Consider the following 144,179-nt stretch of genomic DNA (forward strand, 5'->3'; position numbering starts at 1 on the left):
TTGTATGTTTCATGACATTATGAGAGTTGGTAAATTTATTTGTGTGGATTAAAATAGAAATTGTGGCTATATTATATACAAATTTTTGAAAGCGACTTTGGATCGTTCCTGCTTCCTCGGAATTCAGAAAATCCTCATAAAGAAACGGTCTTTCAAAGAACCTACACTGAAGATGTTAAAATACATTGCTGATTAATAACCTTTTTCAATCAGTAGTAGAAGCACCTAGGAATTTTGAACTTTGATTAATAACAAGTAATCATACAACTTAAAACAGAAATTACCAAGAAATAATTTCAAAATCAAAATTTTTGTTCCAAATTTTCTGGAGCTCAGTTCAAAATATTCAATTCTAATTTTGTACTCTCAACAGTTTGTTGGCTTACTCTAAAAGTTTTTGCGTGTTACTGGGTGAATATCACGGCTCTCTCTAATGTACACATAATGGTGGCTCTTTCCGTGAAATTCTAACACCAAACTCTAATCTTGTATTCATCGATCAGTGACCCATATGAGCAGTTATCCATTGGAAGAGATAACGTTTGTATGCATTTGTCACAGCAGTTTTCTATTCTGTGATATTTTATGCCCTGATTCTACCATAAATTATTATAAACTTATATTGATGTCACTCCCAGTCAATAATATCGTTATCTTAATAATAATTATCGAAACAAGATTTTATTTAATTTTTAATAAATTATTACTTATTTCTATCTTATAACATTTTAAAATATGCATTTAATATAAAAAAAACAATAAAAAATAATCTAATATTACTTTTCTTATATTTTCATTGATTTTTTTCTTTTAAGTGTTTTCAGGCCTATTAGCTCTATTAAACATGTACGAAATAAAAACGTGAAATTTGTCCGTGTGTTTAAAAAAAAATTTAAGCTTAATTAACAGAAATAACAAAATCAAATTACATGGACACAAATTCAATATGTATTTTTCGAAGCTTCTGATTTTTTCCCAAGTAAAACGAAAAGGAGCCTCTGGGAGATTACCTGGGGCTTGCATTTTATCTGTCTTAAGTGTCTTTTGTGCGGGCTTATCCACTTGAAATCCCAAGCGTTCCACTTGTTTTTCACGCTGTTATTGAGAGACAAATTATAAAGTATCTAGATTTATCTTCTTATGATGTAGTAAAAAAGACTTTGTATTTCAACCGGACGGCATAAGAGTTATAAATTTCAGTTTCATTCATCGTTGTTCAAGGCTTTAAAATATGTAGACAAAATCTTGATTTATTTAATTTCGTCCCTATGATTTAGAACCCTGTGTAAAATTTTGTTGGATACCCATAATATTAATTACTTGAAGCCATAATTATTTATTCTGCTAAGTTATTTGGGAAATGCGGTTGTTACGTTCTGCATCACAGGAATTTTGATGATTAAAAAATGTATTTAGTCATTTCATGATTTCAAGGTATTTAAAGTAAAATATCGCGAATTCACTTCTACTTTACCGGAATTTAAATGACTATATGATGATAGTTATATGAATACAACATATCATAAAAGAAGCATAGCCACTCTCAGAACAATTTAAAAGCTTACATAAGTCATCCCTTAACAGAATTTTAGCCATACTTGAGCTGTCTCGTTGGCAATTTAATTACAGCATTTTGTTTACGCAATCTTACAGCGACTTTGATAAATCGCCTCGAACAAAAAGATTTCGTCTTCCTATCTCATCTGCAATTTATAGCACTTTATCCTCCGTTTTTAAATTAATTAACTAATCCTTTAATGCAAAAATCTGTCCCATTGTCTGTAATTCGTTTTCAACGCCACGGGTGCTATAAATAAGATGCTACTGTGAAAATATTTTGTTAATTTCGGTGAGAAATAGAGAAAATTCTTTAATACTTTATAACTTCATTAAACATAAATAATATATCAAATCAATTAAATTTAAATCTATTAAGTGTTACTTAACACAAAAAAGGAAATGAAAAGTGTTGGCTACGTTTGAAAAATTTTATCAGCTAGTTTTTTTTTTTATTTTACTTTGGCACTCCCACTTATATAAATGCATTATACTTTATACATTTAACTTTAAACAAATTCTACAATTTGCAACTTAATGCTCAATTGTTAATGGTTCAAACAGAATATTTAATTGGGGGATTGTCGACCATAATGTTGTATTAACTGTTTAAAATTAAATTGAAATATAGACGAGGGAGAAACCTTCTGAATCTTACTAGTATTGTAAATGTTAAAGTTTGTAAGGGTGTGTGGATCTGTTGGTATTCCACGCAACTCTTTCACGCAAGAACTATTGAACAGTTTTTCATAAAACTTTGAAGTAATAAAGCTGAGGCATTGGAATAACGTAATAAGTAAAAAAATATATAAATTTCAAGAGCACGAAAATCGCGTCCAACATCTAGTAATTAAATATATTTGGCAGATTTATAATTTCATAAAGTGGTTTAATCGATGTACTGTAAAATAATGGTGGACATTTCCAAAAACATTTTTCCATAAAAGCAGAAATGGCCATCGTGGAAAGTTAATTAGTACAAATCATTATTGGCAGCTGTTCTTAAATTAGTATTTTACGATCAAACCCTCCCTTTGGCTCCCATCAGTGGCCTAATGAACCCATAATTTATAAGATTTTCCGTAAACCGCCACCTTTTGATTCGTAATGTTGTCGTATTGTTTTCTAAGTAAATAAAGACTTTTGTTCCACTCCCCTTTGTGTTTCGTCTTTCTGTATTTGAACGATGTTCTAAATTGCATTTCGCTGTGTTTAATTACAAAATGTATTGTTGACACAATCACGCATAGAAAATGCGGCCATACATTTATTGTGGCATTTATGTTTGTTGTAATTGCAGCATGGTTACTAGGAAATTGTAATTGGAAGGCTTTTGTCAAAAAAATGTACGTACATTTTTGTGAGATACAGAATGATTTGTAACTGATAAATTGAAAAAAACAAAACCATATCACTGTTTTTTTAAGCTTCGGAGTTGCCAGCTATTGTAGAATTTTAATACAATATTATTTCAAATTATTGAAGAATGTCGATGAAACAAAATAAGTATGTCAATTTATTTATTTGTCAACATTTTCAGTTTTTAAAAAAACAAACCAACATAACATTATTGACGCTGACAGCAGGTGTTCAAAATACCTGTTATTCTGAGTGAGTTAAGTTTTAAAAACAAGAGGTTTTTATACGATTATTTCACTGTTTGTTAAATTATATGATAGATAAATTACTACCTATATACTTATAATAAGACTAACTTTATTCATGAGCAGTGGCCGGCGGAACCACGAATTTGTTTGACGTTCCACAACCAAAGTTTCCCTTTGAGGTGGTAGTGGCATTGTGTTTTGATGACGTTAACCGTACGCTACTGAATTTCAATGTTTTCGAGACTTACCAAATATAAACCACATGTATGTTGCCTCTTGAGTTCCTAAATTGTTTAGATAGTTTCCTAAATAAATAGGAAATTACTTTGGTTTCAGTATGTTTATTACTTTAAAGTGATTAAATACTTGTTGAACAATTACAAACAATAAAATAATTTATAATGCTGAAGAATATTAGGCAATAGTTAAGCTAATATATATATATGACGGACAATAGTTATCATAAAATTCAGGAAACCGAGAGCCACTGAAAGATATTACAGTTAATGATTGAATACATATTGATACAATGTTCTATTACACATTGACGTCTTAATTTCTTATGGAGTAGACAGAACCAAAAGTCTGGTTACCTGGTTGACTTATTATGTACCATAAAAAAAATTTTATGTAGGTAGAGTACAATAGAGTATTTATAAACAACAAAACCATAAACAAATCCAAAGGCTGCATTAAGCTAAATGACTTAGTGATGTTCTATCAAATGTTAATTAAAATAGGACTCCCTCATATTTGGACAGGAACCAGACCCGAGGTTTAGTTTTGAATATAAATGGACTCGTCCACTTGAGTTTCTAAATATATGGCATTGAAATAGCATCCTTCGTCACAACGCGGGCTAGTTCCGCTATTCTGACATGTACTCGTACGTAGTTGTTAACCACATTAGACTTTGAGTACTTTGTCATAATATGTATATAGTAACGAGAATGGTTTTTATTCATTAGAGGCCTTTTGATTTAGACTGGGCCTATGATTATAAGTTGTTTGAGCTTTACGTAAATTTAAGATCGTAATATTTTTATATTGAAAAAGCTTTAAAATGCATCTAATACTTCTCGTTCTACATGTTGATGACTCGAAATTCAAATCTTATCGTTATACAAAGACATTTTTATTGAAGTTCGTGTTTAATTAGTTATATGCTTTTATAATAATTAACCGATGAATATATGATCTCCAAAGATAGGTAAATAGTAAATTATGTTGTAAGAGGCTTGTAATTTCTAATAACACTGAGCCAAACTAACTTAACTACACTTCATTAATTTCACAACGAGCACAGAAAAAAATATTATACTTAATTGAATAGCATCCATTCATACTCGGTATAACTAGCACAAGTTGTGCCATTATTTACCGCATTGTAGTGATGTAATAATGAGTCTCTATAATTCGTGTTCAGCCATGAGTTCAAACCTCACAAATGCTTAAGGCTCAAGCTCCAAAGTCTCGCAAACTTAGAAAACATATATTTTTTTAAATGAAATTTCTTAATTTAATATGTGTCCAGAAATAATCACGTCTTCCCATACTGCAGCTTAAAAAGTGAATCCCAATATTGAGTTGGCAATAATTAAACAAAAAAGAAAGCATAACCCAACTCTATTAAGTAGTCAGTCTTGTTAACGGCTCCTTTTATTACTGTACTACGATTACACATCTTTTAAAACAAGTCGACTTATATTTGACTATTGTGCACTATTGTCAATTTATCACTATTTTCTCAATAATCAGAAACATTTAGTGTTGTTATCTCAAACGCAGAACTAATGCCTTTATTGACTGATCTGCAAAGTTTCCTCAAGCTTTATTTCATAAGATGAAGTCGCTGCTTAATTGATGGCAATATAAAAAGAATGATCCGCCGTGTGGTTCCCGGCACCATTACAAAAGAATAGGACCACTCCATCTCTTTCCCACGGATGTCGTAAGAGCCGACTAAGGGATAGACTTGGGATTCCTCTTTAATGTAAATCCCTGCCAATCTAAGGTCTGCCGCGCCGATGGATGCATGGCTAGGGGCGAGCCTAGTCTCGAGCGTGCCACTTCCGCCATGGGGTTGGGCGACCCCCAGGTAATGGCTAGCCTTACCCTGGCATGCGGGGCTCTGCTGGGGCGGACAAAATTTTTCCCTAGCGTCTCGTGGGAATCGCATTATGAACCTTAAAAAGCATATAAATGGCGGCGATGGTGTCCGCACCCCATCACGTCTCGTTCCCGGCGGGAGCGGTATGCGGTCTGCTGAAAGCCGCTTTGCGACGATGAATGTAAGAGGAGGAATGAAGGATAAGATTGAGGAAGTATGCCAGATGATGGATAAAAGACGTTTGGATGTGTTGTGCGTGAATGAAACGAAGCGGAAAGGATGCGACGCGACGCAGCACGGCCCACGGCGTATTGGTCTGGAATTTCCAGTACCAGCCGAGGCTGTCAAGGGGTCGGTCTAATTCTTTCTGCACGAATGGCTGAGTGCGTGAATAAGTATGAGTGTGTCAGCCCTCGTCTTCTATGGATTAGGCTGAAAGTTGGAATCACTCGGATCTTCGTTCTAGGTGTTTATGCACCTTGGGATGTGGGTTCGAGGGGTACAACATCAGCAAAAAGCGAAAACGAGGAGTTCTGGAATAGTGTAAGAGAAGTATTGAAAGTTACCAAGCCAAATGAGAAGATTATTATGTTAGGTGATTTTAATGGATGGGTGGGTGTAAAGCGTGATGGTTATGAAAAGGTGCTTGGTGCGTTTGGTGACGAAAAGGTGAATGATAATGGAAGAAGTGTATTAGAAATTTGTCTAGAGTGGGATCTTTTTGTGTCGAACTCAATGTTTCAACATAAAGAGATCCACACCTACACAAGAGTGGAAGGTATTTTAAAAAGTATGATAGACTTTGTGATTGTAGATGAAAGATTGAAGAACAAAGTGCTGGATACCCGTGCATATCGCGGTGCTGGCATTGACTCGGACCATTTACTGGTGATATCCCGGATAAGGGGTATCTTCAATCGCTGGCGGCACAGGGTAAGGGAGCAAACCAGCGCTTTGGAAAGAGTAAAAGTAGAAAATTTGCAAGATATGGATGTAGGTAAGAAGTATATTAATAGACTGAAGGATGAATTTGAAGATTTAGAGGAAATGAGCGATATTGAAGATGGATGGAAGCAATTTAAAGAAAGAATTGTGAAAGTAGCTGTTGAAGTGTGTGGTGTAAGTAGAAGAAGGAAAGGAAAAAATCACAAAAATGCGTGGATGAGTAAAGATGTGCAAGAACTTGTGCGATTAAAGAAGAAAGCATGGCTGGATTTGTTAGCAGCAAAAGCTAACTTAAGAATGCAAGAGGTTATAGATGAAGATGTGAATGAAGCACGTAAGGAATATAAGAAAATGAAAGATTTGGTTAAGAAAGCTGTGATTAGAAAGAAAGAAGAGTATAAAGAGGATTTTGATAAAAGGCTATCAGAAGACTTTCAGTCAAATCTGAAAGTATTCTGGAAATCCGTAAGGTCAGCCCGAGGAAATACTATAACCAGAGAGCTGACTAGGATCAGATGCCAGGATGGTAGCGTTGTGAAAGGAGAAGAATGTGTACTAAAGATATGGAAGGACTATTTTGAAAGTTTATTTGAAAAAAAGGAAGGAAATAAGAAAGATTTCTGCTATAGCGAAGAAAAAGAGAATGAGATGGAAGGCGAAATTGAAATGTTCGAAATTGTGGAAGCACTTAAGAGTATGAAAGCGGGAAAGGCTGCTGGGTGTGATAGAGTGTCGGTCGAGATGCTTAAAGCAGGAAAAGGCGTAGTAGCTAGTCAGTTGTACTGCCTTTTCAATTTGTGTTGGAGAAGCGGCCGAGTACCAAAAGATTGGTGTAAGGCTGTTATCGTGCCACTTTACAAAGGAAAAGGGTCACAGCTGGACTGCAAAAATTATCGTGGTATAAGCCTGCTTAGCGTCGTCGGCAAATTGTATGCTAAGGTATTGATTAATAGAGTCAGGAATGAAACTGATGACAAAATATGGGATGCTCAAGCGGGATTTCGAAAGGGAATGGGATGTACTGATCAGGTCTTTTCCTTGCGGTGCATAGCCGAAAAGTTTTTGGCCAAGAGTCAAAAAGTCTATTGCACATTCGTAGATCTGGAAAAGGCCTATGACAGAGTTGAGAGGAATGAATTGTGGTCAGCACTTTCTATGCATGGGGTGAGCAGTCTCTTAATACGAGCACTGAAATCCTTATATGAGGATTCGAGTGCTTGTGTCAGGATAAACGGAGCGCACACTGAGTGGTTTAAGATTGAGAAAGGCGTTAGGCAAGGATGTGTTGCGTCACCGTGGCTGTTCAACCTATTTATGGATAGCTGTTTGACAGATTTGAAAGAGTCTAAAAGTGGATTAAGGATGAATGAGTTACTCGTCAAATGTCTGCTCTATGCCGACGATCAGGTTATACTGGCGTCATCAGCGGAGGAGTTACAGGAGATGGTAAACTGTATGCATGAAGCTTTAAAAGAGAAAGGAATGAAAGTGAACGTAAGTAAAACTAAAACACTGGTTTTTGAAATGGAGAAAGAAATGACAGCATGTAATATTTTGATTGGAGGAGAAAAAGTGGAGCAAGTGAAAGAGTTTGTATATCTAGGATCAAAGTTTACATCAGATGGCAAGTATGATAGTGATATTGAAAGGAGAGTGAACGCGGGGAACATGGTGAATGGAGCTTTGCATGCCTTTATGAGCAGTCAGAAACTATCCAAAAAGGCTCGACTGGCTGTGCACAGGGGCGTGTTGGTCCCGACATTAATGTATGGGAGTGAAAGTTGGGTATGGCAAAAGAAGCATGAAAGCAGAATAAATGCAGTGGAAATGAGAGCGTTAAGGAGTATGATGGGTGTGAAATTGAGTGACAGGATAAGGAACAGCGTGATAAGGGAATGTTGTGATGTGAAAGAAGATGTAGTTACAGGAATAGAAAAGGGTATGTTAAGATGGTTCGGTCATGTGGAGAGGATGAATGAAAGCAGGTTGACTAAGCAGATATACAAGGAGAGTGTGGAGGGAAAGGTCGGAGTGGGAAGACCTAGACGAACGTATCTTGATCAAATTAAGGACGTCCTGGTAAAGGGTCAGGTCAAAAGTACCCGAAACCGCCGAGCTTGTATGAAGAGAGTTATGAATGTGGACGAAGCGAAAGAAGTATGCAGAGATCGTGGCAAGTGGAAAGAGGTAGTCTCTGCCTACCCCTCCGGGAAAGAGGCGTGATTTTATGTATGTATGTATGTATGTAAAAAGAATGAAAAAAGAAACAGAATGAATCAACCACTACTCTGCCTCCCAGGTATTACAGTACTCAAGCTAAATCAGCCTTTTTTTAGAACTCTTACTTTAAATGAGTCCAAGACTATCGAGTCTTTTTACAACACTACGCATTGTGCAGTAGACATGCGTCAGAAGCACATCCTTTTCCGTTCCACAGGTGCAACGTCGGTGAAGGCTTGTTGTTGTTAGTACGAGTAAGTATATTTCTATACATACTAAATATTAAGTAAGTCATTATTGTATAACTAGACAAATATTTGAAAAATCACATAATGACAGCTATTTTAAGAAGGGTTACTTCGTGGATACCTTAAAAAAGGAATCTGATTGACTCACAATACGTACAACCTAACCCGCTGGGTCTGAGAATTTTAATTTGGCTTGTAGATTGTAGGTTCCTTAAATGGTGTATCTTACTAAATATACATACGTTTCTGACTAACTGATTAAATGATAACTAAATCTTTATTATCAATAACTGATTTTAAACTTTCGCGCTGTATTATACTATTCAGTCGCTGGGTGACCACAGATCATTGTAACATGATCGAAACGTTCAAGAGAAAATAAAGGTATGTATGTACGTTACGTGCGTGTTTAATAAGTAATTTATTATCGAGCTATAAAAACTTTATTATTAAGCTGAAACTTTTTTTATGTTAACATAGATAGAAGTAACATTATAAATATAACATGTAAAACTCACTTTCACTGAACCTTGTAATCATAAAATAGTTATGAATTATTAATAAATAAAAGATGTGAACCGAAGAACCAATACTTTGTTTGACATGATATTAAATTAAAGTTTAAAGGAAATCCCTGTATTGCGTGAAAAGCTTTCAATTTTAATTAATTACCGGAACACGTACGTACGTATCATTTTCATTGCTACAATGATCAGCAATATCATAATGTACTTAATTGGTTGTTGTAATTGAACATCAGGTCATATTAATATGAGCTCTGATGCAAGGAAAATAGGGTTATTTTAAGTTCAATAAATATTCTCATTAAATTCTTGTTTAAATTTTACTCCACTATTTGACTATTAATATTTTTAAACTTTCGAGTTACATGATTATTAATGTTTGCGAAACATTATGAAATGTTGACTCTAAGATGTAAATAGAAATAGAAATAATAATATTCATAAATAATAATAATAGTATTCAGAATGCTTATTAAATTAATAAATTAGATAGTCAGATTTTTCCAAGATGGAAAAACTGATCATCAGATTCCATGTGATATATAGACATGTGATATATGAATAAAATGTGAATGAATTTCTGAAGTACCTACTATTATTTTTTTTAATTTATTTGAATAGAATTATTTGACTTTTTTGCTATTTTAATCCCAGTTTTTGGATAGGTATATAATAATCATTGACACTGGAACCGGTAGCAAATTACTTTTTTCGTCACACGGTTGTCTTTTAAGGGTGAAAGACTCTCTTATTTAAAGGTACTCTTTCACCTACATAATGAATTGTACGTTAACATTTGACGTTCACTTTATTTCATTCTTAAAAGTAATTTAAAATTCTCCAAACATTTCTAAAACGTCACCTCAACACTTAGGGAACAGGCGGTCTTTTTAATAATGCACAATCGCAATACGTCCCATATAAAGGGGAATGCAAACAGTCACCCCGGAAATAAAACTGTGAACGCTGGCGGCCGAAACGTGGCGCGCCTTCAAATAACCGATGTACTCAAATTACACGGCGCGCAATGTATGCGGTAGCTTTGTTTTGGACGGTACAGTCAAAAAGCTTATAGCTGTTCTATTCTCTAATTTAATTGTTAAACCGTAATTGCAGTATGTGATAATTTTTTTGTTAAATTGCGTTTCTGATTGTAAGTAGGTAGGTACATTCTTTTTTTCTATTTACGTAATCTCCAATGAGTAAGAGATATTTATTTAAATTTTATTGTGTCTCAATTCTATTATTGAGTCAAACAGCTGAACGCGGCCTGCAATCAGTTATTCACTCTTTTCAAGACTGTTTGCTTTGTCTACCCCTCAAGGGATATAGACGTGACTATATGTATGTATGTAACTTTATTGTGCAAAGAATGTTGATGGATAACTCGAAAAAAAAAAATATTTTTCTATAATTTATTTGCCTGTCGTCATAAAAAAATCAGCCAACGGCATATTTTCCAGAGTATAGTATATAGCATCACTTTTGACTTACAGATTCATTAAATTTTCACTGGAGCGAAGCTATAGTCTTATTCAATATTGTATCAAGAATGTACAATGTATCATAACTGGCCTTATGTATTGTAGTAACAGCCTCTTGATCACGTTCCGCCTCATCAGCCGCTCTCGAAGCTCTGCACAGCGCATGCTGACACTGGAGCCGCGCCAACTATTTATAATGCAGTTCTGAATAATCTGAATAACGAACGAGTTGCCGCGATTGACTTCGTTTTTATGTAACGATGCTTTTAATTGACTACCGTTGAATATATTTAATGGAGATTTAGTTTTATTTCGTAAGGCTTTACAAATTTAGGTTTGAGAAATCAAGTAATAGTTTCTTGCATTTTTACATGCACCTAATACAAATTAACAAAATGATTTAGCTACAAAATAAACATTTTGAATTACAATACAATTTGCGACACTTAGAAATGTTTTATTCAGGATCTTTCATAGCACTCGCGTTGCTTAATTTTGTCCGTTCATTTACCAGACGCCATCAAGCAAAATCTGATAATATCAGGAGCGTCATAACTCCTGCAATCTTACCTGACGCAGGCGGTACAATTTGGGGGCATAAATTTTTAAAAATTCGACTGAGTAGAGGGCTCTCCTGGGACGCATAACGTTAACAAATTGCTGCAATTTCCAATGTAACGTGTTTCGATAGCAATTTTCTCTGTCGAAATGACGCTCAAGTGCCGGCGGGCCGCGGTGCGCTCTGTCACCATTCGTCAGGATTGCTTTTATTTGCTGACCCTACCGAAATCTTTTCTCTTCTTAAGGGCAGATATGTCTCTTGGGGAAACTTTGGCAGTAAGTTATACATGCCCTCAGAGTGGTTTTTTTCAACAGTAAAAAGTCTTCCTAACGCGTTTTATATGGTAAAATAATGTAAGTACTATTAAAGAGAGTAACAGGTGAATTATTAATTGAGGCATCTAATATTGTAAGAGTTAAGGAAAATACTACTTTTTAAGCGATCGGCTGCAACCTATCACTATTTTTGAATCTCAATTCCATCAATGTAAGAACCATACATTAAACATGGGCCTTTACGTCTTTTGATTATCCTATAAAGTGAAGACATTATATTATGTGTATGTCGAATAGTTGCCTCTAGCAAAAAATATCGTGATTTTACATTTCAGTTTATAACAAAATAAATCCCATTAAAGTTGCAGTACAACGGCGGGAAACGAGTAGAATGCAGGCGGTTGATTTACATCGCACAATCAGAAATTTTGACTGATAGACTCATCAATGCCTAGTTCAAATCCTTTGACTAACAAAGCCAGAGTTGCAGTCAGATTCCCTTTTATGGTGCAGACAATTCTCCGTTAGATAGCTCACCTGCTTACTGATGGCAAGTAATTCTTATTAATGACAAAGTTAAGCTTTAAAATGAAATTACTTGATTCTACTCATCTAAAATATGTTTGTTGGTGGTACCCTAAGGCGTCCAAATTTCAGCTTTTAAATTTGGTTGAAAGTTTAAAAAAAAGACGTTGATAAGAAAGATTTTAATAAATATTATTTTTAGGAGCCCCGAAGTATGAAGATAATAGCGGGAAATATCGTAAAATAAAACACACTATTTTAGCAGAAGTTACGAAGCCCAAGTCTGAAATTATTAACAAAAGTTTAAAAATTACTTAGCAGAAAAATGTTGTTATCGTATCAGTGAATATACCGTTGAACAAAACAATAAAACAAAATACAACGTGAAATCGAAACAAGGAATCATGCGGGCGAAACCAAATTTATGCATAAACCTGACGTCGGCGAAGTATCATATTTCAATATGCTAATGAACTTTCATCGTTTTTTCGATTCTCTCAACAACTGTAGGGAAATTGCTGATATTGTTATTTGTTAATTTAATAATGGAATGAATATTGTTAAAACTAATGAGCTCTATCTAGGGTTTTATATTCGTGAAAGGCAAAATCTACATACATATGTCATATTTTGTAAATTTTCGTTACAAAAATAAGATGAAAGTAAGATAGTAAAAATAATAAGAAATATGTTATGTATAATGGTAAATTTAACTTATTTTTAGAACATGTTCAGTAAATTACAAATAAAGCTTAGCTCTTTACAACCTGGAGGAAAAATAACCAGAACCTTATTTGAAAATATTCAAATTTAAAGTACTCAAACTTGAAAATCTAGAAGGCAACATACTTAATTGTCTATTAACAACCTCATTTGCAAATATTCCGAGACTGTGTTGCAGCAAAATGCAAATGCAGACTAAACACTTACGGGCTGTTCTGAATAAAGTCAGGAAATTAGTCACGCGTTCAACTTTCGTGTCGTGATTAATGAACGCCCAACTTCCTGGCTTGCCTTTGGTTGGCTCTGCTTTGTACTAAGAAATAGTTCCAAACATAACTTGTCCTTTTTCTTTAATTAGATATTTTTTCTTCCTGGCTCGCCTTTGGTTGACTCTGCTTAGCTATATAGCTAACAACTGGTTCCAAACAATTCTGGTTTTATATTTAATTACATATAAAACTAATTACGTATTTTTTTTCGAAATTCCACAATTTTCAAGTATCCATTGTCTTTTTGACGATGTATATTGCTGATGATTGGTTTTTCATTTAATTATATTAATAATTAAACAAACATAATGATCGCATCTTTATCCCATAAGACTTCAGGCTAGAAGCTTGTTCCATTTTAAGGCTTAATGAAATGGAGATAGATTCAAATATGTCTATGAAATTGGAGGCGTGCACAAATTTAAAAAGCCAATGCTTTTGGATCATAGCAGAGTGGTCTTTTCCCTGTCGGCCGAGTGTAACGAGACGGCCCTGTTGACACATCAAACCCTCTGTTCGGGATGTAGGTATTATAAAATATTTCCTCCCCTTGACAGTCACGATTCGAGCCTGCAACTTATAAAGCCTAAAGTTTATTTGTTATAATGGGAATATGAAAAATTATTCTAGTTTCGTTACACAAAGGTCAAGTTACGTTGTGACACGGCTATAAATAAGTAACCTTTTTGAGTGGAAGTTTATTGGAGGATACGTAATACTAGAGAATCTACGCATTGTTTTTAAAAGGGCTTGCATTCGACGTACTATGTTAGTAATAAAGACAATGTGGTAACTAATGGAGAGTTACCTAGTTTCGCTTTATCTATGTATATTTTTTTGTGTTGCCAGGCTGTGGCTACAACACTTTCTCATAGAAATAAGAATGAACGTACCCTAGATCGTATCAGGGACGTCCTAAGGAAAGGCGGGTTAAGAGCACCCAAAACTACGAGATTGAATGACAAGAGTTATGAATGTGAATGGAGCGAAAGAATTATGCGAGCTAGTGGAAATATGTAGTTTCATCCTAACTCTCTGGGAAAGAGGCTTGACTTTATATATGTTTCTTTACAAAATCACGTCTTAACCCTTACCGGTTAAACAGAGCCCATAGTTTCGAAAATTCTAGAAGACTAGCTGAAAGCACATAAAAACCTGGCACACACTAGGTTTTTGCTTTAAAATAGCAGGTTAAAAGATACTTCCTTTCTTTTTCTATTTAATGGTTCTAAAGTATCAGAACCACACGGCATAAAAAACGCTACGATATAAGAGGGAATATCGCAAAAAAATCCGAAAATAGAAACGACAATAACAATGTGCTAATTCCGAAGCTCTATACAGCTACTCGTATTGAAAGGAAAGGTTAGCTATGAATCACGGGTATTTTTCCGGCTTATAAATCACAAATTCGTTGGCTTATTCTATTTTAACAGGGTCGTTTATGTGGAATTGAAACTGCGGTGCCCAACCTCTAAATTGTGAAAGCAATAAATTTGTCGTATAATTCTACAATTATTGTGGTTTGTACAGTCAGGAGAAAAATTGTTTCGTTGGAAGTTTTGTTTGATATTTGTTGTCCACCAGATAATTAGGTATAGCGTTTGTTTGTTGATAAGTTAGAATTCTGACTTTTGTTATCCTGAAAATTATGACTTTAATATTTACTAGCGACTCGCAACGCGACGGGTTGCATTTATACAATGACATATAAACCTTTCTATTGAATAACCTTATCTATTAAAAAACCTGCATCAAAATCCATTGTGTAGTTTAAAAGATTTAAGCATACATATATACATAGGGACAGACGCGGGAAGCTACTTTACTTTAGTGATTTATATTTTTTATTCGCTACTGTAATATTACTAACTAGACATTGTACTATGTTCAATATAAAGTTATAAAACAAATAAAAACGATAAAATCTTTTTATTATCTTGTAACTTGAAATCCAAAATGAGGCTAAATTAGACGGTGTAATCCCATTACATCACTCAATACAGTGTACCATGTTGATGCATGTCCAACTTTACTGAACATACTCTGTAGTAATAATTAAGCTGTGTTTGCTAATAATGATCGATGTGTTTGTTCGTGTCAGATCCATGTGCACAGACAATTTAAGGCTATGCACACATTTTAGAGTAATATGTTTTGTACGTAGTGACCATATTACACTTATTCCATGGATTATGAAATAAAAAGTTTGTTTATTTTAAAGCTGTCACTATTTCAGTCTCAATTCTATCATTGAACTAAACAGCTTAACGTGGCCTATGAGCCTTTTCAAAATATAGGATAAAGACGTAATTATATGTATGCATGTATGGAAGTTTTAGTCATCTCATTTCATATTTTCGTATCGGAATAATATGATGAATGTGAACCATAAAACGTGCTAGTATTAATAAATGCTAAGCTTGTTTGTAAATTTACGTCCAAAGGAAAATAACTTTGTGGTCATATATGTATATGCCTCAATTCAAGCCATTTCCTTGAATAGAAAAAAATAAATCATAAACATGATGCCCATTCTTGTTACGCAGTGGATAGATTCCATACATTTTATATCAAGACGGAGAACGGTAGTATCAATGCCAATTTTATGCTCTGAACACAATTGCGACTAGAGTTTGAAATATCAGTATAGTTTTTGGGAACTATTTCACTAGCATTGATACGCTACTGTTACCACACTGGTGTCAATACCAATGAGGATGGTATCGAACTTAGTTGAGTACCTTCAAAGATATATTTTAAACTAGTAAGTATACGAGTACATGTCATCCTGAAATTTAGATTTGGTAACTCCTATTTATGGCGGTGCCCTGAATTGGAACCGTTTACTGTACAAAACAAGTACTAACAGTATTGGTATCTGTTCTCTGCTTGTGAGGCAAAACGAAACTTGCAACGCGTATTTTAACATTTCAAAGACTAGATTGCACTAAGTCGCGTCGCGTGGTGTCGCAAGTGCGCTCAGCCTTTAACGCTCAATATCTGTAACGTAGTGATTGTACTGGGGGCTAGGGGATTTTGGTGTGTACGGGTAAAGGCGAACAATAGCAGTACAAATTGTGCACAATTTCGTACATTTTGCGGTTGCAATTCTTCAGCTTAGTTTGCAATGTTTGAGTAGAAAGCGCTTCATGAATTTATGGTCTTGCTTGTTCAAATACTTAAAATAATTAGATCTGTGAATATTATTTAGCTACAAAATATAGGATTTTCACTCTCACTTTATCATCATCAACTCTGACAGTTTAAAATCTTAAAATGTGAGTGAACGAGGATGATGTTTTTCTCACAAAGCCGTTTGTAATTATTTTTATATCTTTGAACATACTTACAACGCAAAACTTTAAGAACACTCCTTTTAATATCTAATCAGGCTACAATTTCTTTCTAAATATCAAGTACATATGCCAATAATATTACAAGCAGTCTCCTAGGAAATTCGTGCAGCTCGGAAGCACCTAGCAACCGTATAATGTGACTCCGCCTTGCTCTTTTGCGCTGCTAACGGAGCGTAATACATTTGACACCCAGTATAAGCTTTAAAAGTGTCAACAGAATTTTTGAGCTCAGACTCATATTTGAAGTTGATCTGTTTCGAGTAGCAAGGAAAAATTTAAAACAGATAGAATTTCAGTTTTTTTTTGTTTGAAAGGAATAATTTCAATTTTGCTGATATAAGTAGTAATATAATCTTTATTTTAATACTGACACCACTAAACGAATTTCGCCATTGGTTTAAAGAAATCAATAACATCGTGGATCAAAAATTATCATTAGAATTTCCTACGGGTGCAGAAATCCCGAAAATTGCGATCCTGAAATGATGAAAGGGATATAACCTGATTTAATAATAAAACGCTATAAAAAATATTTTAACCAGTTTATTTGCTACATTGTATCTAGTGTAGTCTAGTCTTTAAGACATTTATGATTTATTACGCTCATTACGACTCTTAGATACAATATCCGCTTCTCGGAAATCAGTATTGTGAAGGTGACAATAATAATCAATGTTATTTTTACAATAAATATTTTATACTGTACTGGTAAGGTAAAAAGCATCGGTTCTCATCTTAATAAGTGGTTACTGCAAGTTACGGATCCATTGTCAAAATACGGTGTTCTTTTTCCCATATTTTAAATTAAGCACAAATTTTTTTTAGTTTTGTTTTTGCTCCCATATATGTTTGCAAAAAAATAAGTACCTTTTTTCTTGGGCTTCCTCTATTTTCATTAATAATTCCTCTTACAATAGTTTTTATCACTGTCAAATCTGCTACGCATAGCTAATTGCTCCTATCACAACCTATTTAAAATGCTTCAGTTGTCAGCTTTTAATCCCGAAAATGCTCCTATAAGACATAAAAAAGCAAGTACCTTAATTCAGTGCCTAACACCAATTACTTGAGAATTTATAATACAGTATGTAATCTTTAAATACAATAGAGAAAACTAACACACTTTTGTGAATAATTAAGTAGTGTTTCTAATAAAAAGTCGACAAATAATCGTTAGTATATAAAAAAGGAAACTTAAACTTTTTTAATTAAAAAGATTCTTGAAAAATCAGCTAGCACAACTTTTAATTTAATTAACTCTAAAAGGCTATCTTAGTTAATGGTTTCGCCATTAGAGGATTAGGCCAAATTAATTTGACTGTGAATCTAGAGATAGTAGCGACATGGATGATTGATGACTCCTACTGAGCTATCTGGATTAATAAATCTAGCAATTATTAATAAGCCCTGTACCTAGCTAGAACAATACTTTGTACGAAAATTAGGAGAATGTTTTAGGATTATCATTAGAAAAAAAAAAACTTGACTGCAGTGTTTTGTGCTACGTTTCCATAGTTTTCTACATCATTATAAAATTCTGTATTTAGATTACAGATGTTGATACCGTAAATTATAAAATGAAACAGTTGATATACTGTAAATTTTCTCTATTTCAAGTTTATTCTACTCGTCAACAAATAAGCTCTCAAGTATTTTCTTATAAGTACTTAATTTAATAAATGTTACACCAGAATCAATAAATCACGTAAATAAAGCGCTCCAATAAATAAAATAAATTTCTACATATTACACTAAAGCTGAACTTCAGAACTCTCGGGAATGTTGTCTGTTCGTATTGCAATGAAAATTGTTTACATATTTTCATTTAAAATGCAAAAGAAATGAGACACGTCGATATTGAAAGATTTTCCGCTTTCAATACGAGTATACGATGTATGTTAATACACTTCTGGCGTGGGTTTCTCCTGTTACATGAATGAAATGAAATGAAACATTGAATCAAATTTTTCAAATTATCTCTTAGGAAATTCATTTAATTATCTACTTCGTCTTCTTCACATTACACACACACACAGATATAAAAATCAGGAAGAGGATTCAATTCAAACGTGTTCATTGCATGCTTGGTTTGTACACTAACTAATGTTCACTAATTAAGAGGGAAAAAGAATTAACAATACTCATCGTAGAATTTAGCTTTTGGGCATTGTTGCTTTTAGTATATACGAGTTAAAGTGTAATATAATTTATTAGGTGAGTCTTATCTATATATATAAAACTCTTCCGTTACTGAGTGACTGACTGACAGACAACGCACAGTCGAAACTACTGGTCGTAGACAGCTGAAATTTGGAATGTAGGTTCCTTGGGATATGTAGGGGAGCACTAAGAAAGGATTTTTGGAAATTCAACCCCCAAGGGGGGGAAAAGGGGTAAAAACTTTTCTATGAAAAATCTTATTCCTTGGGTTTATAAACTTGAAACTTAGCATGAACACGTACATAGGCAAGTAAATATGTTTGACATTATAAGTTTTTTCAAACTACCCTCCAATCGTGATTTAGGGGGTGCGATTGGGTGACTGATTTATTAACGCACAGCCGAAACCGCTCGGTATAGGAGTCTGAGATTTTGAACAGAGGTTCCTTTAGTATCATAAGTGAGCACTAAGAAGGGATTATTGAAATGTCAACCCCCAAGGGGGGGAAACGGGATAAACTGAGCCGGGGCTGCGGGAAAGTTCTAACGAGATACCGTGGCCCCGGAACGCAAAGGGCAACTGAAGGAACGAGGTGGGTTTTAGTCAGTAAAAGTCTGACACTCCCTTCCGTTCCACCCAGAGCGGGAGAGGTCATTTGATGATTTCTCATCCTTAAAAAAAAAGACTTTGTATGACAACTTTCAGTCGTCTCTTTAACATACATAATAACATACATAATTATGTACATACATGCATAACATTAATAACATCACGCCTTTAAATCCCTATTTTGTGTTAACACTACCCATACAAACAGCTAAAAGGAAACAAGTGAAGAGACGAAATTTGTCCGCATCCATTTTCACCTAAATTCTTAACGTTAATGAGATTAACTTTTTATTATCAGGTCAACCTAATAGCCTCACATGTACGTATAACTTCGTAAGAATTTTCTTTCAACTCCTAACCGTTGAGGAGTTGTACCTTCCATCATCAGCTCATTCACATGGGATGATGACTATCAGACGCAAATACTTAAACAGATCTATGAAATTGTCAAAAACGTAATTGCCTGTAAATTTGAGGTTTGCCCTTGATTTCCCTGGAATACCATCATCAGATCCTGACTAGGTAACAACGGGACCAACTTGAAAGTATACTCTACCGAACAAAAAAAGAATCACGTAAATCGGTCCATAAATCTCGGCGTAATCGGTATGCATAAATAAAACACCCGAATTTTATTTTCTATTAACTATCACGAGTTGTCTCGATGCTCGATAGATGGCGTTGGCATCGAGATAGATCGCGCTATGGTTTCGTTACCGTCATTTAGCTAGGTAGCGTAAAATATTTTAATACAAAAACGCTATATACAACCGAATTACACGTGGGCGAAGCCGCGGGCGGAAAGCTAGTAGGTGATAAGTAAGAATATGACTTATTTTATTTAAATGCAATATTGTGAGTTTTAATATACAAAAATGCAGTAAAGATTGCAGCTTGTTGTTCATTAAAAGAACTATGATATTTACATTGATAGAAATATCGCAAATGATTTCTGCTTATACTTCATCTAAATTCATCAAACTTTTAAACACTATCTCGACGATCATAAACAAACATATTTATTCAAAAATTAACAGAAGGGCTGATACATTTAATACGTTTCCCTTAAATTTACAAAGTTTATTTCTCATCGTCATTTTAGTATACAGTTAGAACAAACTCTTACCGGATTCCAGTTATTTTCTTAAATAATTAAGCTCAGTTCGCATGTTAGTTTGCCTTAATTATTTAAACCTCAACTCATTACTAAGTTAAACTTAGCTAAGCTATCAGTCTGCAGCTTAAATGAAGTGGCTCGCTTGCCCACAATGTCCAGTGTTGCAGAATTAGACCAGCATAGTGCAATTTACTGCAGCCATTCGGGTGAATTATCTATAGAATGCGCATATAATGGAATTATTACGAAATAAAAATAAGCAAAAAAAAAAGACTTAGCTTTGTTAGTGAAGCCAAATGTGAGATGTAGTAAGTAGGATTATCATATGAAGAGATGTAATAAAGGACCTTATTATGGAAGGGTCACCTTGTTAAAAAAAACGTATTGAAAAGCTTCTTGTTGGTGGGCCTTTTTTTAATAATTCTAAAATATATTCATATCATCTAATCTTAGGCTCTACATTAATATAAAAGCGATTACGAGTATTCACTGTATATTGCACTGGGTCAGTTGTATTTAATTTAAGTTCTATTAAAATAAATGGGCACTTAAAGACACACCTCAAGTTGCATGCTTGCTTTGTGGAGTAAATGAAAACAAACACAAACTAACGAGTAACCATAACAGACATCATCCTTCTAATCATGAAACTTATGAAGTAATAATTGATATATTTTACTGTTTTACTCTTTCTAGATAGAAAGAGTAAAACAGTAAAATATATCAATTGCATTAACATATGTACATACAATCACGTTTTTTGAATTTTATATATATTTTTTTAATTACCTATCAATTCCCGAATATCTGTATAAATTACTTAAATCTAAGTTTAGTGCTGTTTCCAAAGCATCAGTGCAGAAAAAGCGGTAATAAACTGCAGTGCAGAATTTTTTTAAGGCTAAAATCACGTGCACGTGCATGCATTAAAAATGGAACTGAGATTAAACAGTAATAGGCTGCTAGCCTGTCTCCCTGTTTGATACTGCAAACCTTAGGGCAAGAAACAGAATGAAGAACTTGACAACGTTTGTGAAGCTCATTGGTTTTGTCCCGGTAAATATTCTCTACGGTCCGCCGGTAACCACAATCCAGGAGATGGAAGAACAGGTATTCTCTCTCTCACTTTGCTTGTTAGGATAATACTATCCATTGCAATATTTCGGGATCAGGCGACTTTTTTGTGTAGTGACTCTAGTGGGTACTAACGGAATACTTCTTTTAGTTAGTACGACTGAAGTGAGTAAAGTATACCGTCCAAAAATTCTCGTCTTCTACAAAGTACATCAAATAAGTATGTATTTAAAATATAAATTTTGCCGTGTGGTTCCCGGCACCAATACAAAAAGAATAGGACCACTCCATCTCTTTCCCATGGATGTCGTAAAAGGCGACTAAGGGATAGGATTATAAACTTGGGATTTTTCTTTTAGGCGATGGGCTAGCAACCTGTCACTATTTGAATCTCGATTCCATCATTAAGCCAAATAGCTGAACGTGGCCATTTAGTTTTCAAGACTGTTGGATCTGTCTACCCCGCATGGGATATAGACGTGACCATATTAAAATATAAAACAACAACATATCCAAACATATTATTTAGGCACACACTTGATTTATTGTTTGATTTAAATCACAGGTTTATATACTCGTACCTCGGAACTTTGAATACCTTGCGTGGGACATAGATCTTACACATAGTCCATTATTTGGTATTATTATTTAAGTCCGAACACCCACGTTGTAACTATATTTACGTTAACTAAAGGATGATTATGATTAACTTAGAAAGTGGAACTTATAAATAATGAAGCACGGTCCACAATATTATATCAAAGGCTGATATATGATGCGTTTAATCCGCTTATTAATTAAGTGATGGAGGGACACCTACGAGATGTTACTAGCAGTCAACATTTTCGCCTGCTGACTTGCGCAGATAAGACGAAAGGACGAATCTTAATGAAAATAATTTCTCTTATACAAGTTATTATTCACTTGTTTGGTCTGGCAAAAAATAAAGCTTTTTTTTTTCATATAAATTATACGTAAGAATAATTTATATAGTCTCAGTATGTCAATTCACTTTTTAATATAAATACTTACATATCATGTCTATTGTCCCACATGGTGTAGACAGAGCCGTCAGTCTCGAAAAGACTCAAAGGCCACGTTCAGCTGGAAGACTTAGTAAAGAAAGAGGTAAAAAAAAATCAGTAACTTGTGTTGATGTTACATATCTTTTATGATTAAATTTAAAAAAATAATTCCAAAATGCGTGTGATTCTTTTGGGTTTGCCAATAAAATTCTTAACTGAACCTGTGGTTTCTTTTTATTAATTTATCATATTTCATGTCAAAATTGGCCGATGGTCAAATGAATGTATGATATCCCTTCCCTTCTTCTGATGAGAAAATATAAATTGCAATCTTGATACATAGGTTATTCCTGTACAGTTTTGGAACCAGACAACATAGAACATTCAAAGTAGAGCAGCTCTGAAAATAGTTGACCGGGTTACAATCTACGTCACAGGTAAGTCTCACAAATTTAACTCGAAACTAATATAGATATCTTACATTACGACGTCTCCGTATGAATGTCAACTTTACCGTAGAACTATTTCAAGTGAGGACCATTGAAGACTGTATAGGAGAAATCAATATAGGTGGTACCTAGTTCAATTAAGTTTTCATTAAAATCAAGGTAAAGCCTGCTAAAGTTTGATACTTGTTTAAGGCGACGGGCTAGCAATCTGTCACTATTTGAATAAATTTTTTTACATGCCCTTTCAATCTTTTCGAGACTGTTGGCTCTGTCTACGCCATGTGGGATAATACATGATAACACATGATACATGTGAGTATTTATGTTTAAAGTTAATTATCATACTTGTCTATAAATTATTTATAAGTTAATTAATACGGCATTCATATAAAGGTAGCATTTCAGTCTATCATTAGGTCAAACAGCTGAACGTGGCCTATTGGTCTTTTTTACTCTGTATACCCTCTAATAGACGTGATTTTATGTATGTATTAATGTTAGATACTTACATGTTATACTGTATTGAATAAGTACGTACACTACTTGAACACCAACATTACCAATTTGGCATACGCCTAAAACAATTGTTACAGAAAAATGCCATGAATTCTGCCACTGCTAAATGGAACAATAAATATATTGTGCACTCCGGTAGAACATTTCACAGTAACATATAACGGGCAGACAGCCCAGACTAGATTTTAAGCCAGACATTTCACCCACTCGACAATCACTGGACGGCACATAGGCTAGCTTTTCACTTAAATTTACTGTATCAAGAAATGGTAAGCTGTGAATTTAACTCCTCAATCTTGGTATGAGCGGCATAATACCAGGATCATGATCAATAAATAATTTAAGTTGGATATTTATTTAGTGTCCCCTGAAGGGGCGCCATTTTTTCTATCCTACCCTTCTTCTTCTTCTTCTCCTTCTCCCTTCTGGCTGAAGTCCCGATTGCATCATCACCTCTTTGGAGAGGTGCTCGGGGTAGGTATGCCTTTGACTATGGACCCCATATTTGGTAAGTCAGGTTTTTACACGAAGCGACTCTCCTCTGACCCCCGCATCCTTTGCAGGTAAGCCTAACCCGTATTTGCACATCCAGTTTCCTGAAAGTGCATGTTTCCTCGCGATGTTTTCCCTCACCGTAAGAGGTGGTTAGTTTTAAAATTAATGGACGTAACTTTGGAAATAGTCACTGGTACATGGCCGATGTGGGATTAGAACCTGTGCCTTTCTGCGCATCACGTTACATTTTTCTATCATTCTCATTCTTTGTGTATTCCCAGTTGCACCTCTCACCGCTTTCACTGGACCTCTGATCCATATTCTGGCATTTATCTTTCTACTTTAGTTTTGACTTGGATATTCCAATTTTTTCAACGAAAAGCTAGGAAACCAATACTATCTATATATTTCAAAAAATGCGCAAAAATTTTTGTACTACAAAAATGTCTAAAGGATAATATAGGGTTTGGATTCATTATTCTTGCTAAACGAATTGGGGAAATCCCTTAGTTTACCTTGCCAACTGATTTGAATTATTCATCAGAATCATCAAATTTCTTTTCAAAACCACCTTGAATTTAGATTTGTTTGTCTAGGCCTTGCTTCAAATTTAATTTCAATGTTGCAATGTTTGTTAATATCAACCGATTGCTAACTAGCAGATTTGTGTACTATTGAAACACAAATAACGACTCCCACATTTGACCAATATTAGTTCTGGTTAGCATGAATATTAAATTGAGCTATTATTTCTATAAAAGTTTATTTATAGATTCGAAACAAACTCTGTTTGTTTGTTTGCTTTTGTGTATTTATGTTTAATGCTAAGTCAAATAAGTACCAACTACGTTTATCCAAAATTTTAACATATTTAACATTATTATTTTGTAGGAAAAATATTAAGTAGGTTTCAAACTTAACTTTTATTTGCGATAAGAAGGTTTGTCTATATTGTATATTGATTGACGAAATACTTATAAAAACTTACCGGACAAATTACACAGATGTAATCCTGAAGATAGTTGGAGTTGAAGATAGTTCTTATAATATTTTATATTAATCTACACAGCTACCAACCGCAGCTCTGCCCACGTAAAAATTTTAATAATTTTTCTCATTCTCGTGAGAATTTCCAGAAAAAAGTATCGTACGTTACTTTGTTATTTTTGTTAAAAAGAAAAATAAAATTATTTTATCGTTATAACAGACAAATATGAAGACTCGAACCAATCAGAAATGTTTGGCTGGGGATCAAATTCAGGACCAGCTTTTAAAGTCAAAATCACTTACTTTTACTTAAGGTCCTATGTCCCCTAGCTGGGGCAGAGGGCATCCACAGTGCGTCGCTATCCCGCTCGGTCTTGAGCTTCGCGTTTTTAAAGTCAAAATCACACCGGTATGTAAAAATAATACCTACGTAGTAATCACATCAATATTCCTTGCGTAGAAGACAGACTACAGTATATAAAAGTCTAAAAGAAAACATTAAAAAAAACACAAATTTACAAACAAAAGCTTTATACAAATAAAACATCTATATATCAAACACAATTTTCAATTTAGTCGAAATATTGTTATTCACACTGTGACTTTTCACGTCACGTTCAGGCTTAAATGATTGACAGAAAAAAAAACTAGATAAAATGTTATCCCGTATTCAATGTTAAATATAAAAAAATATTCCTGCATTTTCCGAATAAATGTAAGTATGTTTTATAGAATATCATTACAGAGAAAATGTGTTGAACGAACGTCAATCTGCCTATTCCAGCACGCTTCCTTTCTGAGAATCTATCCAATTAGCCATCAGTCAACGCCATCATTAATATAAAAAATAAATATATTTCGCAAATATGAGCGTAAGGACTAACAAACAAAACTGTCGAAGAAATGTTCACGTGCTTTAAACATTTTAGAAACATATTTATTTTGATTCAAAATAACTTTTTCAAATAGTCATCAAAATATATAAAAAAATTTAGCTAATGTATGCACATACTTCACATCTTATGAAATGTAAGCTTTTGACCGCGGCTACGCTATCATGAAAATTTACAAAATATTTTCTGTACTTGACTGTAGCCTTCAAAATTACAAAGTAAATAAAAAATAATGCGACAATCATGTAAGTATTAAGTCAGCGAAGTCGCGAGCACAAGCTTATTTATCGTCTTATTTTTATAGTCATGCTTTAAGTAATACCTACTCGTATTGCTAAAGTTATTTACATTTTTACATTATTTATTTTTTAACAACACTATCTTGAAGCTGTACAAAGTTCAATCACAGTCTTTCTCTTCTCGTTATTAAATAAAAAAAAACATAGCCTATTAACTAAAATATAGCATTCATGTTATATTTCAGTAAATGAGGCTTTATAAAATTGAAATCTATTTGTTTTGTTTTGGCAATATTACTATAGTTTATAGCTGATAACTTTTTTCTGCGTGTTCTTTCTGGACTATCGAAATCCACTTCATATAAACCAAACTTAACGCTGCAAACAAAATATTACTGATAAGTATGTGAGGTAAAAAAACCTTTTTAGGTAAAAAATATGAGTTGAATTTATCAAAAAAAAATAGCGTGTCTAAAGTCGATATACAAATTTAATTTACATTTTTTAAAGACATTTTTAAAATATTGAAATTAACATAATCCTTAGTACAAAACTATTAACTCCGACATTGAAAACAGCGAACAGGAAAACTAAAATTTTAATTTTCATTGTTCCAATAATCACGACTTTGAATTTTAATTCCGTTTATCATAATTGATACAATTAACTATAGGCTTGAATGGGCAATATTGTTGTTTTAACAATCAAGGACAACAGGTACCGTGGAGACGATAATCTTATTAATTATTCATAGTTTGATTACGCTGATACATATCAATTTGTGTGACAAATAGGCTTAAATCTTTAATGTGGTATAGAAATTTATTAGATCCCTATACACACTAGACAAGACTCTCCAAAAATGTGCCCTGTGAATATAAAGAATTTCATTATGATCATACAACAGAGATAAACTTACGTGTAACCATCTTTCCATTCGAAATCATCCATCAGGGTCCAAGCGAAATACCCTTCGATATTGCATTTGTCTTTATTAATTGCCAGCCACATTTGGTGCAAATACTGATTGTAATATTGTACTCTATCGTAATCTTTTCGCCCCCCAAAATCACACATCCCATTTTCCGTGACAATTATTGGTATGTCGTTTCCGTATTCATTTTTGATCCAATTAAAAAGTTTCCGAAAGCCTGGTGGATAGACCTGTTGAAAAGTGTGAACATAAAAAAAATAATTAATTATGATCAAAAAGTGTAACTATCGAAAAAATAAGTAAATGTTAGTCAATAAATAATCATCAAAAAATAAAAGAAATTATTATTTACAATTTTATTAGTTCATCGATTTGTGGTCAAGAACAAAATCGTAAAATTTCAATGACCCATTGAATAGATTATTAAAATAGCCTTAAGAATTTTTAAATACGTTTGCTTAAAACTTGAGTTATTTCAATTGCGTAAAAAAAATATCGTGATTTTTTTTACTTGAAATAAATATTACCGTAAACCACTCTGCTCCAGGTTTAGGCCAATACGAATTCTGTTCTAACTTGACTCCTGTGTCATGATCCATGGACGGCACCCTCCAAGCATCCTCCATTAGTGAGCTGGACATCAAAAATGTGGTGTAATGATTCAAGCCAAAGAAATCCGAGCTTCCCTTTAGTTTATGAATCTGCAAATTGTTAAGACATTATGATACAAAATTATATATTATTGGATAAATACAACCAACTAAAAAATAATTTTTAAGTAATCCTACGACCAACTAAACATCATTTCCCTTTTTATAATATTAGGAATAAAATATATCTATTACGCGGGGCTATTAGGTAATACGCAAAGTACCAACTTCGCGTTATGTAACCAAACTTCATTTCAAATTAGTATTTAGCCTGTTCCCTATTTATGTATTCGACTAGTACCTACCTATCTAATAAGAAGTTAAAGGAAACGACTAAAGGACAATGGGATTCTTCTTTTAGACGAGACTAGCAACCTGTCACTATTTGAATCTCAATTCTATCTTAAAGCCAAATAGCTATATATATAAAACGTGGCCTATTAGTCTTTACAAGACTGTTGGCTCTGTCTACCCCAGAAGGGATATAGACGTCATTATATGTATGTATGTATGAGTGGTATAATAAGAGATGGAGTAATCGCTCTGACAGGAGAATATAATACTGCACAGCTTTAGAGATAATTCTTGAAATCTGTTGCTCAGACGTAGCTTACATTTTCGGGTAATCTCATAATTATCCGTGAAATTTGCTGAACACGTACTTATAAACCTACTTATGAAATTATGCCAAACAACTGAACGTGGCTATATTAGTCCTTTCGAGATAGTTGGCTACCCCGCAAGGGATATAGACGTGATTATATGTATGTTGTATTTAGGACAATGTTTTCCATTTTAATTTCAAATCTTTCTTATCGGTATATAAAAGTAGTAAGTAAGTAAAAATCTTTATTTCGGGTAGCGTATGCTGATTGTAAAAATTAATCGAGGAAATAGTTTGTAAATTTGGCATAACTTTTATTGGCGCTGAATTAGCACCCTTCTTATTTACCTACAAAAATATCTCTAAGTGAAAAATATTGAATACTTTGTTAATTCATTGAACTTACCTCGTCTTCAGTGAATGAAGGTAGCCTTGATCTTGTGAAATTCTGGTAGGCGCTTATACTGTCAATTCTCATACGTACAATATCAGGATAGTCACCCTTTTTAGAATATATGGGATGAGCATATAATCCCAACTAAAAAAAATATAAAGACATTTTAAATTGATTATTTTCAATTTAACAGAATAATCCCGAAGTATTATGATCTCGATGACGGTCCAGGAACCGATGTATTTTTTGTGTAATAGATAGTAAAAAGTTGGCGTAGGAATGCCAGAGACAGAGCGGAATAAAGAGGATCAAGAAGAAAACCAATAAATATAATAGGTTGTAGCGCCGAAGGATGTAAGTAAGAAATTGAAATACTTCTTACTTTGATAGGATTAGCGATCTACGATGTAATGACGTCTGGTTTCTAGGGAAAAACAGTCACTAAACTAGTCTTCCGGGTATTTCCAGGGCTGGCCGGTATCAGGAAGGTAGATAGTATTATAAATAAAAGAAAGAAAAATAAGGCTTACTGTACTGCCTTTTAAGACCCTGAATTGCAAACTCAACAGCCGAGAGAGATAAGAGAAATGATAACGAAATTCAGGCGCAATACGGTGACTGCAACCTAAAATTAAGACCTGTACTCATATATATTTTATTTACAGTCAATCAAAGATTTTCTACCATCGTAGAATACAAAAAATAATAATCATATTTCCTTCGGAGAATAAAGAAACGAACACCCGATCGTAATCAGCTTATACTTTTCACGGATACAACAATAACACGGATTTTAATACCTATAAAAAGAAAAGATCTAAGAGTTTTTCTAGGAATATTCTTTGAAATTCATAAAAATTCAGAGAAAATATTTATTTTGAGAAACTTAGAGAACTCTATTATACTTCTAGACTAATATCAAGATACCTTTTTAATTTATTAGTCATCAAGTTGAGAAACTACATTCAAATGAGAGTCAAATAGTAGGTAAATGTGAAATCGAAAAGGTGATCTAACATCGACAATCATATTTTAATTTTTTTATGCGCTAGATATCACACTTACACCAACAAAATGTACTAATGTCACTATTTATAGTAGAAATCACTGACGTGTGATAAGTTCTCAGACCATTTATTAAGAGTGCACAAGGAAAGGCCTTATTTAAATGTACAGATAAATTTCTTGATAACATTCAACACATTTCCGGAGATATGTCGGAATCGGAAGTTTGTTAATGAATGTAGGTTAATCTGAGGCAAGGCCAAAGCAACCTACGAGTTGGAATTCTAATATAGAATTAATAATAATAATCGATAATTCTACAAATGAGAAGGCAATACGAAATTTATATTGGGAGTTTAAAATATATTTTTTATAATCGAAAATTTAAGTGCGTTTCACCTCAATTTCCTTGATGGTAAGCAAGATGAGGTCTAGACTTAAATCATATCTATTTTTTCTTGTCTTAGAAACCTCTTAGATGTCGGTATCGGAGATAAGGACGCGGGGAGGGATAATAATAATTTTGGTTGAAGCACAACCTACGGTCACTGAGTCGCTATGCAGTATCTGTACGAAACAGATAATTGCGGCGCCAACGGTGAGTGGTGATTTGGTGTGAAAAAACTCTGTATTTATGAGAATCGATTGTACTTACATGAAACTGATTATACCTTTCGGCGGCTTCTATGTCATTAGCATTCGAACTGTTCCTTGGTTCGCCCCAAAAGGCATCGAGAGTTATGCCGACTCTGCCTGAAATGTAAACAAATGCGCTAAAGAAAATTAATTACTTACTCATATTATATATATGAAATCCAGTGACCATATTTGTGTAATTAATTAGAAATTCTAAGCAAGCATAAGTTACAGAACAAATTAGAACAAATTAATATAATGTACCAAATCACTTGAAAAAAGTGGCGTAAGGTAACGAAGACGAAGTATAAATGCATACATACTTACATTTTTTATTTATTAACTATTATTACACAATTCCACATTCTAGTCTTTTTAGGCCAGTAGAACACAGGTTTTATTTGTACAAAGAATTTTATAAAATACGCCTCTAGTAGGTCATTGCAATGGTTACTTTACATAGCGTTATCATTTTTTCGTAACACGCGCCATCATTATAAGTGCAACATGTTATGTTAGTTGTATAAGTGTATGTTTTGTAGTAGGCCATTTGCCACATTTAAGTTTTATTTTCACATTTAACTTATAACATGAATTCTACTATTATTGACAAATTTTACACATTGTGATGTTATGACTGGTTGCAATGTACAAAAATAATTCCTTTTTCAGAGATTAATGCTAAAGTTATCCCAATCAAATAAATAGTGCATTAGACTTTTCCTTACCATGCTGATGTGGTTTATATTCTCTTTCGTAAAGTCGATATGCTTCAGCATGGGCCAATAGTATGTAGTGGGCACAAAGGTATTCTCCAACTCCATTTGATACTATAGCTGGCACAAAATAATCGCTTCCATAACCCTATTAAAAAAAACTATTATCGATGATGTTTCCTCAATATGGAGATTTTTACGATAAATTGTGTTTAGAGATAGGTACTCTAGTCAACTTTGGGTTTTTATAGTCCCATCACTATTTGAGTCTCAATTCCATATAAGCCATACAGCTGAACGTGGTAAGCCTTGCGGTCTTTTAAAGATTGTTAAATTGGCTCTGTCCACCACCACGACGCAAGTTATAAAGGCGTGGTTATACGTAAGTATGTATGAAATATAATATATTGAGATAAGTGCGTCCTTTGGCTGCTTATATCTATGAAAAACATTGTTGAGTAAAGATAAATTGTGCAAACCTATTAAACTAAATCGTTATTGTTAGAAATTTAAACTTAATCTTATAATCGTGATTATATTATTAGCATAAACTTAGACAAATCTAGTTGTAAAGAGATAATCGTTAATCTTGTTAATAATAAAGGTTTATGACATAAAACATTTGATAGTTTATAATTTTACCTCTGGATTTAGATAAAGTTAGATCTTAACAGTTTACCTTTTAGTATTAATGTGTAAAGTTAACCGGCTAAATTAAACTTCAAAACATTTCATAGGTCGACTTATTACCCCTTTTGTAATTAATGTGAGATCGCCACCTTATACAAGGTAAACACAAAACTTGGTATAATAAATATAATATTTTGGGATTTTTTTTGTAGGCGATGTAGCAACCCCTAACTATTTTAATCTCAATTCCACCAATAAGCCATACAGCTGAAAGTAGCCTTTTTAAGATCATTGGCTCTATTTCTCCCACAGGGGATATAGACGTTATTATATGTAGGTATATACATATATAATATTTTAAGTACTTTAATTTTCATTTTTTCCAGCCCAGCGCCTAAAAGAAGAATCCCAAGTTATTAAGCCTTTCTTTGATATACTTTTACAATCTCCGCAGAAAAACATTTAGCTTAAAAAGTATATTGGACAATTTACTTTTAATAATATATAAATAATAAAAAAGCTAAATTTCAGCTCAACAGTACCCGAAACCGCCGAGTTAATATAAAAATAGTTATGAATGTGGATGAAGCGTAAGAAGTATGCAGAGATCGTGGCAAATGAAATGGTCTCTGCCTATAGCTTCAGGTAAAGGGCGTGATTATATTTATATAGGCAAGTATATATAAAAAATATCTTCATAAGGAAAATGTCAATTTTTTTTAACTTACGTTATAACAATGCTGATGCGGTTCGTTTATAGTGGTCCAAATTTTGACGACATCGCCGTACAGATCAAACGCTACCCTTGCGTAATCTACGAAATAGTCCACCATTTTCCTATTGCTCCACCCCCCGAGATCCATCAAGGGGGTAGGAAGGTCCCAGTGGAATAGAGTCACAACTGGGGTTATGTTGGCCATACGCAGCTCTTCTATCAATTTACGATAGTATGTAGCTCCGGGTTTGTTTATGTAGTTGTCAGTCCCGTAGGGAAGAATCCTGTATAAGATGAAAGTTATTATATATAGAAATTTAAATATCAACTTATGTCATTTGTCTTACGTTTTTATGTATTTTGAAATTTGTAAAAATCGATTTTGTAAATAATACACAGGTCTTATGTTATTTTGACTTATTTGATTCCTTCGTACTTATCATATTTTTAATTGGTACAATCGAGTCACTTAACTCAACTCTGATCAGTTGAGTTAAGTGACTCGATTTCGCAATTACTCATTTAACAGAAGTTGCATTTTCTATTGAACACTAAATTAATAAATATAGTAAAGTAAATTTATAAAATTAATAAATAAATAATCAAAAAAATTGTGAAGGTACCGTAAGGTCGAGAAGTGCACTAAGAGATGATATAATAGAAATTTCCGCGGGAACGAAATTTTATGCGATTTTTTTCATTATATTCGTATTTCAACAAGATTCAAATGTTTTACTTTATATAGCAACCAACAGGTGAATTTCCATTTCTGACCGCTAAATTGCTTTTAAAATTATCACATTTTCCCCATACATGAGGTTCGCCACAAAATTAATATAATGAATGGAAATTAATCATAAAATGGCCACCACTGAGTAAGCATGTGAATTTCTTCCTATCTAATAGGAAATCTAAACTGACTGACTCATTAATCGACGTAGAGTCAAAATCACTTAACGAACGTTATTAACGTTTAGTCAACAGAATGACGTAGTTTATGGTTTGTAAGACAATTTGTTTTTTTTTTTATAATAACAGCGGTTGCGAAACGTCATGGAAATTATTATCAATCAATATTATAATATTATAGTACTATAGTAGTATTATAGTACTATAGTACAGGGCGCTGCTGAACGTGGCTTTTCCGACTTTTTGGAGGCTCTGTTTTGATGATAAAAACGTGATTTATCATTACAACATATTTAGTAATTAAAGTCTATCTTTTCTGTTTGTATGTATGCGCTAATCTCGGAAAGTGTGGACGGATTTCGTTATTGATGATGGAAAGAGTATTTTCTGAGGAAGATTATATCTATAAATGTCACCCGTACTATGCCGGGGCGGGTCGCTAGTGTATTATAAAGTAAGACACCGAAGTCATAGAATAACAGACAACGCAAATCCAAAACTTAAAAAAGGTATCTTTTAGGAAACTTAAGATAGTAAAATAAAAATTGGTAAACACCGAAATTCACACGGAAATGAAAAATATAGTAATTTCCATAAAACGGAATTTACCTACGTACCTGAACTTGCACAAAAAGCTTATCTTGTAAATAGGTACCAACCTTGGCCATGAGAGAGAAAATCTGTAATATTTGACGTTCAATTCCTTTATCATTTCGATATCTTCCTTATATTTGTGATAAGAATCAGCTGCTACGTCCCCGTTGGCGTGGTCAGGTGTGTATTCTGGATGCTCGTGGAGATAGGTGTCCCACATACTTTCACCTTTACCTGGCAAAGAATTTATGAAACTTTAAAGAAGTTTGAACTTGGAGACTTTATTGAAAGGAATACTGCATTTTTAACTGTACTCTGAAATAAAACAATAAAAAATAATTATAAAATTATTTTCTATTTTATTAAATCATCTAGCAAAATTATTTTTAATAATAACTGAAAATACTCTAATTATAATTTTCTTGTTGTATTATTGCGTGTTATACATTTTTTTTATTTACAAAAACATTTTGCATTGTCATTAATTTTTCTTTTCTATATTGCCAATGTCTCGGTCTTTAAGCAAAACAAAATTTATAGAAAAACATATGCACGCAAATTATTACGAATTTTGTTTTCTCCAGCTGTGTGTTGTATCCGTAGTTGCAAATAGGTAAAATCAGTTTTTTATATAAAAAAGCGCTACCTTTACTTTACTCATATCGGATTATCCATGTTACTTGTAAAGAGTTTGTGTTAGTTTTAAATGCCACTGGTTAAACGAATTAAAAATAATATAACATACCATCAGCGTTCCATCCTCCTTCAATCTGAAAAGCGGCCGTCGAGACACCGAACATGAAGTCATTCGGGAAGTCATATTTGACCCCATCTTCTGAACCTCCTAGCGTATTCCCATGCACAAGGCACAGGACACTGCAACACAAAATATAATTATGAACATATAACAAGATTATGCCACTCTCGTTTGAGCCAAATTCAAGATGTATTTTATCTTTATTTTTATGTTGTCTGTCTGCCAGTCATTAAATACAATATATTAGTACTAAGAGAAGATTTGCAGAAATTTTCACGTGAACGGAAATTAAAGGAATAATTCGTTTTTCGCGAATAAAGTCAAACAACCCTTACATTGCAATGGACTTTTTCAAAATCGAGAAATCACATATATATTTAGACCTGTTATTGCAAAGTTATCTACTTTCTCCGAAGTTTTTTTTTTAAATCAATTCCTTCTTATATACTGACGACTATGAAGAGTTAGAAGGAAGAAACCAAGGAAACTCCATTCTAGATTCGATACAACACATTGATATATCTCTATCTACAGCGGACTACATAACTATATCTATAAATGCCTTTTATTAGGTACAAATGGTAAGAAAAAAAAGAGCCGACGTAAGATCGGAATGGGTAACAATTGTTGATGATAATGACAGAAGTAACAAATGTCAAGAATACACATGATGATGTGATACACTCCGATACGAACTTTGCAAAATTCAGATAGTATACCTCAGTGAATCATTTATTTATTTATTTATTTACTAATTTATGTACACAGAAAACATCGAGACTGATAAACACAAGAAACAAAATTACAAAGGTTCTGCTTATTTCAAAAGAAATCTCTTCCAGCAGACCCGAGACAGGAGATGTGATGGAAAGGGTGACAGGCGTGTACTCCACTCACACAACTAATAATAGACATACATAAACAAATACATAAATAAAATATAATAAAATAAATATATAAATACAAAAAAAATAAACTTACATAAAGTAAATACAATATATACCAATCATTGTTCAATCATTGTTCAATTAAAACCAATGTCACTTTAATGTAATGATAATTTTTAGACAATGTAGTATATGGATAAGTTACTTCGGTACTTAATAGAAATTAATGTGTTCAGAAAACATAATAATCGTATACTTGATATTTATTTTAGAATGCTCTTTTTATCTATAATAAGAATGATTAAAGGCAGACCCCGAGCCCCGTAACACTTCTCAAGAGAATGAGAATTATGAACCTTGGAGATCAACTTCTTATAGAACATATTTGTATTAGTTTGAAATATTTTACAACGTCAAATAAGTCCAACTCGAAATACGCATTTAAAGCAACGTGCTAGCCGAAAGTGTTTTGTCCTCGACTTAAAAATTATGAACAGCCGGAATTCCGAACAGACAGGAACTTATTTATCATCAAACTAGATTCGCTCTTCGTACACGGTCGTACGTTAAAATGCGCACCCAGGGAACTAGGAGAGATAAGTATATGGATTTTGAAATAGCGGACATCTTGAGAGCCCATTATAAAAAAAAGAATATCAAGTTTACGAGCCTTTGCCTTGAGTGAGTTTAACAATCTGACCGGAAAGAAAAGCAGCTGATATAATGTTTTCCTTCGCTACCAGCTTTCATAGCAGGGCACGCTCGACGCTGTTTTTATCGCGCGAAAAACTATCGCTGTTTCGTTTGTTATTACGACGTGAACCGAGACAGCTATAGTTTTTTGTGCGATAAAAATAGCGCCTTGCTACGGAGGCAGATAAACATAGTAGCGAATGTTCTCTACTTATACGATATATCTGTGTTCCTTTAATTTGTGCCAGAATCGTGTGAGAGGGAACATAAATCAAGCAAAATGTGGTGCAATTTGTCTGCCAGATAGGAGATAGGGTGCTTATGCACTAACTTAGTTTGTTACCAAGAAACTGTAGTGTTTGTATGCTTCTCTGTCAAGAACTATATTTGGAAATAAATCCATTAACTAAGTAATTTATATTTTTAAAATTGTATTTTTAAGCCGCGGTTAATGTTTGTAGATTTATGATTTCTATTGCATTTATTCATCATTGTGATTTTCACATTAACTACTGATCCGATATTACTGGAATTTTCATTATCTATTATCAAAAAGAGCATAGTTTGTAAGGAACAACAGCAGTCAACTAAGGTGTCAATCAGATTATTACTGCGAATAGCAATTAAAAGAATCTATGGAAAATATCGGATTGTTTATGACTCATTAGAGAATTCCCAAATTTATAGATGTTTTTCTAATTATAGGTTAGGTATTTAATAAATCTTCGACAAGTTTGATTTCCATTGCGGAGGCGGGGGGAGTGAAGAGAATATAATAATATATGTACCTATTAAGAATTTTCATTCTGCTGTATATTAATATTTTATTTCTGGAAATTATTTAAATCTTTGGGTTAATAATATAATTAATTAATGATGTTGATGCTATGCAGGGACTGTACAATTTGTAAATTAAATTTTAGTTTGTAATCATCTTTTTTCTTTCTTTTTTATAATTTGATTAAATTGTAATCTATTTTTAGTAGTTTGAAGTGTTTATGAATAAAAAATCCTACATTGAAAAAAATTATAATTAATGGAGTAATAAAATATTTTTATATTTCAAACACATAATATATGTAGCTTCAAATTATAAGAAAAAACAATAGTTGTTGTGACAAATTGCTTTAAATGCGTTGTCAAATGATAACGTTATCAATTATAAAAATAACGTCATTACTTTAGGAACATTTGCTGTGTAAATACTATGAAATGTGTTGTTAAACGTGTTTCAAAAAATATTTTCTATGCCGTTTCTTAAAATTCTAAACATCTATTTAATGTAACGCACCGTAAATAAAATAGGGTGCTTTTCATTTTTTTTTTCATTCTTAAGAATCACTACATTTACAATAAATATGATTGGTTTATTCTACAATCCCTGCACACTTCTTTTGCTTCATCTACTTTCATCAATCTCTTTATGCAAGCTATTTAGCTTAGTGTACTCTTGACCTGACCTTTCTCGTTAATTTCTTTATACTATTGTATACATAACCCAATTAAATTATCAATGGAGTCAAAACAAACGAGCGTTTGAACGCGAAATACGAAAATATATATTGATATATATGTATATTGGTTTTTTGATACATTGTACGAGATAAAAACAAAACGCAAATTAGCTTAATATAGACATTCTTACCTGTTTAAAAGGACATCGTAATTGTTTTAATTATTACGTCATTTTTAATTAATTGTTTAGTGCGATCTCTACTTTTATTTCTTTTTGCACTTTATAAACGCATAAAACACCTTTAAAGTACTAACCACTTATAATGGTTGTTCATTATTTTAATGTTTTATTTTACAATAAATAAATAAGTACGTAGAATTCCTGCACACTTCTTTCGCTTCGATCGCAGTTTAAAAATTTAAAAAAATATATATATTTTTTTTAATTTTGATAGTATACTGTTACGAAAAAAAATGATAATAACTATTTATTATGCAATCAAAAAAGACTTGGTTCCACTTCCACATTCAAAACAGGAAATCCTTGAGCAACACTGGCCACTTACGAACATATAAGTACTTTTTTTTTTAAATGTTTTTTACCTTGCTAGGACTGTCCCTACCAGGGCGACTCTGCTCGAGCTCCGCATGATCCAAACTAACTGAACAACAGGTGACCAATTAATTTAACACAAACGGAATGCCGTCTCGCGGAATAACCTTCTTGGGTTTCCCTAGCAATGAGATTCAATAGCAATTTGCGATTTCGTTATCAGTCGATCAGTCGAACTGGTTTGGAAAATAAATAAAGGGACATACACTTTTAATTTTATTTGTTTTGTTACACTGACATCTATTATCAAGTTTAAGAAGAGCTCGTCAATATAACTGCGATAAGTAAAATATTGTGTTTGTATTCTTTATGCTGACTTCTTTAGTTATCAAAGCCTGCAGATATCTTCAGCGAGAATTATCTGTAGACTTCTGTTTTCTTATTTTTTTAAGTTATCTTTATACTTTTATTGCCTGAAATTTGTTACTCAGTAAATGGACGACAATTCTTATGACAAGGTTTTCAAGTCAATTAAATATATTAATTACTTGTTTGTTGGCTTCTAAATCGCGTATATCGACACGCAGTAGCTTATTAATATTCAGATTTAAAAGCGCTCGAAATGTACCGCGGTCAGCCACGGTATACCTAGTTATAAGAATTATATGAAAAGTCAATTATTCAGCTAAATATTTAAATTTTAATAAAAGACTTACAGTAAAATATTATTATATTTCAAATTCTTGAAGTTCAAGTTCAATGATAATGTCCTATCAAAAGCAGGTCAAGAGTTTATTAAAATTGCTTTTACTATGTCAATCAGTCGTGTTTAGTTTATCTCGTTTTTTTATCACTTAGTTTATAAATATACGACTTGTGTTTGCCTGGCGAATTTTTCGCGTAAATCTGTAATTAATATTTTATTAAGAATTAAGCTCAAACACGTCAAAAGTTGAACAGATGAAAGAGAAATGTAAAGATTTTGATGTAACATATAACCAAAATGAAATTTAGCAAAGAATGCAATAAAGATATGTTTAGTTTAAGGAAAGGGTAAACAACGCATGCGCAGATGTGTTAATGTTTCCTCATTATTTTTCTTTCATTAAATATGTATCTACGTTTATTTTATTATTTTTAAATCATTAACAAGCTTTTATCCGCATCTTCGTCCGTGCGAATTTAGCGCCACGTATAATAAATAGTCTTTACGCAAATTCCACGGGAACCAAGTAGGTATAGTTTTTTACTGGGATGAAAAGTACCTACCCCATGTCCTTCCCCCGACTTTTAGTAATATATGCAAAATTTCAAGAAGATTACTTCAGTATAATTACTTACATTCGCGTTTACAATATTAGTTGGAACACCGTTGAATTAACACATGTATGAAGATTGTTTTGAAGGCGCAATATTGTGTGCGAAATATGGAAGATTGAATGAAAGAATTCGGCGAAAACTTCGACAAAAGATTTATCACTACTCGCTTAGAATGCCACAAGATGGCAGGATCCTGAGAAAATTAAGGAGGGTACAGAATTGCAATTTTGCATTTTGAAAATTTGCTTGCTGTTTGTAAACTAACTGTTTAATATTGAAACGTGTTAAGTAAAATATTTTTTTTACTTCAGTTATTCGCTAGTTGAATCTGTGTAATTCATCCAAAAATATGATTAAGACGAGAAGGTTAGCCTAATAATCATTACGTTGTAACCCTGAGAAACAAGGTGATCGGCAGTATTAAAATTAAGGATATCAGAGTGAGCGAAATATATTAAGCCAATACGGGTTAGGTTTACGAAAAAGAATAAGCGACATATATTCCATCTTCTATACATACATACATAAAATCACGCCTCTTTCCCGGAGGGGTAGGCAGAGACTACCTCTTTCCACTTGCCACGATCTCTGCATATTTCCTTCGCTTCATCCACATTCATAACTCTCTTCATGCAAGCTCGGCGGTTTCGGGTACTTTTGACCTGACCCTTTACCAGGACGTCCTTAATTTGATCAAGATATGTTCGTCTAGGTCTTCCCACTCCGACCTTTCCCTCCACACTCTCCATGTATATCTGCTTAGTCAACCTGTTTTCATTCATCCTCTCCACATGACCGAACCATCTCAACATACCCTTTTCTATTCCTGTAACTACATCTTCTTTCACATCACAACATTCCCTTATCACGCTGTTCCTTATCCGGTCACTCAATTTCACACCCAATATACTCCTTAACGCTCTCATTTCCACTGCCTTTATTCTGCTTTCGTGCTTCTTTTGCCATACCCAACTTTCACTCCCATACATTAATGTCGGGACCAACACGCCGCTATGCACAGCCAGTCGAGCCTTTTTGGATAGTTTCTGACTGCTCATAAAGCATGCAAAGCTCCATTCACCATGTTCCCCGCGTTCATCTTCTATATCCTCATTATATTAGTCAAGACACCAAAAACTCACCATAAATAGCATTGGATTGCTTCCAAGTTAAACGGAATAGTTGACAGAGCTGGCTTTTCGAACCATTCAACTTATGAAAGCATTTTTGTGGAGCATTATTGAATCTAAGACTTGGTTCTCGTTCGGCATTGTGTAACTTTTATAGAATGCATTTAGATAGATTGAATTAATCGTTTGACAATAATTTATTCATTATTTATCTAGGCTTTAACGAACACTATTCCATATTTACCAGTCACTCTCTGATATTACTTGTTCGCTTAATTGTGTCATTAATTAATATGTTTATTGGAGCACTGGGTTGTTTTGTGAGTTTAGTTTTTTTAAGGTAAGACTAAAATCAAGAGAAGTTTGAGGCTTCTGATGATTGGACTGTTAAGTTACAAAGTGAAAGCGAGAAAAATAAAAAAAAATACTTTTGGTCAGTACTTATTTCGGCCTCGCTGAGGTACTTTTTTGTGGAAACCGAATAAATTTGAATACAATAACTAGTTGCGTCTTATTAAAAATAATTTAATGTTTGAAATATTATGGGAAGTTTCTACCTACTCCGCCCAGCCAACGTAACGAAAAGCTAAATTGATTTCCGCAAAGTTCGCTTACGAAGAAAAAATATACCTGATTTATTCGTTACTGAAACTTAACTCTATGAATATTGAGAGAAGGGTGAAAATGATTATTTGCCAAGGTACAAGTGAAGTCGAATATATCATTACATCAACGCTTCCCTGATTTATTCCTACGCCGCATGAGGGTGTGTCAGCCACATCCCTCGGTGTGTCGTATTGTTATTTATAGCTCCATATCTGCTTAGGAAATTCAGACTTCGAATTTGAAGCTAACATTCCTGAATTTCTTCCTAAGTTCTGTTAAAGCAATGCAAATTGAACTTTGAGAACATTTGCTCTGAAAAATACGTGCGCATGTGTTGCGTTTGACTAAACATTCATATTATTATATCTAGTACAAGATATGTTTTTTGCAGGTAGAACAGATATTAAGTTACAACAAAACTAGTTTAATGCATATAAAGTACCTACACGTTATTCTTGTTTCATGACGATATCGAAATCGGTTCTGAATTTTTTGGATATTTGCAATTTACAAACATCGGACGTTTTAAAAACATACATCTGAACAAGCAACCATCACATACAGAAATAACCCCAAACACCAACCATAATCCACGACACACATACATAAACACATACAATTACGACTATATCCCTCGCGGAGTAGACAAAGCCAACAGTCTCGAAAAGACTTTAAGGCCACGTTCACAAAGTTTGTCTTTCTATGTATGAAAGGTAAACTGATTACATACATACATACATAATATCACGTCATTTTTCCGGAGGGATAGGCAAAAACTACATCTTTTCACTTGCCACGATCTACTCGTATGCATACTTCTTTCGCTTCATTCACATTCCTATTCTCTTCATGCAAGCTCAGCGGTTTTGGGTACACTTAACACGACCTGGCCAGGACGTTCTTAATAATCTGATCAAAAGATGCTTAATGTGAGGATCCTTCTTTTTGAACAAATATTTCTTATCTTTATCCTATTTTCAAATAAGATGTTACAACAAGGTTCTAGAGAACTAAAGAAATACCCAGTTTTCATTAGCCTTGTAACAAATGGCATCTGATTGGACGACGTAACAAAAAAAATATAAAAATTAAATTTTCATAGAAATGTACGAACGAAGAGAATATTTATGCGAGTACGAATGAAACTTATGGAAGAAAAGGATGATTTTTTCACAAACGCTTCTGAATGAGGATATTTTAAATTCCAATTTTGCACTTTAGTCCGATAGCAGACGTGCAGATGGGCCGGAATTTTGCATAGATTTCGAGTCTTTTCCTTAAAGCTCTAAATGCAGTTTTTTTTCGAAATTCTCAACTAGTAATATTAGTAATCAACTGCAATAAGATAATGTCCTTTGGATAAACATATTATTATTTGCATAACATAAATAATAGATTAGGTTGATTCTGTTTCTCAATTTCAAGTAGAAGTGTAAGTGTAATTAATGTTTTTGTGTGTCTTGCTGTTGGACAAAGCATGTCGAGTTGTTTTTTTGCTCCTTTAAATCTTCCGTAAAATACCTTGATTTATTTTTCATTTGTAATGACTAAGTGAAGAAATGAATATTTCAAACAGGAATTCCTAAATTGTCCCCACAACGGTGCTAAGAGGACTAGATCCAGATTTGCATCAGTTGCGAAACTAAGTTATGATAATCTGGCTATAAGTTACAGGCTCAAGCTGGTAAGCTTTTCAATTTTATTGGGAGATGGGATGCTTTGACGGTAACTTCTGGAGAAATTGAATTTTCCACCATTTTAATACAGCTGTTGAACCAGTTCAGATGTGGCTAATGATTCTGTTCGAGTTTCAGCAGCTAAGAATAATTTGTGTCTTTAAAATCTCAGCGGAAAGTTTTAATGCATTTTTTTTAAAGTTGGTATAACGAAGGATTTTTATGCATATTTCAGCAAGATATCAAACTGAATTGAAGAAGTACTGAGGATTGAATTATCATAGTTAACATACATTCAAGCTTTTATCGCGTCTTTTGTCCCTAACGGGTTTGACAGAGACAATAATTCGTAAAGACGATGGCCTTATTCTTTCTGGTGGTTTAATAACGCAATCAAAATTCACATAGTAATGTACTATTACCAATCAAACTCATGTACCCAAAAGTGTTTTCTGAGCATCTCCCTTTTGTATTTAGATGCATAGACAGTTCAACCAACAACGCTTTTAACGGGTGTAGTCAAAGAAAATAGGGCGCTAAAACTAACATTTGCAGATCTCTATCGGTCCGGTACATCAATCGTCCTCGGGAAATAAACTTGCCACGACACTACAGATCTATGTTCGCTAAAACGCAAGGAAGATTTATTCGAAGCCGCCGTTGATATTTGAAGGTCTGATAAATGGCTTTCAGTATCTATTTCAGTTAAAAAGGTTTTGGATCGTTGTTTAAGTTAATCTACTGACTATATTGGAGATCGATATTTCTTTCTTATTTGGAGTGATTTATGATTTCATTGTTATAATTTTGAAATGTTTTCAAGATAGTGTCTGAATCAGTATCTGAATGTGTTGGTCTTCCATTCTCTTGAAAGTGGTTACGCATGTGAATTTGTTCTAATAATTTAATTTTTTATAATACAAAATCTAAAGATCTAGTGGAAAAGATAAGTTGAATACCATTATTAATTTTGTTTCGTCGTATTCCGCAATCAAACGGTTTAATTAAAAAATCAACGTGTTCAACTTTGAAATATATACATATATCACTGGTTATAAAATAAAATCAGAATAACATACATCAAAAATGCAAACTGGCTGTTATGAATGTGAAAATTATGAGTAAATAAATTACCGAAGTGCGCCAGAGGGCGTCCCCTGCCCTGCCAGAATCACTGGGCAAGTATTTAAAAAGGCAAAGCATTGAGCCTTTTTTTTCGTGTGGCGTTTTTGCCCAATTTTCCACAATATTTAACTTCACAACCTTTGCCTGGCTTGGCCCGGATTTGAACTCGTGACATTAACTGGTCTAGGTATTTTTGGCCATTTTATTTTGATCTTTCGAACGATACCTACGTCTGAGAAAGAGAGATATTTTGTTGCATTGTTAAAAAAATATTCACATAGTTTGCCTAAAATTTGTATTCCATTTTGTAAAACTGATAGTTTCTAGTCGGCCGATTCAAATAACATGTTGTAGTTCAAAGAAAAGGCGGTACTTCTCGAATCAACCTATTAAATTGTGCAAACAAGCAAATATACAAACAACTTTTTTTATTCCCTAATTTTAAGTTAATTGTTTTCAAATGAAACAATAAACTTTATGTAAATAATACTAACTTGATAATAAATAGTTTGCAATCTTAGACATCTACGCACTTTTCTCTGCTTTATAAAGTAGTCTTGTTTGCAACTTGTGATGTATGTGAAAATATTTTATAAATCGTAAAACTTTTATGATGGATGCCAGTTGATGTAAGTTTACTTTTAAAATATTGCTGCGCACGTCGTTTAAAAATTTATGTGTCTTTATAGCATATGTTCAGTTTCCGGTTATTTGAAAAAACAACATTCTTTCGCCTGTGAATGTCATTCGAGCGACTGAAAGACAATGAACTTTCAACAAATGCATCAATCTCAAAGTGAGATGAGGCAGAAAATAACACAGAATTAATAATAGTATTAATGCAGTTGTCTATATTTTGTATTGTCAACTATGCACAACATGACATAACATAACATGAAATATTAACAAGTTATATATTATATAGTTTTGGTTTTTTGTGTATCTTAGCTGAACCTGTACCATTAAAGTGTAGGCTATAATGTCTCTGCTGAATGAAAGTTCTGTCGAGAAATTTACGTAATACCAAATCGAGACAGTATTAAACGCCAGTAATATGAATTTATCAGTAACAATTATCAACAATACAATTAACAGATAGCACATAACCACAAGGAAAATCCTCAAAGCGAAACCTGGCACTTTGATCACATAGATCGTGTTAAATTAATTAATTAAAACTTCCAATATTCATCCAACCGTCAGTGTACCGTCAGCGAAATCGCGTTCGCATCTCCTGTAATCGTTCGGCAGTTGGGTTTCATTATCAAACACTCCAGCCGTTCTCATCAGGGTTAAAGGAATATGCCCCGATTCGCATGCGTGGCTCCACTGTTAACCCGACACTGCCAGTGCCAGATGTGACGCCGGGGAGGGTGCACGTCCCGAAAATTCCCGGACGAGTTCGCGATCTACGTAACGGGTTTTAGTGTGGAGTGTATGTGATTGAGTGTTGCAAAAGTTTAACATTTTTAAAAAGGATTTTCAGATTTGTGTTTTTGGTGGTAAATACGTGAGTTTTGTAAAGTTTATGAGATCGATTATGAAATTTTAAAACACAAAATGTAAAAGTTTATTCCATCTAAAATTTTTTTCATGACTGAAATAGACTAGATTTAAAAAATATATAAATATCCAAAGCTCATTTCTTTAATGCACATAATGGGTGTCTTCCGTTCAACTTTTAAAATTTTCTTATAGTTCCAAATTAGGATTGCACAAAACCACGAAATTTAAACTGTTTCAAGAATTATTCGTTCGAATAATTCTTGAAACATTACTTAAATTATATAAAGATATCATATCATTGAGTTAAAATGAATATTCAGTTTCCGGTAATGATTTACCGGACATATAACCTAAACCGTCCATACCAAATAACGGCGGCTTCATATAACTAGTTCCAAGCGCATTTTAACCAGAGTCTACTGCATCTAAATTTGTCTGTTTCATCATTTTCCTGGCATTTGTCGCTCCACTGTGCCTCGCCTGTGAAATGCTGCTGCCTATGAACCAGCACGAAGAGTATAAAGTCAGGCAAACGTAAAAACGAACACCATTTTTTTTATTATCATAGCGGGATAATTCGAACCGCAATTGTTAATTGTCAAATAATCGCACCTTCGTGATAAATCGATGTTCTATGTAAGCCAGAGGGTTGATGTACTCTTGAACTGGCTTTACATGAGAATGTCCTCAATTTAATCAAAGTGTACACAATTTGATCATACAAGCTGAAAGTCAATGCTGCTTTTTCAATGCGAATTTGGAATATGACACTATCGCTATGTGCTGACAGGATAACGAGAATTAGAAAAAAAAAATCAAATAGTACTTGCAAAGGCAAATAAATTGTCACTTGAGCTTCCGGTTACGCCCGCTTTTTCTCTTTACTATGATATCCTCAGCCATTTCAAATATTCTTATCCATTTGGTTTCAAAGCGCAGATAAAGTATTTTGAATAATTCAATTAATACAGATACGACATAATTCAGCAAAGTTTTATGGTCGGCTGCCAGATACCAAATCTTAATTAAGGATTTTCGTTGCTCACAATGTTGCTAACTTTTTTCTATAAGTGTAACAATCGAGTCCCAGCAAGAGTCGTATGGTTACCGGCACATCTCATGGATGACGTAAAAGGTGACTAAGGAAAATGCTTATAAATTTGAGATTCTTCTTGTAGGAAATGGGCTGCTGTCACAATTTGAATCTCAATTCTATCATTAAGCCAAACAGCTGAACGTGACCCTGTATAGTCTTTTCAAGACTGGCTCTGTCTAGCTTGCAAGGGATATAGACGTGACAATATGCATGTATGTAAGTATTCCTACTATATTTTCAACACCACACGTCCAAGTCATATTTGGTCGATAATAAGGATATCTGTTTTCCGGGAAAAGTTCTGACCAGTTTAGCAGAATTTATCGTTACAGTAATAGCGTCATCACGATCAACTCGATTATGCGGCAAAATGCAGATGAATCGTAGTCTACAAAATTCACCAACAAAATATTGTTCATTCTGACACGAGATAAGTAAAATAAGAGTCTAGAAGAGATTCCTATAAACCATAAATTTGCCGTTGAGTATGCAAAAAAAGCACATATATTTTTCCTTTATTATGCAATGAAGAATTTGTCTTAAGACACAAATAAGTACCTACAAATCTTCTTAATTACAATACATACTTACATACATAATGGTCACGTCCATATCCCTTGCGGGGTAGACAGAGCCAACAGTTTTGAAAAGACTGAATGAATACGTTCAGCTATTTGGCTTAATGATAGAATTGAGATTCAAATAGTGACAGGTTGCTAGTCCATCGCCTCAAAACGAATCCCAAGTTTGTTAGCCTATCCCTTAGTCGTCTTTTACGACATCCATGGGAAAGAGATGGAGTGGTCCTATTCTTTTTTTGTTGAACGAACGAACACACGGCATAAATACGGCTTAATTACAATTTAGGCCAAAAATGTACCTGCATGAGCGAGATAACTCATCCTCCGGTCACTGTGACCTCGTGACCAGAGGGCAGATGGGACCCACGCTCCAGAGTTGCAAATAGATATTTGTTGAGTGCTATTTGTTTGTTATGAATAAACTCAAAAACAAGTGGACTGACTACATTGATGACATTTGACACATTATGTAGATAAGCTAGTTCTTTCCAAGAAATAAAATAGGCTTCTTTTGTTCCTAGAAATCACCACGAATAGCCCTTAAATACTTATTTAGATTATCATAAAGCCAAATAGCTCAACTTTTGAAGACTGTTGGTTCCGTCTACCTCGCAAGGAATATAGACCAGACGTGTCTATATGTATTTATGTATGATAGATTTTAATAAGATATTCTTACTTTTCTAGTTATCTCATATTTAAAATCTACAAAGACTAATTAAATAAAATATTAAGAAAATATGTAAACGAATATAGATAACAGCTTCAAAAGTTCAAGTAAAATATTATGATTAATGTTTGTAGTTGATTTCAACATGGTATAATTAATGACGTTATGGATGCGGGCACTGCTTTAATCCTTTCTGCAGGTGTTTAATTATTAAACTTAATATACAATGCATGAAAACCACAGAGTAATTACACTCTATGAAGTACGCTTCTGGTTCATAACAGCCTACGTACAAAACAAGAATATTATTATTTAAAATCTGCTTCACTTATAACTTTTTCATTACTTTTAATAGTAGTCCAATAAAATTATCAATTATTTTTATAGAAGAAATTGTTAATAGTCATATTCTCTCATTGGATAAATGCGTTGCGAATCACGAGCAAAAATATTAAAGAAATATTTATGGGATTCATTAGAACAATAATAAATTATATATAGATTGGCTCATTTTAAGCGTAGCCTGTTTTTGAAGGTTATAATTATTTTTTATCGATATTTATGTATTTATGTACATTAGAGAGGAGTGCTATTACTAACTAATGACACGATTTAATAATTTTGCTGATATATTACAAATTCAGTAGCCTTTTCTTAAATTCATTACCAATTGATTTTATGCAATAATGCATAACTTTAACTACGAACAACCCAAATGTACAATATCTTAAAATGTATTTTACATCCGCTGACAGATAAAAAAAATATAAGGAAAATTGAAAGAATATTCACAGGGCAAAATGCTTTCAGAATGGAAGACCGAGCAAATTTCCAAGTTGATAAAAAATTCACGATAGCAAACACACAATAAAGTTAGAAGTATAATGCTTATTTAGTTGCAGCTCGTATTTTTCTCTCACCGTTGTATTTTTGCATTCCTCTTCCTAAGGGAAATATTTAGCATAGCGTACCTGCCACCTGATATTAGGTGTTTATTATGCATGCCTTTCTTTGTAAGTTTGCATATTCTGTCTCTTTACGACCCTCACTTTACGACCACCTTTATATTTTTCGACTTTTCATTCTTCTACGTAATGAATTTATACAGTCGTTTTGAATTTATTCTCACTTCAAAATTTAGAACGGCGTTACTTTTTTACCTGTATTTAATTGCGGTTTCTAGTCAATTTACTAATTTCCATTGTATTTATTGCCGTGTGGTTCCCGGCACCAATACAAAAAAGAATAGGACCACTCCATCTCTTTCCCATGGATGTCGTAAAAGGCGACTTAGGGATAGGCTTACAAACTTGGGATTCTTTTTTAGGCGATGGGCTAGCAACCTGTCACTATTTGAATCTCAATTCTATCATTATGCCAAATAGCTGAACGTGGCCATTCAGTCTTTTCAAGATTGTTTGCTCTGTCTACCCCGCAAGGGATATAGACGTGACGATATATATATATATATATATATATATATATATATATATATATATATATATATATATATATATATATATATAATATATATATATATATATATATATATATATCCATTGTATTGTTGTTACACGAAAAAATAAAATTGCTGAAATACGTCAAACCTATGGGTTTAATTGTGCTTAATCCTTGGCTATTAAACTAATACGCGCGAGTGAAGTCTCGAGAAATAGCTATAGCTTTTGTATTATATTTATTTATTTTTTATCCTCTGCGGGGTAGACAAAGCCAATAGTCTTGAAAAGACTAATAGGCCCCGTTTAGCTGTATTCAAATTCAAATAGAGAATCAAATAGTGACAGGTTGCTAGCCTGTCGCCTAAAAGAAGTATCCCTAGTTTATAAGTCCATCCCTTAGTCGCCTTTTACGATATCCATGGTAAAGAGATGGAATGATCCTATACTTTTTTATAATGATGCCGGGAACCACATATCACTACGGATATATAGTTTAAGGTTTACTCATAATGTTTTCATGCATAACTTCCTCAACGAAATTATTAAGTACCCTTACAAAGAAACTTAGCGAAACTTTTGAAACAGTCAAGTCACGTATGTAAGTAGTTGGAACTTCTCTCAAATTCACACCTTCTTGGAGATAGGAAAAACCAAACTTTCTTCATTTATCTTTAAGGTTTACCTTTGGAAAGTTGTTTATGTTAGATCAGATTACTATTTTCTAACGCTGATTACTTTCTTCGCCTTTTTAGTGCTTTCATAGTTTCAACAATGAAATCTTCTTCCTCCTGGTCCCGGTTGCATCCTCACCTCAATGAAAAGTATCTAATTGTAAGTTTTTTTCTCTCCTAACAAATTGGTTGATGAACTGAACTGTCTTTTTATAGGAAAGTTAATGTTCTTTCAGTTTTTGCTGTATATTTTTATAGAAACACATGTCCAAATATAGGTACTGTCAAAGAACAGTGTGTAGAAATTCACCCTGTTTAGATAACTCTGTATAAATAAGTGTACGTAGGTACATACTGAAGAAAATAACCCCACCTTATGCAATCAGATATAGTACAAGTAGCAACGACGTGATCTATCAAATGTTACGTGAAATGTTTTGCCAATTTGTCTCCGTCCCCTCAGGTGGTTCTAGAAATTGACACCATTCCGGATATTGGCTCACCTCGCGAAAACAATTTAGATGGTGTAACAAAAAGTACTGCGACCATAAAATATAACAAGCACGTTGATAAATCTTGGAAGGAATAGTAGGAGTTCATGGATTTAGACGTTTGTATTTAAAAGATTTACGTACCGATTTTTATTAATATGTTTTGATGTTTTGATGAACATAAAATAACGGTTATCCACTTGAAGGGTAGGCAAATTATACATGTATTTTCTTCAATCTTTTTTTTTAATAACCTATTCATTTCAGGGCTCACTTGATCACACCTTTTACTACATGAATTTAACGACATCGTACTTACTCATTAGTATTTTTTTATATCTACCTTAAACTTATCATCTAATTATAATACGTAAAGTTTTACGTATAAATTAAATCTTGCATCTCTTTAGTAAATTCTCGTTTGAAGTGAAATTTTGCTCAGCGAGATAATTAATCTAAATTATACCGACATAACATTACTTCAAAATTTAAATGTTCTGGTCGTTATAAAGGATTTATTATACATACTCATCACGTTTTAATTATTTAAATTTTAACTCAGAATGAATGTCAGTATTATCTAACATAATTTTGCACCCATAAAAAATTTGAAATATGTTTATTTACAATCCCAAAGAAAATACTTATTTCAATGCGATTATCAGGTGACAACTGAGTATATCTCTTTTTCATAGATTTATGTAGTTTGAGGCAACTAATGAAATAAGCAAATTCAATAAAACAAAAACCATGATCTAAGTTGGGTTTGATCCAAGTGGTCACGGAACTCAGACAGGTGTATCTATATAAAAATGTCCAAAAATAATAATAAAACCAAAAGAAAAGTAAAATTATATACAGAGAAGTATTCAGGCATCGTCTTTTTCCTTTACGAGCCTAAGTCTCGCATAGGCTTATTTCAACTAAATGATTGAATTTAGGTGCAAATGGTGACATATTATCAATGGGCCATACAGCTGAGCGTGGTCTCTATCTACTCCGCAAGATATATTGACGTCTTAATATTAAATTCTAGGCTTATTTCTGAAATCCCAAATTTATAAGTTTTAAGACTGGTAAGTATCTAATATGAAACAAAAAAATGTAGAAGGAAATTTCTCTAGAAATAAGAAGTGCCCTTGTACTAAATTTCTCTTTAGTTTAAGTTCTTTTTCCTTGATGTACATAAATATACAAATAAATAAGGAAGATTAAACGCGAAAATGTTATCCACAACTGTTAAGCCACAAAGGCTAAGTCTTTCCTTCTGTCAGTCAAGCTCCTTTGATCCACACATGTAGTTAGCCCAAGGCGTCGGCATTAATTTAATAACTTAAATTAATGCCGGAACTAGCTTTAGGTAAGTAAATTACACCGCTGGAGATTAATAAGGTATGTTACTATAACATTGTTTAGGAAAATCTTGGTAAACTTGTTTGATATGTCAAATGCAACTTTGAGTAAGTGACTTATTGTGACTATCCCTTTAAGTAAATCGAACGTAAACAGTTTGTGTATTATTTAATATAATATAATTAATTAATAACAACATTTTCGCGTAGTTACATATATTTTTTGTGGGCTTGTAAATAAGAGATTTAAATGAAATACATAGGTAACACAAATTGAGTTAGCCACTATTAAGAGCTAGGCCGATAATAAAAAGTTTATTTTAAATTCCTGTCCTGAATGGGATTAGTACTTATCTGCGACCTTGTGACTCAGGGGATGACAATACAAGAAAATTGATAGCACACCCGATTTCTTATCAAACTTCGTGTTGAAATATTAAACTAAATAATAAAAATACCAACCCATTTAATATAGGCCTAAAGGCATCGCTACGAAGCAGGAAGGACCCGATGAAATGATAAATGGGGGTAATAAATTGCAGCCTCCTGATATAAATGGCAGCCCTTAGGAAGAGTACTCATGAAAAATATCAATTCGTCACGAGCGATCGCCGATTTTCCTAAGAGCAGGAATTAATGCTCGGATGTCGAACGTACGGGACATTATTCGGATAATCATATTCCCGAATCCCTGGGGCGAGTCGATACTGGATTCCGAGAGATTTGGATCATTTGAAATTTTAAATATCTAGGACGAATATTTGTAATCGAATCACATTTCTTTCTGAATTTCAAATTTTGTTATTATGGTGAAATCTGTTTGGAGTTCACGGAGTGTTTTAAGTTTTTTGTAGTAGAGAACGCCCGCGGATTTGCATACGTATAATGAAAAATATTCCTGTTGCCGCGGGAATTCCGAGAAATCCTCTCTTAATGCATTCCTAGACTTAATTCGGAAATACATGTTATCAAATTTCTAGACCTAGGGCTTTGGACAGATTGTTGGTCTATCAGTTAGAAAAAATGCCTTAGCTAAGAATAAATTTTATTTAACATCACACACGTTCACTTTTAGTTCAATGTTATCAATTTATTATGATTTTAACATTAATAGTGCCTACAATTTTAAACCACAGTTCACAGTTCATAAACTTGACTCACAACATACAATTATGAGCATTCATAAGAAATAGCAAAAGACATTTCAGTAGTCACGATGTTAAAATTTCCAATAATAAACACGATACCAGTGTTAAAAACAAAGTGATACAAACAATGGATGCAATTGTGCGTGAAAATTGAAGTGATGATTGAAGTAGAAGCAGTATGACCACATGGATGGCGCTGTTTGGGCTAGTGTGGCTGCTGCGCGTGCGTGGTTCCCTATGCGGGTGCGCGGCGTGCAAACGCGCACGGCACGAGATCCATGACGTGCAACCTGACACGCACGACGCGCAAACACGCCGCGCGCGCTCGCCAAGCCCCGAGGAACGCGCGCCGTTTGACGTCATCGCGCTACAAAATTACACGCGCGACGTGACGGTACAAACTGACTTCGACGATGATGAAGTTGAAGACCTGGATAAAATTGAGCTGCAGATTTGCGAGGAATGTAAGTTTGCTAATATTTTTTTGTGTTAGATATCATACTTTACTTTTATGAAATAATCATTATAGCTAATTCTTAAAACTGGGGGAATTCAGATTATCATTACAATAAGAAAAATTAAATGTCTGTCGATATGTTTATATACATTTTTATAGACGATCATTATCGTAAGGCAGAATAAGATCAAGAACAAAAATGTTTTTATTCTTGTTCCTTTTTATGTCCATACCACTTGATTTTCTAATTATATTTCTTCAAAATTTCCAAGATACGGTAATGCAGAAGTTTTGGTGTATGTCGACCCCAAATAAAATCCATATGGTTAAATAATTCGTTTTCTATAATAATGTACTCTTCAACGTTAGGCAGCTCTTTAGCTTGTAACCCATTATCTTCTATCACTGACAATTTGTCATTTTTGGCAGCAATTATGTACATTTTCATTGTTACTTTTTTTAGATCATGTTCCGGTGGCACTTCAGAACCATATTTTATAAAATTTGTGATCGGACCATAATCAAATTGTTTGAATTTTCCCGATGAAATAAATTGAATAGAATGCTCAATGTTTTGTCTTGATGTTCCTGCCGGGAAGTTGTTAAATATAGTTGGAATAAATGACGGCTCTAAACCTTCGGGATCAAAACCAAATGCAAACAAAAAGAACTGTCGGCACATGTCGTTGCCTAAAAATCTGTCTGAACAAAAATTCCTTAACATTTTTCCACTGACAGTATTAAACCCCAAAAACTCTTCGATATTGTGCAGCTTGAGAAAGTTGATTAGAATACTTCCTATTTGTTCTATCTTCGGCAACCTCAATGAAATTTGCTCTAGGTGACAGGCCGGTGCTAACGCAATGACGATTTTTATTTTGTCATTATATTCTGGCCTTTCAGCTCCAAGTATATACGTTATTAACATACCTTCAGAATGGCCTATCAATGAAAGGGATCTTTCCTTAGTTTTGTTCAAAACAAAGTCAATAGATGTAGCTAAGTCATAATATCCATGTTCATAAGGTCCAAATCTCCAGAAAGACGCATCAGTATCTGGGTTGCGGGTGTGATGCCGCCTTGAATGCATGTTTCCCCTGTAATTACTTAGCCAAACATCATAACCTGCGTGTGCTAACGTTATCGCAAGAGAATCGTTACCTCGTATAATAAAATCATTAGAAGAACATAGAAGACCATGCATTAGTAGAACGGGCTTAGTTTTATCACCTGGGATGCGAAATAGCTTAAGAATATATCCGTCTTCTGTCGTGACATCATATTCCGCAACTGCTCCGGCATATTTAAGAGCAAACCCTGTGAAGTTTAGTCTTTTATCTTCCAAAGTCCCATTAATGTGCTTACAATTTGTGTTTGTTATGGATATTGTTAATAATATAAGCGCGATAATTGTATGATTCATTTCGTCATCATAGAGATTACAGTTTAACTGTTAACACCTCCCTGAAAAATGTTTTAAAATATTTTAATTAAACATTTCGCACTTAACTTAAATTCACAAAAATCAAAAACAGAAAAAGAAAATCGATAAAATAAAAATCTTTATTAAAAAATTTCTTATATCAGATACTGATGTGTCTTTTTGGAGATTTGGACCTCATGAGCATGGATATTATGACTTAACTATATCTATTGACTTTAACTAGGGAAACATCTAGTCGATTATTTTTATTTAATCTAGACCCAAAAATATTAGGAAATGCTTAAATCAAATTACTGCCTTCTTCGTAGTTAAAGATCGCAGAGTCACACACTGGGTTATGACTTTACTGATAGGATCTTACGGAAGATGAGAATTTTTAGCATAGCTTCAAATTTAAAAAAATTATCACTTACTAAAATGACACAAGAAATGTCGATTAAAGTGACAGCTCGTTGTCAATTTCTTTTCTATTTTCACCCAGGGCCGTAAGTATACCCCAATTTTTATTAACTTACACATAAAACTTTATTTTGGTTTCATTATATGTAAATTATTTGACTTCAGTTAAAACTAAAAAAGAAATAGCTATTATACAGGGTGACTTTTAATTCAACTGCATAAATTTAACTGTTAAGTGTACTCATCTAAAGGTTATTTAAAAACGTTAAAAGAAAAATATCGGTTCATATTTCAGAAAGTACGAAGAAAAATAAAAGTATCAAAATCCACAATCCTAAATACGTCATATCACCCCGGCCGGCGGAAAAGCGACGCGTAAGATTCAGAGGTCAATTTACATGTTTAGTTTTAATTTCTTTTTGTAGTATTGGTCTTTAATAAAGCGTGTGACGTAGTTTTTGAGGGTTTTTTAAATGTGAAATGATGACGTTTAATTGAAATAAAAATAGGCTAAAACCGCTCAGAAGCATGGGTATAGCCTATGTTTAAAAGGATGCAGTTGTTTTAAATGTCACGCTGTATATTTTCGTAGTGATTTTCGTACACATTAATAATTTATGAACAATACAACTGTCGATTGTTATTATGAATGACGGAATATTAAAATCAATCCAATATGTTTATATATACATTTATTATGAAGACTTTATCGTAGCCTTCAATTTAATATAAAAGATCAAAAACTATTAGCCAGATCAAATAATTTATAACTGACTGTACCAAAAATATGTTCCGACTGGTATACAATTTATATTTATTTATTTATTTTATTTATAGGAATAAAAATATTAAAATAAAACAGATCACCTAGGGTATTAGATTTTGGGGATATTACCGGAATAACTTATGAAAACGACGTAATATTGACTTGATCAAACGTACCGATATTCGTTTCTTTCTGTTCTTCTCTACTACCTCTTGATGTAACACTATGACTGCTGAGAAAAAGCCACTATATCCTGCCAAATATCACGTGTTTTTAATAACACCATAAAATAAGCCGCGTTATATAGTCACACAGATAAACCGCGCGGCTCGTTAAATAAAGGTACATTATCAACGCAACTATAATATAAATTAAAGTTGCGTTGTAAATTATAATAGAGGCCCGTCGTTCAAACGCGCTGCCATCCGATAACGCTCATAACTTGAGCTGAAATAAAACTGAACTTTGTCCTGGCATGTTTACCGTTTCGATTCTGATGTTCTCTTTAAACATTGTTGTTTTGATAAAGGCTGTGTGAGGATGTCAATTCAAACTATTTTCCTGGTGCCAAAAGGGATAGATCAAGGTATAAACGCGTTCGAGCTCCATTTCATATCATGATAAAAAGCGAAACATGTATAGATATTGTATTTCGCGCGATAATAACGACGTCGCGCGTGCCATAATACGGGGACAGTCATTCATATGTACACTTCCCGTGTTTTTGACAAATATAAAATCATTATACAAACTCAGTTGTAATACACAACTTGGTTCAGTTGTATCTCGGCTTGCTTGTTAGTAAGTTGAAAACATCGATGTTTTTGAACCCACCGTTGCCAAAACAATTTTTTTGGTAACTTTTTGGCACCTGTTTATATGTCTTCGAGAATTCGTGACTATTTTTGAGATCGATTCGCGTGTTTCGTTCGTATTCAGTGTCACGTTTCATTTGCTATATCGAAATCATAAAATATGGCAATGTTATGTAAATGTTTCAACTATAATTATTATTTTTTAACCTAATATTTATTAAGTTATAAATATTAGTTCAAACTGCCATGTTTCTACATACTGAAATTTCGTTAGTTACTTGCGAAATCGTTCGTATGGACGGTGTGCTGAATATAACCAACTTAAAAAAGAAGGAGGTTCTCTATTTGACCTGCATGTATGTAAGTTTGTCTGCGATTATCTCGCGTTTCGCGGAACCGATTTTGATGAAGTTTTCGGAAAGTATTTGTTACATCTCGGAGAAGGTTTCTGACTTCAAAAAAGGAGGAAATCGATTGCAGGCGGTTACTTATTACTATTATTTATTAGTACACAGTGGCATTAAAAAATATTTTTGTACTTAAATATTAGTCGTAGAAAATCTCAAAGACTACTGAGCCAATAATGATGTTATAACGCAATAAGGTTGATTGTAAGTAGGAGACGTCCAGTAAAAAGGATTTTAGGAAATTTAAGCGAGAATTGGAGACAACGGGATTTTTCGAATTTCGCGAGCTGAGATTCTATCTCAGCAATGAGAAAAAATAGACCATCATTAATCACATAGGATTAACAATGTGGTGTTTGCAGTCAAGATGTAATGCTGAGATGGCTTGACCTAATTTCTTTGATAATGTGTTGAAAAAACTGATCGTAAATACTAAACATTTTTTTTTATTATTAGTTACTGGTATTTCTAAAGTATCAAAACACGTTTTGTACTTTCATAACTTTAAATTATTATTTCAACGCAAAGTCTCTTTTCTTATATTTCATTCCCCTATTTACAAAACTAAGTCATGAACAAATAGCAAACTCGTTAATTAATGAAGTTAGATAAAGTAACTTTTACGACCCTATTTTGTGATACCCGTAATCTTTTTAAGGCTCCCGGCAGGTGTGGGACAGGATTAAATTAAATTTGAAACATACTTTGAGTTTTACATTAATCCTCATAAAAAATATGTACGTAAATGAATTGCTATGAATTCACGTTTTTACACGTAATACGTGACCTTAGATAAAATTTACAAAAAACTTGTATTGCTTATTCATAAAAAAATATTTGAGTATTCTGTTAAGAAAAGGTATGAACCAGGATTTTTTTTATTTACCGAAATAACTAACCGATAATATAAAATATTTTATATTAGAATAAATGAATAGACAATACCTTATTTTCTATCTCTTGTATTTAATCTTCTTTCTATGTCTTGTATTTAATCTTCATTTTCTTCTAGTGTTGTCTATTGACTATGTATAGTATGCCTGGTAAGAGTCAACGAAGTGTTATCTATGCGAGTTTATTCATTACTGACAAATAAATTCAATAAATCCGTAAAGTATTTGTAAATTCACTAAGATTGACTAGACATAGGTGTACCAAAGGCTACTATCACACTGGTGAAACCAAGGGTATACTAATTTCACCATAACGTTCTATTTTTAAAGAGACGCGACTACAAAAGAAGTACTCGTATAACCATTTTCTTTTTTTTCTCAGCGAATGCTGGCAACTGCGAGGGTGGAAGAGAACCGACGAGTCCAGGAAATGGCCGCCGCCTCTCAGGAAGCTGCCAGGTCCGTTTTACAATATTATCACCCAGCAAACAACACTTTTGCCTAGCGCTTTCATACGACGGTCTATTCTGACAACTCGCTTCATGACACATTTCACGTGTTCATTCGTTTCGTACACTATTTTCTGTTACGGTTTGATGTTGCTCCGTCTGTCACTGTTGAGAGAGAGAGTCTGTGAGAGCACTTTGTGCTTGTTCTCGTTCTATATGTGAACATTTAATTTAATTTTTTCAAGATACTTTTTCGGTTTTACCCGCAGCTTCTCCCGCGTATATTTTGCGATATCTACAAAAAGCGACAAAATTAAATTTAACGCCTTCTAACAAAAAGAGATTAACTAGAAACCCCTACAAAAATCAGCGAATTAAAACGCTCTTAGTTACAAAAAGCAATTCATTTAGCGTCATCTACAAAAAAATATAGATTTTCGCAAATCACACGAGAACTAACACAGTTATACCGGAAAGAAAGATACCCTACGTCCTTCTCCAGACTCTTAATTATATACGAGTATATAGGCAAAATTTTAGGAAGATTAATACAGTAGATAACATTTGAGAGGTAACAAATAAACTGATTTTCATTTATAATATTAATTGGGATTTTCCTGTGTTCTAAACATCTAAAGATCCACAAATGGTATTGTCAAATTTCTATATACATTTGAGCATCTCAATTATAATTTCATAACATGACACAACGAAAATTCAAAAGTTCCATCTTACTAGGAAAAGCTGAAAGATTCATTCATGTCTTGTTAGTTAATTTCAGAATAGACTAGAATAACCGTCTGTTCTCCGAGTGTTCATTCATTGTGGCATAACATTGTTTTGAACAGTAACAGTTTCTGCGACTATATTGAACTTGGTTTAATTCACACTGAAGTTAGCTTTAGATAAAGCTATATGAAATGTAAAATTTATAGGTGAAGATCCACAATGCCGTGTGGTTCCCGGCACCAATACAAAAAAGAATATTCATCTCTTTCCCATGGATGTCGTAAAAGGCGACTAAGGGATAGGCTTACAAACTTGGGATTCTATTTTAGGGTGGGCTAGCAACCTGCCACTATTTGAATCTCAATTCCATTATTAAGTCAAATAGCTAGCCATTCAGTCTTTTCAAGACTGTTGGCTTTGTCTACCCCGCAAGGGATATAGACGTGACCATATGTATGTATGTATGTAGAAAAAAATGTATTGAAATGGTGGAGAAACTTGACCATTTGGATTTTTAAACAATAGTAGGATTTTCATTTTTCATCATTCTTCTTAACCGTCAAATGTATTTTTTTTTAATAACCCTTTATCCTTTATTGACTCTACATTTAAAATATTAACTCATTCTCGGAAAGTATCAATTTTAAATTAATATAAGGTTTTATCTACAGCATATCACAAATCCAAAATTCTCGTTTCATGCAATTAGTTGTTTTTCATTTCTACGAGTTATTATTGGTGGTTCCACACGCCTATACACGTTGCCATAGTTTTTCACGTAAACAATGCTCTGTCCTAGTTACCGAAACTGCAATCTGTTCCTTGATACGGCTCATTAAAATCAGGAAACGTTTCATTCGCTCCAAAGTTATTAGAATTGCAAAGCGAATCGATATCCCCAACGTAGACTTTTGGATATTTTTGCTGATTCCAAACTTTTCTTGGTCGTTAGTTAATGCAATTATCTACAACATCAGATTCCGGAAACTTGTCAGATCAAAAAAATTGATGACATTTTCTAAGAACAAGTAATTGTAAAAAAGTTCTCTTGGTTCCCGGAGTTATTTCACCGTGATTTTTATCCAAATGAAGGCATCAGAAGCATGAAAGACAAGAAGAAATTTACAAAAGGAAAATTACTCACTATTCATTCAAATCAGAATTAGTTATTTCTTAAAGATTTTCCGTTTGTGATAAAGATAAAAGATTAGGATAATTTATTTGCCAAACACGTCATTATATATTCAAATGCGTTGGTAGTTAAAATAATATATGGTGCGAGCAGTAAGTTCATATTAATTTAATTTTCTTTTGTCCCACAGTACCCATCAGATTCAGACAATGAGTCAGTATGGGAGACGGCGGACGTGACCCTGGAACGTGGGGCAGGAGGGTTGGGACTCAGCATAGCTGGTGGAGAGGCAGGTGGTGACGTCAGCATCACTAGATTAGCAAATGGTGGAGCTGCGAAGAAGGACGGGCGATTGCAAATAGGAGATATTTTGCTACAAGTAAGTTTTAATGAGATTGAAATTTGTAAATTGATTGCGACCAATTCATTATTTACTAGTGACGATGTCAGCACTACTAGATGAGTATCTGATGGTGTTGCGAAGAAGTATGGCAGATCAGAAATAGGTGATATCTGAGTCTTAAAATTTTGAGTCTGTAACTTTTAAGGAGAAAAAAATATCTCAATATAAAATAAGATTCTTCTAAAAAATAGATCGTTCTGCAATGTTAAAATATGCCAATAATTATATAAATTATTAAAATAAAAACTTGATACAGCTTATAGGAAGTAAAACCATAAGCGTGCGTGTCAGACACATTATGTTACACAGTAGGGTGCCATACTCCTTGCAAAATATATCTCAAAAACTGTCTAACTTACCTTCATATATTTCTTAGGAAGAATTATTATGTTTTTTCCTTGAATTTTCGCCACTCTCCAAACACTGGAATGAACTCAGTATTTTTGTTAGATGCGTTGTATAAATATGACTAATATCTGAAAGCGATTATAGATAAATATGCAAAAAATACCATTTGATAATTCGTCATGTAGATGGTAAAAGAAAACCTGAAATAAAAGTTACGGATTGCTATAAATATATAAGAAAACGCACAGCTTCCTTGATTCACCGGGTCCGGAGCAGCACCAACATTCTAGTGAAGACGGTGGCGGCTAGATTGGACGTGGACAGTGCTATTATGAAACACTGGACTCGCGTTCATCTAGCCAAAGACCACACCGTCAATAAACTTTAATATAGATGTACTAACATAGTTATAAGTTCCTCTGTTACTAACACTATGGGCTATGCCTGCAATAAATGATTTTTATTTTATTTTATTTATTTATTTTATTAAATAATTAACATGCTTTATTAAAACCTACGTGATCAGTTTCATAATTTTTTCTATTTGATTCATTAGGTATGTAAGCCTTATGAAAAAATGTCTTAAACACAATTTCAATTAGTTGAGAATGCAATTGGGAATACGAGAGAGGGACAAAAATAAATATTGCGCTAAAATAAATCAAATCTAATGAAACCAACTTTCCGCTTCAATTTCACTTAAAAATTCGCTGACCGCTTTATTGCAGGTAGAATTAAATTATATAGAAAGTTGCGTTATTTTCTTTTCCACAAAGCTAAATGAAATCCCTTGAGAGGAAATAATCCCCTTAGGGAATGAGCTTAGGAACTTGTTGGGGATTTTGAACAACACTTCATATATTCTTAGAAGATTTTTTAAGAAAATGGGAGCTAGATTAATTTTACTTCCATTCGGACGCCTGAGTAACAGTGAAGATTTTTATGAAACAAGGAAATGGAAACCTTAAATCGATTTACTTTTGTGTTTAATGTAAGGTCTGATTATGAGTCTAAATTTACACCTTCAGTTTTTGTTCTTTGTATTTCAAAGAAAAGAACTCCAGTGGGAGTTAGTTTTTATTATATACTTTCCATCTGTGCCTATGCCATTTTAAAGAAATGTGTTTTTATAAGTCACAAAATATAGATATATTTTATGACATATAGATTCTTACTTTACACTGGTCGTTTTTGGTACACTTTTTTATTTGCCTGCTTTTTATATCACATAAATTATAATATTTTCCAGCAAAGTAATATTTTTTTTTTCAATAACAATAAGTAAAAAAAAAATAAGTAAAAGTTTCTTGTAATTTAAACCTCATATAGAATAGTATATTCGTGGTTTGTTTATTTATAGCAATGTTAGACTAATTGATAAATATTATAGTCGACTAAGTCTTATAACGGAAAGATATTAAGTGAAGCCACATCATTTGAAATAGCAACTGGTCAAAGATATATGTTGCAAGGTCATTGACAAATCGTTAAACGAAAATGTTATTATAAGATTTTATTGGAGCTGCTATAAAAAATTAGCTTGATTTGCGAAAAAAATAAAGGCACATTTAAGCTAGGAAATAACCTCGTCAAACTTTTTTATCACGCTGTTAAAACTCTTCACGGGACTTATTTAAGCGACATTCTTTGGAAACTTGGTCGTTTGTTTAATGAAATTTTATGTTCGGTTGTCGGTATAATTTGACAGTTTGATGTGTCTTCAAACAGGAAAATCTAAGTATCATCAATCCACATTTATTTCGCCTGAACAGTTTCGTTTTTGAGAGGGAGGAACTTAGAATTAATTTACAGCTTCTGAAATAGTGTGAAGATTACTGCAATGGATGAGAGAGAACGGAGACTCTAAGATTGACCTTACCAATATTTCCTACCACTTTTGAGCTCAAACCAAAAATGCGATTATATCTTGATTTGAAATTGCTTCTCAATTTAAATGTAAGGTTTAATGAAAGGTTCAAGATTCGCAATATAGTTCTGCTGAGTCCTTAGTAAAGGAGTTATGGAATTGGTAAGACAACGAATATGTAAATTTTCTCCGAAAGAAAAATATGTTAAAATTCAGCTTGGGTCAAAATAAAGCAATGCCCTTAAAGTAAACTCAGGTTGTATAAAGGAATTAGTATATAATACAGCCATAATAAATTCTGACCCGACCGTCCACGGGACAAAAAAATGTTCAAAATGTTCATTAAGAAAGGTAGAATTTAAAACAAGCAATTTAAGCGAGTCTCTTGTTTCTGGTTAGGTACATGAATTTTAAATGTTACGATTTTAAATTTTGATCTTTTCTTTTTTTACGTAATGTATATTTCCCATACATTTGCTTGCTGAAGGATGGTAAGGAAGGCGAACATGACCATTTATAAATCTATTTACACCAAAGTTACATTTAAAATATATGTTGTCTTCGGTAGACCTCACATATCTGCGAATGGAATCGCTTTAAAAAAGTAAGCAATGTCACAATTCATGGTCCTGTTAAGAGTTGTAAAAGATACATCTTATTATCATAAGATGTATCTGACCAATTTACTATGTTAGGTAATATAAAATCATAAGATAATATTGTTTACTAAATTTTTACTAATCAAATTATATCTTTGTTATAGGTGAATGATCTTTCAGTAGAAGGCGCGCCTCATTCAGTAGCTGTAGACGCACTACAAAAAGCTGGAAATATTGTTAGATTAGTAAGTATTGTCATCATACTTTGATTATAGTAATGATTGATTTATCTTACGAAGACTAACAGATTGATTGATATAACTATGATCTTGCTTGTTATTTGTTAAAACTCGAGCAGGTACTTTGTTAAGTTGCTCTTGTCCCAGTTTTAGTAAAAACAAAACCTCTTTATTTCCATTACATATATAAAAAGATTCTTCGGTCCATAGCTGACATTGGATTGAGTTGATTTGATTTTGATGAAATCATGATATGCATAGACACAGGTCTATGCATATCATGATTTCAAATCATACCATATCGATTGTAAAGCGGTACATTCGATATGGTACAAAACAAAGGAACTTATAAATTAACCATCACTTTGTTATCTAATATATTGCAACAAAACCCAGCCAAAATAAACATGAAACACTGCGGTTTGAATACCTCACGTAGTCAATTGACCATGTCGCAATTTGGCATGCGTAGCTTTTAATAACAAGTGACTTTTATTTTGATTGAAACAAACCGCACGCCTGAAACCACAAATCTGGCACTGAAAACCAATTATTTTAGTATCAATACGTCCGCATTGTTGGTGTATGCGACTATAACGTTTCAACTATTCGATGAAATAGGCAGTTTTGAAAAAAATTGTCGTGCGGTCTTACTGTAGTTTTCAAGTGTTATTGAGAATTGATGAAATTTTAATAATTCATTTGATTTACGTAACCTTACTTTAAAAACTCTTTAACAATAAGGATACAAAAAAATATTTCTGGTTCTTTTTTACTTACTAGAATTTTTCGCAAAAAAAATACATACATACATACATACATATGATCACGTCTATATCCCTTGCGGGGTAGACAGAGCCAACAGTCTTGAAAAGACTGAATGGCCACGTTCAGCTATTTGGCTTAATGATAGAACCGAGATTCAAATAGTGACAGGTTGCTAGCCCATCGCCTAAAAGAGGAATCCTAAGTTTATAAGCCTATCCCTTAGTCGCCTTTTACGACATCCATGGGAAAGAGATGGAGTGGTCCTATTCTTTTTTGTAATAGTGCCGGGAACCACACGAAAAAAATACATGACACTAAAATGTGAATTGTCTTTGTAGAGAGTTCGTCGTGCGCGGCGGCCTAGGGTGGTGACACTGTGGAGAGGTGTTCGCGGGCTCGGCCTAGGCATAGCAGGCGGAGCGGACGACGCAGCGGGCGGCGGCGGCGTTTTTGTGTCGCACATAGCTGTCGGAGGAGCGGCGCACCACGACGGTAGACTAAGATTAGGAGATAAAATTTTGGCTGTTAGAGATGAAGAAGTAAGTAGGATGTTTTACATGTTTATAACGTGTATAAATTATTGAATCATATGTCTCACAAACTAATATGGGAATTTATTCGAAAATAAATATATTTTTTTGTTTCAGGGTATAGAAACTTCACTGATAGGAGCTACACATGCGCAAGCAGTATCAGCGTTAAGGAATACAGGAGAACAAGTTACATTAGTAGTATTACCTGCTGGTTCAATTCTACCTGTCGCCAGAACCGCTCCGCTTTATTCCAGTAAGCGCACCCTTATTGACCACTTATTTATGCCTAACTTCAAAACTTTTGCTATAAGTCTTTCTTTTGTTCTTTCGCCTTAAATTAACTGCACTGAATAATGTCGCTATTGTCGAAAATTATTATTTTGCTTTGATGTTTTTCAAACTTAACTTTAAAAGCCAAAGTCAAAAGTGAGATTTAGAAAGACTAACAAAACTTGCGAAATTAACTTCAACAATATTTGTTTTGGTATGTACAGAGTTTAAGTTTTCTCATTAACTACTAACTATTTTAATCATCCAACTTCTATTTGCATAATGTCAATTAAATTATGAGTACTTTTTCACATCTTCAGACAATTCATTAAGTTTTCAAAAATGGCGTTTTAATGACATAATTGTTGCAGCGCGAACGCAAGCCACTTCGTGCTCGACACTCCACGAGCTTTTAGAAGATGAACCGAATGAAATACCGAGGTAAGTTCAACATTTCTAGGCACGTTTCATTCCCCTTAAATTACGTTTAACGTGTCGGCGTTTGGCACTAATTCAAAAACTATAAAACGGTAACTTTTACTGGAGCATTTTTGGCACGATGTGAATGTGGACTTTTTTAGATTAAATTTGCTGTTTGGATTGTTTTTGTTTTGATGTATCTTGATTTCTTAATTTGTTAAAAATAAAACATTGAAAAACATAAAATTAATGGCATTATTACCTTTTTAAGGTATAATTATAGATCTTATTGTGTGCATAGAATTGTCCATTGTTTTAAAAATTAATTAAAACGACCAACCGGTAGTAAGCTTCAGTATAATTGAAATAAAATTATTCTCTTATAATACAGATGCGTCCGCATGGTCAGACTAGTGCGTTCCGGATCTCGTCTCGGGATGGATATAGTGGGAGGGCTGGGGGGCGAAGCTGAAGGCACCACGGACGACGACGCTTGCGGAGTCTTCGTCTCAGGAGTCTCAGAAGGGGGGGCGGCACACGGAATGTTGTACCGGGGTGACAGGATCCTGAGCGTTGATGGACGTGATCTGACAAGAGCAACGCATGAGCAGGCGGCGGCGGCTCTGAAGGTAAATACCTGATTAGATTTTCTTTTTACAATTTGGTTTCTGTACAGTCAAGGAATATCTTTATTTCAGAGAAAAAAGTAACTGTTTACACAAAATTTATGAAATTATATGCAAAGTAAGGAATTCTCATATTGAAAAAATAAAGAAAACAATGCAGCTTTCAAATAATTACTTATATACCTATAACAAATATATAAAATTTAAATAATTTTATGCTTTTAGATAATAAATGACCTCTTTCAAAATTGCTATTAATTGGTATTGCTATTAATATTATTGTAATCCTCATTTCAATTAATTTATTATCTCATCCAAATTCATCTCCGATTTGCATATTTAATTCGCTGTATTTTCAGCACTTGATAAACAAAACAAAATTTGATATATTAATTTCCTAACCCTCCGGGAAAGAAGCGTGATATATGCATGTATGTAATATTTTTTTATTGCATGCAGATTAATTAACTTTTAAAACGACAATCTGATTATAGTTAGTACATAATACACTAGTTTTTTAAACGACAGCTTTCACGTGTGATATTATTACAAACAAGAAAGGGTTTAACGCTTTTCCATTTAAGAATTCCACTTATAACTAATAGGCTCCCAGTTATTGCTTGTAATACCTTAATATATCTGTTGTATCATTTAAAGCTCATTGTTTTAAACATGAACGTGTTTTTCGTTTTCAATATTTCAAAAACACGTTGCACGTGGCCCAACACGCACTTATCTAGTTTATTTTCATTTGCAACTAATTTTATGGATGGACAGAGGTTCAGTGATAATACGCGTGTAAAGCCGGTATCGCTCACAGAATATTAACAACCGAAATACTACAAAGGTTTGTTCTGCACAAACATTTACGCTGTGTCTATATTTGAACTCCAATATCCTTTTCCATCGATTTACAACGTCTGCTTTTTTAAAACCAGAATTTATTTGTGGTAACAAAAACCGGGTCTTTTAGTCTGTATAATATTAAAAATACGCGTAGGAAACACAAAAATGCAGTTAATTTTCAATACCTTGTGAATTTTAAGGAATCCACTCTTTCGCCCTAACATTTGCCAAATTTCAAATTTCTAGAATTGTTAGTATGGGCTATGTAATGTATTGATATGTTCTTTAATTTTTTTTACATGAAATAATAGTCATTGCGTTGGTCCTTATCAGAAATAAAAATATTTATTTTCATTCATTTTGATAAGTACCTACTTAGTTACAAACATCGGGATCTGAATAATGAAAATAATTTCGAATGAAAATGTCAACATTGAACCAATTTAATTGTTCATGAGATACATTTTAATTATTGTGTTAAAACGACACACATTCATGGTAATATCTCGTATTTGAAATAATACCAACTAAAATAGCCATTATTGTTTTATTAAAATGTTTCACACCAATAACTTTAAACTATTTATAAATGCTAGATCATTGTAATATGATTTAAACGTCTAAGATAAAAAGGTACGTAACGCGCGCGTTTTATAACCTGTAGTATTTATAAAAAGTTCTATGCAACGCGCAAATTTAAAATCAGAATATCATTACACTTCTCAGATTATTTGAATTTAATTTATAACATTGTCAATTCAATTTTTATAGAAGTAAAAAAACCTTCAGAACAATCCATTGATATAGGATGTTACGTAACTTTGCCGTTATGACCATTGCCATAATTTCGTCAATCAGTACACTAACCTACATATGATACATAACAACTACATATAAATTATTTCTATCCCAGCAGTACTCAGGCAGTGCGGTGACGATAGCTGCGCAGTATCAACCTGAGCAGTATGAGAGACTGCGCGCCAGGATCCGTGCCATCAATGCGGCGGCCATGTCGCCTCATCCAAGGCACGCGACCGTTGCTACGCACGTCCCTGTACATCCTGACTTACACTCCATGTATCCAAGGTATAATATTTAATTAATTCTCCGGACACCAAACTTACAATGCGAATATCAGACATCACGGGAAATAAATACGTTTAAAAATAATTGCGTACCCAGTCATGACCTGTTGGAGTTTTGAAAACTGAGGGTGCGATACGAGGCGAAGATGAAGATATGTGCTATCAATGCCGCGACCATGTCGCCTTATCCAAGGCACGCGATTGTCATGTACGTCCCCGTATCCTGACTTGTACGCTATGAATCCAAGGTATATTATTTGATTTATTACCGCTGCAACCTTAAAACACGAAACTCACGATGTCAAAGACGTATCACGAACGTTACAAATAAGGGTACAATGCTAGCCGAAAGTTTGTAGATTTATGCTATCAACTCTGCCGCCACGTTCACTCTACTATACCAATACCATCAGAATCAACGCTATGTTACAAATTCAATGAAATCATAATCGTGTAATGCTGTTAATAAATATAACTTTTATATTATGATTTAAAATAATAATAATGTTATCTGGTTACTTAATTTTGCATGGCATTAAAAGCTTAATCCAGTTACATATGTACATTCAATTTAATTAGCAATTTAACTAGCCTTCACACAGCATCCCAAATTTTCAGTGAAATTTATTACCTTAATGATTTTAGTTACATGATTACAAATTAATTTTCAGAAAAGGATATATATTTTCAGTATATTGTACCAGTATCATCTATTAATTAATGTTAAATACGCCTTATTTTAATAACATAAAATTAAATGAAGCTCAATAAGAACAGTTTAATTAATTTGTTTTTGTCATATTTTTTGCAAGTAAAGATGCCAACAATTTCCTGGCACGTTTTATCGATACCAGGAATTCGTCTACGCCGTCTGAAGTTTCTAAATAAGAACAAAAAATTATAGAAATTTCTTAATAACAAATATTGATTGTGCCTTCGTCCAATTTTAAGTAAATTATTTGTTTTCAAGTTAACTCTTTTTACATGATACATCCGATCTTCTCCCTTTAGAGTCATCAATTTGTATCACAATATGTAAAAAACAGATCATCTGAATGGAATAAAAGTTGTTTAATTTGTTTTGTTTTTTATTAAATAAGTATTTAACAAGCAACGGTTTCTTTCAAAAGGTGTTCTGTTGTGTTATCCAAAACCTACCTTCGACTAAGTCTAACCTCCAAACGCATACAAAAATAGAAATCTTAGCTCAACCACTGCATAAACAGGTTTCTCGTATTTGACTTTTCTGAAAAGCACAAGTGATACAACAACCTTTAGGTTGTTTCATTTATCAATGAAATTTGTGAACAGTTGCAATACCCACATTAATCATTTATCTCTTACGGGGCAAATCCTTAGGGTCTAAGAATAAACACAAGACTTAAAAGCAACGTTGGCGTTACTTCCAGTCATTATTAAATGGTAACTCATGTAAAACAAAATAAAGTAAAACGACACACCTGTTTCCATAGCTTGAAACCAAACTACTCACCTTTAGTATATTTTTACACGATCAAACCATAATCCTATTGGTTTCTCAATGTAGGGCTTTAAATTTTCTATTATAAAATCATATATCATGATTGGAGTCGGCTTCATCGTGCAAGAGGCAGTATAAGGCTGGCCAAGTAGAAATAACGGCACCATTAAAGAAAATTTATCGGTAACAATATTAAGTACTAACATGCTTAGGTCTCAGCTTAGACTAGACGGCTTTGTATCTGCTACAGTAAAAAAAAAAATTTGATTGAAGAAAAATATTGCATTTTTTATTTATTTTGGCACCAACAATCATTACAAGAAACATTATAGTATAACAGTTATTATATATTGTATTATAACAGTTTATGCAGAAACGTTAACAATACAAGTTACATGATAATAGATTGACAAAACTTAAAGTAATAACACATTATTAGTTTGTTCATTTTTTGCTCTCTTTAGCAGACCCAGCTTTAAAATCTGCCATCCTGATTATATAATCATGATGACGCTTTTTCTTAATGTAAATTGTAAAATATTGTCAAAGGCATCAATGAAATATTTAAACAACCTTCAATTACTCAGGTAACAGAAGTTCTATCAATACGTACTGATAGTTTTGTTAAACATTGATCCGTTAAAATCGCATTTTCAGCATTGAAATTGTGATTTTTCAGCGTCATTGCGCAGACGTCACGGTTGAGCGGACAACCGTTTGCGACAAGCATTTTGAAATTCACTTACAATATTCATACCCGAGTTAAAATACAAAAGTTATAGAGAAGACATATTTTACCAATGAAAAATATAATTGGAAGTAATATCCTATTATGATATTTTGACAATTTGTGACCGAATTTGGAAAAATTCTATTAGAATTATTTATTTTTAACATTGAATACAACGTGTCACGTAATGTAGAGATGAATATTGATCAACCGTAATAAATTTATACACTTAAAGTATTCAGAGTACTAAGGACATAGAAATGTTATCTACCGTAGAAATTGCGCGGGCGAAGCCTTCTAAAGGTAAGTAGGTAATGTTTTCTTATTATATATTAGAATAACATTAATTTTCTTGTTGCAGGTAGCAGTGAGCTGGCTGTGAAAATGACCATTCGATAAGAACTGAAAAGTAGTTAGAGAATCAATTATTAAGAAACGTAAGATATTATTGAAAATCACTGAGTTTATTTGTAAGTTCGTGTTTATTTCTGAATTTTAGAACACTAATTATAAACATTTGCATTATTTTTTTTTTTGATTTGTTTGTTCAATGATATTAATTGGTGTTCGATTAAAACACTAAATAATATTAGTTCATGCTTTTTTGATGCCAAAATTATTTTTTGAGAAATTATAAAATTTAATCACTTTTCAGGAATAGAAATAGTAAAGTTACCTTAGACTCGTTTTATATTATTTCACTTCAGGATAATCAGCATGAAATGATCGTGTAAACTTTATGGTATGTAAATAATAAATAGAATTGTGCAAGCTTTTTTTTATACATTTTGTATGTACTTCTCGGATTGTAAACTAATTGTAGCATAGAGGCGACAGGCCTTTATATTATTTGTAAAATAAAGTTTTTTGAACTGTGATATTAATGTTATTTAGAGTAACTGTATCGTAAAAATGAAAATGATTATACGATATTGAAAAAAAAGGGTTTATTATTTGCATTCACCTCAAATCTGAAAATTTTAAGGTCACGAACATTAAACTGTTTTTATAACGTTAGAGCACGGTTAATAAGGAAGAATCCGCATTTAAAAACATTTCTGAATATTATCAGTAAAGGAAAACCAAGGGAAAAACTAAAGTATTTTATATAAAGCACCCCAAAAAGCGGTAACATGTAACAAGAACACTATTGTTAGCAATCTAAGACCTTTAAGGGTCTAAAAATACTGCGCAACACTGCAGATATACATACTGCAGTAAAACCATTTATTTTTTCAAGTTTGGACTCTTTGATTAGATGAGTCCTGTTTCAAGAAGTCTTAGAGTTAAATTAGCGTCTGGCACAACGCCAATATCCCCTCTCTGATCAAGTTCTGGTAAATATCCGCCTGCAGGTCATTCTGAAAGGTCGTTAATTTTTAGTACCGCCCCAGCTCTTTTTTGGGGAAGTTTTTGTACAAAAGTTAATTATGAACCGTGGTTCCGGACTACTCTTTGAGTTTCAAAGATCGATTTTATCCGAACATCTATTTATCAATATCAAGTATACAAACTAAATGCTTCTTCATCACGTGATTCACGTTGTGTCGGGTTGTCCAGGCGAAAGGTCAGGTCAAGAGTAAGCCTAAACCGGCCAACTTGCATAAAGAGCATTATGAATGTGGACAAAGTGATAAAAGTAGGTATGCAGGGATCGCGGTAAGTGGTACGGTGCAAACCAGGAAAGAGGCGTGATTAAATGTAGGTACTTATATAATGTTGGTAATTTGCCTTTCTTACTCATTTTTTCTCATTCTTACTCTTTGGTTTTCTTTCTTTATTTCTGGAACTTTAAATTTTATATCAATACTAGTATACTGTAAAAACCAGAACTACCGATTCAACTGGGTTAGATTGTGAACTCCGGGCTCTACACATGGAATAAAATTACGAAGTTAATATGATTGTAAGTATTTATGTACATAATTAGTTGGTATCTTCATCCACTAATTCAGAAGATAATGTCATTCTTAGGACAACATTAAGTAAATGAGAAACATACACAATACATCAAGCACGAGTACGCAATAAATCGCACTAAATTAGCTGAGTCACACACGGTCTTTTACAAGAAATAATAACACTTACATGACTTTAGCCGACTTCGAGTTTTGAAGTCAATAATAGGTAAAACAAATGGAGATACGCTTTGACAATACTCGTTGTTGTGATATTTTAATGTTAAACATATATTTAACCTCTTTTTGGTTGAAGATTCTTTTGTTAAGAAGTATCTATATTTTGTTACTTATTTTTGGTATATAATATAACTATATAGAGGCGTATATATAATATACTTGAAAAAATACAAAGGCGCCATTCATGATCTTGATTTTCGGTTGTATCTAAAACTCTTGACAAAATTATTTGTCAAACGAAAACTTCGCTAAACTGTCGCGGCGTTCAAATTGTTGTCGAGATTTGAGATGGCAAATAGGAAAGTTGCTTCAAAGATATTTATAGAAGTTAAAACTCCCTCGGGAATGTTCGTGGTACCTACCCAGTTATTACATGAATGTCATCTTAGTGCCCGAGGCAAAGGATAAAACGTGTTTTGCGTTCTTAGAAGTTCTATTAACTTTGAGGGCCTCGGTTAGACAACTTGTCTTAGATGATAAATAACAAAATATTATTAATGGCATTGTATGAAAAATGTTTGTCCCACATCTAAATATTATTAATGACACTAAGGAAACTTTGAGTGTTTGCTTTGACTGTTCATTCTGAGGTTGGACGTGATTTGAAGTCGTGTTGTGCTTACTGATGAATTGAGCAAACTTTCAACTTTTTGTTTATTTTTTCTTCTTCCTCCTCTGGGCATTAATGCTGGTTACATCCTCCTCCATGATTACAGCCCGGATTGCTCTTAATCACCATGATCTTAGATGAGGTTATGTCTTTACACGAAGCGATTCTTGTCTGATTTGAGCTTCCACCTCTCAGCGCATTTCTTGGAGAAGGCTGCGAATATAACATTTTCATCTGGATGTTTTCATTTTGTTTTGATTCTTGTGTTCCTCACAGCAAGTTTGTATGAACAAAACTTTTGCAGGAAAACTTAACCTGTACTTATCATGGTTCCATAACCAACTGCCTGAATGTAGGTTCATCGCGATATTTTTTCTCATTTTATTTAACTCCTTATTAAGGATAGTACCTATTCGTATAAGATAATATAACATACTTTCCCACTATATATTTTGGATCTTGGCTCTGCCTCAACTTTGACCAAAGAAATAATAAGTAATTCCTAAAAACTTTGTCAACCCTTTCACCAACCCACGTTGCCTATTAATAAAAAAAGTTATCTTTACTTTTCTTATCAGATACAAGTGGTGTCCCAGAACAGAATAATAAAAATGACGGGAAAAATTATTTTCAATTCCAAGATATTTATAGCCAAGAAAAAATGGTGACTTTAAAAAATACGATTTCACAAAAATAAGCGAGAGGTCGATCAGAGACAAGGGATTGTAAGGGAACTCTGTATTTTTCCGGGAACATCCTAACAGGAACTCAAAGCAGACAATGGAGTGGCGTCTGACGTTATCTGTTTCCTGTGTCGTGAGTTTGTATAATGGAATGTAAGGAGTGACGATCACAGGACAAGATATTGTAAAAAAAAATACTTTCACAAGCATCGACCGACTCTTATGTACTAATACACCTTATAAAAATAAGAGATTTATATTTTTGTACCATCACATCTAAAATTACAAATATAAAAGTAAGTTTATTTGAAAAAAGTTGAAATTTGGTGTATACATAATCAAGAGACTGAAAAAGGACATTATGTTCTTCTCATCCCGGTTAAAACTAAAGTTTCCGTGGGATTAACGATAAACCTGTGAGTATTCTTTTGTATAGATGGCGCTCAATTCGCATGGGTGAAACCTTGCATATAATAAACTAAGATTTATTTCGAAGATATTTTGCATAGACTAGAACTAAGATGTCCTTTATAAGCCAGTTCACGCGTTCATATTGTCTTACCGCTGCCAACAAGACAGCATTTGTATTGATTGCTGACTAGTGCTCTTACAGTGAGGAAAACATCGTAATTATGTTTTTGAATCATCATGAAAGCAGAAACCCAATTTTTAAATCATCACAATTTTTCTCTGCCTTAACACAACTTCTAATCTGAATGAGCCAACTGAAAATGCAATCAAAATCACGCTCGGATGAGAGAGTGAATTATTTTCAAAGCATGTAACAATATATTTTAAGTATCTCTCTTCCTCGTCCTGTATTTAAATTAGCTGATAAGAATCCACGAAATACAAACTTTGAATTAGCGTTAATCGTTTACCCGGGCCTTTCTAAACAAAATCTGCTGCTTAATTTAAAAGCAAAGACAAAGGGGTTTAATTTAATTTAAAATGATTAAGATAAATACTTAGAAAATCCTAAGCGAATTTTAAGATACATAATGTAAATTGTGAATTTTATTTACATCTTTAGTACATAAGTCTTATTAGACTTAAATGACACGCATAGTTGTACAGTTTAATATATTTGTTCGGATTTTTTTATTTTTACAAAAATGTCAGATTCTCTCAGATTATAAAACGTACATCACATTTCGTCGGTTCAATTATATAAAAGAAATTCAATAAAAAGTCCAGTTGAGCAGATGTTGAGCACATAATCATGAAATAAACCGACCCCTTCTCTCTTTTACGATGACATAGGGCAATTTATTCTAGTAAAAGTTTTTCATACATATGTACATAAAATCGCGTCTTTGACCCTTACGGCAGACGAAGCCAAGAGTCTCACAGACTCAAAGGTCATGCCCAGCTGTATGGTTTACTAACATAAAATTATTAATGTAAAATCAACTTAAACAAACTTAAAAAACGCCGGCATTGTACATATACTTGCTTGTACCATGTGTGCTTTTAGATTTTGTGAACTCATTAAACTATATTTTTATGTCTGAATGGCATATAAGTCAGAATAAGAAGCGTTAAAAATAAATAATAAGAAAAAGAGATAATAATTTAATATTGGAGAAACTTTAGTAAAAATAATAAAAGTGTGCGAAGCCTGGTTATTAACATAGATATCTCAGTACTTAATCTATATACAAAACTCTTCAATTACCAAGTGACTGCGTGAACGAGTGACTGACAGACAGCGCACAGCCCAAACCGCTATGTCTTGAGACTTGTGATTTGTTATGTAGATTTAATTCACTAAGAGAGGATTTCTTGATATTCCCGCGGGAATGGGAATAAGCGGGATTATACGATTTGCGCGAGAGGAGCCGCGGGTGTCCTCTCTGCAATTGCAAATAAATAAATAAACAAGTTGTTATACCTAATCTAATAATTTATAGAAGCTTTGTGAAATATATAGATTACAGTCCTACCCGAAGTTTTTTTGGCAATTCTGTAAACAAACCATAGCTCTGGAATTTTTTGATAAGCGGTCCGTTATTTGGAATTCTCAATATCCCGAATATTACATATGCGCCTTTTGTACGAAACTAGTGGATAGGAATATTGCTCACTATGTAGCCAGTATTTAAGGAAGCCAAAATCAATATGGGGTTAACAAAACCATCTAATATTTTCAGTCCGCCGGAATGTGACGAGGAGAACAATATCTTAATAACTAACATTAGTATTATTTGTTGTTCGAATAATAATTCAGATTTTTATCAGTTCTTGTGTTTTTCGGTCCATTCTTGCTCCCATACTCGTTAGTTCTGTTCCCTTACAATTAAGGGAATTACATTATAAAACAAATTTTACGCTTACAGGATAGACCAAGCCACGCTTATGTGTAAAAGTATTGACTTATATTATGTAAAAGTCAATCAAGGGAAAGGTTTATAAGTTTATAATTGTAAGCGCCATGCGAGTACCTTTGAATTTCAAGCCACATAAGCGTGGCTCGGTCTATCCTGTAAGCGTAAAATTTGTTTTATAATGTAATTCCCACTAAGTATAAGTGAAATATTTGTCTTTGATACCTTACCTAAAATTACTCTTATTGTATATCTTTTATAAAAATTTTGATAGAAACAATGTTACTTCTAGTTTCCAATGGAAAACTGCACTTTTCTGAAATCAGTTTCATATAAAGTCTCTGAAATATATAGTATGTTGTTGAAAACAAAAAAGACAATTGTCGGGAGTTGCTGGAGATTCGAGTCCACGAAGATTAATTCACTTTATTTCACAAGCATAAAGGACTTAAAGCATTTGTTCGAGTGTAAGTGAGATAAGGCTGTTCTCTCATGTTGAATTGTGGAATTATTCAAAATGAGCTACGATCTTTTAAATTTATGCTTTTTACGTGGACCTTATTATATATTGCGGAATGTATCATCTTAATACGATATTTTATTAAATGTTGGAATAAGTAATTTTTTAAAGAAAATACTGATGTGTCACGTGGAAGAGACTGGAATTGTAGCATTATTATGAAAACGCGTGGTTACTTTATTTAAAAAAATAAAGTTTTTTTTTCTAATTGTTTTACATTTTTTAAAGCTTTTTATATAATGAAGTTATATAAAAAGCTTTAAAGTAAATAGTAAATAATAAATTGTTACACAAGTAACAATTCATTCTTTTGCTATTCACTATAACATTTAATAAGAAAACCATTACACCAAACAGCAAAAATCTAATGTTAAAATTATACGATCACCTATAATGCAATTCTTTAAATATTTCGTTTAATGAATGTGTTTCAAGTTACTTTGATTGTGTAATTTAAGTTATTTTTAATTATAAATCGGACTTTTAAAACGTTATTAATTTTATTTGTAAAAATTTTTTAAGGGTCAAGATTATATGTTCCTTTTTGTACCGTACAAATTACTTACCAAATGTCGTGCACGAGACGCTATCTACACCATTATACTTGTACTCCATTCTATTTTACGTAAAAGGAAAAGATAATTTGAACAACAAAGGGGTCTTGTGTATCTCTGGTTATTCTGCTTTTTTAATAAATGTCAGCGAGGATCCTGCTTCATTATTATTTTTTGTTTGATATTTAACTAAATTATCTTTATTATGTTAATTGTGTTCGTAGTTTATTACTTTTAGATGAACTTGTTATGTGTGATTTCTGTTGTGTATAATTATTTATTAACGTGTAGATGAATAGGAAAGAGTTTCGTTTTATCACTTTACAAGAATTTCCATTACTTTTTTCCGGTTGAAATTAAGAAAAATTTCGTATTTAAGGATAAATTATACGTGAATGATTCAAAGAACAAAAATTAAAATGAAGAAACTTGCGAGTAATAATTTATAACTTTGTGATTATATTAAGATCCTGTTTCACAATTCAAAATTATATTTGTATCGTGTGGGATTATCCGCAGAAAAAACAAAACTCCCTGTTAAAATAAGCAACAACCATACAGCCAAGACTCGAATCTCCCTCTACAGGCACGTTTAACATAACTTTGTTCATAACTTAGGGGTTAGTGCAAGTTTTACTCGATCAAACGCGTCGATGAATTGAACGCGAATTTGTATGTGATTTAATCTGCGTCACCTAGTGCTAACCCGACGGCACTTATGCGATTCCATACAAATTATGTTAACTTGCTCGATGCGTTTGATCAAGTAAAACTAGCACTAACCCCTCTTTAACACGGCTACAAAAGAAGATTTTTTTTTCACATCGTAGAGATTTCATATGGCTGTCAGGAAAAGCAAATAAATCCTATAGTATTTATTAAAGACAGGTGTCATGGATATTAGTTTCAATAACGCCTCGTTCCGCTTGGTTGCGATAGCGGGGTCGAGCTAAGGCTGGCTACATACATACCGGAATGCCGTTCCGGTAATCCGATTCAAAATAAATCGATCCGGGAAATCGAAAGCAATAAATTATATACAAAATCGATAAAACTGACTATTCTCCATTTAACATGTAAAAGTCCTAAACAACAAAAATATTGACTTAATGTAACCTGTCTCCCATTCATTTTTACTAAGTCTCATGAGGGGAACTCGATTGGATACCTCTGGTACCCGAAAACTAGACTTCTTTTTGTTATTGAAAGGGAAAATCCTTTTACAGACAACCACCCGGAAGAATGTGGGACTCCTGGCACCTTCCCACTGAAACCCTCCATTGCGCCCTTTATGCCATTGTAAGGACAAAGCATTATATGTACCTCCATTTCTAGTCAACAGGGAGACCTTATACAGCTTGAATTATAATGTTTCGCACTTGATAAAAGTGTTTATAGCTTAGACACATCTTATAATTCAATCGAAAAATTTATTAAATTTTGTTTTCATAAAACGCCGGACAGGTTATACCTAAATTATTAAATCAATTTAAGACCATTCATTTAATAATTTAGGTATAACCTCTTAACCATAATCAATTTAGTACAACGAATGCAATAAATTTATAGAAATGAAAAGTCAATATGTCAATTTGACAAACAAGCGTGACAGGGAGCGGTGACGTCGTGTCGTGCAATGCAATGCAAAATAAAATAGTTTTTTTACACTTCAGTAAAAAAAAGATATGAAATATGTACACACCGTAAGTTTTCACCGTATGTATGTCGCGGACCTAAAGATATTTATAAAATGTTCGGTTTATGTATGACGTCAAATCTGACTTTTTGCGTGACACGGGTCGGGTCAATTTGTGTAATGTAAAAATAATATTTGGATATCTATAACAATCATGATGATAGATTATATTTCATGATACCACTTACACAGGGTGGGAGTGAATTTCATCTAACCTTTGTCGTTAGTCCTGGTGACGTCATTATCTCACTGGAGAGAAATCTTAGTGTGCACCTATGACCACGATCCTAGATTTGGTAGTCAGGTTTTTACACGCGACTCTCGTCTGACCACTTTTACCATTGCAAGGGAAATCTAAACCATTATTTGATCATGGTTACATATCCAATTGCATGGATGTGCAGATTGCCTCACAATGGGTGGGATTAAGTTCATTGGCACCCTCAGATCATTGGCAAGTTGTTAACATAAATTGATTCATAACTACTTGAAGATTAATATTAAATAGATACAAAAGGATTTTAATTTTTTTATTTACTTTGCAAGAAAGGTTCTACCAAACCTTTGAAATTTATAATGGGTAAGTAAATCACTTGAGCAAGCAAAAATTCAATTTTTAGCTTGTAAGATTATTTAGCCAGTAAGTACTAGAAATTCACTAAATCTGTTGTCTTGAGTTTGCTTTGTATTTTTCTATAATAATAAAGAATTTATCAATTTATACAAAGCACTCAGAAAAAAAGCATAGTCAAAATATATTTCCATATAACTATTTTGTTATAATAGTTTAAATTCTAAAAAAGTCGTTATCTGTCTCTGTTTCAAATAATACTAGTTAATTTAATTTTTTGTTAGTAAAACTGATATTTCATGCGACAAACTTTGTTATTTAGAACATGAAAAAAATATTAAAAATTTGCTGAAAAGTTGTTATATTTTCACAAGTAGCACCTCACTTTTATGTCGCCGGTTGAAAATAGTTCACAACATGGTAGATACAAAAGTGAGTTAAAAAGTATGGATACAATAAAATGCAGCTTTGCAGAATATGCACTTTACAAGTTTTACGACGGAGCCTGAACATACGCCCCATCTGTCGACGGAGGGTTTATTGCATGCCTATCAATATCAAATAGCCACGTACGAACAATGTTTCTAAGTTACGTAATCCTCAATATTATAAATTTGTTTGTATACAAATCTATTTTGCACTTTAAAAATAAAAATCTGTTACAAAAAAAATCTATTTTATAACTTTTATACAGCTGATTATTTTCCGTCTCTTTTACAAGATGAGTTTATACAAAATGTGTCGCCTCATGACTGCGTTCCTCCAGCCAGCTTTTAGCATCATCATCAGACCCTGGTTTACCATATCGTCCTTGTTTTTCTTCTTTTAATACCGTCTTTTTACGAAGGTTGGCAATATTTAGGACTAGTTGGCAATAATAAAGGTTGGCAATAACTACTTAGACCATCTACAATTTAGTGATAGTGTGGCTACGGGAATACATAGTAAAATTTTCAGCTTACTAGCTATCACTGAACGGACAGACGGTTTTGATTCTAATTCCTGATAACTTTTTGTTACCTTCAGTCTGTTATTTTTTACCGTTAAGAGTACGTTGTTGTTAATTTGTTTATGACTATAATACTTGTTTAAAGATAATGATTTATTTTTTAAATTTTGTTGATAAATTTTCTAAACTATAAAATACCAATAACATTATTGTTACATTTAACATCAAAATCATCAAACATGGAATTTCCCTATACCTTATTAAAATTATGTTATGAAAATACCTAGAATATTATAAATTTTGCTCATAACTAGTTGGTAGGGCGCAAACCAGCTGGCTTTGTGAAGCCGACAGCTCATATTCATAACAACAGCTGCATTTCTTAAAGCCACTGTAAATAAATAATCCTTTCAGAGAGTCCTGTGTAGTATAAGATAAATATTATTTTTTTAGAGATATACCTATGTTATATTATTTTCACTTATGCATTTTTAAACAAAATTTACGTAAAGATGAGTTGTTTGTTTCAGATTTAACAAACATACATATTATCACGTCTATATCCCTTGCAGTGCAGATAGAGCCAACAGTCTTAAAAAGACTGAAAGGCCACGTTCAGCTGTATGGCTTTATGATGGAATCGAGATTCAGATATTTATTTCGATTAATCATGATTTGAATTTGGTTACTAGCGGAGTTTTTGTATAACTTTAATAATAATATATTTGACTCTTGATTTAAATTGATTAATATAATTAAGTAGATAGTAACAATAATTTCAACAAAAGTATTTTAAAAGGTAAGTAGAGTGCATGGTAATAGATAATTTAGTGAAACGAGTATTTCAAGTGAATTAATTTTTATTCCCTTGCCCCATTATATAAAACTACTAGATTTATATTACAAAAAAATTAATAATCATCCAAAATTGTCTCCGAAACATATACGATTACCGGAAAATTGGGGCTACAAAATGGTACGCGTATAATATATCTCAACTCATAATCGTTGTAATCTCACAACCTATAAACGACACTCGGCACAAAGGGTGAACTAGATAAGAGGCACTTTGCTCGGATTCCAACGTTATCGGTACACTTTTAAAGCCCATAAAATAGTTAAAGAACTTCTTCCGCCACCGAGCCAGTAACGCGAAAGGATTTTTTCTCTACAAAATACTGTTGGATCCTGTTACACGTACTTCCCTTTGTGATGTATACCCATATCAGATTCGACAATTTCTTTGTAGTCTTTTCAATTTATTCGTGTTTGTTTTTGCTTCTTTGTTAACAGAAAATGTATTTATTTATATATTTATAAAATATATTTATATATATAAAACTCTTCACTGACTGACTGATAGACACCGCACAACCTAGAGATTTGAAATTCATCGTGCAAGTTCTTCATGTATTCAAGAGGACTAAGAAAGGATTTCATAAAATTCCAGCGGGAACGGAATTGTCTAGTTTTTTTTTTTCATTATTTTTCTGATATACGAGTATGTTGGTAATTAAGAAATATTCTTTGATGAATGTAATAAATTTCACTAGCCAGATTAGCAAAAATTCTGGTATAACGAATTTTGTCTGCGAATCATTTTCCATGGCCAACTTTGATTCAAGACTAAAACATCAACGTCTTTAATTAATCCATTGGTTTGGTCGGGTATTAAATCTGTTTTTATCGTAAAAATGTCTTTGTATATAATAAAAACCTTATATTTTCATTCAAAATTTAAATTTACAAACAGTAAGTGAATTTAAATTTTCCCCATTTAAGACTATAATTTTTTCTTTAATGAAGCTCTTATGGTTTGATCTTTAACTTCAATCATTCATCATTATTCGTATTTGTTTTGCTATTAGTTTATTTGTTTGTGAAAAAACCTGCGTCATGTCATGTTACATTGCTTTGACCATATCAGATTTAAACATTCCTTTGTTGGTCGTGTTTCCAAATTGGTTTGTTTATTTTTACCCACATGAAAACAAAAGCTCAGTGTTCGGTTCTATATAGCTGATACATTTTATCTTTCTTGAACACAGCATTTTTATATCAAGATAGCATAACCTATTAAATAAATAAGAAAGAAAAAATATTATGTCAGCTAAATGAGCGTGCACATACATCACTATGAATTATTCTTCTTGACTAAATAAAAGTATAGAACAATACGGACGATCACAAGGTTTTAAAACCAAAGTATGGAAAACATGGAACAGTTTTTATTAATTTCATCAGATCCATTACCGCTTTAATTAAGGTAGCTGCCAAACAAATAATGTTCATGACGCGAACAAGAAACTCAGGTGTGAATTGTAAGAGGCGTTTTGGACTTGCCCAAATAATGTGTTATGTTATTAGTTATATCTCAGGCATTTTTTTGTTTATTGATGCGATTAATTCAGCAATATTTTAGTTGTGAAACTAAACTGATAAACACATGAACAAAAATTTTTCATCATGCCTATTGACTAAATTGTGTTGTTAATGATACTCTTTTATTCGCTGCCCTCGAAGTATGTATTTTTAATCGTATATGTTCTAATCCTCCAACATCTATCGTAAATAATCAAGGATACATATATTCTGAAATAAAACGTTCCTTGCGGAGGATTATTAAAGCAATTATCGCTAGATATAAGAAGCTGACTCATTCGAGATTCCCTCCGAATAGATTAAGATCTCGTTTGTCCGCTTGCCATTCCTAATCCTAATTAACCAGTAAGTCTGAAGATTAAGCCGGTTCAATCTCTTTGAAGTTTTAGTAGTCTGCTGTAAAGTCTTTTGGCTTAGAACTAAAGATGTAACTCAAAAAAATCAATTTAACTGATATTATTACTACCTATATGGTATAATTATCAAAAACAAATTTGTTCGGCTTCACCAGAACACAGTAAAACCTAAAATTTCTGGGATATCAAATATTTTTTTTGTTTTCAATTGTCATGTTTCCTCATCATTGCCATAACACGCAGACTGTATGAACTACGGAGGAACCGCAATTGGGTTATCACAATGAGAACTTCAAAAGCTGGTAGCAACTAGATCTACACAACCTAGAATAGGAACAATAGGAGACAGTTTGATGAGGCCAACACTATGGAATCCATAGATAGAGAAAAAATATTCTGAAGGCAACTCGGTGTCAGGCATACACTTATATCTTTATAATCTTGTCACCTGACACACACTGACTCTTAGTAATAACGGCAACAGCTGCGAATGCTATCTAATATGCTGTGGTAATAGAGAAAGTCTAGTGCACTGTCTATGCAGCGTAACATCAATATCGTTAAGCCTCGCCACAGTAAACCGTTGATGGAAAATTTCCGATACAGTGACCGATGTAGTCGTATGTTTTGTGAACAAGCGAGAGGTTTATTCAGGGACCATTTCACAATATATTTAGGGACTTCATCCTATTTTATAACGCTATGGGGAATGATTTTAACGACCTAATTTGCGCAGTGGTAGTATAGGATCTGCCATGTAATCAAGGTCAAGTTATGATGAAGAACTGACTGAAGTAAAAACGAATTAAACTGGATCAAGGATGCCCAGTATTGCTGAGTTAATATAAGTCTTGAACTTAGGAGCTATCCGTATGTAATTTGTCCAATCCAACATATTATCTAGCTTCAAAAATATATAGGTGTTTTTATATTTTGAAGCAGTACAATATGTTAGCTGGACGACGTGGCCGTTGATTAAAAATATATATTTAAATATCTGAACCAAACTCTAGACGTTTTTTTTTTCTTTACAAATATAAAGTGGGAATGAAAAAGATCAGGCACTAAAACAAGCTGAGAACTGCAATGCAGTAATCTGCAGTAAAAACAATGAAATAGGTTCTAAAGTGAAATTTTATTCCAAATCCCATCTGCTTTATCCCGAGCAGCACAAGTGTTGTGTTCTATGAACCTGTTTTTTATAACTATAGAGCGCGTTAAAGCCTGTAGGATTTTGTAGTATACATTTTTTAAATTATGTGTATTCATTCATATAAACGTCTATGTCCTTTGCCGGGTAAATAGGGCTAGTAGTCTCGAAATATGAAATTTATGTATATTCAGCAAAAATAAATTAAATACGTACTATAGGTACTGATATCAAATCATGGTTAACTTATTTTTATTGGTACTTAATGTATGGCTTACAAAATCTGCCAACACACTGATTTTTTAAAAAAAATATTTTTAATATTTCATTTCTAAACAATGCAATAAGTTTTATTTGTTTCAAGTCTTTTTATGTTAAGTTTTTATTAGTTTAATTTCAATTCAAAGAAAAAATTGTTTCTTGTCCTCGACTTCACAAAGTATTTAACGCCAAATTTAACAAATTGGTAAGTCGCGGTTTACTGACATATAGAGAGACTATTAATATAAATTGTCTCTTTAGTAAAAGTTTACAGAATCATCTTTCTTATAACGTACTTCCACACGTACGCGCTCTAATATAAACAAAATTCTATATACTGGACCTTGTAGTAGTATGTCTCTTAGACAGTTTTATAACAACATAAACCGAAGCATGGTGCATATGGAAGCGAAATAGGCCATTTGGCAAAGGAAAGTCGGTGATTATTTTTCAGTCCTTTTTGCAAGGAGCATGTGACGTGAACGGCTTTGTTTGCGGGGTCACTGACCGACATGTCAATGCGTGAGTGAGGTGATTGTGAAAGAAATATCATTTTTATATTTACTAAGATGTCTTAGAGTTCGATAGTTTAATGTTCTCTATTAAAAAAGCTCTTTACAATATAGAAAAATATATACGAAAAATGGGGGAATCATTTTTTTTACTGCACCGATTCGACAGGCGTATAGCACTTATAAAAATAAAAATTAACAAAATTAATATTAAGATTAATTATAATTAAGGTGTTAACAACGCAGTTTATAAAATTTACTACTAGGTAGTTCCTCTTTGTTTTCATTTATAGCGAAATTAAATACAACATTTGTAGTTAAGTAATACTAACAAAAAAATATGATTACTAAAATCATCTCGGCAAGATGTAAACAAAAATGTACACATTCCCATTCTAAAGTATTGAGTGCAGTCGATAAAAGATGAATTCAGTCGGTCTCTCTTAGTATTGAAAAGTTGTTAGCACCTGCCTTTGGAGAACAAAGAGCCTAGTTTGAGATAGATACGGAGTTTACAGAAGGACTTCTTTATGAATATCACAAAAGTAGAACAAATACATTTCTTTTTATACATCTGCATTTATAATAGTATCAGGAAGTAATTCGCAATCAAACATTTGACTTAATAAATTTCTATATTTAAAGTTCTGCGGATAAAGAAGACTTTCGAAAACCAAGAAGAGAGTACAAAGAAATAATAAATTACGTCTATTTTCTGCGCAAACGCATAGGAAGTAAGTTTAATTTGGAGCGAAAATCTATGTAACAACTATATGAAAAAGGAAATTAATTGATTGACTGAATATATTTCAGAACACAACCCAATACAAGGGCTCTGGAGATTAAAAAAATGGCATATAAGTGTTATAAAATATGTGATATAGGGGTGCACTAAAAGAAGATTTCCCAAAATTCTCGTGAAAACTGTAATTTCCGGTTAAAAAAATTCTGTTAATCAGAATTTTTTTTACGAGTACATTCGATAATTATACCCGTACACATCTACACTCACGTTTTTGTAACCTTAAAACTACACAAGATAAAAGTTTCACAGTAATATGGTTGATTCGCGGAATATTTTAGCATTATACTATTGGATTTACTGAGATAAAATCTTATCTCGAACACATCGTATAAAACCAAAACATTATAAGAGAGAAACAAGAGGACATACGATAATTTAATTCAACTTAAGTAACTCATTTTCGATAGGTACATGAGACAAAATGACCGACAAAGTAAGAACACTTCTGTCTATGGAGTTGGCTGAAAATAATATCTTAGCCAGTAAGCACATAGGTACCCCCACGATCATTGCCAAATTAAATTTACTGCCCTTGCTTGGATGCTTGGAAACAATCTCAGACGGAGTGCAGCAAACAAATTTGAAATTTCATAATGTAATCAATGCTTAGTTCTAAAGTAAGGTCACATTCAACCTCCGTCTGCCTTTCTTTTTTCCTGCTAAGGATGCGGAGGTTAGACTGGAAATGCTTAACTAACTTGACTGACTCAGTCCGGTATCTTGGTCAAAGGCGCACACCGGACTCCTCTTCGTAAAGAATATAACCGCCTAGAAGGAAAAATAGATAAATCAAAAAATACTACATTACATGATGCACTAATGCCTCGTATTCAACTAAAAAAGAAATATCATATCAAAAGTCAGTTGATAAAGTCATAGCAAAGCAGGTGCATGAATTCAGCGTCTTTATTTTTGACTCGTTTGCGTTTATTGCCAATAAATATTTTTTTACTGAGCAGCTTTACAAGCCCTTGTATCGCTTTTCGGGATCTTATGGGAGTTTAACATTTATTACGAACGCAACGGCTCGATTAATTTTGTGTGTTCATAATTTTAGCACGTTTATTGTGTTTTTTATAGGGTAATTCAGCCAAGTCTAATTTAGTATGAGTTAAAATTGGGACACGTCATTGTGAAAAATGTGGTTTTGTATCAAAATACTTTTTATTGCACAATTTTATTTTGATAATGTTCTATAAAGTAAAACGCAACGCCTCATCAACTAAAATTTATGATTGACGAACCAGTATCTAATCCTTTGATTACAATTTAATATTGTTACTATGAAAACAGTTCTGTAAAAATAGATATTGTAATTAAAACTTTTTAAAAACAGTATTTTTATATTTATTTTTTTGTCCATGAACCGATTGATGCTCTTTTTCAAAGAGGTAAACCTACAAAATATTTAAGTTAAATTTTTCCGCGGTTTATCGGATGTATTCATATACCAATATGTATCCTATTTTCTTTTTCACCTAATTCAACCGAAAGATAGGTTAGGTACGAACCCACTAATCGCCTAGGTACGACGAATTGATACTTAAATTGTCATTGTTACTATGAAAACAGTTCTGTAAAAATAGATATTGTAATTAAAACTTTTTAAAAACAGTATTTTTATATTTATTTTTTTGTCCATGAACCGATTGATGCTCTTTTTCAAAGAGGTAAACCTACAAAATATTTAAGTTAAATTTTTCCGCGGTTTATCGGATGTATTCATATACCAATATGTATCCTATTTTCTTTTTCACCTAATTCAACCGAAAGATAGGTTAGGTACGAACCCACTAATCGCCTAGGTTCGACGAATTGATACTTAAATTGTCATTTTTTTTTTAGCTTTTTCGTGTTTTTTCTGTGATTTTATGATACAAATTAGTCCTGCAGAATAACAAAAAAAAAAAATAATTCGAGTTAGTCTCGATAAAAATATTTTATCTCTTTATCAATTTAATTTAAAAGAAAACAAAAGGCAAAAGGATGTTATCATACGTCGATCTGTTCGTCGTCACACTAAAAACGTGGTTTACGACATGCGGTTAATTGCCTGATTATATATAGGCCTTTTTCGTGAATTCAGCGTTCCCCAAAAGAGCTATAAAAGTAACATATAACCCAATGGAACCATTAATTAACATAGATTAGCTGAGAAACTTCCATCAGCCATTGTAATGTGCCTAATTGCAAGGGCATATGTTCATTCATTATTTCAAACTCATTTTGCAAATCTTAAGTGGGTTGGCAATGAATATTATGCAAATACATTTGCGATAAATGTGACAGCAAAATGTTTTGAAATCAGCTTACGAAATTTCTTGAAGTACTAAACATATAAAATAATGTCAAAGTGTAGGAAGTTACAATTTGACATTTATTTATATGAAGGGGGAACACTATAAGAGGACATCGCCAACAGTCCTGATAAGACTAGGCCACGTTCAATTGAATAAAAAAAACCATACAAATAGCAATAACACAAGACTACCGTCTTTCTTATGTTTCTCTATGTCATAACAGAAAGTTTGGCAGCAGTGTAAAGCTACCATTATGAATCAACTGCACTATTTCATCCTACGTGACTGAATTGCAGAACATGTAAGGCATACATATGTATGGTCGACTAACTTTAAATTTTTGTTTGCGAGATTTTATCTTTTTCGTCATTTTCCCTTATTTTTGAAAAATATTGTTAAATTCGAATAATTGAATTAAAATTGGTTTATTTGTTTGAAGACTGAAGTGTAAGAATTTTCAAGACTGTTGGCTCTGTCTGGCCCGCAAAAGATGTAGACGTGATTATAGGTGTATATGAATGAAGTATAAAAAATATTTTCACAAAGTTTCAAAATACATATTACTAATATAGAATTGAAGTCTAGCCAATAGGCTCGGAAGACTGAAAAGCCACATTCAGCTTCATCTTATTTAATAAATTTAAAATTGGATGTTCAGATTTACCAATAAAAATTGATAAGAAAAGCTCTTAATTAAGAATATTTTCTAAATATAAAACGTTTCATGTTATTAAATGTATTGAACAATTGTCACAGGGATAATATCAGATTGTGTTAATTTACGACTTCTGCACCCAATAAATTTTATCTTTGTTTAGAATCCTTAATACAATAGCACGCACTGCGGAAACTTAATTGGAAGTTTAGTTTTCGTATAAAATGAACGGTTAAAATATATGTATATTGGAGACTAGCTTCTACCCGCAGCTCCCACGCGCTAATTTAGCGCCATCTATTTTTAAAAAAGCAACTAATTTAGTGCCACCAACGAATGAGTACAGGTATTTCGCAAACCCCACGGCAGCTTTATTTTTTATAGGAATGAAAGGTAGCTCATGTCCTTCTCCAGACTCTTAATTAAATATACGTGATATTTCAAGAAGATAACCCTTGAAGAGGTTACAAACAAACAAATAAACTCACTTTCGCATTTATAATATTAGATTATTTTAAAGATTGGGATTTATAAATTTACGTTTTAATTTAGAATCTAAAACAATATTTATCAAAGAATTTAGATCTAGACTCTTGGGTCACGTCGTTGGCTGACTGGATACTGACTATGTTTAGTCTACCTTTTGAGGGATTAAAAGATGATACACTTATATATCTGTGTGATTAAAACAAATAATAAACTTTTGATTGTTGATGAAGTAAAAGAGATATGTAGTAGATACTAAATGAAATGATGTAGTCACTGCCTATCTCTCCGGAAAAGAAGCGTGATTTTATGTATGTATGCATTAACATATTTAGTTTAAATTTCTCACATCATTAGCAAGTTAACACGATCGTCCGGTAATAACAGAAGTTTACGCAGGTAACCGCTACCCGGGATTTACATCTCATTCCATGAGGATGAAACAGATAAAGCATCACCTTTATAAATCACAGACAAGTTCCTTATTCTAGTTTATTTATAACTCTTCATGGCTAACAATGGCTTTAAAATTTTGTGGTAATTTCGTTATGATTTGCGTTTCAATTTTTAATGAAGTTAATATTGTTGTAAAATAAATAAACCTTATTTGCAATAATATATTCTAATTGTTCGAATAATGTTATTCATCATTTGAAACGAGTAAAATACATAATTAAAGTATAACATATTTCTTCGAAAGTAACCAGGTGGTTTATACCTAAAATCTACTGTACCTATGATTTTATTAGACATCATTGGATGTTTGTATTTTTATGTAACAAATTTGTATAATAATATTTTTGTTCTTTTTTTGTTTCAACCCAAATGTAAAATAAGCCAGACAACAGGCATATTGTTGTTTCCATTCGAATCTCTGTTTCAGTATCAAATAATACTGAAACAGAGATTCGAATGGATTATTATTACAAAAATACAACTTTTGTTTATCGTACAACAAGCAAATGCGAAATTGTTGACAGATATTCTCCCACTAAAACGTTTTCTGCGAAAGCCTTGCTAAGCAAAGCAAATGTTGATTCCGTATATCCTTGAAGAAATATCTGCAAATCTGTGTAAGTCTTAGCGGCTCACTCCGGGGAAATAAAGGATTCTATATGAATAAGTCTAGTCGAGCGTTGGCCGGAAAGACTATGAAAGAAATAGATCATATTAATATTGGTTGACTGTTTATAAAATTCAATAAAAGATTGGACATTATATTCTTATTCAGTTATATTTTGAAATGTCAACGAAACAATTTCTAGACCATCCTAAATTTATTTAACTGAACGTAAGGTACCATAGTACAATATAATTAAATAATGTTTGAAATGACACGGAAAAATCGACCTATCGACTCAATTGAGCTACTTGGATAGATACAATTTTTTTACTCGATTATCATACATGGATAAGTTCCCCCTGCATGGTTCTGAAATAAAGTATTTACATTAAGCAAAACGCGTCTGATTTCCGCATCCAATCCAATCTAATTACACATCCTGTTGTTAACTTAACGTGCCGATTTTCTGATGATATTTTCACTCACATATCCCTTCCTAGAGTTTGCCATAGGTGATTCCTTCTTGAAAAGATGCTCGGTTTTATGATAATTACAATGTAACTTCAAATATATTTTTTTACATTTCTTTTATCTATTACTAAGTTAGTCAGTGTAGTTTAGCGATGTTTTTCAAGACGCACAATAATCTCCACCATTACTCTTTCAGTGAATTTACTTTGTTCTGTCGACGTAGATATTGCATTTAGATTGAATGGGGAAACGAGACCTTAGCTGATAGCGCAAGCTTTAACTTAACGTTACTCTAATTCGCCTAATATCGGTATGGTAATGGAGTTAAAATAGCAAAGAAAACGGTAAAAACTTTTTATTTATTTTTAACGATTTTTAAATAGTTACTTTAAATATTTAAATTCTGAAAATGTTATCTGATAAATCATAAGTCTTTACATAGTAAGTAAAATAACTGTACTAGTTTGTTTATTATTCATTGTCTTATGTAGACTTCGCTGATAAAATAGTATAGAAAATATCAGGAATGAGCACCTACTAGATAACCGGACATGATCGGGACCGTCACACACTCAGAAGGTTATAATGCGGTACAAAAAAAAAACAGTACTATTTTGGAGCGCCTTTCTAAAAACATAGTTTGTGGTAGTTATACTTTTAATCACGAGATTAACAAATACCAAATTCATATTTTAACTATTTAAAGTCATAAATATAATCAGAAAAAGTACCGAAACTACTTATGAAAACTGAATATCCTTGTTTGGAGTCTGGACATTTACATTAGGCTCGGGCCGTGTTGCGTCAGGTGGCCCAACATTTTTAAGCCGCAATTTTGCTGAGAAGGATTAAAAATTTTTTAGTCAGTCGATTCCGCGCTTCAAACTTGCTTCATGGAACGAGTTAAAAAATTATTGTTTTAATTAAAGTCAAGGAAACATTGTAATCGTATCAAAAGCGTAGCATAAGCTAAAGTCTAGAAGTTGAATGTTTTAATAAGAATTTGATGAAAAAATCAAGAGATTTACAACGAGCACCTATGAAAGTTCGTTGCTTCTCACAATAAAATGAAGAAAATTCTCCATAGCCATCTTTGGCCTTTAACGTATTATTAAAAAAAGAACGAATTCGAAACAAACAAATTCGTCCACCCGTTGGAAAATGGATTATTACAATTAAGCACACAATATTCTTATATAATAAATATTGCAAGAGCCAGACCAATTCGAAAATAAAATGTTTTTTACGCATCTCGACAAGTTCTTGGCCTGGATTCAACCCCGGGACCTTCAATGACACAGGCAAGCTTACTACCTACCGCCCATTTCAGACTAATTTTTCCTTGGAATAACAAACAAAACTACTTACAAGCATAATTGTGATTGTATGCAGCAATGGATTAGCGCCTTATGCTAATGAGTCAGTAATTAGTACAGCAACGGCTCAACGCTGTTTGTTTGTTGGACCTGAATGCCCACAAACGTAATTGAAGCGACGTGGATGTGGAAACGTACTTTATATACTACATAAACCTAATATAGTTCATTCTTAAATACAAGACAAACTTACTGAGCAATTAATTAATTGATACAATCTTAAAGAAACCTAAAATGACAATTCCTACGTTTCCTTATATTCTTTTCATAACGGCACTTATGCAGTAAAAGTATTTAAAAACATCAAAATAAAGAATAGATCACGCCTCTTTCCAGAAGGGATAGGCAGAGACCACATCTTTCTAGTTGCCATGATCCCTGCATATTGAAGCAGTTTATACCTATTTTTACTTGATTGTGTAAATTCTTAATACAAAAAAAATATTCCAATGATAACATCACTTAGTACGTACAATTCATTATACAAGCGAAACCCCATTCTGTATGCTTATTAAATGACCTAAGCAATTTAATGTAGCTACACTATACCCTTATATTAGCGGTCAGCATGTATATTACATGTCTCCCGACCTTAACAGGTAACGGCCTGACATAGTCTTAAATTAAGGAAATCTTATTACGAAATTCCGACGTGTGTCGTCGCCTAAAAGCCGGGGCGAGAGATGCAAGGGACTAATGAACGCGCTTAAAATTTATAACACCTTTAACCTTTTAGCGACTTTGTAAGAAATATTTCGCCTCAAATGTGATAAGTTGACTTAATTTCATTGTTGCGGAATTTATTACGTATTCATTTGTTTCAGTCTTTTTTTTAATTAACGCTAGTTTTAGGGGCTTTGCAGGAATTTATAAAATACTGAAGACTAAGTAACATAGGCTACTTTTTCCAGTCTCAGAACAGCATATTAGTTTTGAAGGACATAAGCAAACGACAACTAAAAATTTTAAGGTGATTATGCCCTTTGCCATTTAAGTCTTACCTGCCTGATGGCAGCCGTCCTCTTAAAAAAGGCGAAAAATAACTTACGCCTTCATGTATTGCAAAGATTTAAGCTAAATTGTAACTTGAGTGAACCTATCGAATCGAAGAAAAATTTTTTTTTTAAAGTAGCATTTTTATTGATAATATCACACTATTTACAATGCAAGTTACATAATTTCAACATTAATTGAAATAAAACTTACATTTAACCAATCTTTTATTATGAGCTTGCTTTGGCACAAAAATAATGGCTGACAACGTCATACGGTTATTCATCAGTCATCTTCTCTTATCATATTTACGGAATTATTTAGTGCCATTATTCATCTGTTTCTAGTTACATATATATTTAATGAACAGCTCGAATATCTTTGAAGTAAGTACCTATATGTAATATTATTGATTATAATTTCGCCTTAGTAAAACTAGTTACCACACAAATCGTCACTGTAATAATTATTATATTTTTTTTCAGTCAATAGTTATACGTGACATTTATATCTATATCAAAACACTTTTTTTATCATTAAATTCCCTCTTATCTAATTGAATATAGATAAAAAGTTAATTATAATTTAATAGGCAGTGAATGTAATATGACAATTAAGATTATTGATTATAAATGATAATGAAAATCACATTATAACTAAAGTCCAAGAACAAATATTAACAATATCTAAATTCATTTTAAGTAAATAATACATATATTTATATATTTTTTGGAATATAATGTAGGTTGATTAATTTATAAATTTCATAACATATTGCTCTTAATTCAATATTTATTTCGTTTTACGTTAAATTCATTGTTTATCATGCTAAGCAGCATTAGAAACATTTTCCATAAGTATCAACAAATAGAGTCTTAGTAAAATTGGTTACGCAACCACAATGAGACATAATTTCATACAATGTTGAATATCTATTACTTAAATTTGTGAACTAAAATAAAATTTAAATTATTCTTATAACAAACGTTTCCTATGTAGGATTGGCACAATTTTAAAAGCTCTCGAATATCTTTTTCTTGAATGAGCACATCAAAACTTTTACGCCACAATTTTTCTAAATACTGCGTGCATTACCGCAAACAATGAAAGTGTGAAGAATCCAGGCTTGAAGGTAGAAGCCGAGCCCGTGACGCTTCTTATCCAGTCAGTGTAGTTGGACACCCTGGTGTAGAGCTCAGGATATGCAGTTATTTCACAATTTCCAGTCAAGAATGAAATGCCTGTTAAGGTGTTTCCACATACCAGGGCGTTGCCTTCGTCACCCTGAAATAAAAAAAGAAAACAATAGGTATTGTTATTTAAAAAGTTGACGAAGTTTAAATTTTACATAGTTTAACGAGACTCTTTCCCAATATTCGTACGGAAATGTGAAATACAGAATTAGTCACGAAAGGAGTTGCGAGCAACAGCTACAAAGATACAACAGTATTATATTATAAAAAACACACATACATACATATGGTCACGTCTATATCCCTTGCGGGGTAGACAGAGCCACCAGTCTTGAAAAGACTGAATGGCCACGTTCAGCTATTTGGCTTAATGATAGAATTGAGATTCAAATAGTGATAGGTTGCTAGCCCATCGCCTAAAAAAGAATCTTAAGTTTGTAAGCCTATCCCTTAGTCGCCTTTTACGACATCCATGGGAAAGAGATGGAGTGCTCCTATTCTTTTTTGTATTGGTGCCGGGAACCACACGGCACAAACATACATAGTGAAAAAAATTAACAGATACTTACAAAACAACCAGAAGATATAATGTTATAGGTCGCAGCGCATACCATGGAACTAAATATATTAGGGTACCCTTGGAGGGGATTGTATACACTGATGCAAAGGTCTTGGTTGTAAATGTACTTGGTCATATACAAGAGCTGTGTAGAAGGTGTCTGAAAAAATTGTTTCTGTCATCAATATCATAAAATGGTAACATAATGGGAACATTTTGATTTATTTGGTAAGAACTAATGTAGCCTGATGAATTCTGTAATAAAGTGAATCATAGAATAAGTAGTATTTTCACATTCTTTAAATACTCATTTTCTTAAAAACTATAAAAGTCAAATTATGTATATTTTACTAAGGTAGATCTTTAATGATTTACACCGGCGGACTTATTTTAAATTTAACAAGGATTACACTTCAATCTTCCATCATAAACAAGCTAAGAAAGCTGGACATTCACGTTTGAATTACTTCGTTCGATCAATGTCGAATCAGAGTTAGGATTGCATACGAGGATTTCATACATAGGATGGAAGTCCCTGCTATAATTTTCACTAAGAATTTGTATTCTGTTAATTATTTGTTAATTTACTTACATGTCTATGATTGTTGTGTACCCAATAATGTGAAATAAATTAATAGAAATCAATTCGTATTTTTTAATGCCCTCTAAACTTAGGTGTTCGGCACTGCGGGACTTCCCCCTACATACATACATATAATCATATAGACGTGCGGGATAGACAGAGCCAAAAGTCTTAAAAAGACTGATAGGCCACGATTAGCTGTTCGGCTTAATGATATAGATTTGAGATTCAAATAGTGACAGGTTGCTAGCCTGTCGCCTAAAAGAAGAATCCCAAGTTTGTAGGCCTATCGTCTACTTTAGTCGCCTTTTACGACATCCATGGGAAAGAGATGGTGTGGTCCTATTCTTTTTTCTAATGGTGCCGGGAACCACATGGCATTACATGGCGTTGTAAAATTTTCTCCTGAAAATTAATTCCAATATTATGTTTAGGAAATACTTACATTTGTGGAATATTGTGGAGCGCCCCATCCCGCTACAGTGCAAACAGAGTTGTCAGATGGTGCGGTGTTCCTGTTTGGCAAAGCCAGCGGTGTGACCACTGTCGCGTCGAAGGCACTTACAAGCTACAAACAGGTTAAGTTTAAGTTATGTCTTATCATATATATTATATCTTACCTATATCATAATATAATAATAATATATACGGGACCAATTACGCAGATAAAGTACCTAAGCCTCAAAGTAAGTTCTAGACTTGTTTACGAAATATTAACCTAACGATGTCATATTTTATGATAAATGCTTTTATAGATAAATGCCCAAGACCCAGGGCAAACCAATAAAAATCGTTTCTCACAATGCTCTAGCGGGGATTCGAACCCGGGATTTACTTTAAGGTGTAGACGGACTATCGCTGCGTCACAAAGGCTATGAACAAACCCTTTTATTCTTTGTGAAAAAATCTGTAATCGACAAAGAATTTCTTCATCATACTTCATATTTTAGAGTATTTTTCTAAATATATTACATACCTATCTGTTAAAATGTCAATATCGAGGACAAAAATTAAGTAGTAAATAAAATGTATTGCACTACAGTCATAGTCGATTCGATCAGTAAACAATTTTCAACCAAATCTGAATTGATTTTATGACAAGTTTAAGCGCATATGGTCCGTTATCTGAAGATGACATTTATCAGTATAACAATGAAAAATATTATCTTATCATTTAGAACATTCCTAACTTATGAGTAAAATTTAAGAAAAATAGATTTTTTGTAGACTTCATGTATGTACAAACATACATATATCATGCATGACTCAAAAAACTCTAGGGCCGCCATTTTTAAGTAATTAATTTTACACAAAAATAACACCTACTTAGTAGCCTAGCTTGAAAATAAGTCTCATTTCCCTTACACGGAAATTCTATGTAGATTTTCACAACAAATTAACATATAACTTACAGTCATGACAGCGATATCGTTGAGATGCGCAGGCGCTGGCAGATGCTCGGGATGCAGAGTATAGTTTACGATCTGCCTTATACGGGCTGGCACAGTATCGTTGGTGAGTAACGAAGCGCCGGCAAATGCTCTGTACTGATTTGCTTCTATCGGGACTATAGTACTGGAAACAAAATTTCGAATATATATCAGGTAAAAATAAAGCATGGGTATTTCTGTTGAACGAACAATTTTGAGCACATACCAGGACTATTTCTTGTACCTGTTTAATTTTCTGTGCAATAATGATATAACAAACAAACTATTATATTATGTAAATTTAAAAGTTCTCCTTTATGATAAGTCATCACAGGCCATCCGACCTGCTAGGGATGATCCTACGGGTGACCCGTGTATGACCATGCAAGGCATTTTCTAGATAATATTATGTTTAAGCTTATTTCCGGGCTTTGCCTAGAACTTCTTCAACTCTACCAAAAAGAATCAAGAAATAGAAAAAAGTATAACATTTTTAATATTAGGTTTGCGACAGAATAATGGTGTAGGTATAAGTGTTCCGTTCGGGTAGAAATCTCAAATTACTTTTATAATTTCTTATTCCTATATTTGTTCAATAAATTGTTCGTTAATGACAAATTCTGTGTAATCGCTAAATGATATAAGTAATCTTATCGCTACACTTATTCATTTCTATTAGACTTATGACTTGTCATGATAAAAGTCAGCAAAGAATTTTGAACTATTTAGGTTATTCGAGTGTCCCACCCACACAACTCATTCGTCACTTGGGATCAGGAGAAGTTTTCTTATTCTATAATGTTAGGAATCACATCACATTGTGATAAGTTATCATTCACTTAGCTTTAGTGCTAGTTGCATCATCACCACACATTCGTTTCATGGTCTGACTTCTGGCCGATTGGTATTGTGTATTCGAGCTTCAAAAGAAGGCTACGTGACACTACGGCAGTAAAATAAATGAAGTCTTTTAGTTTATTTTAGTTATATTTACGAGTATATGTATGTTAATCGGTGAGGTATACATCTGGGACAGTAAGGTCTGAAATTTTTTTTTTTAAAGAAGCACTTGGATGGTAGCCTAGGCGAGGTCATGGGCATTTGACCTGACCTATCCTAGATTGGGTAATTCGGGTTAACACAAAGCGAATTCTTTCAGATTTCCACAACCTTTGCAGGGGAACCTTAACCCAATATACAGACAATTGACATATTATTAGTATTTCAAACTTACTTTCCAGCACCCCACGTGTAAGTACAACTGCCAGCAGTCAACAGATGTTGTAGTGTTATCATGACTCCCCCGCATATGTGCCCTCTAGTCTGCAGCTGGAGATTGGCTGCGGTAGCCCATTGAATGGATACCTGAAAAAATAATCGCATCAATACTTCTGACTTTAAGTAAAATTTTCATAATAAAAAGTTTTTTGGGCTAATTGTCATCTTCTTCATCGTCGTAAAAGGCGACTAAGGAATTGGCTAACTTGGGATTATTTTTGTAGGCGATGGGCTAGCAACCTGTTATAATTTAAATGATACTCGTAAGTCCATTAAGCCATACAGCTGAGCGTGGCTTTTGGTTTTGTCTGCTCTGTAACGGATATAAAAGATAAGAGATTTTTAATTCGTGTAAGTAATTTAAGTATGTCAAGTTTATAATTACCACGTATGGGTAAGCACGGTCGCCCGCGGGAACTCCATTAGCTATCCTTCCTGACGCTTCGTCGACAGGTATGGCATTGATGCCTGCAACTATAAAAAAAAATAATTTAGAGTCGAAAGCAATTATAATTTTTCATACATTTTAAATGCTTACAGGAACGATGTGATAATGTAATTAACAATTAATGGATTAAGATATCTTGTCTGCATATAAGTACCAAGGGGTAGGATACACATTAAAAAAACACGATTAAAAGATTAAATTTTAAAAATAATGTTATTGGTACATAAGCTTACTTTCTAAGCTTTAATATTTTTAGTTTGTTGTATACATAAAGGCTATTATGATAAGGCAAGATTTCTATGGCGGATGCCAGACATGCATAGTTTTAAAATTTTTGTTTAAACATTAGTTTGTTTCAACCCTAACTAAACCCTAACTTAAAACAAATGTTTAAAATAAATAATTATTTATAAATAATTAAATAAATCAATTAAATAAGAATATACTTACAAGCAAAAGCAAGAACCAAATAGATAACCTTTTCCATTGTCACTTATTACAATTTCGAACACACTCTGATAAAAAACTGATTTGGATATGTATATTTAGATATTTATACTACCGATAAAAACGGATATTGATAGGTATTATCAGATGGAATTCGTCGAACTAGTAGATAGCGGAAGTAAAGTTTTAAATAGCCGGTTTACTCATGAGGTGAGGTTTTAAATATATGAGTAGTGTGTAGGTCTTGAAAAGGACTAATTCATTATTACGCTTGGTTTCCTTTGATTTACATAGTGATACATACATATTTATACAACGACTTTATCAAAAAAGAAGGAAAGATCCTCAAAGTCAATCAAGAGGAAGGCTTAAAAACTTGAGATTCCTTTTTTTGAAGATGGGCTAGCAAACTATCACTATTTGAATTTTAATTTCATTATTAAACCATACAGCTGAACGTCGAAAACGGATGAAAAAAGCAATACATACGTACATAACATTTTATGATAGATCTCATAATAATGCCGTTTAACCGCTTGTGATGCTATGTTACTTTTTTTTTTGCTTTTATTTCAATAAAAGTAAATTTATAGTGGTCCCTAGCAATGGCTGGAGTTATAACATCTCATTGGTCTTTTTGTAACACATTCGTATGCTGATATGGGGCCCGTAATAAAAATAAATGGGATCTTGCCTGATCTAAATATTAGGATACAAATTCAAGCGAAGGGAATAGATCTTTTTTCGCATAAACTATGCTAAAAACGTTTTGTTCCGTTTTTTCATCGCCGTCTACTTTAGTATTCTGGGGCATTCAACGGAGTCGACTATATATACATACATTTATTACACAACTATTGCATTTCTGTGTACGAGTAGAGCTAAATGAAATGTTGTTTACGAAGAATTTAATACGCACGGATCCAATAACACTTTCTAGGAAATTTTTGTTAGAGCAACGAGTAAAACGATTTTAGAGTTATATTTTTAACAAAGCCTTAAATCCATATTTTATGGAATTTTAATGCAGAAATGTTCAACATTTTTTTGTTGTATGGTTCATTCGAAAACAGTGAAAAAGTGTTGCTGAAATTAAAACATGTCACCAATCTCAATACGACAAATGTAATAAATATACCTAAGTTAACTATTATGCAATATATCTTGTTCGATGAATCAAGGTATACGTGATAACAAAATTAATAATTCTTATCTTGTCAGCCTAGTATGTAGAAGTCCTAGTCGAGTTGATGTATTTTCACTAAACTTTAATCTTTTTGAAGATTTGAACCAACTATACAGCTTTGAAATTGCTACTTCTCAGTCTGTGAAACTGTATCTTTATAACAGCATTTCATACTTCGGTCATTAGGCCTTGCCTTCCCTGTAGAAGAAAATGTCGTGATAATAATATGTGTATGTACATATATTTGAGAGCAACACTTCAAAGAATTACTACATTTCTGCGTGACATTTAATTTTTAGACAGTCTCATAACCATGGTAAATATATGTGATAAAGTTATGTAAATTGTGTGGTGTGTAAATCTCATTTCTTTTTCCTATTGAGTAAGCTTAATTTAGAATATTACTCCAACTCACATTGAGGTTAACTCTATGTTATTTGTTACGTACGTACATATATATTATTATTATTTTTTGTAATTTATTCAATTCAGCTGATTTTGCAACTTTGCAAATCATTTTGACATATAATCAAATCTATATACCCTGCGGGGCAGACAAAGCCAACAGTCATCAAAAGACTGAAAGGTTCAGCTGTTTGGCTCAATGATAGAATTAAAATTCAAATAGTGACAGGTGGCAAGCCCATCACCTAAAAGAAGAATCCCAAGTAGATAAACCTACCCTTAGTCGCCTTTTACGCCATCCATGGGAAAAAGATGGAGTGGTCCTATTCTTTTTTATTATGGTGTCTGCAACACGGTACTTATTTTTACGATTTTGAGTATGCAAAAATATAAATATAGGACTTACTAAGTATCTTGTATTTTATTAGAATGGAGCCCAAAAACCTAATAATTACAATACCTAATACATTTATACGATACGATCTGATTAAATAAGGATATTTGACTACAAATAATATCTTCTTTTCTGTGAAAAATTTGTGATTTCTTTTCAGATTATTTATCTATACTAGTCATTCATTGCAAACTTACAGAACTAGTGAACACTTATCATTTTTAATAAATAACGAATATACTCGTGTGGTAGTAATTTAGTCACTTAAAGTTAAAATAGTAGACCAACTGTAGACCTGAAAGATTTTTCAAGGTGCAAAATGTACAGTTGTTATAGGTCTAGGTTTGGCCGAGTCAAGAGTACTAGAAACTAATCATTTTTGATGAAAAGTTTGATAAATATGACTGAAGCAATGAAGTGCGCAGAGGTCGTCACAATCAAAAAGATGAAGTTTCTGTCTACCTCTTCGGAAAATGGGCGATTGTTGATGAAATTATATGTACGTAAGAAAGCCTTCAGACGAAATCTTATAAGAGATTAATTGTTACTTTCTTCTCATCTCCAAAACTGCTGACACAAAAACATATGAAGTAAGTTTTCAAACTAAATTTTGGACAGGACTAAAAGTTACTATTATAAGACCCAGCAATGTAATTTCCCATGCATTTAAATGAAGTTCAAGCATATTTAAATGCAAAAACGTCTCTAAGGCCGCAAAGGATTTCAGACTGCGAGATAGTGTAACACACAAGGGATGTCATCTGGTCATATAAAATCCGACTTAGTTTAAAGTCGAAGCTTTGTAGTTAAATAAACTTTCTAATATAGTAGCATAAATTTAGTGCGTCTGTCACAAAATAGAATATAAAAAAATGACTTCAAAAAATACTAAAAACCAAAAATTTTAATTAATGTCATTTAAAAACTTAACTGCATAGCTTATTGTGTAGATTTTGTGGTGTTCCCTATAATATGTTCAACACTTATGACCTGCCCTTAACAAAATTTCTATGGGACCACATTCCACGTTTTTAAATACAAAAGAATTTCTCAAAAAATCGAAGCTCTCCTACCGGAGATATGCCGTAACATACATAAAAGAAACAACTGTCTGATTTGGTTTGTATGAACTGATCAAATTTCTCATTTTACTATTCATTCGTTATAACACAATCTATAATATCTATAACAGATCTATCAACTTTCAAAACACTTTCTAAAAGCTTTTTTTGGTGCACTCGCAATCTGACATTTTTGTTTAAAAGTAATTTAAATAACAATTCTTACTTATTCAGTTTATTTTAATTTTAAGGTAGTTCAATATGGCACCTTTTATATTTAGGCACTTGGTTGGTATGATTTAGTAGGTACATTTATTTCCCATAAATGAAGGCGATCTTCCCCGATACATTTAACTTGGAGATTTTCAAGGCAAGATAGGCATTATTTGAGCTTACAGTCACTACCTTGGGCCTCATCATGCTTATCCCAGATCGAGGTCAAACGCCCTCAAATGATTATAAAAAAATAATAATAAAAAACAAATCAGCTTAGTCGTTGGTTGTTGTAATTCTATTTTAGAAACCACATCAATTAAAGAATCTAAAGTAAATACATTCATAGATCACACCTTTATCCTTTCAAGAAAGACAAAGCCAACAGTCTCGAGGACTCAAAGACCACGTTCAGTTAGGTGGTTTCATATAGAATTGATATTCATATAATGTAAAGTTTCAAATAAAGTTTGTAAAGGTTCGTGTCTATTGCGTAAAAGTTATATAAAATAAATCTCTAAAAACATAAATACAAAAAGCCAACAAAGCTACTTTGTGGCGCAAATAAAATGAAAACTGGACGAAATAGTACAAACTCATATAAACTGCATTAGCTGGGGACAGTGCCATTGAGCAGGGGGAGTGAATAGCATTTTTATAAATTTATATCGCAGAATACCCGACTCACAGCCATTACCATCCATTTGGTGCACTTACGTTGTTGTTGGCTACCAAGTAAATTCTGTTTTACACGATAGTAAAATACTAAGCAAAATGTACACCTAGTAAGGAGAGAATTACATATAAGAAAAGTAGTTTTTCCTGCGGCTTCGACTATTCACATGACAATGTAGGGTAAAATCCACGGGTATTGTACTTTTTCAACGAGTGCCCTAGTACCCATACTTGTTAATGTGGGTGCGATTTTTAGAAGACTATTGATAGTGGAAAATGAGACAAATATGTATATTTGAAGTCACAAAATCAATGTGTTTGACTACAGTCAACTGACTTCACATTAGCGTTCAAACAATCCCTTAATCCATCCATATCAATATTATAAATTTATTTATTTTTCAGTTTTTCACATCAAAACCATACAAGTCAAATCAAAAACAGATCTCCATGAAATTTTGCATAATGTGTGGTGTACGGGGAAGAAAACTTGTGATACTTATCATTAGACGTCAGAATTCACGACTCACTGAGTGGCCTTCTCAATGCAATGAATCACCGCGGGTTGACTTGTGGCGAAGCCGTTGGTGAGTTGCAACACCACGGACTCCCATCTCCTGTGGATTATAATGATACCCTCTCCACATCTGGCTTGGCGTTGCCAGCCAGCCAATAGCAGATCCTATGCTTCATAGTGGAAATGTACTGCAGGTACATTATAATCGAAAAACCCTGATTAAATAGAGCTGCTTAAAAACCTAGGGAATATTATGCATGTAAAAAGCACCATGTACCACATCCTTAGCAGCGAACTTTAACAGTTAACAAAGCACAGGACAAATTCTCTAACTGCGAATGTGCAGTCTGGCGTTTATGAGCCGTCGGGGACGTGACTAATACACGCTCCAGGGTCTGTTCACGTATTATATTAGTGAATACACAGCTGTAATGGCGTTTTAGTGTCAGGCGAAATTTCATTAACTGTCACTTCTTTGCGACGTGTTAATTTGTTTTGGGTAAATTTATTTGATTTTAATTCTAATGTGACTGACTTGCACAATGGAAACTTAGTTTGCCTAGGTATATTAATGATAATAATGTTAAAGGCGTTTTTTTTTATTTATAGCGAAATCTTGGTGAAAATAAAGAAAGGTTTAAGAACATGAATGAAAAAGTCTATGTCTAATTGTTTTTAGTCAAAGGATGCGATTATAATTAAAATTAAAATAATGTGAATTTGAAACCCGTTCCTAAAGATTTTGTCAATTTTTTCAAGTCAAGTGAAATGTCATGCTATCTTTACAGCATTTGCTAGAAATATTATAGATTTCTAAATAAAGAAAGCCCAACAGAAACTATATACTTATTATACTCCCAAATCGTCTCAACCACATTAAATACAGCACTCACCGATATAATTGATTCGTGGAAATAAACGTTACTATAGGAAGAAATTAATTCTATTCTGGCAACACCATCTGGCTTTCATTTTATGTAAGCAACACTCGGGAAATGAAGAAAATAGCTTGTTGTTACCGCGCTATTACTAAAAAAGATAGTATGGCCTTAAATTAATAGCAGGATATTTTTCAATCCTTATCCTCTATGTGGGTTCTTTTTTGATAAATGGCAACATCGGTTTTAGTATCAGTTTTCCGAGACTCATACCTCGTTATGACTGTGCTTTTTCATAACTTGATAGCTGTATTTTTTTTTCGTAAGATGTTCGTCCATTATCTATTTTGTGGCGAATTTATTATCGCATTCAGTTATAAAATTTATTCTGTCTCCGATAAACAAAACATTTCAAATAGTTTAAAAAAGGGAACATTAAAATTATTCCAGGTCTTTTTCTTTTCATGCAGATTTTAAAAGTCAAAAACAGCGTGAAAAAGGAATGTTGTGGTGTTGTTGAAGATATAGTAATAGGAATAAAAGAGGGTATAGTAAGGATATTAAGGTGGTTTGCTCATGCGAAGGGGATGAATGAAAACAGATTGACTAAACAACTATACAAGGAGAATGTGAATGGAAAGGTTGGAGTGGGAAGGCCTAGATGAACGTACCTTGATCAAATTAAGGCAACACATCCACAAAAAAAAAACAGGTCCGAAACAGCTTGAAGAGAATTATGAATGTGGATGAAGCGAAAGAAATATGCCGAGATCGTGGCGAGTGGAAAGATGAGTTCTTTGTCTACCCCTCCGGGAAAGAGGTGTAATTTTATGTATGTATGTATGTCAAACTTGGGTTTTTTCGTCTAGGCGATAAGCTAGCAATCTCTCAATATTTGAATCTCATTTCTGAACGTGGTCTTCAAGGATTGTCGGTATTTTTGGTTCTACCTACCCCATTAGGGACATAGATATGATTACATCCATGTATCCATATACATAACCTTTCCATATCTTTTCCACGGAAATCACGAAAACTGACTAAGAAAAACTTATAAAATTGTTATTCCTCTTGAAGGTGACGGAGTAGCAACCTGTCACTATTTGAATCTCGATTTCATCTTAAAGCCAGCTGAACGTGGCCTTTCAGTCTTTTCGACACTCTTGGCTCTGTCTATCCCGCAAGTAATATAGAGGTAGTCATGTACGTATGCACATATAGATCTGCTAGAAATAAAGCAAAAACAAAAGAACGACAACCAAAATATTAGAAAAATGACCGCTAACACCCAATATGAAGTCCGCCTCGAGACCATTGGCAGTAAATTACATTTCTTATTTCCTATCATTCTTCGTCTTTCACCAATATGTCGGCATTCCGGGTCGTTTTATTATGTTCCCACATCCGGAAATTCAGCGACAAAGACAGATGAAAGAGATATATTATACAGGAAAAGGACTTCGAATACGCAAAGAGGTCGACTCTAGTATGATGTACAGGTGAATTATTTGGTCTATGGGTGGACTCAAGAGAAAGCTATGCCACCTCGCCTGCATTGGTAATGGGATGTTGCCCAAATATCTCCTTAGCCGTGTTTACAAACATATTATGTATGCACTTAATTAGATTTCCCTTATAAGCCTATCCTTTAGTTGCCTTTAACGATATTCATGGGAAAGAAATGAAGATCCCAATCTTTTTTCTGTTGGTGCTGGGAATCGCATGATACTTTCAAGGTCGTCCTTTCCCTTTCCAATATTCCCTATTTTGTTAGTTTATGTCCTCACTCAATGGAGACATACAATAGTCCTTTCGTAAAATCAACTTACGTCCCGGTGACTGTCATGTGAGTTGCTTCAGAAATTTTCATAATAATAAAGTAGTTATAGGCTTTGATACCCTTAAGTTACAATTTATTATCTCTTAATCTTAATTCCATCAATTAAGCTATACTATATATAATTCTGTCTATCCCGTAAAGGATATATATGTAGTGTATATGTGTGTATGTTTATGTGTTGAAGTCATGTCGCAAATGAGTGTTTATCTAAAGTCACGAAAATTAAACAACTATTCTATACGCTACATTCATCTCTATTGATAATCTCATTGACTCTGTGATGAATCAATACAATACACTAATCAGACGTTCTATGTCGCTGTTGGGAATAACAACAGTTAGAGAGAATCTGCAACGTGATAATTGCATATATTGATATCACGAAACAAAATTTTCATACTGAAGAACATTGTAAAATAATATTGATACCCTATTTCTTCTTAGTCCTTACTACATACGGTTCTTCACAATTTGGTTGCTTAACCTATACATATTTTTGAGACGTATTAAAAAGAACCGTATTGTTTTTTCATACCGAAGTCGTAATGGTCAATTTTTTATGTCACATTCACGTGATAAGGTGTCACATTCCTACTTTTCATGGAACGATTCGTGAATGTAGATAGGTAGTTATGGTAAAAAAGAAGAACGTAGGCTGTATATATGAAGGGATGTGGATTAAATCTCTGGAAAATAGGCCTGATCGTTATATGTTATATATTACGATCAGGCCAATTTTCCAGAGACTGACGACCCTACCCGGCTTCACATGGGTAGTATTTATCGAAATAATCTTTCCTCCGATAATTTTCTTTCCAAAACTTCAAACCGAACCAAACCCGGTCACAGCTTTCCGAAATCAGCGCATACATACCTACAGAGAATATATACTTTACTTTATAATACCCATGCAGTGAAATTGAATGTGAAGTGAATTTTATCAATTAGCTGAACGTAACAATTTACTGAGGTCCCAAATAGGAAAATGCAATCATACGAAAAGGGAATAAATAGGTACTAATTTATATATTGATATGATATTGCTGTTACCTTTATAATAAGTTAACGAAAAAAATTACATTTACCCCTTAAAAATAAAAAGTTGTTATTAATTTGTACAAGGAAGTTTAAGTACTTTGTAAAAAACCAAACAATTTTGTTGAAAGAAATGCTTTAATTATCTTAGGCTTGAATAATTATTTGGTTGTACCTAATTTACATAATTTTACCCGGGGGAAACTTTCTTGGGCAAATTTACGATTTTATTTCACTCACTGCATCATTTAACACCCTTCTTTTAACTGTTTGGATAAACAAGAATAGCCATAATAACCAAAAAATTAAAAGAGTATTATTATGTCATGTTTGTCTACTATCTAGTCTGACTTATTGCCGAGTTTGATACAGATGGTTTTAATTAAAGCCTCTTTAATTATAAACTATCATCAATTAACTTAACAATTGTGCTTTTTTACACGGCAACCAATTTCTAAGCTAGATTTTTTTATTCTTACGTACGCCTTAACTCAAACCATAGCAAACAAAACTCCAAAAAGCAGTGCAACTCGTAAAAGTTCAATAAATTCTGCGATATCCCCTCAGTTTTCGTGCACTAAAAGGCCTGAACGCAATCCGCTGAAACATTTTGTTAGAAGTTAAAAAAAAATGTGAAAAGTGCTTGTATATTGGCAATATACCTATGCTGGAGCCTGAGCAATCTATGTGCGGTTTTAACGTACAGAATTATTTGGTTTTGGACAGAGAGTAGTTGTAACACGACATATGTTTTTTTTTAATGTTATTAATTGACAAACTGAGTTATATGAAGCAGGTTTTTTGTGTTAATTGTGGTATAAAATTAGCTCAAACCAAAAAAGTATTGTATTATATACTTGAAGTAAAGTATTTGTTGTTAAAGTCCATGCTCATAATATAAAAATCAAATCAAAATTATAGCTGACATAAGATTTTAAAATAAATCGGGTATGTTTTGCTGATACACGTCTAAAACAGACAGTAATTTTTAATGATACCTGAACCGACCCCGAACATAAGGGCTTGTTTACATATCTTGAACAACAATATAATTATAAGAAACAAGACAAAAGTATTAATAAGCTGTTAATTTATGCCATAAAGGAAAATAAATTATATTAATTACTTGAATACGATTAGACAAAGTGCAAGGATCCAACCTAAGCTAGAAAGACGCTGTGCCTCGTATGTATGAGCCAAAACTATGAATTGAAAATATCAATACTTTTCATTTTTTTTTATTGAAAGTAATATCTTATTTAATTTAATAAAAGAAAACAATGAATTTAAATCTTTCTACTACGATACTGTTTACAGCTCACCCATTATAACCGAAACCATCTTATCTCATTGCTATATTAATAAAATCACACACGTGAATAAAATTAATTAAATTTTCTGCTACGTAACGAACATCTGAAAAGGTCTTTGGAGTACATTATAATAATCAGTGCAAACACTCCCATCCCCATTAACGCTTCATAGCTTGTTATCTGCGTATTATACAGAAAGGGGTAACGACTGCTTAGTAATATTGTTTTGCACATTCAAGGTATTTTCTTCAGTTATTATACATACTTTAAAATCACACGTCTTTCCCTGAGGGTTAAGCAGAGACTTTCAGATCAGATCTTTCCAGTAGCCATATTAACTTCTTTCGTTTCATCCACATTCATAACTCTGTTCATGTAAGCTCGGTTTAGGGTTAGGCTGACCTTTGGTTATTGTTCCAAATTTATTTGTTCGTGTCGTTTATATCACATCCACAGATATCCATAAAATGTTTCAGATAGGACTTTATCGCCAACAAAGGGAAGATCTTCCGCCAGGCTAGGTGTTATGCCTAGGGAGGGAATCGCGGCTTTGTCAATGTTGAGAGGTTATATTTATGCTCCAATCCATAAAATCTTTGGTTGCGCGATTTAGCATACGCGCCGAGATAGGAGTCGTATTCTCACTGTGATTTGTTTGATGGCAACTGACACTTGAAGTAGCCACAGTAATCTAAAATGTATGGTTATTCTATTATAATGGATTCTAGGATTCACTAATTAAGAAAGAAAGAAGTATACTTACGTTAATGTTAACCTGCAGACTAACATGTCCATTACAGAGCTAATAAAACCCCCATTTTATTAGTGTTGCTTAGGATATAATCATTTACTAGCTACTGTTTTATTACCTACCTTTAAGATTTTCTCTACTTTGAAAACATAAGAAAAACGAATTTTTATAATCCAGGTATGCCATAGCAATTTCTACGATATATCAGGGAATAACTGATCTTCCTCTGAGAAAAGGCGTGTTTTTATATATGTTAATACTAGAGTACGCCCGCAGCTGCGCTCGCGTATTAAAGAAATAATTAATTATAGAGCACAGAAATGTTTTAATTTAACTACGGTACATTTTGTGATGATTACGCTCATTCCACAATTTTGCTTTATTAACTGTTATGTCAAGACCATTACTGACCGTCGACCCTCATTTGCTTTACGAGTATATTTTCAACATTTTCAAGTGCCGTGTGGTTTCCGTCACTTTAAATAATGAATAGAAGCAACTACAGCATAAGTTTACCCAAGTTGCCAAGAATGTTGTAAAAAGCAACTAAGGGTAAGGCTAATAATAAACTTCTAATGCTTCTTGTGGCGATAGGCTAGCAACCTGTCATTATTCGTATCACAATTCCAACTTCAGTCTTTATTAAGACTTTTGGCTTTGTATGTTTATTTATGTTTGTATATTTTCTATCTCAAAATATCTAAAAATAGGTTTTTGCCCGGGTATTTTGGTCCGGTACAAATTTCTTACATCTGCATGTCTACTTTTCTCACTGTTTCAAATTTAATCAATTCAGTATCGCGTTGGTGGTATAACGCAAAGTTAATTAAATGAAAAAGCGTGATTTAATTCAATTTGAACCTAAAACTCTGTCCCAAAATTTATAAAATCAAAAGTCAAACATAATTATAATATTTTAAGCATTATTTCATAGATTGTTTGTTAAATTGATTCTATAAATAAAAGTACAAATTATTTTTACTTTTTCTTACCAACCAGTATTTATTCTCAAACTTTTTCTCTGTTTCAAAAATACATTTGTCACAATAAACCTTACCTTCATAATCCAATCGTCGTAGCTAGTAGCTGTTTGACCCGCAATGCGGATAGGGAGCAACATAACCTAACAATGTTGAGTTAACCCCTCTTGTCAATAAAGCACCCTCAGATTACCATTTGGACAGCCCCAAATTCTTCTCACGAGTTTCCCATTACGGTTAAAAGTGTACATAAGTACAACGCATTGGAGTGTTCCCATTATCTCCGGTATGTTGTGAACCTCTATTCCAAAGATAAAATAATAATTTGTTCACACTTTTGTAGAAATACTTCTATATTGCTTACTGAGTATACTATACTTAGCCAACAGAATCAAAGAGCCCAGATTCGTTTGGTTGGGTTAATGATACATATATTCAGATTGAGATAGTGACAGTTAATTGTTATACTCTCGTAATACTTTCTTTAAAAAACTGAGTTCAGAACTCAGTTTTTTCAGTCATTAAATTTATATGAAAAATAGATAAAAATGAAGGAACTGCAAATAAACCATCGCGAGTGTTTTCATTCCGCGTAATGATGACTCACAAATGAAGCACAATAAAATTATGAAAAACCGTGAGCACGTACATTTTAAAAAGTCAGACAGTCGCCTCATGACTTCGGTTTAATTAAAATGAAAATTATTGAAGGAAATTTCATTTATATTTATGTATTGAAATATTATTTTTTTATTTATGAAAGACGTCTGTTACTCAAATGAGATAAAATAGCTATTTTAATCTCAATTCTATCATTAACCAAACAGCGGAACGTAGCCTATCAGTCTTTTCAAATTTTTGGCTATGTCAACCCTCAATATCAAGGGATATAAACGTGATAGACGTGATTATATGTATGTGTATGCAAAATTAAATAAAGCAAACGATTGTCGCAAGACTAATTTTGTTTACAAAGAGAATGTTTTGTTGTACTTATATAGGGCGAAAGGTTCCAAAGTTTCCCCTTTGAGCCAGATGAATCTCTCTCGAGAGTGTTCGTGTCAAACGTCTATGTCATAAACTTTTGCTTCCGAGGTGTTGATAGATAGCTTTTATTACATTGCATACTGGTGTGGTAGCAAAGAAAGAACATATATTAGGCACATACACTTTATATTTGACCTATTATTTTAACAGCTGAATCATTTGACGACTAACAACATATCTGAATCTTAATTCCGCCATTAAATTGTTGCTAGCCCATAATCTTTATCTAAAATTATAAATTTTCCATCAATAGATGTTGTCGTATATTTATTTTTTATAGGGTAGACAGAGCCAATAATATTTTAAAAGTTTTCTTGCTCCATTTGTATCTGATACCTTTTACATCTACCACGTAAGCGATAAAGACGTAATTATATGTATATAACTTTTTACATTCAACACATGGAGAGAAGCAGTTAGCACAAACGGTGTATACGTTTTAATATCCCATCTGGTTGGATTAATTCTACGATGAAGACATTAACACGTAGACTGTGGTTTAAACTGCACCTAAGAGATCCGTATTAAAATTTAAAGACTTTCAAAGTCTCGTAAATTGCCGAGTCATCTGGGCTAACAGAATCGAGGGATCATAAAAAATTACGATTTTAAATACGAAACTTAACAAGAAGAACCATTTTCGGTCCCAAAACGGTAAGCTCACTGTGAATACAAAGTTAAATAGTAGAATTACCACATTTTAAAATTTTATGAAATGAGGGAAGGAGTTTAGCTTCTGATTGAATGTAGAAATTTTATGTTGTTGCATTACTTGCTTTGCATAATGTGGTAAAAAAGGAATAAAAATTATTTGATTGGAAAAAGATTTATACTTTAGAATGTTTAGTAAAAACAACAACATTTGAAACATAATATTTTTGTTTTTCATGACGCGATTAGGGATGATCAAATTCAGCAGATTACATAATGGCACTCAATTTTCTTGTGTCGTATGTTTCCCGTCACTAATAGAAAAAAAAATACGACTACTCCATCTCTTTTTCATTGATGTCGCCGCTACCAACCTGTCACTTTATACGAATCTCAATTCTATCAGTAATCCAAACAGCTGAACGTGGCCTATCAGTATTTCCAAGAATGTTGGCTCTATCTACCCCACAGGGGATATAGACGTGATATAATCACGTCTATATCCCCATGTATGTATGTACTCAACTTTCGCTGCAGATGTACAAGGCGACTCCATCCTGAATAAAGCAACCTGATAAAGAATAGACCAACTTTGTTTGTTTGTTTGTACCTAATATCTTTATTGCATAGAAATTTACACAGTAACAAGAATAATCAAATAAACATATTATAAAAGAAACAAATCACTTACAATCAATCACTTTATTGTTTCTCAAACAATCTTGAATACCTAATAGTTTACTATTATGTTCTAGATATAGAAAACTTCTAGCTCCATCAATTGTTTTTCAAGTGACTCGATTTCAGAAGGTCAAAAATAAATTGAACCCTCGAAGAGGCATTAACTATTCGCAAAGGGATTGCGAACCTTTTCACTGTACGAAATGAACAAATCAACTTAAATTGAATCGAAGAGAGATACTGAGAGTCCGAGACGATTAATCTAAACAGATGAAAATAAATCTTGTATCCGAGATTTTAGCACTAGCCTTTTGAAACATACATATAAAGACCATTTTTTCTCATGGACTTTAGATCGACCGATGATAAAAAACCTTTATTAGTTTGAACTGGTGTTACTAGATTGATAGAGTAAGCTATATATTTTATATTGCCTATATTTTATTCCATCACTTAGTACGAAATATATAAATTGGTACAAATACACACATCCGTAAGTTGATCATAGAATCGAAGATCGAAATTATCTAATAATTTTAAAAAACTAACTTACCTAAAATAATAAGTAAAAACCCTTTTTTTTTCTAACTCTACACGTGTTTTATTTTTAGAATATTTGGGATGCAAGTTATTATTAACCAGGATCTGACAGCGGGAGATAAGGGAGGTTTTGTAATAGCCAAATAATGGTAGCTACTTTATTACATAATGATCTGACGGGAACCCTCTGTAATTAGCTTCAAAGTTCGTGAACAAAACGGTAGAGTAATGTTTTTAGAATCCAAAACTCATTTATCATTATTAAGGTGAACAGGCAAGCTTCTCTTATAATTTGAAGGTAGTTGAATACAAAACTGCTTAAATATTAGTATTTGTTTATTTACATCCAAATTTTTAAACAATTTTTGCTTTGATATACTTTTTGATTGTGTTTTACTAAGGTTTAAATGTTGCGACTGAAAATATGCTACGCTTATGCTGAATTTATCACATTTTTAGAGGATTTACCACCAAGTTATATATATTGTTTTAGTGTGCACAAAACATCGTTGTTTTTGAAAAACACCATAGCAAATTAATTCCGAAGCAGATTATTATTTATTCCCTACCCTTTTAATATTTATGAAATATACCTATTTTTATAGATATATATAATTTATTTCCCAAATACGTAGGTACCTATTTCATTGTGTCTAAACTAATAACTAGCAACATAATTAATTTATCCACATTTTCGAGAGTACCTAATCATGATAATCCCGTTAATTTTAATCATTGTATGTACACGAATCATCGTTATGAAATATCGTTGCAGTTGCATCCTGAAATATGGGCCTATGGCCGCTTTGCATGGCTCGTCGATGCTAGCATTATGCCGGGTGATGCATGCGTAGTAATCTGCGGGAACATAAACAAAACAACGACATACCATAGTATAAGAAAGTCAATAGAACCTAAACAACATGGAGACTCATCTTTGCGCATTTCCAGTTGCATTAAACTGCTTAGGGGCCTAGGGTCCGTCCGCCTAAACCTACTGTAACCTCTAGTGTAGAGAAGTATAGAAATATATCTCTCAGAAAACACTAACTTATTAGCTGAATATCAAGGCATATCAAAAAATCAAAGATTGTACATTGTAGAGCTTTTTGATATTTGCTCCTTATGTCACCCGTCGAAAAGCATAATAAATAAATTCTAATAAATTAAAATTATTCGATGATTATACATTTGTATGAACTATGTATGTGACGTGAAATTTGGATTTGCAATTTTAATCAATTAAATATTTTAAATAATGCCATACATTTATTTCATTACATTCTGTTTAAGACTTTTGTTAGCCTGGTCATTGCCACCCTTGCGGGCTTAACTTGAACACTTGGTAAACAATGGCTTGCAACAAATGTAAACAAACAAACAGACCAAATGCTTATTACTGCTTACACTCAATATGGGACCTGAAGCTAAAAAAAACAATAAGAGTAATTATCGTTTGTCAAGAAACAACTGGTTTTATTTTAGAAAATATTGAGTAGCTACTTTTATACCCTATTCAGAGGAATTTATTACGTATATGTATATGAGGCTATATGCAAACTAACCAATAATTTACCCAAACTAATAATAACCACTACTTACGTGGACCTCGTAGGCATCTGTATTTACTACTATCACGTTGTCTTTATAATAGTTGCTGTAGAATGATACATGCGGGTGATCAAATATTTCTGATTAATACCTACTAAATTTCTCATCTTTTCTTTTGCTTAATTAAATCACTTCACTAGCTTCAGAGCCTATATTATTTTACGCTCTTAAAAGTATAAGTTTCTAATCAGTTAAATAAATCAAAAGTAAATTTGTATTAGGTATTTGAGTATCCAATTGTGATGTGGACATCGCCTCAATCCATGGCATTGGCGATTTTACACGGACCCGGCGAGAGCGCCCTGTAATCCACATTGTACTCTGCTAAACTCCATTTGATTCTAAAACGAGCTATTATTTACGACCAGTTCAAATTGAGAATTATAAATTGTGAACTTCTTTACATTTTGAATCACAATAACAATTTTAAAAACTTTTTTTTTATTAGGGCGTGCCTTTAGTCTCCCCTAAAAAAGTATTTATAGGTAGTTATGGCCAAAATATGTAGAAATAAAACCCGTTTATACTTTTGCGGTACATTTATATCACAACCACAATCAAAATTTTAGGGTAGTCCATACAGTTCTCATAAACATATCACCAATCACTGAAATAGTTAAAGCGTAATTAGAGTCAAGTTTGAAGTTATCAGGATCCCTTGAGGACTACAGAACCCAAGAAAACTCATACTATAAAATCTTATAAAACAAAACCGAAATATTACATAAAGTACAATCACTTTGTATAAATTCACGATAAAATCTTCGGTTTGCCTATAAAAAATATAATAAAATTTCAGTTTATAAATCGAGTATTCGGCGTTAGGCATTTTGTACGAAGTATCGTATCATATGTTCTTTTATGGGTAATGTATTGAAGGAACGTATCGCGAATATATGTGACGAGCGGGAACCGCCGCAGTTCCACAGCTATGCATAAAATTTATATTTATATGAGAACCATTTCTCTTAAAATTGAAAATGAAAAGATAGTCATTGACAATTAAATTTATGTTTCAAATAAGGGAGTATTTTGAAAAAGTACAGGGATGATAGTGCTCATTGTTCGGATTAATAACGGAGTAAGAACTATTCATTTTCTATAGTTTTTCATGAAGAAAATATATTTTCTGGATGCAAAATGTAGATTTTGTCTCAATCTCTGGTCTATCTTTTATCTTCAAAAATACTTTATTCAATTGCTCCATCTGGACTGGAAGTAAACATAAGAACCGAACTATGCGTGTTCCTTGTTACATCTACTGCCATTACTGTTTCAAAATCTGAGCCCTCCCTAATTTTTCCTTTTCAAGTTTCTCATTAAGTATGGATATGTAGCAATGGATTGGTTCCTTAAGCACGTATGATGAATTTTACGGTTAACATGATATTGGACTATAATGTTAGTCGAAAATCCGAGAGGACTGTTGAAACGGTGCCATTTGTTACCAGAATTCCGGTTGTATTGAACACATTTATCTTTACGAAACAGATGACAGGCGAAACTGTTTTCAATCTCTGTTTACATATGATTTTAAAAAAATCTGCTACAGAACAAAATTTATTTATAGTATTTTTTTTTTTGGTTAGTTGGAATTTGTTTTTTTTAATGTAATTTCTTTAATATAATTTAAAAGTATAAAGTGATTTAATCTTCAGCTTATTATACCTACGAGTAATATTATACATACATACATACATACACATGTTCACGTCTATATCCCTTGCGGGGTAGACAGAGCCAACAGTTTTGAAAGGACTGAATGGCCACGTTCAGCTATTTGGCTTAATTATAGAATTGAGATTCAAATAGTGACAGGTTGCTAGCCCATCGCCTAAAAAAGAATTCCAAGTTTGTAAGCCTATCCCTTAGTCGCCTTTTACGACATCCATGGGAAAGAGATGGAGTGGTCCTATTCTTTTTTGTATTGGTGCCGGGAACCACACTAATATTATCTAACCATATACTTAATAGAGAATTTTGCCTGTATAATTAAAATCCGAGGTATTCAGTCTGAAAAACAAAATTTTTCCGAATTTGATAACCCTACGAATCTTACCTAGTAAAGTCACTGTTTTGTTTTAATAGCGTTTATATATAACTAACAATGTTTGTATGTTTTTAAAATACAGAATCCGTCGAAAAATTGTCGTAGGCTTCAACCAGTGAAAAAATATTTAGAACTTTCCACTGAACAAAAAACCTCGACATAAGCTACATACATAAGTACATATTATCACGTCTATATTTCTTGAGGGAAAACCAGAGCCAACTGTCTTAAAAAGACCAAAAGGCCACGTTCATCTTAATGGATTTATAATCGTTATTGAGATAAATAATGACAGGATGCTTGACCATCGCCGACAAGAAGAAGCCCAAGTTTATTAGCCTATCCCTTTGTCGGCTTTTACGACATTCATAGGAAAGAGATGGAGTGGTCTTCTTTAATGCTGAAAACCACACGACACTTAAGCTAGTATACTATAAATATAATATTAACAAAGACGTTAAATATTATATTAGAAGTCGCAATACTTCGTCACCCGCATTTCGACGGTGTATCGTCAGACTCATTATAGTTAGTAGCCGACAATATGGCGCCTTACAAGGAAAATTTTCATAAGGTTATGTTATGATACAGCTTGTAATGGAAACATACTGACCGGAGGACAATATATGACGTCACTCATTTAAGAAAAATACTCGTACAATCACAACTTTAACAGGTACGGGGTAGATAGAGCCAACAGTCTTGAAAAGACAGTAAGGCCATGTTTAACTGTATGGCATAGTGACAGGTGACTAAATGAAATCCATGTTACTTTAAACTCGTTCGGTTGATTTAACGTATTAACTTAGTTAAGAATTACAAACTTTCACGTTTGCTACATGTAAGAAGAGAGATACTCGTACCTTACTAATATTTGCTATCAATTATAATGAATTAAAATTGTATGCATAACTAAGAGCATTTTTATTTCTGGACTCTTGTTTCCAGTGCTCATTTTAATTCAAATCACTCGTCAAATTATGTAAATGGCATTCAAATTTTATAAGTTCGATCAAAATCTGAATTCTTAATTAGGTTCTTCGAAACCAAATAATTTTATAAAGCACGTAAATCTTCTATGTTTAAATTAAGTCAATCCTAATACATACATAAAATCTTTTTATCCTTAACGGGGTAGGAAAAGTAAACAATCTCAAATAAACTGAAAGGCCACGTTCAGCTTTATAGCTTAATGCTGGAATTATCATTTGAATAGTGAGGGATTACTAGCCCATCGACTTAAAGAATTCCAGTTTTATTAGCCCTTTCCTTTTAAAATTATTTTGGTTTTTACACTCTGAAGAAAGGAGGCTGGTGTGTACTTAATTTTTCCTCGTAACCAGAGCAGCAGGTTACTCTTTTCTGTTATAATTTCTTTCGGTACAATATCCACAGGAAATACTTTAGTAGGTAGGAGTTCTCCAAAGTGTGCCTGGAACCACACCGCACAAGTAGACACTCTATGTTAATAAATTATTCAAAAAAATAATAGCCCGAAGCGTAGCGGACGAAAGAAATCAGTGCAACTACATATTTCATTTTTCAATGGAGTATCTATAAAATTATGGCATCTGTATTTTAAAGATTCATTTAAATGTCCTGCCTTCCGAACAAGCTATTAAATAAAATCGTTTTACCGTAACATTGTAAATATTGGAAATATGGTCGCTGTTAAAAGCTGTATAAAACGCAAACTCATCAGAGGTATTTATAGCGTATCCAGCTTTTATAGTGGTCTATTTTGAACTTTATGACAATGCTATACAAGAATTAATACTTTTTACATTCCGTACTGAATAGCGTCATTTTATAAAATGTCGGAATTTTAGTGTTCAAACCCAATTATAAAGAACCACAGTCGAATATGAAGAATGAAACAATATTTTTAGGGTTATGTTATTTAACATGTAAGTTATTTTTTATTTTGTAGCAAAAAATATATATTTCAGAACTTCAGAATCAAATTAATTTTGTATGGAAATCCCACTAACGATTGAAATGAAATAAATGATAAACAAGTTTGGAATCTGTTAAAAAGTGATTGTTATGAGAGAAAAGCACGACCCTCAAAGTAGTTGTCAAATAGACAATCATTTACAATTTGCACGAGAAGGGAAGCAACTCGTACACACTATGTTTTTCTCCGCTATCAGACCAGCATGTGAAACGTCTAAAAAGAGCAAATGAATATTGAACTGGGACCTAAGACTACGTTTCATATTACTCTCTCTAAAAGTGCAAGGAAAGTTGTATCAATGGCTGAAGTAAGTTCCTTTGTACCATAAGATTTTACGACCCAAATAACCAATTTTATTGGATGTTGTCGTAACTTAACAAAGTAAATAAACTATTTATTGAAAATATATAAAGATTTTTATCACCCACTTCAAAACAACAGTAATACATTCAATTGCACGTTGCTACTTGCAACTGCAATTGTGCCGTGTGGTTCCCGGCACCAACACAAAAAGAATAGGACCACTCCATCTCTTTCCCATGGATGTCGTAAAAGGCGACTAAGGGATAGATAGGCTTACAAAATTGGGATTCTTTTTTAAGCGATGGGCTAGCAACCTGTCACTATTTGAATCTCAATTCTATCATTAAGCCAAATAGCTGAATGTGGCCATTCAGTCTTTTCAAGATTGTTGGCTCTGTCTACCCCGCAAGGGATATAGACGTGACCATATGTATGTATGTACTTGCAACTGATATTATGCAGTTTCAATTTATAAAATTTGGCAATTAAATAGGTAGTAAATTCATGATTTCGTTCTGTATAGATAAGTATAAATATAAAAATATGATAACGTTTTGAAATTTTAAATATTATATTTATAAATACGAGTAGGTACTGTTTTCATTAGATTAATTAGAATGTTCACAGTTTGCAATTGATAAAAGTGTTTACGAGCTTTTGATAAGAAAACAATAAACATGGACAAATTCTGTTACAATCCTTACCATGGTAGTCTAGTTTCTGGATTATGTAGTAAAGAATAAAAATACTTATGAAAACCTATAAGAAAAATACATACAAAAAATATATACACACTCGCCCTTACCCTTACTGATCGAAGATAATTCAAGGATATAAAGTGCTTCCTCGAAACGTTATCTGATATACTGGGCGTTTTTCTGGGCCATACTTCACTTACTACGTAAGTATTTATTTCGTAAGAGCAATAACCTTAGTTTAATGAACTTCTTATGGTTTTTTCCTTCTGGCCTAAATCTCAATTACTTCCTCACTTTATTGTGGAAGAGTTCGGGGTGTATTTTGATGACGCTCCTGAATTGGGTTAGTCAGGTTAGGTCAAAAAAAAAGAAGAGACTCATACGGGAGTCGCCACCACATCCGCAACCTACTCGTACAACTAATTGGATTATAGTATCAGCTGCTCTAGATGAAGTTACACTTTAGTCGTCTTTTAAGACATTCACGGAAAAAAGATGATATTGTAGTCTGTTCAGAAATGCCCGGAACCGAACGGATACACAACGAACTTACTTTGTAATAAAACTTTTTTAAACTTTTCATCCTAGTGGTCCTAGATTAGAGTGTAGTAATAACTTTAATAGATAAAAGTTTAGTATTAAATACATAAAATTCATGAATAAAAAGCGAACCCCAGGCCACGAAGCTTAATAATGGTGCAACTGGGAATACGCCAAGATGAGAGAGACATAATAAAAAACGGTTTTCAATAACATCCAATACAAGTCATCACCATCACATATGGTAAAAATAGTTGTGAAAATACGAGTAGTCCAGATTGTCAAGCTGGACTAATTTTCCTACCATTTTTAAGACCTTGTAGACTTTACCTAAAATTAGAATACCTATACCAAATCTCTACTTATTTAGAACGACAGGTACTTAAGTCAAAGTGACCATTTGGAGGGGGATAAGCGAGGAGCTGGGGTCGACATAAATTCCGATGTCGACGTTATTGCGGCTCCTTACTTTGACGAAGGTTCGGCTCGAATTGTTAAGGCTATCTCAAAGCAGATCACTACAGGGATCGGTGCACTCCTCATGGCTTCTAGGGTTTGTCTCCTGCTTTATAATGTGACAACAGCGACGGGGTGATCTGTCTTATAGTAAAATACCTGTTACCTGCAGCTTCGCCCATGCAAATTTAGAGCTTCCTTCAAAAGAGTACAGGTTATTTTTTTACAAATTTCCGTGCAGGTAACAGATCCGAATGTTTGTTTGCTCATTGTTATACAAATAAATAATTATCTAAGGGCACGATTACATTATTATATCTAAAATATTATTAAAAAAATTCCAACATTTGAACATATTTATTTGATTTTAAATTTTCGCATTGCATAATACTATTTATAAATAATACAGGTGCGGAAATGCAAAAATGAAAAGATGTAGTATAGTCAATAATGTTGTTAGTATCTATTCAAAACTAATTTTAAACTGGGCCTTATCTTGATACTTCAGAATCAAAACAAAAACAAAATGATAAGTTTAACATTTTGTTTTTGTAATCAAAGGATCAAATACAAAGTGACAAGGAGTGGCCATCAAGAGCTCTCTATTGTTTACCTGCATGCATGGCGTATATCGCAAGATCGTGATCCAAAACAACAATTTGTCGATATTTAATAAACCCAAGCCCCTTAGGTGTCTCCAGACAAAAGACCCAATTAATTTGATGAAATATAGGTGACTGAGAATGGATAGGGGGTGTTTGTGAAAACAATAGCGAAGGTAATATAAACCAAAATGTAATTCATCCTAACACGTTTGATAAAATCTTATTCAGTATTTCATGTTACATGGAAAGTCTATCCTCTTTTCCTTCTCTCTCATCTTTGCGAGTTCAAATTTGGATTTGGGGTCCGGGCCCGGGGTCCACTTCTTAAGTTTAGGACTAACGTAACATGCAGCTTCTTGCAGTAACCTTCTGAATGTATTTCTTCTAGCAATTTGTAAAATAGACGTGATGGTACGTCTGTTTTACAAATTGCTAGAAGAACTTCTTTTTCCCGGAGGAGCACATAGAGCGTCCATCCACATTCATCAATCTTTTTATTTCAGTTCGTTAGCTAAGGATAACGTAGCTTGATCTGATTTTTAAAGATAACATGTCTCTGAACTGATTAAGGAACATTTGTATTGGCTTTACGATTTCAAGGTTCCCAAAAAAATATATATTTATGCTCTCCTTGTAAATCTGCTTGGTTAACCCCATAGTTCATTCTCAATAAATATATATTAGTTTTTGAGAATGTTTTTAGATAGGTATTTTATATGAGACCAGCTTTGCCTACGGCTCCCTGAAAAGTGCCCTATGTCCTTCTCCCAACTCGACCTTATATGTCGATAAAATTTCATAGAATACGGTTCAGTGATTTTGACGTGGTAAACGCACAACAAACATACTTTCACATTATATTACTACGGATATATATTTCACTACTAGCAATATTTCACTACTAGCAAGTAAATACAATTCAGATAATAATGGACTTGTATCAAAATCCTACGCAAAACTTCCCAGAAAGAATCCCCTTATTTCGTTGATAGAAACTGACACCTGACTGAGGTCGGCACACAGACAATTTTCTTTGATTGAATAAAACTTCACCCTGGTCTTGTATTGAGTTGTTCTTTTTCATAAAAATTGTGACACAAGACTTTATGGATCGTCTTCAAACGGCTTTTTTTGATATAACATAAATGAAATAAGTCTGTTAGCTATTTCTTTTCCTGAATAGATTTTGGAGACGTTTGCGAGTCACGTCATGTCGTCACTGATCTCGTAAAAGGCTACTAAAGGATGGACTTGTTCTTTTAACATTTTATTTTATTTTTAACATGAGATTCTTCTTTTAGGAGATGAGCCCATCTCCATGTCATTATTTGAATCTTTATTCTTTCATTAAGCCTAACAGCTGAACGTGGCCTATCAGTTATTCAAAACAGCGGGCTCTGTCTACTCCTTGATGTAAATAGACGTGATTATGAATGAATGAAAATACAATATTGAGGCTAGTTTTAGACTGACACCGGCAAGACGCGCCGTTGAGCAACGCATTCCAAACAGCGCATTTGACCGGCGGAGTGCTATCAAACGAGTATCGCGTTTCGTTGCGAAGTACGGAGGGGTTAGTGCGAGTTTTACTCGATCAAACGCGTCGAGCAAGTAAACGCGAATTTGTATGTGATTTGATCAGCGCCATCTAGTGGTATCGCGATGGCACTAATGCAATTCCATACAAATTCGTGATTACTTGCTCGACGCGTTTGATCGAGTAAAACTCGCACTAACCGCATAGGTACTTTGGCATCGCTTGCGTCGGCGCAGGTTTCGCGACTGCTTTACTATGAAACGGGGATACTATCTAGTGTAATTGTATCCGCGCGCGTGTAGCCGGCGATGATTAAAAACGTTACTCAGAAATCAGCCCGAGTTAATCATTCGTAACACGAAATTATCAATTTACAGTATAGTTTCTCACTAAACAACTAATTAAATTGTACTGTTTCAATAAACATTTTGGGCGTCAACACATCCCTTCCGTCTCGAGGCACATAAACATTTATCGAATCCAATTGTTTCCACACACTTCCTTATCTTATTTGATAGATATGTATGCGAGATATAGAGAGGAGCGCTTTTACATGTAATGTTAGTGACTAAGGGATTTGAAAATCAAAATGGGTACATAGGATGATTTGAGAATAAATTAAATTTTAGGACAAATCTTTGACTTGTAAGCAATCATTTTTAACTTTGAAACTAAAATTATGAACCGATAAAAGTAAGAAGGTATTTAGAATCGGTGTTTTATATATTTAGTTCAAAAATGTTCCATATCATTCCCACGGATGTAATAAAAGGTGACTTAAGGATAGGCTTAGTTAAACTTTTCAGTATTTTTAAGACTGTGGGCTCTGTCTACCCCACAAGGGATAAAGACGTGACTATATATATGTCTGTTTGTTTTTTATAATATATATTATTGTATATGTAGTAAAGTAAAAAAAAATAACCTTGCTTCTCCAAAATCTCGGTTACATCTTAACCTTTCTGATGAGAAGATTGGGTCGCGACTTTTGAGTATAATCTTGGATTGGATAAATCATGTTTTTACACGAAAAGACACCCGTTTGATCTTTGCATGGAAAGCTAACCTGTTTTGGAATAATTCAATAAACAAATCTATCTTTAAAAAAATTGTTGTTATAAGTTAACTAGCGCCCCGCCCCAGCTTCGCACGGGTAGCATTTATACAAATAAAAATTCCTCAATGATCACTATATCTACTAAAAAACTGCATCAAAATCCGATATTAAGTTGTTAACATCTAAGCAAACATACATACAGATTACAGATATAGGAACAGACTTATATATGCAGTAATACAGTACCCAAAATAGGCGAAAATCTGTTTTTTTTTATTATTATTCTAAAATGATTCCTTCTGTACAACTGAATAATTACTCATTCAACGTTGAGTTCTAGTTAACCAATGAAACAACAACTTGCGGGCATTTGAAACTTTCAACACCCCATATACAGGTATACTTAGATGACATTGTGGTTTAAGTACACTAACAGTCAAATGAAGCTTCACAAATCTATCTTTTACTTTAACGCTTTCAAATAGAGACCATTTTGGGCCGGATGTGATACAGTTTATGTAATGTAAACTGTATATTTATAACCGTAGGAGCTATTACGTGAATGATCAATGTTAAGTACAAGGGAGGGCCTATTGTGGTGAGTTATTAACTGTAATCTGCCGCATTGTATTGCATAGTAGGTGATTTGTGTCTTAATTTAGTGATAACTGTATTATAAATATTTACTTAGGTATGAAATTATCTGTTAGCATAGCGTATTTTAGTCTTAGCTGTTGATGTTATAGTTAATGTACAGCAGGTAAAGTGAATGTTACCTAAAATCTTTGCTAAACTGAATACTTTCAACTTTAAAAATTATGTTTTTGTGTAATTTTTGCTATTATTTAGTAAATGTGAGGCAAAACTTTTTAAAAATCAATATTTAACGCGGCAATTGCGGAACTCGTAGGGCGTGCTACGAATATGCTATGATCTAAGAGCATATTATGAGTAGGCAATTTTTTTATTTTAAAGTCATACTGAGCCATATATATGTTTACGCATGTATCCTCTTCACGAGATAGATAAAGCCTCAAATTAAACTCTTTGCTGGCTGGCTTAATTATAAAACTGAAATTAAAAATAAACTGTAGAATCTTTAAGGCGATGCTGGCAAGCAGCATGAAGCTATCTGAATGTCAATTGCATCATTAACATTCTGAAGTCGTGAGATGAAATTGTGATAAATGTACCTAGATACTTTTTTATAACTGCAAAAAGTAACTGATATTAAATCAATATACAGAAAAATATAAAATGGATTATAACGGCATCAGATTACGAATTACATTTTAGAATATTTCCTATAATTCGTTGGCTTCAGTTCTTCAAAGAATATGGAGAAATTAATTCCTATTTATGGCGAAATTTTTATTGTAATACCATTTCGCAGAAAAGTGAAAAGCAATTCCTCAAACAATATCTATATTTCCTTCCTCCTACTTATGAGAAAAGAAATATAGAAACAGAAATGAAAATTTAAGCTGCGAAACTCACACGGGAATTAAAATTTGCATCCGAAATGTACAGAGACATATAAGTCTTTGCAGATAAGAGTAAAATGGGAACTTCTGTGCTTATCTGCGTGAACTACAATACTTACCTATTTTGCAAAGACATTTCTTTATTAATCTCAAAGATACAAAGTCAGTAAAGTAAAAAAAAAGTTTTCCTTACATTGAATAATGAAGTTTGTTAACATGATCAAATCAATTTCTTCTGTGGTTATGAAAAAAATCTAATAATTAATTTAGGTGGATCCTTACTTGATTAACAACTTGAGTAAATTTTTTTTTTTGTAAAATTTCAGTGCAATTTGTTAGAGCTGTGTATTGATAAGTTATGTCATATGTTTTTACATACATAAAACAATCAATCTTAATTAATAATTAAGATTTCTATAGATCTATTTTATTCAAAATTTATTCAAAATGTTACTTACCTATTTTAGTTACATTGTTTTATTGAGTTGCCCTTGGGAACTATATTTGGATTAAGACTAACAAAATTTAATGCCTTAAAAAAATTTAAAAAAAATTATGGCAAGAAAAAAAAAACGAAATTTCAACAATACTTATTTTAAACCGCATTAAACGAAGGCAATATTTTTCAATCATATACTACGTCTCCGGCCAAATCACGTAACAAAGATATACAGAGCGAACTCATATTGGGAAAAACTAGTATCGTAATGGGCAATCGTGGGAAAAGAATGGGAAACGTGCTACAGGCGCCGATGCTGGAGTCGTAAATATCAGGACGGGAATAAGCATTTGGCGGGAAACCAAATTGTATTAGGCGTATCGGCGAGATCTACAAAAATGTAATCGTCGGCAACTTTACAGATGTTTAAGGAAAATATATTTTATGTGATGCTACCTATTGGTGTAGGAGTACTGAAAAAACTTAATTTGTGTCAGCTGGTTCTCTTCCCGCGCAAATTGTAAAAGATTCGGTAATGGGCTAGCGTCATGGTCAAGATTCACATAGTGACATCACTATCTGGACTTTGATCCCATCATAGACAATTCAGTTTTCTTACTCTTTACCCCGTCAGGCATAAAGATTTGGTATTGTGCACTGCAAATCATTAGCAAAATTGAAGAGTAAATAAAAAAGGTATTATACCGTTTTAATTTACCCTTAAAATGGCGTCGTTGGTCTAATCGATAAGGTGCCATCCAAATTAAAGTCTACCATAAAAAGCCAAATAACGTCTTTTTGCTATACCGATAATAATGATTAATTTGCTTTTTTTGTCTGTTTGCGGTAATCCTGATCTGACTTAAAGTCCTCGATTTGATAACTGCTTTTTTTTATAAATGCAAAATAAAACGCGTTATAAGACGAGATTAGGTCACGTAAATCCAATCGCCATTAAGGTTTTGAGTTTAGAAACGCAAGTTTTCATTGCAAATGACCACAATCGTTCAATTTTACGTCGCTTCCTGTTCAAATAATGGAAAAACTTTCCCAATAAAGGCTATCGGGGAAATATTCGAGGAATTCGCAGCATAGAAATAATCTATTTAACAAATATGTCGCAATAACATTGTCCGTTCCAGTGAGTAATAAGAAAGATGAAAATTCAATGACAACTCAGTTTCTCAACCAGTTGTGAAAAAGGTTTTTAGGTATAATATTTTTATATATTCTATGCGTGTAAATGGAAGAACAGTTTAAACTTAGAACATCCGTCCGATGGATACAAAGACTCAGAATAGTTCATAGTGAAGTAGAATCAATATTATAAAACGTTTCCGTGAATGGATGTCTGAATGACGGACAGACAACGCAGAGTCGGTACGCTGTTTCTAGAGATCCGAAGTGTGGTATGTATTTTCCATATAATGATCTAGGGGTGATCGAAGGGAGGATTTCCCGAAATTCCCATTCTATTAAATTTCCATTAGCGCGCGAATTTCGAAACAGCGTCGCCTGCGTTATTCAAAAAATTCATATTTTATTGGGATTTAAAATTTTTTGAAAGGTGTAGCCGTAAGAAATTAATCAGGAACTCAATACATAATAAGTGTATTTTGTACTTAACTATTGCTACAACAACATCTCACTACTGCAACATCTTCCTGGCAACCTTTTAGACATTGCGTTCAAAATATGTTACCAATATAAATGCGTTCAAACAATGTTTTAAGCACTTGTGAAAATCTTTTCAAATATCTACCAGGTTATTACCAAATCAGTCTGTATAGTAGTCACGTCGTGGTTAAAGCCAGGCATTAATTCGCTGGGCTGATGAGGGTCCGAGATTGGGCCCTTTGAAATCCTAGGCATCTAATTTCCTTTGATGGTAAATATCTGTTTAAATTTTACTCCTGATGAATGTCGCTTGAGATGGATTTTGTTTCCAATTTAAATTTCGTATTAAAATGTTATGAATACTTCAGAAAAAGTCCCCGGAAGGGATATAGACGAGACTATTGTATGTATGTGGTTAAAGAAATCTATACTTAGCAATTAGGTCAAAAGAAATTAGGTTGTGTACCTAACAATAAAAGGTATAATAAGGTAAAGAAAAAAGAAGCCAAAACCATGCAAAAATACCTTATACCTATATCCTTTTTTGATGTTCAATGTCCAACCATCCATTGCCCACTTTCATAAATTTTGCCTTAATATCGTGTATACAAAATCTCTGATTTTGTCTTTCTTACGAATTTTATCATTTCATAATCTTTCAAATCCATTAATTTCAAGCGAATTCTGAATACGTTAAAGATTAAATTGAAAAACCAAAGAGAATCCATCAAAAATGATACAGATTTACAGTAAAGATCAAGAGATATTCCTACTGGGTACGGGAGTTCGTTAGCTTTGAACGAAAAGTGTTTTTTTCCAGTTAACTTAATAACTTGATGGTCCGATAAGAAACCTCAAATAGACGAGTCACGGAATCTCCGCCCCGCAGGAACTATGAAAAAGATCAAAAAGTTAATTGAATCCCTCGCTTTCGCGGCTTCCACGGGCGTCTCGTTTTACGCAAATTTTCGTTCGACTCGATCACATTAACACGGACTTGGGGCAGTGACAGTGTAGCCAACCTCATTGTTTTAACTATAGGTCTACAGTTTTATTGATGCACCTATTGTTAGAAAGTTTACAATTTTAATTTTTTTTTTCTTAGACGGACCATTTTTCTAAAAAAAAAATTCATTTGATAAAAAACACTTCCCTTAAAGTTTCTAAAAAGGTCCCCTAGAAGTTGAAAACAAAATCTTGAAAGACATTAATACGGTTTAAAAAATAAGCATTTATAGAGGGTTTCTACATTTTTTTTAAAGTTGATCTACATTTATTCTTCATTTGGATTGGCAACACTGGCCAGCGATCAAAAACATTGGTAACGAGCGAGCTTATCTCGAGTCTGCGCTATAAAAATTGATGAAGCCTCCGCAAGCACCTCCACCCCCCTTAATGGGGCCGATAATTGAAAACTTCGGTTTAATCTGAGACTCCTGCGTAAATTGAAACGCGTTCGGCTTGAGATAGGTAATTACGAAATTTAAAAACTGAATTTTGTTGTTTACATGTTTTTGTTTATTATATGGTTGGCGTAACAGCAATATAGTACATAAATATATGTTAAGAAAACAAACAAATTTTCTCTAGGGTACATACATACGAGTCTCGTAAAGACTGAAAGGCCACGTTCAGTTGTATGGCTTACGGTCTCTGTGGCGCAGCGGTAGTACGCTTGTCTGTGACACCGGAGGTCCCGGGTTCGAATCCCGGTCAGGGCATGATGAGGAAGAACTTTCTCTGAAGGCCCTGGGTCTTGGATGTATATCTATATAAGTAGGTAGTAGGGTCTCGTGCCGTGCAAAATTATTATCTTCCCTACTAGGCCAGCATATAAATTTTATTAAACACATTTTATATCTTTACCAATAGGAATGTGCCATGTGGTTCCCGGCACCAATACAAAAACTGTCGTAAGAGGCGACTAAGGGATAGGCTTATAAAATTGCGATCCTTTTTTAGGCGATGTGCTAGCAACCTGTCACTATTTGGATCTCAATTCCATCATTAAGCCGAGCAGCTGAACGTTGATTCAATCTTTTCGGGACTATTGGCTCTGTCTACCCCGTAAGGGATATAGACGTGACTATATGTATGTATGTAACCAATAGGAATAAAGGGAATAGACCTACCCAATCGATAAAATTACAGTACGATTTATATTTTTACAACCAATAAAAGAAACCAAAAGCACAAAGCATTAATTCTCAAATACAAACATAAATTGGGATCAGCGGAGCGGTGCGTGGTAATTTTAAGGTCGTTCCGTGATCATGCATCACTCGCGAATCGCAGTAAAGGGAATAATAATAGGTTGTTTTTGTGAAAAATGCGGTCATTCTATAGGTCACTTGCGTACGTAAACACTAGGTTTTGGTGGGCGGCTCTCATTAACGTTTTGATATATTGAAAAATTTATTTGTTCATAAAATTACATGATTTTAATTTACAAACGACTTCACCTTAAATACGTACTATACGTATGCTTTTCGTGTGCCCCAAGAGGCGTGAACATGTATATGTAAATTGCTCATCTTAGATCCTATTTCAGAGTCTACTGGACATAATTAATCACAGAATGCTAACACAATTTGTCCAAGTTAACACTACTTGTAAATGCATGAGCCTAATCTAGAGCTTAACACAAAGGAATTATGGTCTTGTATTCAAGTTACGAGTATATTATGACTGATATTTCTTTATATAGTTTAATACTTTTCATTGGATTATTAGTTTATCAGTATATAACATAACATATATATATAATCACGTCTATGCGGGTATATACCCTTGCGGGGTAGATAGTGCCAACAGTCATCAAAATACTGGAAGGCCATGTCCAGCCGCTTGGCTGATTGATAGAATTAAGATTCAAATATTGACACGTTGCTAGCCCATCGCCTAAAAGAAGAATCCCAAGTATATAAGCCTATCAATTAGTCGCCTTTTACGACATCCATGGGGAAGAGATGGAGTGGTCCTATTCTTTATTGTATTGGTGCCGAGTGATTTCCGGCAATTTATTATTTGATTTAATTGACATACTTAGGTAACTGAATTATGAAAAACGTATTAATTTATTTAGAAAAACAAAAGATGTTAAAAATTTTTTAAAATTCAATAATGTAAGTACCTACTAAATCAAATGGTAGATTGGATGGTAGTAGATGACCAAGAATCCTATCTTTAAATTACATTTCTTGCTGCTCTTCCTCATCTCAACCATAACTTTTACAAATTTTCTTGCGTATTACACAACAAAATTTAAAATGAGTTATCTTACCATAATTATTCATTTCGGTTTAATTACCCAATTCACAACTTAATTCGTAACAATCCACAGAATCTGGGCTGAACCCCAGCCCATCGGATTATTGCGGTCAGCCCATTTGCATAAATGTGTCTCACAGTAGAGTACCAACCTTTTGTATTAGAGATGTTTAGATATCGTTCTGTTTTAACAAAGTTTAATTAATGAACCCGGCGCCTATAAATATAAGGTTTAACTAAATTATTATGAAATTTGAGCCAAATCGTTATTCGTTTTTTTTCCTAAAGGCGTATTCCCGATTAAATTAGAATATAATCTGCAAGGATACTAATGCCCTACCACTCACTATCAGAATCTCGATTCCATCATTAAGTTGAGCGTGGCTTTCCAATCTTTTCCAGATCATTGGCTCTGGCTACCCCATAGAGATAAGGACGTGACATATGTATTTATGGTGTTCCTTTAAGAAGCCGTGGGTATTATTTTACGTACTGTTTAGAGATGAGCAATATTTCTAACGAGTTATTCTCTAATCTTTTACCTCGTTTTTTCTTAATTTCTTAATGAAAATTGAATGATGAAATTAATGTTTGCTGCTCACACAATCAAATAGAGGATATAAACTATTTTTATTTATATATTAATGCACAACAAGGAAATCGTACAATTAGAACGAAGACTGAAGACAACTTTGCACAAAGCCACTACTTATTTCTAAAGTTTATGATATTAATAGGACATCAACTTATTTGAACGCAATGCTTAACCATTGCGTTTAAATAAGTTAAATATAATATAAAAAAATGGGGGAAAAAAATAAAAACATGTCCGCCCCTCGGGATAAACACTGGAAGGGTTTGTATCCGATTTATGTGAAAAACTGAGGCATGTCAGATTTGCCGCGGCCGGTTCTCTCAAACAGCGAAATATCATTTCTCTCTCAATCGCTGAATAACGAGGCCATCTGTCCTCTATTGTGCTGTCTTTTGAAATTTGAAACCTTTTTGTTTCTGCGTTAAATTTATTTTTACATAAATATTATTTTTACTCTTTTTGACGTGATTTTTAGTATGAGTTAGTCTTTGGTTTACCTCTAACGACTACTCTACATAAGACATCTTGGGAGTAAGAAAATTTATTTTCTTTAATTTATTACACGCCACTCTTACTGTTAGTACTAAACACGGTTCCATAACAGTAGCATGTAAAACTATAATGAGACTTATTTTTGTAGAGAGAATGAGATTACTTTTGTCATCACAAAACCCTAAAGCGAATGCGTAATAAAATATATTCGGGATTTCTTTTGAATAAAATTATTTTAATTTAAACTGAAATAATTTTAATTAAGAATTAAATATCCGAAATAATTTAACCAATCTGTCGGGTGATTTACTGATTTCAAACGGCTTTAAAGCACTCAACAAAGGAAGTACAAAGAGCATCAAAATGCGTTAAATTCCCAAACTGCCCAAAACGACATTTGAGCTTCAGCTAGTGTGACTTTGACGTTGTAAATTAATCTCATTAGCGACTATTATGAGACAACAATGGCCATATCATGATGTTACTTAGCAAAAACCATTTCAAAGGCAAACACATAAATAAAATGTGGAGTGCGAGTTGACAGTTCTCTTTTGTTCAAAACATTCGGTCTTTTTGTCATGGCCTAATTTGTGGCCTCGGGAATATGTTGTGTATTTTTTTTTCTCTCGGAGATAATTTATGAAGCGTTAGATATTTTTAATTAAAGAGTTTGCGGTTTAGTTCTGCGTATGTTGATGGGATGAAATTGGAGTTATTTTAAGCATATTGTGTCATGCTCGTGACGTTGGTTACAGCTGTATCCTTACTTCCCTGAAAAGGAACCCAGTCCGCATGTAACCATGATCTTGGGGCAGATAAGGTTTTAACATGAAAATTCTCATCTGATCCCCGTTACCATGCAGAAGCTAAATATGGCTTGAATCATGGTTACCCGTTAGCGTCGAGTTTTCCCCTATCGTAAGACCATCGCTTAGCGTATAATAATGTGACTACGTAACTAAAAACGGAGTATTTGGAACATGGCCACTATAGAATTAAAAACAATACCAAACTTACATAAATATATATAGTCACGTCTATGTCTCTTGACGAATCTATTATTATATTATCTAAGACGAATGGTAATTATTTTGTGAATTGTGTAAGTATAAATAAATTTATTTATTTTGACCTAAAGTTCTCTATTGGACCCCATGATGTTCTTCTAGAATTAAGAATTAAGACTGCCAATTGTGCAATACATTTGACGTCTCACGACCTCTTCACAAGTAATTATTAAGTCCTATTTAAAATATGAATCGACAAATTGTCACATACCGAGTCATAAATATTTTCAAAGGGAACACGCCAGGTGACGTAACCGCCCAATATAATATGGAAATTTTGGTCGTTATATCTGTTCCTAAGGGTGCCTTTTAATGACATCAAGGGGTCTTTTCTCGGCTCTCCGTTAGGGAAATTGATCCAACACTGATATTATTATTTAATCAAATATAAGGCATTACTTTGAGAAAGATACTGTGCCGTGTGGTTTCCTGATCTTTAAAATAGAACCACTCCTAATATTTAAAAAAAAATCAAAATTCTTTATTCTTTTAACATATAACATAATACACAGGTAGCAAAGACCCATCAATTAAGTTAGAAAAAACCTATGTCTGATGAGTCTCGCTCTTTCACCAAATGTCCTAATGAGTTAACTAAAAATTACTCGTAACCATATAACATAAATACAACTTTTTAAAATCAATATTTTGAATGTCTCCTTTAGACCACACGAGTTAGCAATGCCTCAGTATCGTCATAATTTAGGTTCTGTAACCACGATGATAATGCCAAAATTCCTATCTTTTTGTCTAACAACTTATACAAATAGGTAGACAATTTATAGTTTTGGTTGGATGCGAAAACAGTGTTGACAGGTTCTGTGTGAATAATTATATTTGGTCTTCTGTTGGCTAGGTATTTCCCATAGATGTCGTAAAGGGCGAATAAAGAATAGGTTTAATAACTTGGGAATCCTCTTGTAGGCGATGTACTATATAGTCCTAGAACCTGTCACTATTTGAATCTCAATTCCATCATTAAGCCATACAGCTGAACGTGGCCTTTTAGTCTTTTCAAGACTGTGCTCTGTCTACCCCGCAAGGGATATAGAAGTGACTTTATGTATGTATACTATACCCAAGACATCTGACATCTTTTCCTGTTTTCTAATCGAAGGTAATAAGAAAACCTCCAAATTGAAAGTATTTCTGATTATCTTGGATTTATCTTAGATGAAATATTTTTCGCCAAAGCATTTAATTAAACATCAATTAACTCTACAAAGTGGCATCACGGTCGATCACACTTACTGCTCTTAATTTTTACTGTCAGCATAATTTGTATAAAATCAGAAAGTCTGCGCCAATACTTATTACTAACAATGGCAAGATTATGAAATATTACTTACAGAAGATTAAATCTTTTTTATCTTTCCTTTGAAATCTTTATTTAATTATTTAAATGTGTACTTAATGTACTACGTAGAAAATTTCAGAATAAGTGCAATTAGTGTTAGTTTTAGTATATTGTCATGTCAATCATTCAGTCAGTCAGAAAGAAAAAATAATAATAATAATGCATCTTTATTGTCACTACACTATATATATGAGCTGTTGGAATTTCACAATTACTTGTTCTACTTGCATGTTAATACTGTGGCATCTGCCGGGAGGCAACTGAGGGCAGATTACGGGCAAAATTCAATGTTGCGTCTACGTAATTTCGGTTTTCCGCTTTGGCGCGCCGAGTAATATCCTCTATATATCCTTATAGGCTGATATCGCTAGTGTGTATACCCCCTAAATGTCACGATAGCGCTAAAATGGCGCTTACATAGTTTTATCGGTGACCAGTCGGGTTCGGGAGTTAGGGGAATGTTCACCGCGTTATAACAGAGTTTAACCATAGTTCGACCTGTGTTGCGGGTTTGTTTACCAATGTTTAGTTTTGACTTGTTTTCATTTAATTGTTCTAATTTAATTGAGATTATTATCACTTTTTATTTAGTATTTATTGTTTTTATTTTTTTGCTTGATTATGAGCTATGAAAAATACTTTTTTATCATTAACATATTGTATTTTTTGTTTTTTACTATTTCTACGAATTGATTGATACTCATTCTGGTTTACTTGTAGTTACCATAAAATACGTGAAATGCTGTTTTTAAAATGAAAATGGCTACATATTCCAGAATATAAAAATGTAAGAGTTATTGCTTTCACAAACATTTATTGGAACTCATCTTTATGCTAACAATATATCAATTTTATTATCCCTGGACAAAAAATATGTGTATTAAAATAATGCAATATTTACAACATGCTATTATATTCGTGACATGATTAACTGTCTTTATATACTTATACGTATTAACATCCAAGACCCATACCAATCAGAAAAGTTAGGTTTTCATCATGATCTTACCCGGGTTAGAACCCGGGACTTGTAGCTCAGAGGCAGAAACACTTCACCAAACATTTTAAGTTAAAACTGGTGCATCGCATAAAGGTAAGCTTCTTATTTTTCTTATACGTATTAAGAGCTAAATTAAGTCGGTAAAGTTATAAATTTTGATCGTCCGCGATTTATCTACTCAAGCAGCCAACTGTAAATGCCAAATCTGCAACACTTATATAATCGTTTACATATTTTTTGTTTCGAAAATTAATTTCGCATGACTTATGACATAAAAGAAAAGTTATTCAGTTTTGTTAGGACCTAAGCGAGACCCAAGTTTTAATATGCCTGATGGTAACCAAGAGATCTTCGGCGAAGCAAGCAAGCTCAAATAATGCTTCATCATCGTATTTCATCACTTCACTTGAAATTCACTAGTTTGTTGGTAACTGGGAGCGATTATTTGTTAATATTAAAAAATATTGTGGATTTCAACTCAATCGGTTCAGAAGATTTTAAGCAAACAGTTGTTGGTCGAACGTATTTTTATAAGTTTTTTTAAGAGTTTGGGGTGTTTCTCTTTAAAGTTCGACTAAGCTCTTATAATAGATATCTACATTTATTTCAGTATAATTTGTCTTTCGCAAACGTATAAATTCAATCGGAGAGCAAATGTATTATTTAAATAGCTATAAGAGGCGTCCGTTCGATAGCTTCTCAACAAAGGGGAAAATAGTCTTAGTTTTCTAAAGATGTAGGTATTCAGGGGCATCTGACTCCCTTAGTATCTAATCGAGTAAAACTTTTAATTAGTGCGTACTCCTAAATCGGAGTTTAATTTATTAAGGAATAAGCACATAAAGTAGTATTCACACTAAGTAACCAGTTTTTATACAAATAGTATTTTATGTCAAACAATCTTTTTTTTACCTAAGACTAAATACAAAATACACATTTTCAATATCTGTGCGCAATAGCTCGTACTTTGCCAGTTCTATATATTTTTTATTGAATTAGGTAGTGAGTATTGAGCTCATTAATTATAGATACTTACTACCCATTATGGGTAGTAAGTATCTATAATTAATGAGCTCAATAAGTATTTAGATTTCCATAAAGAAAATAAATAAACAGAAGTAACAAATAACATAAAAATCGGGAAAATATTATTAAAACACTACATGATATTTGTAACTATAGCAATTATGTGTATGTGTGTCTTACATCGCACTCGATTTTCTGTGTAGTTTTAAAGCTATTATTGAGAGGTAGTATTAAAACGTTTGGTATAGTATCCTGTCACTATTTGAATCTCAATTCTATCATTAAGCCAAATATCTGAACGTGGACATTCAGTCTTTCAAGACTGTTGGCTCTGTCTACCCTGCAAGGGATATAGACGTAACCATATGTATATAAACATATGTATGGTATAGTGTCACAAAAGTCAGAAGCAACGTAACATTTACTAGTACATAATGTAGTCTTAGACATACGAGTAGCAGAGTACGATTGAAATGGTCTCTGATATTGCCTCTCACAACATGCATATATCCCGGGTTAAAACGCCCAACGACTAGTCGGTAGTCTGCGGTAACACAGTCATTCAAACATGGCGTACATACGTACAACAGAAATGTAATGCATTCCTTTTGTGTTTTAGGCATATCGTGGCGAATGGTGGCATGCTCTTAACATTCAGAGCCTCTCTACGTTTCCACGTGGAAGGAATATAAGCGTTGTTTGGTGTGATGTAATACCGCGACTATGTGAAATATTTGATACCTACAATGGTTCTGGCTGGCATAGAAATGGTTTTTCTTTTTTTTTCCTTTATACATCTTATAAAGTTTAGTTTAGTGCCGTGTGGTTCCCGGCACTATTACAAAAAAGAATAGGACCACTCCATCTCTTTCCCATGGATGTCGTAAAAGGCGACTAAGGGATAGGCTTATAAACTTAGGATTCCTCTTTTAGGCGATGGGCTAGCAACCTGTCACTATTTGAATCTCGGTTCTATCATTAAGCCAAATAGCTGAACGTGGCCATTCAGTCTTTTCAAGACTGTTGGCTCTGTCTACCCCGCAAGGGATATAGACGTGATCATATGTATGTATGTATGTATGTACATCTTATCATGCATGCTCTTCGGTTTAGAATACTCTTGATCTAGCTTTTAATACTGGGTAGCTGAATTTTGTTAAACTTCATTTGCTTCATTTCTATCATACTACGTTAAAAAATACGAAAAAATAATTCCACTTTTTGTAAAAAAAAAATTGTCACTGTATGATAAAAAAAATGTTTATCGGAATAGTAAAATATTCACAAACAATTCTTTCTTATTGTTTCCGTAAATATTTTCCGATCCGCGCCACCGATAAGCCAAACAAAATACAAAAAAAAAATAAAGAATTTGTAAAAGAAAACCGCTGAATAAAGACTATAACACTTCAGATATAATTTGTTTGCTTTTGAACGAATCACTTCATCTCAGCGGGATATCTCTTACATTTTGTTATTGTTATTTCCTTGTCCATTATTTTTGCCTTCTTTTTAATAATGCCTTCTCATACTGTCTGTAGAATACAAAAATAGGCCAAATCAATTCGTGTTGTAAATGTTTTTTGGGAAATTGCCTATCAGTTTTGAAAGCAAAAGCAACCAACGTCATGCAGATTTTACTATTCGTATAGAATTAAATTTCTTATCTTAGCTATAACCACGATCAAATATTGGTTGGTTGGGTATTTGGTCTCCTGCAAAGGTAGCGCAAGTCAGACAGGAGTCTCTTCATGTAATAATCTAACTTACCTGAACGAAAATCATAGTCAAACGGTTCACTTCGATCTCTCCAGAGTGTGTGTGAGGATGTAACCGGGACAAACGCCTGGAAGAAGAAGAATGAAAATCTCGCAAACAAACAAACAAACAACTTATCTAACAAATAACTACAATACGCAATAACTAACCAAAGTATAATTGTAACGCATTAATTGCTCAACTTTAGAACTATCTATTGAACAAGAACAGTTTTCATTAGCAAGTTGTGAGCATTAATAGGCAATAGTGAAGCAATATAAGCGAATCTTGTTAAATGGATGTGATGGACGCTCAAGTTTGGTAGGTCGGATTAGGGAAGCATCGTTGGTCTTCGGGCATCGTTGGGCACAGTCGTGAAGTCTATGGGACAAGTTATAAGCGTTACTTATATTGTGGAAAAACGGTATCGCTTTTTGCGTACCTATCACTTCGTTTCTGGATAATTTTACTATCAATTTGAGGCTCCTTTCAAAATGTCGTGCCTATTTACTCGAACCGGTATTATATTGGACATGTGGATTACGTCGTCACTATGACATATCGATCACAGTTATTATAGTTTTGAATACACTTGGTTATCTTATCTTTCATACCTTTGTTTCAATGGGGAGGATGATGCGGTTTGGAATGTACGCCGCTCCGTCCGCTACGTCCGCTCTCAGCTTTTAACTTGATTTGTTGTGTGGATTATGCAATAACAGTGGTTGCTTGTGATCAGTAATCACACACAGGCAGTTGAATGGTCCCTACGAAATTTATTGCTAACTAGCGAACTTCGTGAACGCAAAGAGTAAAATTACAAGAGGGAATGGACACACTTTCAGAATTCTAAAAGTCAATCGATAGAATGGCATATTAGATTTGGGATTAGGCATTTAAGACGACAACGTAAGGAAAGATGTGGTAATATCGCTCCTTCAATACAAAAGCACCACAAGTCAAAATAAGCAAATTGTTCAGGAGAGGCATTTGAAAAAATAATTTGGATAATTTTGTGTTTTTTTTATAATCTATGGGTAATTAAGTAATGTTTTTGGTATCAAAAGACGCGTAATTAAATAGACTATTATTAAATAAAGCAATCTTAACCATACCTCAAATAGATCCTCGAAAAAATGCAGATAAGTTAGTTTTGTATATAGACTTCGACTTCAAGAACATTCAAATTTTATAAATGAAACCAACATAATAAGGAAAATTTGAGTTTTATTATCAGTTTTCAAGTTAAATAAACATACCATGAGATCAATATTTAAGTCTTCTAATTAATATATTACCTTTTTAGTAGGTAAGAGGAATAAATTTAAGTTTTTAACTTAATACAAACAAAACAAACCTTTAAGCTATAAAAACAAAAAACTCTTGCATAGAATTAACAAAACAAATAATAAGAATTATTGTAATAGTAAATACACTATCCAGGTATTTAACTAGCCTCCTAAAACTTAACAACTATCAGTTACAACAATGTAGGTACTTGTAATTATTCTCACTTTACGTTCACTGAAACCTCTTTGAACAACCGATTAAAGAAATAATAAGTAAAAAATAACTATACTTTAATAATAAAATGTTTTAAGCTATACCTAGTCACGATCAAATCAGACTTTTTCAATGGAATAATACTAATTCGTATTGTTTTACTTATGGAGTAGACACCTCCAAAATTATTTCCCTGATCTACATTCTACACTAATCACAACCATAAATAAAGCACATAAACGTGGTATAAAAGTGTTCTTACAAAAATATATTTTTTATAAAAGGTTGACTTAAAACTACATGGAGCGTAATGCTCGTAAAGGTATAAAAAAAACTTAAACTGTTTTAGTTCAAAAATCAGTTCACAACAGTAACTTATGCACGAATTTAGAGATTATTATAAAAAGATTCATAAAATTTTGGCACGACATTTTTTTGGATTAGCTTTAGAATCCCATGCTTTTTTGCTTCAGGAACAGTAAGCTTTTCAGTGTAAAGTTGGTTTAGAGTCAAATTATTATCAGGTACTGGGTTCGACTTCGTGCGGCGTTTTCTCAACGTAGATACCGATTTGAACTCTTCGTCTTCGTAGGACGTTTTAAAGAAAAATATGCCATTGCTTACTTTATCTGTCTTCAGAATCTTTATATCAGCCCATTTGAATTTATTGCCATTATCATCTATATTGTAGTTTCCTATACACATAGATTTGAGGTCAAAAAAATTATCATGTGTCAGTTCTTACAGTAACAGTATAAGGCTTTCCAGTTTTCTTCGCTGTTTTAATCAGAGTGATATACTGGTCTGGAACGTAAATTGGAGATGATTTTAATGCTCTAGTAATATTACGTTGAATGACCGAATGAACACAGTCTCCTTCATTTTGTGTGTGGCCTTTTATAAGGAACTTATGAGTAATACTCTTGATGTTTGGCAATTCTTGAGTCGCATATTGGTACATTGCAAGCATGAATTTGTTATTTTGTTGCCCACAGCAACAACACTAGGAGACTGTTCGTCTACGCTAGATGGGTGCTCGTCAACGCTAGATGGCTGGTCATCAACTCTAGGTAATGGTGAATTAATTTTGAATAACTCCTGGTTATCTACGGCTGATGATTGTGGAAAATCTTGAATGCCAGGTAACTGCGCTTGTGGTTGTTGCTCTTCTTCGGAATCTGACTGGGTTTTGCGTTTTTTAATAAATGGATCTTCATACGTAGGATCTTTGACACTATCATCGGATGAGAAATCATTATGGCTATTTGTAGAACTGGAGCTACTTGAAGAACTAGAACTGCTCGAAGAGCTAGAAGATTCATCAGATGAAGAGTTACTGTCTGAGTCTGTTTCTGGGATGACTAAAGATGGTTTATTGAATGTTCTGTGTTTTGATGGCGTTTCTGGAATATCTTCGTTTTCTTCATCAGAGTTGAGAATATCTAAATCAAATTGACTATCTGGTACGGATGATTTGCTATCTTCTATCTCATCAGCATCATATTCCTCAGGTGGTACCAAGTTCAAAATACGGTACGCTCTTGATGTCATGCTGAACAAAAAAAAAAGGTAAGGTGAGTAGGTAGGTTGTTGAACCCTACTGCGGCTTGCGCGATACCTACATGGAACGAGTAGGTATAGCCCGCAACGAAAGTGGGATTTGTCACTTGAAGCTTATAGTGTACAATAAAAAACTTTCAGACAAAATAGCAGCATTAAAACTAAACATTGCTTTTTAATTAAAAATAACATCTATTTAGAGATTACTTTCAAATACTAAAATGCCATATTTCGAAATACGATACTTTAGCTTAAAGAATTTTATTTGCAAAACCCACTTAATTCAAAATATGGTGGTATTGCATACAAAAATAAGAGCAAATACCACATGTATTAATTCAAAACTAACCAATTTGCAAACATTGTACTATTGCATATAAAAATGATAAGATACTTACGTGTATGTGATCTGCAAAAGGTAATTATTTTTGAATGTGGCACTTTTAAATATATGATTTCACGCGTCTTTTAGCAGTTGTTTGGAATGTGGTAGTTTTACACAAAAAAAGCGTGTGCTTGTGCCGAATGACTGCTGACAACTGACAATATGGTACTTTTTCGCGGAACTCAGTTACAAAAACGGTACAAAACAAAACTAACGTGTGTGCGTTTACGGGTGTTTATAGTCATAAAACAATGGCTGTTTTCGCGAAATATTAAAGTTTCATCGTTTAAGATGCATTTTATGCAAAAATAACGTTTTTGAAATTTTTTGACTTGTGGTGCTTTTGTATTGAAGGAGCGATATGTGGTGGTAATTGTTTGAAATTGAAATATACCTATCATACGTATTTTGACGTTTGCCTCTGAGGTACAATTTTTATATTAGAACTATGGAGGGGATAAATGCAGAAATTTAGGTCAAAATAACGTACAATTCATGGTTGATATTAATTAGAAGAGTGAACAGTGGCCCCTTTAATTCCCGATGACTACTAAGCGATTTTCGATAGGTAATGTCATTATTGAGGAAATACGTAATGACTATGGAAAAGTGTGGTATAATTAAGTCCCTTTTATTATATACATATCTACATTTGTCAAATAATACTTATACAAGGACAATACAAGGAGGCTTTGATTGGGACGGTTGAAGTCGGACGTGGCCTAGTCCAAAGTAGGTACCTTGATCAAATCAGGTATGTCGTGAAGTCCAGAGTTTCCTTAACCACCGAGCTTGCATGTTATTTTTTTATTTATTTATGTACACAAAATTATATACAGGAGCATTTATTACAATAATTCTAGTACAAAGGTGCTCCTTATTTCAAAAGAAATCTCTTCCAGTAGACCCATGAGAGGAAAGATGAATTTTAGAGCGGTATGGCGTGTGCATAAATAACGTTTAACATATTTAACTAAACATACATGCTAATACTTACATAATTAAATATAGAATAATTAAATAAATGTCAGTAATAAACTACAAGCATGTATAAATGTATAAAAATATTATGAAAAATTAATCAAGAAAAAAAAAATTTTACCGATTCGATTGAAACGACACCTTAACTTTGCATCCTATTATTAATGCGGTCTCTGCACTGCGCTGCCAACTCAATTTGAAATCATTGAAATTCAGTTAATTGTTAATTTGCAATGACATCGAACAAATAAGCGATATCACTGGCGTTGATTGGTTGTGCATTCGGAATGGAAAACATTGTGGCGTGTCATTTCAATTAAAGTTTTTGAGGATTTAACATTTAGAAAGAAGAGATTCATCCTACCTCAGTGTCAATGATCCATAACTTAGGAAAGATTTAGAAAAACATTCTTTTTATTAAAATATGAACAAAAATCATGCATTAAGTAGTAAGTAGGAGCGTTCTTTACCTACATGGGTTTGAACCTACATATGTCTCGAACGCTGAAACGCTCCTCCTTCCACGCCTGCGTGCCAATATCTCTTCTTTAAGATATTGTACATTTGATTACTAACCAATTGCTTTTACAGTGAGATATAACATAAAACGTCGTCGCCGTCGGACGTCCTGGTAAAGGCATGAAGAGAGTTATGAATGTGGATGAAGCGAAGGAAGTATGCAGAGATCGTGGCAAGTGGAAAGAGGTAGTCTCCGCCTACCCCTCCGGGAAAGAGGCGTGAATTTTTGTATGTATAACATAAAAACTGGTACTTAACCGAAGTATTAACAAGCGGCTATCAATTTAATATACACACATTTACTACCTAGATTTCATACAAAGAACACAATTGGAATAACATAGTTTTCGTTCCAAACTGAGCTGAAAACTGTCCGCTCGCAAACATGAAATGTTGCCAACAACACCTGTTTCAAATTCGTCTTATTTTTTTAAAATAAAACCCGAAACTCCATACGAATATGCGCTGATGTTCGCCGACGTATATCTAGGGTTGATAAATGACGTCATTTATTTCCCACTACCCTTCCCAGTATTCGAAATGTAGCATGTGTCCACGGGCTGACATATTTTCTTCATATGGCCAGGTTAATATGGAAATTAATGTTGGCTGATTTACCTATAATATTCTATATTATCAATAGCGGCGTAAGTCATAAATAATTTGGTTGGATTTGGTAGGTACTATAAGTGATAATATGTAATAGG

The 144,179-nt window shown here is 33.1% G+C and overlaps 5 protein-coding genes across 7 annotated transcripts; 1 reads left to right on the forward strand and 4 right to left on the reverse strand.

The window, feature by feature from the left end:
• Positions 1-25,243: 25,243 nt before the first annotated feature.
• Positions 25,244-38,306, reverse strand: LOC106134627 (myrosinase 1). Its single transcript, XM_013334721.2, has 10 exons — positions 38,156-38,306; positions 34,506-34,636; positions 33,826-33,994; positions 32,271-32,541; positions 30,925-31,060; positions 30,216-30,313; positions 28,568-28,699; positions 27,435-27,608; positions 26,893-27,137; positions 25,244-26,351 (listed from the first exon to the last, which is right to left on the reverse strand). Exons 1-10 carry the CDS (start codon positions 38,200-38,202, stop codon positions 26,189-26,191), a joined length of 1,566 nt encoding a protein of 521 aa, XP_013190175.2. The 5' UTR covers positions 38,203-38,306; the 3' UTR covers positions 25,244-26,188.
• Positions 38,307-52,940: 14,634 nt separating this feature from the next.
• On the forward strand, positions 52,941-71,514 carry LOC106134666 (disks large homolog 2). Its single transcript, XM_060945862.1, has 10 exons — positions 52,941-53,401; positions 58,501-58,577; positions 60,619-60,807; positions 63,810-63,890; positions 64,991-65,191; positions 65,300-65,438; positions 65,827-65,896; positions 66,267-66,504; positions 68,261-68,433; positions 71,004-71,514. Exons 1-10 carry the CDS (start codon positions 53,116-53,118, stop codon positions 71,005-71,007), a joined length of 1,458 nt encoding a protein of 485 aa, XP_060801845.1. The 5' UTR covers positions 52,941-53,115; the 3' UTR covers positions 71,008-71,514.
• LOC132902078 (lipase 1-like) lies at positions 53,382-55,215 on the reverse strand. Of its 3 annotated transcripts, none has more exons than XM_060945865.1 (2): positions 55,136-55,215; positions 53,382-54,858 (listed from the first exon to the last, which is right to left on the reverse strand). In XM_060945865.1, the coding sequence occupies exon 2, from the start codon at positions 54,815-54,817 to the stop codon at positions 53,639-53,641; it is 1,179 nt and encodes a 392-aa protein (XP_060801848.1). In that variant the 5' UTR covers positions 54,818-54,858; positions 55,136-55,215; the 3' UTR covers positions 53,382-53,638. The 3 variants fall into 3 exon arrangements, with proteins under 3 accessions (XP_060801848.1, XP_060801847.1, XP_060801846.1); XM_060945864.1 differs by having other exon boundaries at positions 55,133-55,204; XM_060945863.1 differs by having other exon boundaries at positions 55,040-55,185.
• A 22,344-nt stretch (positions 71,515-93,858) lies between the features above and the next one.
• On the reverse strand, positions 93,859-99,599 carry LOC106134745 (trypsin beta). Its single transcript, XM_013334873.2, has 7 exons — positions 99,442-99,599; positions 98,929-99,017; positions 98,500-98,630; positions 97,248-97,410; positions 96,281-96,403; positions 95,263-95,412; positions 93,859-94,784 (listed from the first exon to the last, which is right to left on the reverse strand). Exons 1-7 carry the CDS (start codon positions 99,476-99,478, stop codon positions 94,560-94,562), a joined length of 918 nt encoding a protein of 305 aa, XP_013190327.2. The 5' UTR covers positions 99,479-99,599; the 3' UTR covers positions 93,859-94,559.
• A 41,155-nt stretch (positions 99,600-140,754) lies between these two features.
• LOC106139963 (uncharacterized) lies at positions 140,755-142,292 on the reverse strand. Its single transcript, XM_060945916.1, has 3 exons — positions 141,986-142,292; positions 140,987-141,579; positions 140,755-140,831 (listed from the first exon to the last, which is right to left on the reverse strand). The coding sequence occupies exons 2-3, from the start codon at positions 141,576-141,578 to the stop codon at positions 140,755-140,757; spliced, it is 669 nt and encodes a 222-aa protein (XP_060801899.1). The 5' UTR covers position 141,579; positions 141,986-142,292.
• Positions 142,293-144,179: the final 1,887 nt, after the last annotated feature.

The sequence above is a fragment of the Amyelois transitella genome, chromosome 9 (assembly GCF_032362555.1).
Source record: "Amyelois transitella isolate CPQ chromosome 9, ilAmyTran1.1, whole genome shotgun sequence".
Taxonomy (NCBI): domain Eukaryota; kingdom Metazoa; phylum Arthropoda; class Insecta; order Lepidoptera; family Pyralidae; genus Amyelois; species Amyelois transitella.

Bases quoted from the DNA above. Each gene is read 5' to 3' on its own strand.
- LOC106134745 (XM_013334873.2), bottom strand. From the start codon at position 99,478: ATGGAAAAGGTTATCTATTTGGTTCTTGCTTTTGCTT. The intron at 98,631-98,928 runs GTAATTATAAAC...TTATTTTTTCAG, and splicing joins ACCGTGCTTACCCATACGTG to GTATCCATTCAATGGGCTAC. The intron at 97,411-98,499 runs GTAAGTTTGAAA...TTTTGTTTCCAG, and splicing joins TACACGTGGGGTGCTGGAAA to TACTATAGTCCCGATAGAAG.
- LOC106139963 (XM_060945916.1), bottom strand. From the start codon at position 141,578: ATGACATCAAGAGCGTACCGTATTTTGAACTTGGTACCACCTGAGGAA. The intron at 140,832-140,986 runs GTACCAATATGC...TTTACGTTCCAG, and splicing joins AACAAATTCATGCTTGCAAT to ACCAGTATATCACTCTGATT.
- LOC106134627 (XM_013334721.2), bottom strand. From the start codon at position 38,202: ATGCGGAGCTCGAGCAGAGTCGCCCTGGTAGGGACAGTCCTAGCAAG. The intron at 30,314-30,924 runs GTAAGGAAAAGT...TTTACATTTCAG, and splicing joins ATATAAACCACATCAGCATG to GCAGAGTCGGCATAACTCTC. The intron at 26,352-26,892 runs GTAAGTTTATCT...TTTTGTTTGCAG, and splicing joins GAATGGAAAGATGGTTACAC to CGTTAAGTTTGGTTTATATG.
- LOC132902078 (XM_060945865.1), bottom strand. From the start codon at position 54,817: ATGAATCATACAATTATCGCGCTTATATTATTAACAATATCCATAACA.
- LOC106134666 (XM_060945862.1), top strand. From the start codon at position 53,116: ATGACCACATGGATGGCGCTGTTTGGGCTAGTGTGGCTGCTGCGCGTG. The intron at 65,192-65,299 runs GTAAGTAGGATG...TTTTTGTTTCAG, and splicing joins TGGCTGTTAGAGATGAAGAA to GGTATAGAAACTTCACTGAT. The intron at 66,505-68,260 runs GTAAATACCTGA...TTTCTATCCCAG, and splicing joins AGGCGGCGGCGGCTCTGAAG to CAGTACTCAGGCAGTGCGGT.